The sequence below is a fragment of the Coturnix japonica genome, chromosome 3 (assembly GCF_001577835.2).
Source record: "Coturnix japonica isolate 7356 chromosome 3, Coturnix japonica 2.1, whole genome shotgun sequence".
Classification (NCBI taxonomy): domain Eukaryota; kingdom Metazoa; phylum Chordata; class Aves; order Galliformes; family Phasianidae; genus Coturnix; species Coturnix japonica.
In genome coordinates, this window is record NC_029518.1 from 55,583,029 (window position 1) to 55,693,707 (window position 110,679).

At 39.8% G+C, this 110,679-nt stretch overlaps 3 protein-coding genes across 7 annotated transcripts; all 3 read right to left on the reverse strand.

The window, feature by feature from the left end:
- Positions 1-16,686: 16,686 nt before the first annotated feature.
- SMPDL3A (sphingomyelin phosphodiesterase acid like 3A) lies at positions 16,687-30,862 on the reverse strand. Its single transcript, XM_015858747.2, has 8 exons — positions 30,635-30,862; positions 28,723-28,936; positions 28,131-28,275; positions 24,940-25,036; positions 22,902-23,080; positions 21,583-21,763; positions 19,569-19,693; positions 16,687-18,678 (listed from the first exon to the last, which is right to left on the reverse strand). The coding sequence occupies exons 1-8, from the start codon at positions 30,747-30,749 to the stop codon at positions 18,367-18,369; spliced, it is 1,368 nt and encodes a 455-aa protein (XP_015714233.1). The 5' UTR covers positions 30,750-30,862; the 3' UTR covers positions 16,687-18,366.
- A 2,414-nt stretch (positions 30,863-33,276) lies between these two features.
- FABP7 (fatty acid binding protein 7) lies at positions 33,277-36,719 on the reverse strand. The gene is made up of 4 exons (XM_015858748.1): positions 36,478-36,719; positions 35,793-35,965; positions 35,080-35,181; positions 33,277-33,623 (listed from the first exon to the last, which is right to left on the reverse strand). Exons 1-4 carry the CDS (start codon positions 36,602-36,604, stop codon positions 33,573-33,575), a joined length of 453 nt encoding a protein of 150 aa, XP_015714234.1. The 5' UTR covers positions 36,605-36,719; the 3' UTR covers positions 33,277-33,572.
- A 9,952-nt stretch (positions 36,720-46,671) lies between these two features.
- Positions 46,672-98,657, reverse strand: PKIB (cAMP-dependent protein kinase inhibitor beta). 5 transcript variants are annotated; one of them, XM_015858792.2, is made up of 3 exons: positions 98,539-98,657; positions 51,592-51,769; positions 46,672-47,559 (listed from the first exon to the last, which is right to left on the reverse strand). In XM_015858792.2, exons 2-3 carry the CDS (start codon positions 51,740-51,742, stop codon positions 47,474-47,476), a joined length of 237 nt encoding a protein of 78 aa, XP_015714278.1. In that variant the 5' UTR covers positions 51,743-51,769; positions 98,539-98,657; the 3' UTR covers positions 46,672-47,473. The 5 variants fall into 5 exon arrangements, with proteins under 5 accessions (XP_015714278.1, XP_015714276.1, XP_015714279.1 ...); XM_015858790.2 differs by having other exon boundaries at positions 51,586-51,769; XM_015858793.2 differs by having other exon boundaries at positions 51,595-51,769; positions 98,539-98,656.
- Positions 98,658-110,679: the final 12,022 nt, after the last annotated feature.

Sequence of the window (110,679 nt, forward strand, 5' to 3'; positions counted from 1 at the left end):
CTAAAACAAAAAGGCAGTTATACTTAAACTAACACTTAGCTAGCTAATGCGCAGCCTGAAAGGAAATTTAGTTTTATGAACTGTTGGGTCAGTGAATTGCATGACTCACTGCAATGACATATTCTTATTATATGACATATTGAGCTCCAATACATTACTCTTTGTAATACTTTAAATTTCATTTCTGGAAGTTGTATTATGGCATTATTCACAGCATTGTACTTGTATTTATTTTTTTTTGAGAGAAAAAAAATGCAGTACCTGTGATGTAGGATTTTGAATAATTAATAATAAATATTTTAGAGCGGGGGAATTTTGTGCACCACAGTCAGCAAAATATACTCCAGTTCAAAGGCTGCAAAACAGTCCTATTTGCTCAAACTCTTCCTTTGATCTCCATTTTTGTTTTCGACTATATCATTAGCCAGCAACCTAGGACAAGAAGCAGCAACATCTGTTAAAGAGCTCTCTATCTTAGAGGGAAAGGAAGGCTGAAAGAAAGTTTGTAGCAGTAGATTGTACACATTTGTGAGACTGAAGGAAGAGCAGCAGAGCATCCCAAAGTTAGCAATTTCAGCTGATGTCAACTACATAAAAAAGAAGCTGAAAGAAAATAGTCCAATTCTGATGGCAAGCCAATATCTGAATGTCAGCAGAGATCTTTAGGAGTTCCTGCCTTGTGGAACCATGACTGTTTGTTTGTTTGTTCCAAGCAGGTGGTTCAATAATAATGTCTCTTTTCTAGAAAAGAAAATAAACTAGCAAAGTAGAGAAATCCAGTGACTTATAAAGTCTGTGACTTTCATGGCTGCTGCTGGAACACCATTAAAACAGATTTGTATAAGACTGTGTGAAATTTCCAACTTCGTGCCACAGATCAACAAGTAAAAGGCAATCCTTGCCTGAAAAGAAAGTAAAAATGTATTTTGCCAAAATAAACCAACTACAGTTTGAAAACATTTTCCTGCTAAAAATTCAAACAGATCATAGAAGCGAGATAACCTAAGAACACTGCAACAGGAAATAGGCCTGCTCTCAGTAGACTTCAGGAATCTAATTTGTAAATCATAATTGGAAGATATTTCCACACCATCCAAATCGGTGGAGTTTTCTAAACTGCTTTAGAACACATTAGTCATCTGCTGGGAGATTTCAGGTTAACCTTTCCTGCTTTCATTTGGATTCAGAAATGATAATGCTCATGACTCAGATTTCTGCACGCTTTCTACTGAGGCACAGGCAACTGACTCATTCGCTGCTTGTTACCCACAGACACCCACTGCAGTTCAGTAAGGAACATTCTAATGTTATCTACTGTTATTTAATGATATCTAGTGTTATCTAATGGTATGCAATTAATTTTATTTCAGGACAAAGTAAGCACTATAACCAAATTCTCTCTTTCAAAGAGAAGATATTTCCCCTTTCTTGCCTAGAATCTGGGGTCTTGCAAGTTATTTCAAATGGAGAAGAAACTAGCAGAGTTGAGCAACTTATTACAAAGTCACCTTTCATGAAAGTGAGAGAAAATAAGCAGCAAGAACAAATTTCTTAGCACATAGCTCAACATCCTTTTGTTAACAACTCTCAGGCGTAATATTTACTGGTTTCATCTCTAACTGCCTCTTGTAGACTACTTTTTCTCAGCTACTTTTGTCAATATATACCTCACAGATCTGAAAACCATCATACAGCAAAACCTATTCATGCTTTGTCTTTATTTTAGGTGGAAGCTCTTTTTGTTTTAGCTCTCTGAATACTTTCAGAAGCTTGTTTTAGCTCTCTGAACACTTTCAGAAGCTTAATCATTTCTTACCTTTATCCTTCACAAAGAGCCATTGTTAAACCCAGAAGTTTTTAATGAGGTTTAGACATCCATAACAACATCTTGGTTTTGAAGGCTTAGCAACAGCTACAAAATCTCTCATTGCTGTGAGCAGCAGCCATAGACAGCTCTGTGCTCCAACATTTTTTTTCAGCAAAAGACAGATAAAGACAAATTATTCCTGTCTTTGGAGATAAAGGCACAGAAATGTAATAGTCTCATGATTTAGTGCTTTGGCTTCACAGCGATGATAAAAACTGAATCGACTCAGAATGTCTATGGGTAGACAGCACTGCTAGCCAGTGTGGTGCTGCAGGAAGACAACCTCACCAGCTTCTAAAATTCCCTGAGCATTTGAATGGTCTAAAATAAACAGCAAATAATAGTATTGATTTATGCTCAACAAAACCTTGAAATGATACTACATGTCTGCCAAGGTACATTGCTGGAATACTGTTTTCTTTTTTCTGTAGTAAAAGAATATTTTTTCTAACTAGCCTTATCTGAGAAAAGAACCCACTGTTCCTTCTAAATTTGAACTTCTGTGGGCAGATATCTATCTACACATCTGTGAGTGTGGCTGCATGGCATGTGAACATCTCAAAAATATCATCTTAAAGCAAAGTCTGAATAGATTGACCCATAGAGATGATCATGAAATAGCCAAAGCTAAAACACAAATCAGCTACAGGTTGTTTCAGATGTTATGATAAATTCTACAAATCTTCAGTCCTGGCATAGCCACAGCTAATCACAGATTAGCTGTGCACAAATCACCACAGATAATTTGAAACATTTTCAAATTATCATTTGAAAACTACTGTTTGATAATGTTTATAATGTTTATAATGTTTATAATAACCAACAAATATGCTATGCATTTTTGTTTCCGTTGTTTTAACTGAGATACGTAAGATGTAATAAAAAACAAAAAAGGAAGGAAGGAAGGAAGGAAGGAAGGAAGGAAGGAAGGAAGGATAAAGATAGGATAGAAGGAAGGAAGGAAGGACAGAAGGAAAGCAAGGAGGAAGTGAAGGAAGGGAAATTGTGTAATGAAGAAGGACAGGAAGGAAGGAAGACAGGACAGGAAGGATAGGAAAATAGGAAAGCGAAGGAAAGAAGCGACAGGAGGAAGAGAGGAAAGGAAGGAAGGAAGGACAAGGAGGACAGGAAAGGAACGGATAGGAAGGAGGAAGGGGAAGGTAGAGGAGGAAGGAAGGAAGGGAAGAAGGATAGGAAGTGAAGGACGAAGGGAAGGAAGTAGAGAAGGAAGGAAGGAGTAAGGAAGGGAAGGAAGGAAGGAAGGAGAGAAGGAAGGGAAGGCAAGGCAGGAAGGATAACAGGAAGAAGGAAGGAAGGAGGGCAAAGAACGGAAGGCAAAGGATAGCGAAGGAAGAAGGACGGGAGCAAGGAAGAAGTGGATAGGAAGGAAGGAAGGAAGGAAGGAAGGAAGGAAGGAAGGAAGGAAGGAATATAAAATAAAATGCATGTAGGATTTTGAAGCAATATTCATAATTGATTTCTACAAGCTCAGCTTTTAGGATTAAATTCTGCTTCTTTTTAAAATAACTGGATTATCTGAAGGAAGAAGAAATCTTTGACCTATATATTCTAGTTACTGTCTGTCTTTTTTCCATTTACTTGTCTTTACATAATTTTAAGATAAGCTAACCCATATAAATGTCTTGTGGAATTGAAGATCCAATTTTAGTTATGAAAAAAGTAGCTGTGTACCAAAGGAAGACAGATGGACAGATCCTTTTAGCACACACTGCCTGGCAGAAGGAAGCCAGTGGAAAGGGGGACTTAAATTTCCATCTACTCCAGAGAGTGATAATAGGAAGAGAACAGAACAAAACAACAAAAATGCCTCATGCTTCTGTACCTCTCATATCACCACTTTTTACAATGCTAACAAAAGATAGGAACTGAATACATTATTGAGAAGAAAGGAAAGATGAGACAGAAAGAATCAGACACATGGGAAAATTATTATCTACTAGATAAGAAATGAGATGGATGTTGCCTAAATAAATATTATTGAGGCTCTGCACCAAGAATGTGAAGTCATAAATGGAGCAGACAAGTAGTGGAGACCATGCCCTGGATGCCCACTGCATCCATGAAGCTGTCTTCAGGTACTGATGATGAGAGCATTCTGCATCTGCAGACACAACAGATCTTTCATTCACTCTTCTGTACATTGCCTCCACCACTCCTTATGATACCCTTACATTCCTTTCCTTGATTAGTGTGACTATTTAGATGGTGCACAGCACACAGATCTTCTCTCATCCATGTCAAATGCACAGCATGTTCAGTGCTAAATGATCCAGATGAAAGAGTTCCTGAGTGATGGAGAGAGTGGAGAGTTTTAACCATTAACTTGAACTTCATTTCCGTTTGCATTTCTGACATATTTCACCAAGATGTTACTACCATTATGTGCAAAATAAAAAGGCAGCTTGCACACACGCCTATTCCACTCTGTGATTTCTTTTTCTCCAAACGAATGAAACATGATGCTCTCCACTTCTGAAACAAGTTGATGGAATTTGGAGAGAAAACAAACAACAGTAATATTTCCTTTTAGGAATAAAGTCACAATATAATGTTCTTAACCACGGACGGAGTGTTCCCCTGCGTGACATAGGCATTTCCGAATTGGAACAGGGGAGGGCACTAAAGAGTTGCACACTAATTTGAAAGAGGAAGAAACGCTTTGTCCAGCATGTAAATTGGCTCAAAAAATTATTTCAGACTCATCATATTGGATTATTCCAACAAAAACATAGTTCCTGATTGTGGTTTTGTTTTGTGTTGCTTTCCTTTTTTCTTTGTAAATGAAGAAGAAGCTTTGATAGAGTCAATTTGTGTTAACCAAACTAATTCCTTAATGTTTGAGAAAAGCTGCTGAAGCCAAAACTTGCTCTTCTGTTTTATCATCCTCCATTCAAGAAAGGGAAAACACATCCTTGTCAGTAGTTTACAAAGAGCCTGTTGGTCTCTGGGAAGGGCAGAGAGATGGTGTGAACCAGACTGTAGTCTGCTCAGGTATTTGTTTGTCTCCATTTCATACAAATTGAGTTTCTGTGTAAAAGAAAAGCATGTTTTTTCCTTGCTCTAGGTGGGCTATAGCACTGAAGAACTGACACATTTAAATAATGGATCACAGCCCACATTGCACTTCCAAGAAGTCTTTTGCAAGGTTATTTGTAAATTTATTACGTTTGCTTGGGACTTTGTTCTTTACGGGAAGCAGCAATTCATCTTCATGTGCAAAGGGGGTATGTTTTGTCAACAATAATGAACAGCACACATCTATTTACATAACTAATTGCCATCAAGCCCACAGTAGCATAAAGAGCTGAGACAATTCTTCCCATTTTCTGCCTGTCACAGTGTACTGTCACAAAAGAGAACATGCACAGAGGTCCATCCTTGTAAAAGCACATCTGAATGAGGACTCTGTTTTAATTATAGAAACTTTGTTGTTGTTGTTGTTTTAAGTAGTGGATCATCCTGTAGCCCATGATTATTCTCAGTGGTTTTTTAAGACCAAGAGACCAAATAACTACATTATCATTTCCACTTGGTTTAACTGCACAGCAGCAACTCTAAAATGCCCAGGGTGAATAAGGTTCCTCCTAGCCACCCAGACAATGCCCTCCTTTTGACATTTTAGTAAAGGAACGTCACATACAGCAGAAATGGAGCAGACATTTCACAGGAGCTGCACCTTTCCCCAGAAGATGGAAATGAATCAGGGTGTCCACAGCATCCCCAGTCCAGGTTTTTAGTTTTGAAAGAAACACCACCTAAGGCTGCCATTGCATACAGAAAATCCAACTTCTTTTGAAACTCAGAACAGAATAAATTAGGCATCACAGTCTCTTAAGGTAATACAAGAATAAATAAATAAAGGTGATCTGTGTGTGCTCACCACCTTGAATTTGTGGGTGGAACAGAAAACCGGTATCACAAACACATGCTGTGCACTGTAATGCTTTTTCTAAGAGAGATCCTGCTGCTGTGTTACCACAAGTCTCTCAGCCCCGCTGTAAGGGCATCGCTGTGATGGACGGAAACAAGGACTGCTGCGGCTGATTGGAATCCCCGGAGACCTCGGCACAGTCAGGGAGCTGTGGGACTGCCGGTAATTTCCTCGGCATCCTTTGCAGCCCTGCCTCACTCCTCCGGATTATTCTTCTGCTTTTGTGAGTCCTGACTTGGAGGGGGTGGGGAGGGGAGAGTTGTGCGCTCTTTGTTTTGTTCCCTTCATTACCATGCAGACAATATTTGGCTGTTCTCAAGGAAGGTCTGGGATCCCTGCTCTTTTCCCAGGCTTTCTTCTTGTCCATTAAGAGGGGAAAAACAACGAGGAGCCTGTTTGGCTCTGCCCGGCCGTGCTGTGGGCTGACGCTGATGTAACGGCTGAGCACGGTGCTGAGTGGCTGCCACCAAACTGGTCATGCTCTGTCCACACATGGAACACAACCGGCTGCTGGCCACCTCACACCTTGGCGGACACACACAAAGGCTGGGGGGAGCTCTGAGAGGCCAATAGGGTGCTGGCTGAGCATGGGGTCCTCCTGCCGCACCGAGGGCTCCCTGCATCCCAGCAAGGCACAGCAGTGACGATTATAAACTAGTGGAAGTGTTCTCAAGCTGAAAGAGGGGAAGGAAACTGAAGTTTGGTTTTTTTCCTCCCCATAGGATATAAAGCCAGATCTCAACAGACATAAATCAGCATGGTGTCATTGCCCTCAGTGGCCCATCTATCCAAGCATCAGTATGAAAGCTGGTTGACAGGTAGCTGAGCCCCAAAATTGTGGCACAGTTTCTTCTAGGACAACGAGCAAGTCAAATGCATGAATGTATACAAGTATCTATTTGAATCCGGGTGTTTAGGGGGTGGGTTTAAAACTAGTTTGCAGTTTTATTACTTCAGAACTTTTAGTGTTATTTTTTAAATATTCATTATTCCCAAAACACCACTAGATCCCCCATCCCACCCTACCACCCCCACCAAAAAACAAAACAAAACAAAGCAATAAAACAACAACAACAAAACCTTAATCAGAACGTGGTGATTGCCTATGATAGACTTTTCAGTTCTAATTCCAAAAATGAGTTACACTCCTGGAAGGAGAGACACTTTTCACTTCTCACGCTTACTGTGTGATCTCACCAGACACCTGCCACAAAAAGGTCTGATTAAATACTTGAGGTTCTTTCACATTAGAAGGTAGCAAATACAGGATTTACACTCGGTAACATACTTGTTAACTAACTTAGCTCTTTCAGTCATCATTCTGTCTTCACTCAGACAATCAAAGGTTGACTCCTGTGGTGAGACATCCAAACACTTCGTTGCTCACAGTAGCTACAGCCTCCTGACAGATTTAGACTGCAGCTTGTTTTCAGGCAGGTAAGACATGAAAAGCATATAACCATATTTTTCTAAGAAAATATGAGACATTTTGGGGAGGGGAAGAGGACGAATGGGAAGAATCTTTCATTCTAAAATTAAATCCTCTAAACTATAAGTCAACTTACTGTTGTTACCTACCAGGAAAGTTATCTCTTAAACTTGCATGAACAACTCCTGACAGTGTGCAGTTTTATTCTTTTAGATGCCTCCCAGAGCCTTGAATGTGAAATGTGCTGTATCTAAATTGTCTAATTAAGTTTGGAAATTGATTCATCAATTGTTAATTATAATGGAAATAAGTACCCAGATGACTGAACAGAATACCTTCATACTCATCAAAACTTTGAGTTGAAGTACAAGAATAAAGGCCTATCAAGTAAGCATGTTCTTATCAGCCAGCAATGTAAATAATAGTTTTCAAAGGCCCTTCCCTCAAGTTTTTCATCAGCCTTTTCAAGTACTTCCACACACTTAAGCAATCTTTGTTCTGTTTCCGTCCATTTCTTCAGAGTGCTGCCTATTTCTACAGGTCAGTGACACGAGTTGTATGCACATAAAGTATAATGAACATTTTCATTTAGGATATCAGGGGCTGCCCTCTCTGCATTGGCATTTGGAAATCAACATGTAAAAAACAATAAAACCAGAACTGTGAAATTGCTGTATACAGCAAAGCTATGTTATAAGTCCTCTCCTTTTTGTTTCATGGTACTGTTAGGCACAAGGCTTTACTCTTCACAGTTGCAAGATGATGAAGAAAACAACTAATTCTAGGTGTTCTTTGTTGTTAGGATTCTTATTAAGACTCAGCACTTCAAAGCTCAATCTGATTTTACTTTACTGCCAGTAGAGAAAGCCGCATTCCAGACATGAGATCCCAAATCTTAACAGTCTTCTTCAAGTGTTGAAGAAGTGTTGACTTCTTCAACATTTGAACTTTTAAATCCTGTTTTGGACTTTAAGTTTGGATCTGGGGTGATCCAAATCAACAGCATCTCTTATACCTCTTCCACCACTCCCAGTTTTTCAGTGGGTTCTCTATTTACAAAGCTAAGAATTTCTTGAACTATAGTGTTTAGCAAAGAAAAACTTTAAGCAATGTATAGAAAATATCCCCAGAGAGGAGGGAGACGAGGCTGCCAAGTGTCTTTGTTACCGTGTTTCTGAACTGTAGCAATATTTCCACAACAAAAACTAGCTGTATTTGATTTTGATGGTGTCTGAAGTGCAGCAGAACAAACAGAAGACCCGGGGAACAGATTAAATTCAGACAAACTACAAAAGTGTTAAATAGGATCTGCCACTTGTGAATCCTGTTTGGGGTTGTTTGGTTTTTTGGTTTTTTTGGGTTTTTTTCTTTTAATGGTAGAATTTGCAGACATTAAAAAAAAAAAAAAAAGGAAAAAAGAAAGAAAAAGAAAGAAATGAAGTACACTACAAAAAAAAAAAAAAAAAGAAAAAAAAGTAAAAAGTAAAATATTCATAGACCACCAGAGAAAAAATACAGCATCTATCTATGCTCTGAATATGTGTTTGGTTGTTTTTGACAACACTGGGTTTTACTGCCAGGGGAATAAACATTTCCAGTTGCAGAGAATAATCCGCACACTTCAGAAAGGCAGAAGGAAGAAGAGGCTTTTCATTCTGATGTGAGATGCTTGTTTTTGTACTTGTTTTGTATGTGGGACCCAAGCTTTCATGCTGATGTGGAAGTAAAATAGTTCTTTATGGAGTATTTTATAAAGGACTATCAATCATTTCAGTATGAGTCTGAATCAGAAGGGGAGCAAAGAAGGGGTCATGCACAAAAAGGTTGTGTTTCCAGCCTCGCAAGGAATGGGGATTGAACTGTGGGAAAGCAGATTCACATTCATGCAGATCCTGAACTTGGCCTTACAGAGCAGATAAGTGCTGCTTGTGCTTGCAGCGTCTTCTCACTGAGGTCTACCACCTATAAAATAAATCCTGTAATGAAAGCAGATTACCTCATAATGCAGCCCTGGAAGGGGCCAATTCGTCTGATATCTCTTGCTTACAAATGTGCAGTGGGGTTACCATAGTTCAGGCAGCCTCATTAAAAGCAGTGCAAAACATGTAGAGCCTGAATGGAGATGAAATAAAAGCTCTATAGATGGCTCTTACACATAATCCATTTGTTACTATGCTTCTGGCAAACAAAGGACCACACTGTTTTTAGAACTGCTTTCCGCCAGGGGCAGGAAAATCCTTATACGATTCTAGTGAATATTTTACAATGCTCAACAAAATGAAGAGCGTGTTTTCTTCATAAGACTTCTGATTCATAACTGGGAGATTAATGGATGCAGAACAGAGAGAAGGAGTGTAAAAAAGTGAGATTGGATAACTGGTATCAGCTTTACAGGGAAACAGAAACGTTTACTCATTCTGAATCCCCAGAGAGTTGCAATGGAAAAGAGGCAGCTTTTCTCATGATTTGATACACTTTCTATATAATATATATAAACTTCAGTATATATTAAAGCACTAAATTCAAGTGGTTTTGCATATCAGTGAGTGACAAAGTCTTGATAAATTTGGACAGATACAAATAAAGATATTCTTGAAATAAAAATTGGCCAGATGCTGAAAACCACCACAGCAGGCACAGAATAAAGTAAGGAATTCAACAAACTCAAATCTGTCTAGTTAGATAGTAAATAAGTTTAAAACAAAATCACTGCTTCTAATACCTTTTTTTTCATACATTTGACATACATATGAAGGTTTTTTTCACCCTGTACAATGAATGGGAAACACAGTTTGCAGTCTGTGTGTTATTTGCCTTCTCATATATAGGGACTGAATTGCACAGATGCAGGGCTCATCCTGAACTCACTGGAGTCATATCAATCCTATGCCTGCTAGCCTAGGTCTCAGCCCACACAACTCAACCCACTAGTGTTGGTTAATTCACATTTTTACCACACCTTGCTCACTTTCCAGAGTACCTGAGAGCGCACTCTTCTCCCTCAAATACATGGGGGGAAAAAAACCGAACACTTTCTATGGTCTGATTTCTAAAAAGATGAGAAACACCCCTTGTTCTGTTACAGACTGAGAGATGGCTTTTATACCTAAACAAAGGAAATGAGCAGAGAGGATTCTTCAAGCTGAACACCCAACAAGCAATAAATCACACAGAGCTAAACACTGCAGTTTAAGGACAGATGCTGTTCTGTCACCTCACCTACACATATACAAGGTGCATGAAAAAAAAATACTACCCAAAAACAAACCTAAGAGGGAATTCAGAGACACAGCCTATATATATATATATTAAATAAATAAATAAATAAATATTAAAAATCTATTATGAGGTTTCATTCAGCAGCAGCATAATAACACTCCTCACAAAGTGTAGCTGAAGGAACAGATTTTCCCCTCCCAGGGTCGTGATGTGCCTTACCTCAGCTTGGGAGAGGAAAGGAAAGGTCTCTTTCTAAAAGCTTTAGAGCTGTTTCAGCAGCAAAGCATAAGAGACCAAATGCAGCCAGGGGCCCACAAAGGGAGTCAATATATCTGCAAAGGAAATGGCATTCATCTGAGGTTTTGACTGTTATTTTGTCCCATGTAGTGGTTTCTTAGCATGGTCTGATGTAAAGACATGAGGACGGCACTAGGTCAGATATGCAAATTTCTGTGGGAAAACATCCCCTTCAAGGCATTGAGAAGCTCTGACATGTTTTCACATAAATCATTAGGTACGATGGGATCCTATTTTCCATCCCAATGGCACTCCAGAACATTGTGGGGGCTGAGGACCACCTGCCTTCCATGAACAAACAGTCACTTCTGTTTCCACCCGGCTGATCACACAGCAACTGCTGTTGTGTCTTATCATACAAAAATAGCAACTATGATTAGAGTATAGAAATACTCTATGTCTTCATGCTTTTCTTGCTTGTGTATCACGACAAATATTTACAATTATTATATATAATTGTAATACAATATATTATTATTGTATATAATATATATATATATATATATATATATATAATTAAGACTTGTATATATACAAGTCTTAATTTACAATTAAGACACAAGAAAAGCCACATTAAAATTTGCTGATTATTCATTTTTCTGTACTCTGAGTTTCAAGAAGTATTTGAACTGGCTGTTGGTATCATAGGCAACTGCTATATTCAAGAATGCAAACTTCAGTGGGCTGGATTTCTGTTGCAAATGGCGCATCTTATGGAACACTAAGCAAGTAAATGCAGATTGTTTTGATTGGTCAGAGCTTAGCTGTTGGCATACCCTTGACTCCACTGAAAACACACATTGATTTGAACTGATTCTATGTAAAAAGCAACAAGTAATAGCACAAATTATGGCAAAAAACAAACAAAAACAACAAACATGGAGCTTTGGAGGATGAGTTTAAGACTTTGAGTAGAGAGATTAGCTGAGGAAACAAGTGATGGCTATTATTTCATCAGACGCTGAGAGCAGGAAGCCTGTGCTGCTGGAATGAGAGGAGGCACGTCCATGCCACGAGTGGGTCTCTAATAGCCACAGCCCAAAGGAAACCATCAGATGTGTGCCCTAAGTAGCCCACCACCCTGTTCTGCTCTCTCCTCTCCCCTTCCAGCTCTGCCTCCAACCTACTCCCACTCCTCCCGCCTGGTGAGAGGACCCCAACATCTCTGTAGCCTCCTCCTGCCACATACTGTGACTAACACGCTGCACTTCACCCATTGGTTGCTATGATGGGAATATTCAACTTGCACAAATATTTAGCAAGTTTTTAGCAAAAAAAAAAAAAAAAAATCCCCAGAATCACACTGGACGGGATCATGGTCCAAGGGCAATGTAAGATTAATGGATCCTTTGAAGAACAGAAGCTACTCAGATCTGTCACAAGATAGTTGCTATGGTTTTTTGACAAAGCTTAGCAGAAATTTGCTTTGGCTGCAGACTGGAGGAGGAGAGAAATACACACACACAAAAAAATGCTATAGAAAAGTCCTCTATTGTACACCAGCAATTATTCTGAGCAAAATCCTGTGCCTGTCCAGAATTTCAAGCTCTGTATAAGTACTTTCAGTTAGATTAAAAAAAATAAAGAAAAAAAAATAGAGGAGACTTCAGAACAGACGGCTTGAAGCATGTCTTGTTAGCTACCAACAAAGTCTGTTAGAAATGTTGGAAGGTTTCAGCTAGGTTGATGTAAAAACAACATCAAATGTCCCCTCCTGTGAGGCTAAGTTAAATGTTCTTTGCAGTGACTCAATTAAGGCTAGGTAAAATACACGGTTCATTGCAGTCAGCTGCAACAACATCAGAATCTTTTAGTGGGCTATTTTACCAAAGTCTCCTGTTTCAACTGGTTTTAAAATGTTCTGTGGCAGACAGCAGTTTTCTTAGGTGTAAAATATTCCAATATGAGCGACAAGTTCTGCCTCAAATGTCCAACGAATTAAGAATGAGCAGTTGTCCAGGAAAGGCTTTTCAGAATGTCTAAAAACAGGTGCTTCCCACTTTATTAGGTGTAAGAAGCCACGGAAGTATGCAGGAGTTTTAAGATTCCAACTCTATCTGGAAGAAGAGCTTTTCTGTGTATATTTTGAGTGACACCACTACAGGCTTTTCTCACCACACCCACAGGAAGGAAGATTCTGCTAGACTGGAGTAGTTGCTAAGTTCGTTGCTTATACAAGAACCTACAGAAACTGCCATCTTTTAGCAGCCTTGGAAACATAAAAATCTGAAAGATGCACATCACCTCCCCAGAAGCACTACATAAGGGCTGTCCATCCATAGCCAACAACCATCAAACCAGAATACCCAAACCCAGGAAACACAACCTTCAACTCTTTTAATTTGGGTTTGTATGCTTAAGTCAGATAGTATTGTACTGACAGGACACAAATCAATGCAATGTAGGCAAACACTGGATTTAAGTTGAAAGAGGGAAGATTTAGGTTGGATGTCAGGAGGAAGTTCTTTACTAGAAGAGTGGTTAGGTCCTGGAACAGGATGCCCAGGGAGGTTGTGGATGCCCCGTCCTTGGAGGTGTTCAAGGCCAGGTTGGACAGGGCCCTGGGCAACCTGATCTAGTAAATGTGTATGTTTGGTGGCCCTGCCAGGCAGGGGGTTGGAACTACATGATCCTTGAGGTCCCTTCCAACCCGGGTCTTTCTGTGATTCTGTCATTCTGTAAACATCCCAGGAAGCCTGGAAGATTTCACCTGCATAGCACAGCAAGAGAGCTCTGTTATCTCATAAATCTAGTCTACAAGAAGAATTATTCCAGAAAAAGCACTATGGCTGATAATTACTACTGTCACCCATACCTGCTTATTCAAATAGGATCGCATTATGTCCCGCAAATATTTTGATCATTTCTTGAAAACCTGTTCCTAAATCTCAATGAAATTAATATTTTATTAATTAATTCATAATTAATCCCAGTAGTTCAAAGTCAGTTTTTATCAGATGATCACCCAGCCCACAGCACCATCAGAAATCATAAATTACATAGGATGAAAGAACTGCCTGAATGCAAACATTGGCACGTATCATGTTGGACAAGCAAGATGTTAAACTGTTTATCAAGTGGAAATTCTTGAGAATTGCTTCACACTTCCCAGCAGTGTGTCCCTATCAGATTCTTTCATATGAATGCAAATTTTAATTAAGGAAGATATGTTCCAGGGTAGGAGGAGAAAGCACACTCGGCACCATGACAGATGCAGAGAAAATGCCAAGGGGAAAGGTAGCAGGCTCAGGTGCAAATCTCCACTTTGCATATCTCCTTGCCTAAAACCTCAGCAAGGACTTGGTTTTATTCCAGCACAACATATTGAAATCTCAGGATGATTTTCAGGACAGGAAAACAATCCAGCTCCATGGAAATTTTTCTAGCTTAAATATTCCTGACATCCGAGCAATCGTTTTAAAATCTAACTCAAGAGTTTTACAAAGTATGAGAACAGTGTGCTCATTTTCTTTTACCCAGTGCACATTAGAAGACATGATGAAGGAGTAAATACTTCATCAATTACCTGAAATGCATTTAACAGCTAGATTCAGATCACTAGATGAAAATACAGATAATTGAAGGATTTTTTCAGACACTTGTTAAATATAGGTCTACCATTTAATGCACATGTTTAACACCATCAGTGCTCCTCCCACTGCTTCACTGAGTGTTTTGGTCTGTGACTTGCCCAATTTCCAATTTCAAAGTCTTTGCTTTTAAGCAGTTCCCTCATCGTATTTCAGTCAGTCACCTTCCACATGTTCTGATCCATTTGTGACTCCTAACATCTGCAAGGGCAACTCTGAGAAGCAAAAACTGCTTTTTCACAAGATCTGATGTGATTTGCCCAGTAACGCTGGAAATGTTCACTTAGTAAACTGCCTTTGCCATTCCCACAATTATCAAAAACTAACTAAATGGGTGATGGTTAACATTTTTTGTTAATTTTCTGTCCATGTGTTTTCCTTGAATTTCTATAGCTATGATAGTTCCCATCAATATAAAAACAACATTCATGTTACCATGACTAACAAAACTGGGCAGAATTCCTAGGTAGGATTTTCCTCCACCAGAACAAGAAAGCTGGAGCTGACAGATGACAAGTGAAATTACAGCAATAGTTGTTTATTGCCTGTTTGTTTTCCCCCCTGAAAGCTGTAGCATTAAGCAGATGAAAAAAACAGTCTCCCTCCAGCTTTCAGAAAGTAAGGAAGGAAAGCAGCTAATCTTACCTAGACATTTACAGTCCTTTTCCTCATGGACATCGGTATAGTTCCTCTTCATTGTGCATCAGGGATTTCCCAGTGGTTTTATTCTGTGACAAATGTAACGACTCACCCTCCTGAACAAATGTCTGCTTCCACAAAGAGAACTTACATGACTGCTAAACTAGACACTCATTCTTAAAGATTCTGTGTGTTCATCAATTGCCCACACAGAAAAATGCATCACAGGGAACTACAAGTAACTCATTACCTATTTCTGTCCTCAGGCAGCTTAAGTTCAACACTACTTTCACAAACAATATGTTCACATGCTGCACATCTCCCCCAGTCATCTCTTTAAGTTGACAAGTGAAAAACAATTGAAACGATGAGACAGCACTTCGTTCCCCAACCTAATTCAATTAACCGTGGCCTCAGGGCACACTTTCATTTTAGTCTGCATCATAAGCACACCTCTTATGATCATTCCCACTTACTACGCATTCATTCAGGTTGTAGAGTGCTCTTGGAAAATGGTCTTTCAGCCTCAGTGCAGACAGTGGGTGCACTTCAAGAGTACATCTAGTGTCCAGCAACTGCAAACAGGACCTGCTGCAGTGGAATCAGCTCCTCAGAACCAACTTTTTCGTTAAGGGAAGTGCTCCTATTAGGTGGCAGTACCTTTTAAGGTAGACATAAGCTCAGGCACTTAATTCCAGGAGAGAATTAAAGCAGAAAAATTAATTGGAAGGAAATGTTTTGTTTCCAACACTTGCTTTACTCCTGGTTAGCTGAGCTGGCCTCTGAGAATCCCTTCTCTAGGCTCGTTATTCTCAGGTTATGGGCTAAGCACCACACCTATCTCAAGGTTCAGGCTCCCCTTAAGTGACATGGACTCTAGGAGCCTGAAATCATTTAATACCCAGGAAGAAATGTGCAACGTGGCAGTACTGCTGCAAAGGAAAAATTAGCAGGAAACTCCTAGAATATTTGAGAAATAACTCTCCATTTCAATACTTATCAAACTGTATAGATATAAGCAAAGCTGTCTACTCCACTAGGTGGTGTAATTCATTTTTCTGCCACATGTGGCCTTAAAAATATTCCTCCAAATCTTTTGTTGAAGATGGAGCCACAAAATATCATTTGAAATGTGAATTATCATGTGAAATGTTGTATGTGTGAGTCAGAAGCTTTATTGTGTCATTCCTTTTTGGTGTTTAATTGTTGGGATTCCATAAAAATCTGCTGTCAGGAAAGAATAACTTACTTCTAAAATATTTTTAGATTCATAGAGGAATAAAGTATGAACCTGAAATAAAAAACATCACTTTCTATTTCATCTTACATCCAGTTGACTTTTAAGTTTACGTGATCCATCTTAGGATTTTGTCAGTGTAAAATTCTTAGCAGCTCTCAGTTCTTTTTATTTTACGTCCAATTTACAGGCTGATGCAGTCAAACTACTCCTGGATCCTTCTTGGCCAGTTCAGTTTGCACTTTGCACAAGTAGTTATATGCAGGAGAAGCAGAGAATGCCAGCCTGCCTAACAGGGTGCATCTAGTTGGACATACCATGGCTAATATATCCCTCTGACTGAAACAAAAACAGCTTCCTTGGCTGATGCCATCCAACTCCTGGCTCCAACTAAGGCTTCAGCTAAAGTTCAGATAAATTTAGATTGTATGTCTTTAGAAAAAATCTCAGTCATAGTTTGGTATTTAGACATTTGCAGACATTTATTTGTTCATGCTCACTACATAGGAACACACACACACAAATCTAGGAAGCAAAAATTCAAACAGATCATTAACAGCATCAGGCACTTTGTAGCTACTAATCTGCTACATAGTTCTGTTTCTCCCTAAGATTCGGCAACAGAAGGAAATAACTAGGTAATTTTTATTGCACATTTCCAGGTAGTTTGTACGGTTTGTTTGGTTTTTTTTTGTTGTTGTTGTTTTGGTTTGGTTTGGTTTTTGTGTGTGCTTTTTGTTTTTTGGGGTTTTTTGTTTTTCTGGGGGATTTTTTTGGTAGTTTAAACATAAGTCAGAAAAAATCAAAACAAAGCAAAAAACCCAGAACAGAGAAGGAGACAGTTGTCCAAAGCACTATACTGAACTGAACAAAACCCATCTGACAAACTGGAGCAACCTCTTCTGTCCTGTTATTGCCTGCATGCTATTCACCCCTAACTATGCTTGCCCCTGGAGAAGAGACACTAGTAACAGAGGCATTTTTTAATGAACAAAACCATGAGAAACTCAACCAAGAAACACATTCAACACAAAAAGAATCACCACATTTTACTACTGAAATTTTTCCATACTTCCATCCTTTACTTTGGATGGTTGGACTAGATGATCTTGTAGGACCTTTCCAACCTTGTGATTATATGATTCCTAACACCATAGTCTGCCAAAAATCCCTATTAACTCACTGTTCTTGGTTACATTACAAACTGTCTTTTTAATATTATTATCTTGCACAAACAATCACCATATTAATGGCCTATTCTATGATTCTATGTGATAAAGCTTTGCATTAAGAATGAGCGCTCTTTGAAGAAAGAAACCTGAGAAACCCAAAAAATATCATGATGAGTATGTGTTTACATGTACTACACATAATACGTGCATGCTTTGTCTAATGATTCTTGCTGATTGATTTAAACCTAACCCACAGTGTACTGCAAAATCTTATGCCAGTTGATTGCTTGAGAGCAGTACTAATACACACAGCCCTATTACAAGAAAGAGGCACTTGGTGCTGGACACTTATTCTGAAATTGCACTAAGCATTTTCAGTTTGGAGTTCTGTGATACATTAAGTCACTTTGCTGCTGTCATTAGAATATGACTCCAAACAGAACTGGATTTAACAGCTTAACAGAGAAAAGGAAGCTTGGCACAGGGACAGGAAGATGCCTAATACTGGCATCATATCGACAAGGTAACTGCTCCCCAGCCTCAGCAAACACAGATTTTGCAAATTTTGCTTTGAAAATACCTGCAGATGACTGAAATCTGCCCCTATATAAATCCCTTGCCCGAAATGGCATTGTCTACATGTATAACTAACAACAGCCTTGTATTTCCAAGGAACTGAGTAACTTACATTCCCATATATTCTGATGCCTCTTACTGGAGACACAAAACACTTGAAGTAACAGCCAAGTATCTGCCCACTGTTACATAGCCAATAAACTTTCATTTAGACATGGAAGAAAAATGTGATTACTCGAAGAAAAATCTAGGGAGATTTATTACTCCCCTGAAACTCAGAGAAGTCCCACAGGTTCCCTGCCAGTGCATCACAGCTTGAATGAGAGGATGAGCGGGTTCTTTAAATCAAAGGCTCTGGTTAACATTAGCATAAATTGCATTGGCGACTTCATCTCCACGCTTCCTCCCGACTGATACAATCTGTGTATGAGGAATAATCCAGATATTGGATTGCACATATTTGGCAGGTCTTGCACCCCTCTTCACAGACAATGGTTTTGTTATAACTCACAATGAAGTTATTGTAATACCGCTCAAACAATGTGCTGTGTGGCACAGACAACTGCTTGGCCATTTCATATAAACTTTCTGGCTTCAAGTCTTCAATGCCGTAAGCTTTAGTCAAGATGTATTCTAATTTCCAGTTCGATTCATTTTTCTTGTTGGCATCTCTGAGGTCCAAGTAAAACTGCCAAAGATCCTACAGTTAAAAAAAGAAGAAAAAATAGGCACGGCTGTATTGCTTTCTTTCCTGCTTCATTAAGTCTCTAGAGTGATATATTGATTAGGAAGCTGTCACTCTTTATTATTCACAACTGAATAGAAGGTCACGTCCCACCCCAAGAGCTGGGCTCACACCCAAAGCTGGTACTTGCAGTGTGGTAATTGTGGGGGGATGGGGAGAAGAAAAAAGAAACACAAAAGGAAACTGTGGCACTGTTAGAAGTCTTTCCTGTCCAAATTGTAAACCAAACATCACTTTGCTTGTATCTAGTTTGAGACTGGGACAAAGTGAAACTCAGAACTTTAAATCAAATCAGACCATAGAATTATTCTAATTTGTCTCTCTCTACATTTCTTTACAATTTCCTACTAAAAGTATAAACATTATTCAGAAAGCTACATCATTACAAAAGGCATCACGTGGCTGAAAGTGTGATTTTCTTCATCTGCAGTTCTACAACCTCTAGAAGCATTTCATGGACCGCCTCCCAAAGCTCAGGCAGACTCCAGCAAAGATTGGTATGTAAACAAGCCTAGGATTTAGGTGAACATTTTTCACTATTGCGGAGCTCCTGCTCCTTGCAAACAGTTTGAGGATTCTGCTCAGAGATTTGTGATCATTTTTGCTTCCATATTGTAAGATGTTCATAGAGAACAGGAAGTACTGGGTAGCCTTGCAGACAGAGAAAGACTGATGAAATTGTCTTTCACATTTCATTTTCTTTTCCCAGGAAGAAAAATAAAGTAAGCACCTAAGTTCCACCAATTGCCATAATACTACAAAGGCTGACATCCTGCTGTAATTTTTAATGACAATGTACTTAAGTATTTCAAAAGTCTTAAGCATGTTTTACAACCCTCACTTACCAGCAAGCTGTAATTAAGGAGATCATATTGATAGAATCTGACACCTGGGTTATTGGACTCCATTTGCCATACATTCTTCACTGGGGTTACAGCAGGAGCCACAAACAAGGAATTTACTGGCTTTTCTGCAGGAAAGGGAAAGATGAGAAAATAGTTACCCTTCAGACATTTATTTATTTTCACCCTGGATTAGCTGCACCACTGTGAACTCCTTCTGCACTTCCACTGTGTAGACCAAAATAAGTAAATAAATAAATGTGTAAATCACCACAGCCCACATCCCACTGCATATCAGTTAAATTTATCTACGCTGGAGGCTTCCCACCAATTCAACTATGTAAGTGCTATATGGTCTTGTCTACAATGAAGGTCTCTTTATTTTGCATATTTCTACTGAAGAAACATTCTGAACTTTGAGTCTTCATGTTGTACTTAACATGTAGCTTTTTGTACTTTTTCTTCATGTAGTTATAATGTTATTAGAAACATGAAGATATCATGAACTGATATCTTCACACATGTAGACCAGCCCAGAACGTAGGATTTGAACACTTGAGAGCAACTGAAACACAAGGACATGCAAAGGTTTCAATAAATTAGAATATGTGGCAAGGGTATTTTGAGGTTCCCTGTGGAAGAAAATTCACAACCTTAACTATTCCTTTCTCTGACAACACAGCAGAAAAATCTCAAGGCCAGAAGCTTTGAAAGTTAGGAAATCAGCAGAAACTTCTAGAAGAGATTGAACTGAACTCTGTATCTCAGCACATTGATGTCGGCTACATCAATCAGTATGATATGATATTCTCTGAAATTCTGAAACAGTGCGAATAAATATGAGTTGCATCTAACTACATTAAAGTTCACTGTTTAAATTCTGACAAAAAATGCAAAGTTATTAAAATAATCTGGAAGCTGCTACTTGCATATGAAAATCTTTTTAAGTTCTGTATTGAAATTTGCACTACAGGTGTTGATTTCATGCACAAATAGGACAAGGTCCTAAAATATGTGGGTGTATGTCTGCCTTGAAAACCACTTACACATATCAAAGGCTGTTTCTTTCACTTGGATTGGATTCCTTTCCACTTGGCATTAATTCCATGATAATTGCATGCAAAAAGGTAAACTCAAGTACGAAGTATCTTGGCAGCTGTCTAGATCTCTTTGAGTAAACCTACCACTGTATATGGACAGTTGGACTAATGATCTTAGAGGTCTTTTCCAACCTTAATGATTCTATGATCCCACTCATTATTTTGGGCATTACTTTTAGGAGTTCATATAAAGCAAAAAGATAAAGAGCCACTTAATATTTGAGGATTTTACATAAACCAAAGCAGTGGACCACTCACTGTGGTACATACACAAATATTTAACTAGCTACTTGTTAGAGAGATTCAGTTAAAGATGTAAGAGTACACACATAGCCACAATTAAAATTAAGGGATTTCAAAGCAATAAACAAAATTTTCAAACCTGGGTGCTTTTCATGAAGGGAAATTAGCTGATCTAAGAGATGCAACAAGCAGAGACTTTCTTTTCCCTGGCTCCTGCTTACCCTTATCTTAATTAACTTCGAAGCAGCAGGGAACTCAGCAGAGAGGCACAGTAATGATGCAGGAAACACAAGAACACAGAGCATGTCTACTTGGCCTGAGAACATTCTCTTTGACACATTACACAATAGCAACTAGCTAGTACAATTTGCCCCTGTCACTGAGAAAGTAGAGAGCTAAGACTAGAAATTCTTGTCTAGGCATAAGCATTCATTAAAAAAAAAAAAAAAAAAAAAAAAAGGCAGCTTGCAGAGGCTCTTCTGATATCAGAAAAAAAAAAAAATCTGTCTTGCAAGGTTCCCTTCAAGCGTGTGAGACATGAATTCTTGTAGAAAAATAGCAGAATTTCCCTATTTCCATTTGTAGCAGAGTCTGACTGATAACACTATGTGAGAAAATAATAATTTGCTTTTAAACAAAAAGAAAAAGATAAAGGATTCAAGAAACATCACTACCTTCTTCATCCAAGAGGACCATGATACTGTCTCTATGAGTGTGTCCAAAAAACTGCCCAGCAATAACACCACTGTATTTGCGAAAAATTTTTACCAGTCTCTCATTGTAGTATTCTCTGATAGCTGTAGTATTCCTTGCATATGGCAAGTATCCTATTGGTACATGTCCTATTATATACACCTAAGGAATTAGACAGAGAAAGCACAATTAGCATCTTCCTTCAAAACTCACATTTTTAGCTGTAACTTAGCATTATGATAAAACTGTGTTAATTACTGTTATCTCTGACATGGTATTCTGAAAGCTGGAAATCACAATAATTTTGTTAGACAAAATACAAACTGTAAGAAAGCTTAAGTTTGTAATGAGACAAGTACTTTTTTTCTTTGTGAATTCAGTGTATCCTTGAAAAAAAAGTTCTGATATGTCTATGCATGATTATAGCACAAAGAAAAAAATTAATTATGTCAAATGAAAAGAAGTAAGTTACTACAGCAAGAGTTATGACTTAACATTTCCAGAACATAATATGAAAATCTTATGCTAGAATATTATAGAGTCTGCATGGTTGGACATTAACCAGAATGTAAGAGCTAGCTGAAATCCCTTTCTTGGACTGAAAATGGATTCCTACTGCACAAGGAAGGGGACTCTGTCTTTTGTATTATAATGTTTAAAAAATTACGATTCTCCTTGTTAGTAAAAAGGAGAGAAGGTCTGTAAACATGGTTCAAATTAAACAACTTTCCTGGTCAGCTGATGATCCAGTCCCCACATCAGTCAATTAAAATGAGCCAATGATTTATAACCTCACTTTAAGAACTGACTATTTATAAGGCAGTTAATTATTAATGCTCAAATTGTAGCAATTGCTACAGTTTGAATAAGTTCTGTGGTTGATAAAATCTTTCCCTTATAATTACATAAAAATGTAAAAGATATATGCCACTTTTTTTTTCTTAGACAAAGAGTGCACATACTAAAATTAAAGGCTGTGAATAAAAAGACTCAGAAGCAAAAGTGAAAATATTTCCATTCTGGTTCCTATAGTATTGTACAGAGTAGGCAAGAAAAGCGATTTTACTGCATATCTGCAGAAAGGGTATTCAATTATTTTATTGATTACAGTAGCATGTACACAATATGAATATTCAAGGAAAAACTATTAATACCTTCTAATGAAACTTCAGTTTTTGCAATCTCTTTGGTAACATTATTATTCTTCTAGAAATATGTTTATATTTTCACTGTCTTCCTCTTTACTTATTCTAAGTGTCAAAGTTTAACCAAACCATTGGGTTCTGTTCATGGCCCCTACCTTTTCCTTCTTTTGTGAAGAGGCTTCTAGTATTCCCTCCAGCCAGGCCAGCTGGTTGGCTGGGTCTGTGATATTCACAGTCACGTGGTTTGGGCTATAATACAAATTTGTGTTCAAACTGATTATCCTGAGTGGTTCAGAGCTCACACTCGATTCAAACAGTTGTGTGTAGAAGCCACCTGTGAAAATAAGATCAACATCATCTGAAAATAAAGGCCTCAAACATGGACAGTCAGCTGAATATGAGCCAGCAGTGTGCCCAGGTGGCCAAGAGGGCCAATGGCATCCTGGCTTGTATCAAGAATGGTGTGGTGAGCAGGACTAGGGAAGTCATCCTGCCCCTGTGCTCGGCATTGGTGAGTACCTCAAGTACTGTGTTCGGTTTTGGGCACCTCAGCACAGGAAAGACATGGAGGTACTGGAGCAGGTCCAGAGAAGGGCAATGAGGCTTGTGAAGGGCTTGGAGAATCAGCCGTACAAGGAGAGGCAACGAAGCTGGGGCTGTTTAGTCTGGGGAAAAGGAGGCTGAGGGGAGACCTTATCGCCCTCTTCCAGTACCTGAAAGGTGCTTACAGTGAGAGTGGGGCAGGTCTCTTCTCACTAGTGACAAGTGAGAGGATGAGGGGAAATGGCCTCAAGTTGCACCAGCGCAAGTTTAGGTTGGATATTAGGAAGAACTTCTTTACAGAAAGGGTGGTTAGGTACTGGAATAGGCTCCCCAGGGAGGTGGTTGAATCGCCATCCCTGGTTGTGTTTAAGAGCCGTTTGGATGTGGTACTCAGGGATATGATTTAGTGTAGGGTTTTTAGAGTTAGGGTTCTGGTTAGGTTGTGGTTGGACTTGATGATCTTCAAGGTCTTTTCCAACCTGGGTAATTCTATGATTAAACCACGGAAAAAAAGTTTTCATTCTAATAACACTGAACATGTCACATTTAGCCGAGCTGTGTACCACCTTATCACATCAGAACATCTTAAGAATCTGTTTTCACCAACATTTTAGTGGGAAAAGTTGACATTGAATATTTTATGATTTTCCTTTTTTTTCCTGGAACTGCTTTTGTATGCATTTATCCAGTTCACAAACAAAAGTGTGCTGAAATATTTCTTTCATAGACAGAGATGCAGTAGTTGCTAAAAGTATACATTTCCTAAAATATTGCATGCAGGTAGGTTCCTCCTTCCTCTTGGAAGAACTGTTTGAGTTTAGTAGTCTTGTACTTTGAAAGTCTATTAAATTTAGACTGGAATATAATTAAGAGTAAACATATTTTTCTATGAGTCCAAGCTCCTAAAATCCTCCATGGCATACAGAACATCGATGGGTGCAGTTTCATAGTTCTCCAGACTCCAGAGAATCTATGACAATACAGATGTAGCACTATGCTTTAAGATCTGCCTTGTTGAGCTTTATTCATCTAAAAGAATTCTTAACTCCATTCTTACCCAGAGGACACAAAACACAAATTAAAATTCCAAATCCATAATTTCTGGGTTGGATATTGACTTGAATTTTTAAGTCATTTGCTAAATGGAAATCACAATTAGGATATGAATAGTTTCCCAGTTTAGGAAGCTGAATACATTGTTAATTACATTGTATTTGTAAGAAAGACTATGTGCTGTTCAAATTTAAGACATGCACAGTTACAAACTTACTCTGAAATCCACATAGTATCAAAACAGAGGCAGCGCTTCATCAATTTCTGCAAAACTGAATTTAACTCTTCTTGTGCATCTAAAAACCTATTTTTATTATGAAATCCTGAGGGTAGCTTCACAAGTATTGGTGCAAAGCCAATAAAACTGCACTTGTTACAAAAAGCAGTAGTGATTATTGCATCAGAGGAGATTAAATGTATCCTGAAGATAAACAATGACATACAAAAAGATAAATAACTTCTTCCGGAAGAAACGTTTTGTTATCAGCTAATTGAACTGATTCACCCTGTGCGACTTACCTGAGCAAAGGGGGCAAATCTATAGGATTATTAGTTGTCTAAGTCTTAGCCTTACAATATATTTCTGATGTGCTTTACCTTTTCTGAAGGTACCGATGGCTTCATCAGTTAGCCAAGGCTTCCAGAAATCTGCTACAGCATCATAAACTTCACTGGTGGTTACAGGAAGCTGATCCTGTGAGACAGTAGAACCTGCCTAAGTGCTGTCGTTCAGCCATATGTATAAAACAAAAACCAACATACCACCTGACTTTTCTCAAAACATGTAAGTATAATCAGTAATCACCAGGAAGAACTTAAAAAATATATATAAATAAATAAATAAATTAATTAAAATAAAAATAAAAATTAAAAAAGTTAAAAAAAAAAAAAAGAAGAACTTCTCTCCATCCAGTGATGCTGATCAAGAACATTTGAACTTAGACAGAACTGACAGCATGGTCTATATTCCTTGAATGTTAATGCACTGATAATCTAATGCCAGAAATATTTGAAGCCTTAGGAACACACCTAAGTGGAAAACCATACACACTGCAAAACTATAAGCAGAAGATTCACAGTTCATTTACCTTTTGAAAATACAGTCTCTTGGAGGAGAATCTTGAACTCAAGTTTATTATATAGAAGGTGAGTCTTTCATGCAACTTGGGGTTTATAGCAGCTCCCCAAAATTCCACTAAGGTGCTAAAAAAATATTCTGATGAAATTTGCCAATATTTCTATGACATCATACAGTTCTGATGACAAAGCATTTAAAATATAAGGCTTTTTACTCTTTTCTCCCAGCAGGACTGTAGCACTTTTCAGTCTAAGCCAAGTAATGCCCAATTACTGCTGCCTACAGTACTGCCACGCTCACGTCTGAGCCCAGCAGAATGATTCCAGCTTATCCCTGTCTTTCCTAAGACAGCTGCTTGGATCCTTAGTGCTGGAAGAAAAAAAATCAGGGATTAAAAAAATAGGAACACTCTTACAGTATGTTTTCCTCGGCTTAAAATTTGACCTAGGATCTTTGAAACTAAACATACTTTATTAGAGGCTTAGGCAATAAGTCTCAGTCTAGAAGCAGTGCAATCAGGAGTCTGTTCAGACATTTGTTGCTTGCAATGCACAGATATTGGTTACTAAAAAAGCTTTGTACCATAGCAGTTCAGTCAGAGTTAAGTCATTAACAGACATAGCAAAGTCTGATTTTAGATAACAGGCCACATTATGGACTGAAAGTGGTTTGGTCTCAGGCTCTAAAAGGCAAACCAGTGCTCTGTGAACCCTTGGATCAAGCAGCAGTTAGGGCACTTGTAAGCAGGGGCAAGAATGTGAAACAAAGTAAGCCTATGCAGAAAGATGAAGGTCACAAAACACAGCTTGAAAGGTATTCCAGTGCTTGATTAATCTGACTAGTACTTTTAATAGGTTCTGCAAGAAAAATCATCCAAGATGATGAAATTGTTATGATGGATAGGTCAGAACATAACAGAAAGCAATAAAATTCTCTGGAGCACAATAAGCAAACAGCCTTCACAGACACCCTGGAACAACCTGTGGTTTGCTCCACACCACTTCCAGTCTCTGGTACATCTTGCCAAGCAAGTCCACAAGAAAATCAGAAACATCTTCAACAGCAAAACATAAATAAATAAATAAACCCAACAACCTCATAGTGGGGAATTTCTAAACCCACAGTATTTCTCCAGCAGTGACAGCACAGTATGCCAGTTCTGCACATTAGAAAAATGTGACATTTCAAACAAAGCAACGCAGAAATACTCATGTGTTTTAGCACAGAGAAAACTACAACAGTTTTCCCAATAAGCAGCCTGTTTCAAAATGTTATTTGTTGTCCAGTTGCCCCCGCTGGCAACCTTTTTTCCACCTTCAAACTCAACTTCATAAACAAGCTCTCATCCGTCAGAAAAGTCACTAGACTCAAAGTTGAAGTCTGCCATGTGGATTTACATCATTCTTTGTCTGAAAGGTTATTGTACACAGCTTTTCCTCTCTATACCAAAAGACAATGCTGAAGGACAACTCCTCTCTGCTAACACACTAATAAAGAAATAAGCAGACAAATAAATGCAACCAATTCGATTAATTAAACTTCATTTAAGGTGGTAAAATGTTTTACTAATAGTCTCTGGTGAACCAACCTGATCTCCTGTGAGCACACATGGCAAGGTGAAGCTATACTAAATCCCTGGAACACAAAAGGCTGAAGTCTTGTCTTCAGCTGGGCACCTATAGCTCCAAGCAATGCACATGATTAGCTCTGATTTTCCTTATCATACCACTTGCTCCTTTCTCCAAGCATTTCTATTACTCCCAGATTTGGGAACCGCTAACTCCAGATAGTGATACTAGTATACCAAAATCATTTACTGTAGCAAACATCCCATTATAGGCCTAATGAATAGCACAGAAGGCTGGAATAAATGTTTTTATCAAATTATTTTAGTTGACCTGTTCAACATCCCTTCCGATCCTCTCAGATCCAATGACTGAATTTGTTTCTCAGTCCTGAGTGCTGCCCGATCAACTTGCACTGGGACAAATGAAGCAACTGTTTATTTTTGAGCTGTGCCAAGAACAATATCCATACAACACTGAAAGCAAAGAAGCACTGTTCTCAGCTGCAGTGGCCCACATACCCAGTAAACTGTCAATGGGAATATTTCTAACAGTTGAATAAGGAAAGAAAAAAAAAAAAAAAAAAAAAAAAAAAAAAGACATTTTAATAATAGTGGTAAAACTATGGGCACATTGCAAAAAATTCTTCCAACAGTCTCTGTTTAAAAAAAAAAAAATAAGCCAGTAACGTACATAGATAGATTTCCAGTAGGCGTTTCAGTATGCCTTGAATCCTACCACATGCTGCAATATGCACTGAGGATGTATCTCTGTCAGGCTGTTATGGTACATGCTTGCCTGACATACACAGCAAGGAAAAAATGAGTCTATTAATAACACCCTGATAAGGCCTGGTTGTTCTAAGCCATGAAGAATGATTAGCACCAAATTTGCATCACCTCAGGCAACGTACAGATTTTACCTGACATCAACATTTGTTTGGGTAACTTAATACACAGGCTTATACTTTGTATTCTTGATTGGAATTACTGATAATTTTAAATGCTAACTGGAGAACTGCAGGATACTACTTCCAGAATAACAGTTACACATACTCCACTGCTGTTACGCTTTTTAAACTTGCCCTCTGAAGAACTATGAACAAATTCAGTATGGCACATAAAGAAGGTTCTCATTTGCTCTACCTGTGGCCAGTAATCATGATTTCCCAAGGCCGGAAAAACCTGAAGATCTGGAAAGAAACTCTGAATTGTAGAGCTCATATTGCCAATGATATTAATGACCAACTTTGTGGAGAGTTCTTCCACCGGAACATGAGGAGGACTATCTCTGGAAAAGAAAAGATTTTATGTTGGATTCTGTGAGAGGCAACTAGAATCAAACAAAGGATATCTCCTGAAAAAAGAACCCACTTCAAGTTTAATGCCCTTAAGACTTAGAAGATCCAGTACCTTCCATGATAATTCATTCCAGTTACTTATCCCTCTGATCTTTCTTTATAGTTCAGTTTTTGTCACTTCCCACCATCCCTTCACCACTCCTATTAATTTGTGCTAATAGTCACGTTGTAAATGTCCCAACAAACAATATCTTCAGGTGATTACGGAGGTCAAGATCTGTTCCTGAGGCCTTATAATACTCAACCATTCACTCACTAGCCATTCAGACAAGAAAACAGACATCAGAAAACAGTATTTTACAGATACTAAAATGAGATGTGTCGGTGCAAACATAAATTTGTGAAGTACTGCTCCGTAGTGTGACTTGAACACTTACCCTGTCCAAATCATGAATGAAGCCTGCTGTTTTGAATCCTTCATGAAAGTAAATGCTGACAAAATAAGCTCATAAGGAGAATCACATAAAAAGTCTCCAAAAGGGCCTGGGTTAGAGGCATTGGCTCCTTTGGAAGAAGAACAAACTTTGGTGTGATCAGGAGTGATGTGGTAAGTTGGATCTAAGTGCAGGTCAGATATATGCCAGAACTGCCCTGTTTTCAGAAAACAAAAATCAAAGAAAATGCATTATTTCCAGCAGGCTTTCAAGAATACCATTCCTTATATAGCCTGGGGGGGGGGGAAAGTACTTATTAGCTGAATCTAAAGCTCACCAGGAATTGCTGACACTGACTTCTGAAAAACACAAGTCGTTTTCTTTTGAAAATGTAATAGTTTTGTGGCTTTATGATTACAACTTGCAGAAGCAAACAGGATACACATGGGTAACTCAAAGTTTGCTCCAGTTTCTGTACTGCCTTTCCGCTTTGAACTTGTGGAGTATTAATCTAAACAAATTGCTAATTTTTCTGTCTGCTAAGTGTGTGTGAGAGGTGCATTCCTGGCACGAGTCCTTCACATAATCTGCTTGGGAAAATAAAAATGGAAACAGAAGCAGAGGTACGGGCTTGAGCAATTCAGCAGGAAAACAAAAAGATAAAAAATAAGGAAAATAGAGGTTGGGTGGTATGGGCTGGTATATGAAGCTTTTCACTTATAGTAATATGGAAACTAGAGAGTTGAGGAAGCAACAGAGAGCAGAAGAGGTGATAGAGGGACTTCTGAATTCCACCAACTGAAAAGTGAGGGAGTTGCAATCTTAGTTATTTTTCTAGATCTTGCCTGGATTGAAGTTACTATAAAGGACAATGGTCTAGAAATTAAATAAATAAATAAATAAAAGCAGGAAATAGCACATGTGCAAGGATTTCTAATGATGTACTTCTCCCCAGCAGCCAACAGACTGACTGGGCTCCTTATCAGAAAGCCTTTACTTACTCAGTACCATCCAGACTGACACGTTCTCAGCCACTGCTACTTAGCAGCACATATTAAGGGAAATAAAAAAGAAGTAAGAAGCACTAAGATGTATGGAAATACGTTGAATGTGATGAACTGTGCTTATGTGAAACTGCCAGCTTTTACATTCTGTGAAATATATGAATACTTTCTTTCTGTCAGATTCCAAGCATTTGGAAAAGGAACGTGTATCTGGGGTTGCTGTGAAACTGGGACAGCCACCAATTGATTTTCCCAGGGTCACATTCTCAGCCAGTGACAGAGCAGGCAGCACATGAGCTGAGCCTGTGGAGTTTTATTTCAGGAAGCAAAGCCCGGCAGCAACCTCTGAGCTCTACAACACCATGAGAGACACAGAAACATGTGAACGTGGCTCTGCATTGGTTTGTGTTGTCTGTGGGCCACGAGAACTGAAAGTCCCATGGAACCAATTCCAAAGCACTCACCTGTGTCCGTCCCCGTGCTGGAGTCAGGCCGATCAGAGCGTGTTTGCCGGCTGACAGCACAGACACACAGCCAGTGTTTGCAGTGCACACAACACAGGCAGGGCAGGGCTCACCTCACCTACCCGCCGCTGCCTGGAGTGCCAAGTACCCTGGTGACTACAGAAAGGTCCCCATTTAACCCTCCTGTAACCTGAACAGCACCGTAATCACGTATATTGCAGCTAGTTGGATATAGAAGCTCAGTTGGCTGGCTATATTTGGGTAAAAGCACGAAGGGAGGCACAAAACGGCGCTCGGCCTCGGACGAGGGAGGAGGTGCGGGTCGGCCCGGCTCCCAAAGGCAGCAGCCGGGCTCCCCGCAATGCGGCCGGGCTGGGCAAGTCAGCAGGGACAGGGGCAGCCCTCACCCGCCGCCCGGTTCGACCGCTGCCCTCCAGGAGGACTCACCCACAGCGGAGCGGGGCCCCGGGCCGGCCGGCGCCGCCAGTGCAACTCGCAGCGCAGAGCAAAGCAGCGCCAGGCCGAGGGACAGCCGGGCGGCGCGTATCCCCGGTGGCTCCATGTCGGCGCTGCCGGGAGCGCCCTAGAAGAGGAAAGGGGTGAACCCGAGAGGCTCGGACAAGCCTTCACCTTTCGCAACCTCGCTCGGGCCGCCGGAAGCCGACGCCGCGCTCCGCCCCGGTGCGAGCAGCGCCCGAGCCCGAGCTGCCTGCTCGGTGCTGGGGAATCGCAGTGACGCCCGGTGCTGCCTTCTTTATTCCCAAATCTGGCCTGGCCGTGTTGCCAGCAAGCGCTGCTCCTGGAGCACGGCCTGGCCTCACCCCTATGGCTCTGGTCAAGCAAAACACCTTGATGACCGAGGTGCTGTGTACCCACAGTGCCTACAACCCTAAGGGAAGGCCTCATCCTTCTGTGCAGGCAGTGCTCGGGTGTCATACAGGACTTTAAAACATGTCTGCAGCATTGTTCTGGAAGGAAGATGTCTTTTACTATACACATTAAATTCTTCTGATTGCTTAACATGCTTCTAAGATAGTCGAGGAATACAGCTTCAGCATTAAAGGCGTGCTATTAAGGAAAATGCTGAGGTGTGCTGTAAGCTGTCCTTGCTGCTGAGTCCCTGTTGCTTCATGGTTAAAGATCTGCTAAGGAACAGCCTCCTGTGAATGGCTCAGTGTCAGATTTACTAGCAAATCAGAATGGCTGTCAAGAATCCCCAGCTGCCCCTCAGCATCCCCCACTGTGAGTGCTTTCTGCTCAGCTCTGCTTTCCGGTGTTGGCAAAGGCAGGGCTGGCAGGGCTGCAGGCCTCTCGTTTGGCGTTCCCGTGGTCTTTCCTCTCCTACAGTGCTGCAGGCACTTCCCAACCACCACTTCTCTTACCCATATTGACTTTGGCATTAACACTGTTCCTCTTTAGAAGAGCAAAATACTTTGTCAGTAATGATGGTTTCATACACTGCACATAGAACAAAGGGAAAAGGCTTTTTTTTTTTTTTTTTTTAAGTGGTAGCAATGTCAAATATCTACCATTCAGGGTTTAAGACAAGTTTTAACAACACGTAAAGCAAGTTTTAACAATCTTTCCCTGTGTTCCTTTTCTAAATGTGACAAAAACCCCTGGGTTTTTACTTCATGGTCTCATCACTCATCAGGAACATGAATGCTACAGGGGGACCCCAGCCTGTATTCCCTGTGACAAAGGCAGCTTCTGCCTTCCTTCAAGGGCTACAGGAATGCAGTCATACAGAGAAGGCATGTGGGTTGGAAGGAAGCAGCACAGGCAGACTGATGGGAACAGCATGAAGCACAGGGACTGCAATGTAATTGAGCAAAAAACACCTAAGGGCAGAAGGTGCCACTCAAGACACATACTATCGAACCTTAAGCAGCCCAAAAAGGAAATAAAGCGCCTCATGTCAATGAAGCAAGTTTTCATTTCTCTGATGAAAGAAGACATCTCCTAGATTTTAGAAGCTAGCAATATCCACACTTAAAACGTATTGATGATGGTTTATAGTTGAGGACTCAGTCTCCTACATTTATACTGCTCTCCATAGGAGACAAACACCCTGATGTTCTTCCTTTTCTGAAAAAGCAAAGGTAACACATTAAACCTCGTATTCTCGTTGGCTGGGTTCCACAGCCACATCCAAGCTGTTTTCAGGGAAAAATGCCATTCAGGGATGCAGGAGGCCACTTCTCATGACAATGAGTGGCAGAGCAAAAGAAGCATAGTTGCAGGATGAGGCCTGGAAAGCTGGGCCCCCTCCTGCACCTCCCCCTGCCTGCACAGCCCCAAGTAGCTGAGCACCGTGCTCCCTCAACCTGGGTGAGAGGGTATAGTACTATCATATCAAAATAGGTCATGGGTAAGCACACAAGAAAACATGGGATCTTCCAGCTATGCTCCTCTGTAATGCCAGCAACCCATTTCAATGTTCCTAATAACCATGCTAATCCGTTAGGGAATATTACACAGGATAAAGTTTTAATTTCTCTTTTTGTTCAGAGTGCACATTATTATTGCACCCAGTACATATTAGCTACAGCACAAGGAAAAGAAGCCCAAAAGGTCTGATACCATTTAACCTGTTTCCTCCCAACCCTGTGGAGACTGATAAAAGGCAAGCTCTGTGCTTGGGGTTCCCCTAGTCCCACCCTGTCCTTTCCTCTCACCCTATAAAACACTTGACTCCACGCACTCTGCTGTACTTCAGTCTTCTGTATATATACTCTGTTCTGTTTTGGTAAAACAAAACAAACTTCTCTTAACTATTAAAACCATAACGGTATCAAAGGTTATCTATGTGCTGACCTCAGCTGATCACAAGCTCCAAGAGACTAGCTGAAACTGGGTTGAGCCTCTCACCTACTTGCCTACATATGTAAAGAGTAAGGGCTTCAGATTTATTCAGCAAAAAGCCACTCAAGTGGCATGAAGGCCCTTTTTCCTTTTCCACATCCTCCATGCTGACCAAGTATCCTATACCATGTTTTTCTGCTGTTCAACTGAGGAAAAGAAAGGAACTCTTACAACAGCTCCCTCTAAAAGACTGAACTATTGGCCCAAGAAATACAAGAAGGAGCACAAGTTTAAAAAATTGTTTAATTTGTTGGATCTCCATTCCAAAGCAACTCAAATATCTCTCATTTACTGTAAAAACAAAAACAAAAAACAAACCCAAATGTCTCAGAGTTTTTATGCAGACTTTAACTTGTTGCAATATACAGCAAAAGCTCACAAAAAAGTTCTTTTTAAAAAAGAAAAACAAAAAACAAGTCTTTATTAACCTTTCATGTCAGAAATGTACATTTAAGCTACTTTCAGTTACGGACAGTACATTAATCCATCCATTAGACGTAACCATCTGGTAAGGTGAACTCTATGCTTTCTCATAGTGGCGAACAGCCACCACATCACCAAAGGTAAGAGTCTGCAAGGAAAAGAGAGGTATTAGATGCTCAACCATTTTGCTAACACATTAAGAAGGCTGTACAAGAACAAGATTTTTCTATAAGCTACATAACATAACAAGCAAGTTGGTCAGATTACTGATATTTTAATTAAGTAACAGGAGAAATCTCAAAGTTGTAGTTGCCACAATGAATCCAACTTTCTCCCTGCTTTCAGACCTAAGAAGCTCATAATGCACTTCTGCAATGCAACCAAAGCAAGGACAGAAATAACTTTCTAATTTTGTGAATGCAGTTTCCTCAAATACAACATTGGCTTAAAACAGAACATAGAATTTTAAAGCTAACTCCTCTATTTTCACATTCTATGCTATTCTACATAAGCACATTCTTAGGAAGAATCTCATACTGAAATAGATGCACCCTATGCACTTATGTGGCTAAAATACCAACTACTCTGGTTTCTGCAATTGTGTACAACACTGACTGCAGAGTGTAAGCCTGAGTATTTCACTAAGTGGAATACTGCATCTAACTGCAATCACATTCAGAAGGAAATGCTTTCCTGCATATGCATGGGGATATGTCCCTAAAAACCAAAGCACATCATTTTCCCTGAATCACTGTCACATTGTGCTGCACTGACCATAAGTGTTAAAGTTCCTGCTGTTTGGAATGCTCCATCCACAAGAGTGTTCTCTGAAGTATTCAGAAAACAAAGCAAACTGCTTTTGTCCACCAGCCAATTTACATACATTACTGTGGGTGAAGAAGTTCTTTTTTTCCTGAAAGATGCATCCATATGCCAAAAACAGCTATGAGAATCAGCCTGGACATTACAATAACTTACACCACTTATTCACCCCATAGTCCTGCTCCTGAAAATTCAGCAAGACAAATTTAAAACAAAAATTACTTTTTCTTTTTTTTTCCCCTTACAGGTGCTATTTTAATCATTTTTAACAGGGAAGGGAGAATAAGTCCTTTTGTATGAAATATTAAAAGCTATTACCTCCTGCAGTACTGAAGTTTTATTCTAGAGAAATACTTGTTCTATATAACTCTATTATTTACATGTGCATATATGGAACAAGCTATTAAAGAAATCTAAGCAGGCCATTGTCTATATAATAAGAACTTAATATACTTCACAACTCACCAGAATTTATGTTATGTATAAATATACGTATGAAAAATGTGATTTGCACTATATATTCATTTGGGCATTTCCATGCACTCTAGAAAGGAAGGATACACATGGAGAATCCACAGGCTGGCCTGTCTGGAGCCACAGAACCACCAGCAATTTTCCAGCAAGGTACCAAATGAAAAGTAATAACCTGAGAAGCCTCTACTAGCTTGTCCCCTGGGTTTAGGTTCTGCATAACACATACCTTTGAAATTCACAAGCTTGGAGTAAATGTGAAGGAGGACCATTAGTGGCATACATGAATGCTCAGTGTCTTCTGTACTCACCATTACCATTTTGCCATCCTTTATTTCTCTTACAAAGTTTGTCTCTTTGCCATCCCATTTCTGTACGTGCACTAGCTTGTCTCCATCCAGGGTCACGACTGACTGCGAGATACCAAAGAACACAAACACTCATTTATCTGGGGTATTTGAGATTCTACTCACAGTTTAAGCATGCACTTCTCAATGGAATTCTCTTCAACAGATAGATACATGTGGACCTACAACAATAAAGTGGTCCCCCGCAGGTAAAGCAAAGTATGTGAACCACCTTTATTTTAAGGATGGGCTCCACACAATTCATGTTTGTGTCAAAAAAAAAATGAGAACAAACTGCTTCTTTAGAGTTCCAGTCTCTCAGGAACCATCATGTCAGTTGTGCTTTGGGAGAACATTTACGTTAAGCCCCCAAAAGACAGAGGGAGAAGTGCTCCTTCATTTCAATTGGGAAGGGTTACACCAAATGGTCTTTGTGTCACAAGAAAAGAAAAATGGTGGAATAAAATAGAACTCCTTAGCACTGGACAGGAGAAATGGGGCTGAAGACACAAATATGCTGATTCAAAAAGAGACCCAGCACATATCACCAAGTAATAAGCAATCCTCTTTCTTCCCCCCATCCTTCACAGTGCTACAGCCATAGCAACAGTTAGATATCACTGAGGAGAGGGGAAGGTGGACAAAAGAAGGGATCTTCAGCCCGAGAAGTCACTTACTTTGCAGTTTCTGTCGTCCGGGGTAGTTTCATCGAATTCCTCACCGAGTTTAAAGCTGATTTCTGTGTTTTTGAAAGTGCTCTGAGTCTTGATAATGACTTTGTCCCCCTCGCTGCTGATGACCACCGTGGGCTTAGTCACGTTCCCCACCTGCCGCATCGCAAACCCCACTCCTACATCATCGGGAAAAAGCAGAAATCACCAACCGTTTCTTTAGTTATTCTTTACACCGTTTCGGCCGCTCACACGGGCACAGACAATTCTAACCCCGCTCTACAGATTCGGGATGCCGCTATGCGATGCTGCTTCCCGTTTCGCTTCCATCAGCGCACACCCGTCTCGCCACGTGGGTGCGGAGCTGGATCACCCCTCGCGGAGCCCGAGAAGCTCCTCGGGGCCGAGGCCGCCCGGGTGATGCCCCGGCACAACGCTTATCTTTGTTTGCCTGCCGCGTAACTGCAGGCAGCGCTGCCCTCATCCCACGCTCTCCCATGACCCGGGGTTGTTTGCAGCAGGCTGGGGGCAGCCATCCCGACACCGAGTTCCCCTCACAGCTACCCGGACACCCCCGGCACGGAGCAGGGTGCTCTCGTTCTCCCCAGCACCTCTTGCTACAGGACTCTGATTTATTTTGTATTTCACTGTGGTGTACACTCCCGGCTCCGGATCTCCCGGTCGCACCTACCCAGCGCCTTCATGTATTCGTCAAAGTTGTGGCTGTCAGCCAGCTTCCACGTCGCGCAAAAAGCCTCAACCATGGCAGTAGGTGTCGGTGTACCGAGAAACGCTACAGCCGCCTCACCGTCCCGCATTTAAAGCCCGCGCCCGGCGGGGGGCCGGCGGGAGGGGAGCTGCGGGGAATCCGCCCACGGGGCCGGGCGGGGCCGCGGCCGGAGTCTGCCCGCCCAGCCGGGTGGGCTCTCCCCGCCCCGCGACCAACCAGGCTTCGTGGGGATTGGTGGGGCCGGCGGTGCTGGGGCACCCGCGGGGCGGCATCGTTATCCCAGCGGCGGGAATTCTTCTCTTTTTTCAGCTGGATGGAGAGTTTTCTTTCTTCTACTTGTTCTTTAAAATTCACTGGAAGCACTGGCGCATGTCCCTTTCGTGTCTTGCAGGAAGTTGCCCAGCTCTGTAGGACAAGATTTTTTGGGAGCTTTCCTCAGCCGGATTCCGCAGCCTTGAATGTAGCTCTCAGTTCTCACAACAAAGCTCAGGGGCACAGTGAAGGCAACTTGCTGTGATATGGGAATAAAACCTCAACAACTGTCTACCTGGGCCAGCCATAATAATTATTAATATTTTCAAAATTGGTTTTTGGCTGCCATTTGATTTTCTTTCAGGCTTTTGTGATATGGCACTTTCCTTTGGTCTGGGGCATTGATGCTTGATGTAGCACTTTTTGACTTGTCCTCAGAAGAATTAACTCCTCTCTGAACCCCAGGGATACAATCCTAATTCCTCATGCCACAAAACTCAAACTTTATTAGTCCTGATGGACTAACTTAGGGTAGGGACTATTTCTCTTTAGTCTTTCATCTCCTTTATTTGAAGTACAGGTGGAGACGTAAGGTGTCAGTGGTTATGCATGCCCTCCTGAAGCTCCTTGGTTTATGTTCAACTTGCTTTGTTTTTAAGGTTTCTGAATCTTTATTTCTGGGAGTTTTCAACTCTTCTGAGCTGTATTTCCAAGAATTTTCAACTTGTGATCAAAAACAGGGAGAGGAAGAGCATCATGGACACAGATGCTCATGTAGATAGTATTTGCAGAAGCCTTGGAGCTTCTGATCCTTCTGGTGCTTCTGCTCCTGATCCTCCATGAGTGCAGAGAGCTCTGGGAGGCCTCCTTGCTCTCTCCACTCTCTAGGTTTTGTTGTACAAGAACAGCCTCGTGGATATTGCAGGATAGAAAACTCCTAAAAGTGAAGCAATGCCACTGCTAATAACTGGACTGTTCAAGGATTCTGCTGTCTTGTACTTTCTTTTTTGCAGCACTGCAGCCTGGCCCTTGGGAGGCAACTGCTTCAGGATCCTACTTAATTTAAGCAATCACACCTACACCGATGGCTCAGTTCTACCAGGAATTCTCAGCATACTTAATCAAAACAAGTATTTAGTCTTAAGTAAAAATAACACTTTCACACTTTGCATCATGCTTCAGATGTTAACCAGGGTCTGATAAAATGTCCACATTCCTTCTGCTTCACAGTCAGGTTGTCATGACACTAGGTTTCATGATGGTGAGATCCCGCCTGTCTATGGTGGTGATGTTCTGGGAGCAGGATAAACCAGCAAGAGGAAGTTTTTCATTCCTGACATCTTCTGGGGTGACCACAGCCAGAAACATTTTCCACGGCCTTGCCTATATCTGTAGGTTCTTTTGTCAGAGTTGTGTTAATGTCTACAGCTAGTACAAGCCTATAGCAATGCTTCTCCACTGTAAGGAATCATGCAGCAGTGTGAAATATACTGAAACTGTGTGATTTGCTGCACAAGAGACCAGCTTAGAGTTCCTGTTAAACACTGAGGATACTGTGAATGTTTCGACAGACTGTATATACCATAGCACAAAAAACTGATGTAATGAACGGTGTCTCCAGAGATTTCCCTCTGAACACCTGGGGACAATGTTCTCATTTATACCGAACTCTTTACAGCACTTGAGCAGTGTTGAGTTGGCACATTTGAAATCTCTGTGAAAGGACAACCTGAAAGATGAAAATACTGTAGCAAGACAGCACTATGTAATGAGTAACCCTCACTCCCAAAGGTCATTCAGGGTGAATGTGGGACTGGTCTAACCTTCAACCTTTGAATACAGGACACAAAACCTGCTTTTTGCTACTTTCCCCCTCCTGGCCAAGCCCTGCTTCACATGTCCTCAGGCATTCCGAAAATGAGCAGCCTCAGGTCAGCTCCACTCAGCCCTTAAAAAAATTCACTTGTTCAGGGGAAAAAAGAGAGTAGCACAAAGCTGTCACCAGGCAACTGCGATGGCAAAGTTTGTCCAAGCAATTGTCATACAGGAATTCTTCATAGTCAGTGCTGGGAGCTGCTGAGAAACTAATCAGTGTAGCCAATCACAAAAGGCTTAGTATATTGTTTATGGAAAAGTAGAAACATTGTTGCAGGTAGTGTTTGAAGAAAGGTTTATCCAGCCTTCTGCCAAGTCTCTCTGTGGATCTAACACAGGAGGAGTTTTCTTCCAAAAGTAACTCAGTAAGCCTATCATTTCACATCCCTGTAGTACAATAGCCAGGAATAAGGCTTTGCTCTGTAGAGTTTGGTCAATAGTTAAAGGGATAATACATTACAAAAATTCCAGATAATTCAGTGTTGGCTGCATTATTCAAACATTTTCGTGTTTGAATCAGCAAAGATTCTGCAGCTGGAGAACACCGTCACATGCTCTCATATATACAAAGTGATATCAGATCCTAACTCCTCTGATGTGAAAGCAAATACTGAAACACAAAGGCCTTGTAAGTATTAAATCACACTGAAAGTCAGCATGATTCAGGTTCCCAACTGACTCAAGGCATTTGAGGAATCTCTTAGCATTCTGAAATACACAGGGGGCTACATATGAATTAGGTGAATTAAAAATAGCATGTATCTGAAAGTATAAGATAGTTCCTTCTTACAGAGAGAAGACTAGGGTATTCTCAGCACACTCTAACCTTGTTTGAAGCCCCGGTGTGACTTCAGTGCAGCTCTGATCCAGTGTAATACAGAAATAGCTAGAGTTTAGCAGCTATTATGTCAGATGGGATGATGTAGCTTCAGGCTGAGTGTGATTTGATTTTTTGGTGCTGCAGAAAAATCTAATGGCAAACAGGGCAGTAGAATGTCCTTAACTAAAATTATCTCATATGTCCTCCAGTTGTCTTAGAGATTTGCTGATCCAGCTAATAAAAATAAACAATGCAAGTGCTTTTGGGGAGTTATAGAAAATCACTAGGTTTACTTTGTTGATATGCAGCTCCTCAGAAATTCCTGTTTAAATGAAAGAGAAATGCCTGATGAAAAAGACACCACCAACACCCACCTTCGATATGGGCCAACATAAGAAAACAGGAGGCATTACTTTTGGAGCAGCTCTTCTACGATGTCAGCATGGCTAAGTGTGAGGTTACACAATGTGGCTGAAAGAAATATGTAACTGATTTTTGCAGGGGCAATAGTGGAACAGGTTGCCCAGAGAGGTGGTGGAATCTCCTTCTATGGAGATATTCAAGACTTGTCTGGATGCCTCCCTGTGCAACCTATTATGGGATACCTTCAGAGGGATTGGACTTGATGTTCTCTTGAAGTCCCTTCCAACCCCCGCGATTCTGTTATTATAGCAAAGATAGGGAATGCTTTCTAACGTCAGCAATTCAAATTTTACAGTATTAAAGATACAGGCATCTGCTTTATACATTGGTTTGTGAGAAACTGTTGAATTATTTCTCAGTTTCAGTCTAAAAACATAAGCTTCCTCAAACATAAAATTCAAGAGCACATTTAAGCATTGTGGTGTTAAAATAGCCCATTACTAGCACTAAATAAGGACTAATAACAAGACAAACTTGGGTAAAACTTATCATCCTTGCTGTTAGGAGATAACTCTGGAGAAAACTAAACAAGAGTGCATCTTGAGTCTAGTGTACAAAGGTATGAAAGCTTCTAACTAGAAGTTAAGTCTAGATAAATTCATATTAAAAACAAAGCGTGTAATTGTTTTAAGATATCTTAGCCACCAGAATAACTTTAAAACCACCTTACCAAACATTTAATCCCTGTCAGTTGTAAACTAGACTAAAATGCACAAACGTGGTTTTTTAAGACATGATACAGGAAGTAATTCAGAGAAGTTCCATATCCTGGATTATGCAAGAAATCACATGAGACAGTCACAACAAGTAAGTCTAGACTAAGGGACTTAAAGACACATCCAGCTGGCTGTGTGTAGGATTATACTTTGTCAAATCCAGACTCTGCTACAGGAGAAGATGCAGAGAGGCAAAAGAAGGAAAATAAGCATGTAGTCTCTGCCTGGATAATCATGGGACTCACTTTCTGGACTGTCCTGAAGCAATTGCCAAGTGGAGTTGTATAGATAAGCCTACTATTTCTTTAAATTTAGGCATCTATGTTCATGCTTCTCCTCCACCAAGGGGCTGTGGTAAACATAACCTATAGACTCTGTGTATCACAAGCTCCTTAACTAATTTTGTAATAGTTAAACAAGGCTCCTAACAGCATCTTCCTCCAGACCTTTGTAACTTTACTGAGCAGGTGGAGGGAGCTACAGCCAGTGCTATGGACATCCAGAGTCCAGAAGCAGCGAAGGGTGCAGGAGCAGGTCTGACTTGCTCATGCCAAGATGGGCTTGGCTGCTTTGCTTAATGTAGAGCTGCAGAGAGGGAATTGGCACAGCTTCCTCTCCTTTAACTCTTCTCACTGTCCTTTGTCTCTCCAACTTCAACGATCTTCATTCTTACATATCAATATTTCATTCTACCTTTTATAAACTTGCTAGAAATTTCCACTTCTGAAAGCCCGTGTTTAAAACAAAAAACAAAACAAAGCAGAACAACTGAAGACGTGAAGACAAAAGTTCAAAGGCTGTCTAAAAGGACATGCCTGGGATAAACTTATTTCAGCACTTCCTTACATTGCAAAATCAGCTCTATTTGCATGGTCACATGCTATTTTTTCTCTAAAGCAACTTAAGTGCCCAAAACAGACTACTCAGGTTATGGTTCAAGGCTCTCAGGCGGTCTGTCTGACATGTTATGAATCTGCCTGCTACTTGCTGGTAGGAATAGCAGTAGTTTTCCTGCCTCTCATTTTACTGTGTATGGAGGAAACTGAAGAGACTGCTTTCTTCATGGAATCATAGAGTGGATAGGGTTGGCACCCACTAGATAAGGCTACCCCATCCAACCTGGCCTTGAACACCTCAAGAGATGGAGCCCAGGTTCTCTGGGCAGCCTGTGCCAGTGCTTTACCACCCTCTGAATGAAGATTTCTTTTTCTGAAAATTAACATAAATTTCCCCTCTTTTAGTTTAAAGCCATTCCGCCTTGTTCTATCACTATTAGGCTATGTAAGAGGTCTGTCTCTCTCCTGCTTATAAGCTCCCTTAAAGAACTGGAAGGCTGCAATGAGGTCCCTCCAGAGACTTTTCTTCTCCAAGCTGAACAAGCCCAGCTCTTTCAGCCTTTCTTAGCTCCAGCCCTCTGATCATCTTCACTGTTCTTCTCTGAACCCCTTTGGTCCTTACAGGGAGCGAACCGAACTCTGCCTTTTCTGAGGCAGGCTCGGCAATGAACACTTCCAGGGCCCAGCCGCTGTCCTGGAGCGGGCTCGGGCGCCATCTCGTGTTCGGTCTTGTGAGTGTGACCTGGTTCTCACCCAGCTGAGTAGGGGGATAAAGTGAAATAATAAAATAGCAGATCTCCACTTACTGCTAATCATTACCCAGCATAGAACAGCTTCAAATAGGGAAGGTGAAACAGTTCTCCTTGAAAAAAAGCAAAACAAGACAACAACAACGAAAAAAACCAAAAATCAAAAAGCAGTCATGTGGTGGTGTTGGCACCCTGACCCAAAGCACAGAGCAGGGATGTAACACTGCATGGCATGCAAGATAGTTAGCCATGTTTTGCTATGGAGTTTACAAGCTGAACGTGCTTCTGGCTGGCCTGCTCTCCTGATGCCTGAGTTCCACAACTTGCCTTTGGACATGCAGTGTGAATTTCCACTGGTAATTTCAGAGTGGAGGTGGCAGAAGCTGTGCCACCAGGGAGTGAGCTGGAAGTGACACTAGGAAGGAGCAGTGACAGCACTGTGTGGCTGAGAGTTTTTAGCTAGGGCTATTTTCCCAGGTCTGCTTAAGCCATTAGAACAACATTCTCAGGGATGCGAGACTGCTGTTTGCAGTTACCTAAATTTCTGCATGTTCAGGATCACTGAGGTACTGACTCTTACAAGATGTGTGGACCCCTAGTAAAAATCTTAGTGAGTGCTTCAAATAAACTGGACAGTCAGTGTCTAGCCAGGCCAGCTGCCTTGCACTTCGCTGATTTTGAGGTCTTTTGACCATCAGACTCAATTTATTCAAGCAAGCTACCTGGCAGGCTGAGGATCCCACTAGATGGCAGGACAGTTAAGCCCTTGCTGCTTTCAGCCAAACCACACTGGATTGCTCAACCAGTGCATGCCAGTGGGCTCAGCCCTTCGGGTCTTTGCTGGGCACACCTGGGGACCCATCAGGTTCCACAGCAGATCTACAGCTTGTATTCTCTCAGCACAGCAAATATAGCCTGTGCAAAACTGGTGGAGGAACTGATGTAGAAACCTCTGACTCTTAAATTCTTCCTCGTGTGTTTTACCACACACACAGCACCAGCAGGCAGAACAGAGGAATACAAAGCAACCCTAAGTAATCTTCTGCATCCTAAAATAAGTAGAAGATATTTTGAATACATGATGGCAAAGTGTGGGTTACATATCTTATAGCCACTGCTGTGTTGTAATTGTTAACTAATGCAAGCACAGTCAAGACTCCTTTGTATGATCACCACTGTATCAATGTGTAGTAAATGTGTATCCTTCTCACTTTTGGGGAAAGATGTAATTCCATATCTCATACTGTCAAACAGTAGGTCACTGTGGCATAAGTATGAATACACTGATATGACAACCAAAAATCATCAGCTGATATCTTGATGTGACTCTTACATAGATTAGGTACATGCATAACTCTTCATCTGCAAGGCCCAATTTGGAAATATACTATATATACAAAAGACCTGTGAGTCATTACTGCTCTGTTATGAGCCAGTGAAAGCTGCACAACAGAGAGCTGGTCTCTGTGAATAGGATCATGTGTCCATATAATCAAATGTCTTGGACAGTACAAAAGTATATGATGTTTCCACTGAGTAGTTTCCTTGTTTCACATATTTGTTCAAGGACTTTACAGAATGGGACACATTTTCTGTACACTTAGTAACTCATAAGTTAAAACTGCAGATGTTATAAAACCGTCTTTTTCTTCAGTGACAACTGGATCTGACCCATACATTACTATCGATGATTTGGAAATTCCTTATGAAGTGTACGAATGCTTCAACTGTTATTTCATCCAGCATCTCTTTTTAAAGCTCAGCCAATGCAGAGTTACACTGGATGTATGATAGTATGTGGCACAGGTGGAGGTAGCTAAATGAGAAATCATAGCAAATAAACATAAATTCGATTGTTCTAATAATCATCAGTCCCCTACCTTAAAATCTACTTACTCCTTCATTGCCTTCCAGAAAACAAATGGAACCTTCCTAATTTATAATAACAGAAGATGGGCCTCAGCATGTTCACTCATCTCTCACACGGAGCTCATGATGAACAGCTGACCCAAAGAAAATTACCTTCTTAATGACATCTGGAAAAGAGTGGGGCCAATTTTCTACGTGTTCAAAGAATCTAAATTATTGAATTATCTAATGTATCCACAATTAAGTTACAGAGTTTTATTTCCCTTCTTTTTTTTTTTTTTTTTTTTTTTTTTTTCAGTCTGCAGAGTGGCTGAGAATTAATAATTACCTCACTGAGTTCTGAAATTTGGAGACAACAAAATTACCATTTTTGCTTGGTACTAAAATAAATGTCTTGGCTCTATAAAAGCCCAGGATGGTGCTTTTATGCTGATGAAAAAGATGCCATTACCTGTGCTGCACTTGCTGCAAATGGAAATTGGGATTAATGCATTATAATACAAAATTAGCCTTAATAGAAGTTTGCTGCTGTAATTTATCAAGTTAATTAAATATTTACCTAATTTTAAGCACTGAGTATGTCTACTGACTTCAGTGAGACTAATCTACATTTATAGCTAAGCATATTTTAAAATATTCTGCTGATTATTGGCCATAACTTTCTTACTATATGGATTAAGAGAAAACACTATCATTAATTATTCATTATCTGAGCTAATAGGAAGGTGGTGTGTCCTGGATATTGGTTAAAAGTGGATAAACTGGCTCAGCAGGGAGTACTCAGAAGCACTTAGCTCTTTACAGCCAGAGCTAAAGTCCAACAGGAGTTAATGTCTATCTTGAAGAAACCAGCAAGAAAAGGAACCAGAGCTTGCCCAATTCTAGCTGTACTTCAGACAGTAACACCGCCTAAACCCCCGACTCCTGGGCACCATGGCCTTGAGGTTCCCAAAGAGCTCTGAAGGGGCTTGTCTAACTCCTGTCTGCCTGAGTCATGAGTAATACAGAACCAACAAATTCTTCTGGACCAAAGCTTTCAGCACAATGTCTCTCATACCAACCACTTTAGATCTGGGTATGTTGGCCAGAAATACACAGCCATCTTCGACCTGGAAAGGCTTATTTGGCAAAACCTAGGGTTTGCATGAGGTTAAAAATAAGTATTCTGCGTCTCTAAAGGACAGTTCACAGGCAAATAAGTGCTGACTGTGGCAATCACTTGCAAACCCTACATATGATACATGAAATATGTTCAACTCGCTTTTAATTGAGTTGCATTTTAAAACTTCCTGTTTGTCTTTACATCTTATTCAGAGCTTCTTCTTAACCTCCTTTCTACACTCTCAATGACAGGTTGATACAGCTCAAGAGCAAAGTAAGCACCAATTCTCCTACGTATTTATCACCCTGGTTAATGTTCTAAGTTCAACATCCATGAGTAGTTGTATGAATGTATGTCTGTTGAGTGATTTTATACATGGTTTAAGACATGAATGATTTGCTAAATTTAACTGGTTCATGTGGTTGGTATTTTAATAGGAAGCAAACAAACGAAAAACACCTTCAAAGCTTTTCAGACTAGAAAAATAGTTGTTTAAGTACCTGTTCCTGTAACCCAAATTTTAGTGTCTGTTTAATGTAAAAGAAAATTCTAAATATATCCAGTGCTGCAACTATGAAGGAAGAATTCAATACAGGCTGTGACCCAGAAGAGCACTTTAACATATGCTCCACTTAAAGTGTATAAGGAATTCTGTTTCAGTAATACTCAACCGCTTGAATCCCATAGGGTCATTTTAACTTCTTAAAACAACACTTTCATGTGTCCTGATGCTATAAAGGAGGCTGGCGTAAGAGAAAAGGACTGCAACACAGAACTAAAGTGTGCACCATAAATACAGTTCATTTTATATCCCTCTCCACTGTGGTTTTCAGCTCTTTTCCTCTGCTAGCTCAGGTTTTCAGACTCTCTTAAGCCACCTGCTTTGCTAAGTGGAGTACATTATTTACCTTTCCAAACTTGAAAGTAATTTTGGGATGTTGCACTTGTTGAATGAATACAGATAGCTAGAGGAAACCCAGTGTTGCTTCATCTGGATAAAGCCTACCCTTTACTGAATGGTCCCCAAAAGACAGCCTTTTAATGCAAATGCCCATTATGAATGCTAACTGTGTGGAAAAGCCTCTTGCAAGATGTCCACCAGCAATAAAATTCACAAACATTTTGTAGGTGGAATACCAGTCAAATGTGTGGAGATACTTCCTCCGTCTTGCCACAGTCCAGCAGAGAGACTGTATGGATGAAAAAAAGAATCTGATTGTCAGTACTGGTCAAGTCTCACAAAGTACATACAGCGGCAGCTGCTGCTCTAGACTGCAGCAAGGGTGTTTGTGCGCTAATCTCGGATTCCTACAGTGAAGGAATGAATGCTGGGTAGTTTCGGGAGAATGGCCTTCACCACACACACAAAAAAAATGCCTTTCAATAGATAAAACTCTTTGTAAAAATAACACTGGAACACTTTCATCAGCTGCAAACAATAAAGGGAAAATGAGATGCATTAACTATGTATTATGGAGTTTCGAGTCTTGTCATATAAAAGAAACATCAAGGATTCAACAGGAGACAGAAAATACGATAGCTATTTAATTTCCATAGTGAGATGAACAGTTTTAATCACTTACAAACATGGCTATTTGATTTCAGATACACATGAACAGCTACAGTATTAAGCCTGAAAACAGAAATGACAGAAATAGCAAGAATGCTAGAAGTGGGATAGGTGAGATGATCTGCCATAATCAAGCAGAGTGTAAAGAGAGTTCAAAAACAAACACTGGTAGTTTAAGTGCTAAACAAAATGCTTTGAAGTTAGGAGAAAGAGAGAAAAAAAGGTTAGTTTTTCTATTTGTCACATCCATCTACTTATCCCTAATGAGAAAAAAAAAATCTCTGAAGATATACTGCAGGTTGGGTCTGTAATATAATAAGTACTCATTATCTTAAGGTAGGGAGAGTGAATACACCTCTGTTTAAGAGAGAAAGAAGCTACTTTAGAAAATTAAGAAATAGGACTTTTATTTTAAAGCAATCATTACCTGGTACATCTGCTATCTATGATCATTAAAACTGTCAAAGAAGATTAGTTTGGATGAATAAAGTAACCATTAAAAGAAAAACCAAAGCAACAGAACAGATGCATTCTTTAGTTCTTTTCCCATTTGGATGTGTAGAACATTGTTTCTGAGGGACGACAGCAGAAAAAAAACAGTAGTTCCATGTTAAAGCCATCTAGATATAAGTGTGTCACAAAAGTCTTGTGCTGTTGCAGTTGCTACCACACTTCAAAATAGGTAACACAGGGAAACTCTGCAAAGTCTGTCGATAGGTTTCATCAGTCGAACAGTCCTTAGGTATTAGGAATTGCTGCTCTTTCCCTCTGCTTCTTGACTTTCCAGCAAGGCTTTGGATGATGATACTTCTCCACCCTCTGCTCCTTCATCTAAAAAAACACAATCAAATATTTATACCACACACATTCTTACAGCTTTTTTGGTTACAGTGAAATATTTGGGTCTATCAATCACTTCTATTTGGATTGGCTCTTTATTACCAAGCTCCTGGGTGCTTTGGAAAGAGTGATAAACTCCAAAAGATAACCTGCACAGACATTGTCCAAAATCAATTTCCTGTTGGTGCCAATTTCCCTGCTCCTTGCACATTCTGTTCAATTTTAAGCATCAGATCAGACATTACTTTTTTTCTGAGTTGTCTTCAAAGTCAGGCTAGAATATAGCACTCCTCTGAGCACTGCTTGGATTCTGGTAGATAACATTACATTTTAGGAACATGCTCATTATTTGTCTGACCTTCTTTGCCAAGAAAAACCTAGCAGAATTCGCCTTCTTTTCACAAGACAAGGGGATATATATAAATAAATAAATAAAATTCTGATTTTGAAGTTCACACCTTCACAGATTAGAATGGAATGATTACATGACTAGTAGAAATAAAAGCACACCAGCAGAACTGATGTCATCATTAGTCAATGATGGTCATAGTCATCATTAGATAATTGGAATTCTTCTCTGTCTCTTTTGAAGCCCATGTTCTCTCACTGAGAAATGAGAACTCCTCTTGCCTTGATTTCCTTGTAAAGCACAGTTATTTTCACAGTATCTTCAAGTCTCAGATGGCATTAACAATGGTAACAAAACAGTATGTAGACAGACCGTAGCTTCTGCGAATCTGGTTGTATAATCTTCCAACTTTTATCTGATTTCACAATCATAATCTAAGAGGTGAAGTTTCAGGAATTTCCCTGGAGATTCTATGATTCTATGACTATATGATTGTTTAATATGGTTCTACTATGGCTTCCCATCAGACTTCCTTTGGGAAGTATCAACTGTCCAAAACTAACACATCAGCAGAGGTAGGTAGGGTACAGATAGCCTTCCTGTCAGAGTCGGGCTCTGTGAAAAATAGCTGATGCCAAATCCTCTCCACAGAATCACAGAATGAATCACAGAATCACAGAATGACCCAGGTTGGAAGGGACCTCAAAGATCATGTAGTTCCAACCCCCCTGCCTAGCAGGGCCACCAAACATACACATTTACTAGATCAGGTTGCCCAGGGCCCCGTCCAACCTGGTCTTGAACACCTCCAAGGACGGGGCATCCACAACCTCCCTGGGCAGCCTGTTCCAGGGCCTAACCACTCCTAGTAAAGAACTTCCCCCTGACATCCAACCTAAATCTTCCCTCCTTCAACTTGGATCAATTTCCCCTAGTCCTGCTATTGTCAGCCCTCTCCAATTCATTTCAAGGTGAATATTAATTTACTGCAATGTCCAGAGTGCACAGGAATTTGTATCACACAGCAAGGGTCCTTGTATTTTCATAAAGAATATATGCAAAGTCTCTTTTATCTTTGAAACCAGACAGACAGTATTAGCACATCCTGTTTCTGACCTTTCACTCTGACAGCAAGTGACAGCTTTTTAGAAGGAAAGGAAATGTATGATCCAATGAGCATTAGCTAAATGTGAAGCAAGATGGAGAGCCCTCCTCACCATTCCCCACAGTCTTCACTGAATCTTTTAGATTGCCAGAAAAAAATAGGGCACGCTTTATATAGCCACATGTTCTATCTTCTCTGCTTTTCTCATTTATCCAACCTCTTTGTTCTGAGCTGGCACTGGCTTTCATTTTAACAGCTGATTGCTAAAGCCAGAGACAAGCAAGCTTTGTCCATTAAAGCCCCAAATATATCACAAACAATTTCCCAGTCACAGCATTTGAACTTGTAAACTTTCTTTTCATTTTGTTGACTTTCCCTCAGTTTTGCTTGCTGCCTGATTTGAAGTTTAACTGACAAGAAAATGAGGCTGCAATTCCCAGTTTGATACTTGTGGAATTCCCAGTTCACAAAAGCACCCAAGCAGTGCCCACTAGTCACAGCATGTTTAGCTGTATCCTGTGTTCACTTATTATCATGACTGCAAACCACTGATAACAGCAATTACTCCTTCTGGGCATGCTCTGGTGCAGGTATGTGCCAATGAAAAAAGCAAAGGATAATCCCATGCTCTGAATTGTTCTTCAAATCTCCTTTTGTTTGTAAGAAAGCACTGGTACATTCTGCTCAAACTAATGCAGCTGCGTTTCATTTCTTCTTAATGCACTTGGATGGGCACCAGAAGAGGATTACTCTGTCTGGAGTACTTCTATTATCTTGTGCTGTAACATTTCTTTTAATACAATGCTCACTCTTTCATGTTTACTTTTATGCAGTAAAAAAAAATAAATATATCAGAGAGAAATTTTCCACGCCTTTAAAAGTATATTATTTCCAACTACTACATTTCCCAGAGTCCAAAATGAAACAAACATGAGGAACTTATCTATAGCTGTTGTATTTTTTGAGCTTTGTTTAACATGGTTTTATGTATGCCCCTCAAGGCTCAGTGCTCTAAGCAATACAAAGGTTAGTTATTCATATCATAGCAATGAATATCCCAATGGGTTGGACTTCTCAGTCCAAGAGCTTTACTTCCACAGTGTCAAATTCCCACCTGCCCCCTCTTTGACAAGGGAAACAGTTCCCTCCTGCAGGAATGTGGCTTCTGTTCACTGTGTGCAGTGGTGCCAAGTGCAAGAGCTTTTTGGGATTAAAAAGAACATATTTGAAAATGAAAGCATTAAATGTTAATTGCCTGTCTATACTTTGGAATGGATTTTCTGCGCTGCAGTCACATACACCAGAAAGAGAACATCTGCAAGGACATCTCAAATTCAAGGAGTTTGAACTGCATCTCATCTGCTGTTACTGTGCTGCGTAACCTTGTATGTGCTCTTAACACAGCGCCCTTCCATCTGCTTTTCCAGATTCCCCCAGTTCTCCTCAGTACTGCCTGTCAGCCTAAGTATATATAACTGTCCTTGCTGGCTTTCATTTTTTTTCCTGTCCTCTTCATGAATCCTTCATGAAGCCTTTCCTTTTGTAAAAGTAATGCGTGCTTCCAGCATATAATTTTTTTCCCTCCCCTCCCTAGTTTCAAGCGAGGAGGCTGTGATCCAGTCTCTCTCTCATTCTGCCTGGAAATGATGTCTCTACCCACCCTCTTCTTCACCACCAGAAGTCCTTCAACAGGTCCCAGAAGGGCTTGCATTACAAAAGCCCAAATACATGAATATAAATGAAATGATCAATGGAAGGACAATTTGTAATCAAAGAATTTCCCACAATTTTATGGTGCTTTAGGAGGATGCAAATTCAACATTGCTTCAAGTAATACAGAAGCAGATTAAACACATTTTGAGCTTGAGAATCTTTCTTGTAACCTATTCCAGATGGAATTCATGAGGCCTCCACCCTTCAGCACAGGCTTGCCTCCTACTCTGCTGCCTGCACACCACTACTGCTGATGGAAGTGGGACCAGCATGGCAGCAGCAGGCATGAGAAGAAAACCATTATTCCAAATCAAGATTTTAAATCTAGGAGCAACCCATGCTCAGCGGCAACCTATAAGTCTCACTTCACTGGCATCAGAAATGCAACACTGATCTCAGACAGCAAAGTCTAAAGCTTATCAGGAGGACTTAGCACCCTTAAGTTTTATCTCCAAGTTGGAATGATAGCTGTAATTGGATCAACAGCACAGCTTACTGACTAGTGCGAAGCTACCCTTGGGCAGGAGGAGACTCTAATTAATAGCTGGCATGGTAGTTTGCCAAGCTGTCCAGCAATGTAACTGTGGTTCGTCTTCTTTATGTGAACCAGCATTCAGTTCCCAGCACCCTTCCCCAGACTGCTGCAGTGAGTCTGTGGGTGGGTATGGCAGACTCAGTCTGGGTTAAAATTAACTTGTCTTTTTAGGAGTACAAAACTGCTTTGGAAGGTTGAACTTAAACCTGAATGAAGAAAGAGCTATTCATATTGACATCAAAATTACATGATGCCAGAAGTTTTAAGGAGAAAGCAAAGGATGGCTACGTGCAAATGCCTGCTTCTGGAACATGCAGGTGCTACCTTCTGAAACAGACAGCTCGGCCAGTTTGTGTGGCAAGTCTGAGGTCCCAGCACCAGCAGGAGAGCCCAGGATGTCAGGTAAGGCATTCCGGCGGCCTGCCCGGCCCGATGCTGCAAAGTCTGTCACCAGGGGCTCCACATCAGTCATTGCTGACTCTTTTCCTCATAGCAACATCTGCAGGTAGAACAAATAGAAGAAAACATCTGTAGCCTGGAATCAGAAAAGGAAACAGATCTGCTTCTGCAATGTGGACGCTAATCACCAGATCAACACAACAGCCACAGGCTTTGTTTGCCCCAGTGGGTCTTTTCGTAGTAAAGCCACATACTTCAATGTTGGGTGCTAAAGCCTTAGAGAAGAACCTCTGTGTCTTTCCTTATGTTGCCATTCGCGCACCTCAAGAGCATAACAAGCAGTTGTGTACCTACAGGAAACCTGTAGATAAGGTCAGCAACAGACTGTTCTGCCAGCCACTTGTGTGGCTTCTTAGGACCTGAGCGCTGCTTTTAAGTGGTTTTTGCCACACTGCCATGGGGAAGGGAACTGAAACTCTGTTTAGTCATACTGTCTCCATGAACCACTGGGTTTTCTTTATTAGGAATCTTGTTTGGACTCTTATTTAGGATGTTGTTACAACAAATTCCTTTCACAGGGAGTAAATTGTATAAAAAGACCTCTCAACAAGCTAAAAATAAAAATCTGCAAAAAATTTCTTTAGCCTGCAAATACCAAACAACTCACTTTCCTTTGCTCCTACAGAAATAGCTAGTTTGGTTTAACTTCAGCTCATGCACGTGCCTTTACTGAATAAATAATTGAATCCTGTGCTTAACAGAACCAATGGTGCTCAGTTTCCTCAGAGCTCATGGAATTGAATGTGAAAATTCCTGTTGATGAAAATGGGCTTTGGTTCAGGCATAGACATATGTGAAGGATCACACCTCAGGGCAGCAGCTTAAGTGAGAGCACTTAGAGCAGAAGGCAGAGACTTCATTGCATGTAGCATGCAAGGACAGTTTGTGAAAGCTTCCATTACCTACTGTTTTATTAAGTATCACAAAAGGCTACCATACCATAATTGTACATAATAATTTCCATTAATTAACAGAGCATTTCCTAATAATTTGCCATTAATTGTTCAATCAAAACCAATACTTGCTCAAATAAGTGCAGTTCTGTGTAGAGTGCAACAGGAATATTGTCTCATAGTGTAGCTATGGTCAGTACATTATGTAGGAAAGTATACAGATGGGGTTGGAGACCCATTTGATGGAAGACTACCAGCTTGAGTGATGACTACCTGTATTAAGAATATAAATCAGATAAGCAAAGTCCCATTTTTAATGTTCTTCACATAAGAAGCAGAGCATCATAATCACCATTCTCAGTTTCTCCTAGGGTTGGGAATTATTGGTACTCTCCTTTCATGGACAGAAAAACTGAGACTGACCTCTAAATCAAACACAACCTGTTCTGATGTGCAAGAAGGGAGCAGCAGTACTTCGATTACTGACGCTGCCCTTGTGTATCAACAAAAAAGAGTGTTTCCCTTTTCTCCCTCAAACTTCATGTGTGATACTCCAACTATAAGAATAAATATTCGTAACTATCTCTATATCTTTGAATACTCTGTCATAAAATAAATTAATCCTTCTTGGCAGGAAATGATGACATGAGTAAAATCTGCACACCTGAAAGATGACTCGAACTAGAAAATAAATCACTTTCTTTAAAGGAAGTCAGTGATTAAAGGTTCTGACCTTGAGTTTTTGAAGTTCCCATCTTATGTGAAAACAGGCAAATCAAGTCCAAATGAATCCTTTCCATAAGTAGCAAAAATACAGAAGCAATACAAAAATTTGAGCATCCAATGTTGAGAAAATGTACAAGATATATGTATCACAATTCTGATTTAGACACAGCATTATACTGTGCATTCACTAAAATTGATAAGCTCGACACTTTACAAGAAATATCAAAATAAGGAGAACTAATCTAAAGTCACAGATATAGTCTCATGTTTTTTGGGGTTTTTTTGTGAGTGTTAACTTACAACTTAACTGTAGGTGTCTAAAATATATTTCTCCACAGTTGCAAGACAATGTAAATTACACTTCAGAACAATAAACACTCAGCATCTTCCTTTGCTGGATAAGGCTTTCAAGCTTTGTTCCCAGTGATAAAATACCAGCATGGCTTGCACATTCAGTTCGGACAATGTAGTTGATAGAACAACGCATTTCTGAGTTGACTGCTACTCATTTAAAGAGCTACAGACTGACATTAGTGTTACAACACAGCAAAGGTCTTCTCAAGCCTGTCTTGTGGTTGTTTTTTTTCCCCTTTTTCCTCCATTTTCCTCGCAGGCTCTCTCTTTCTCCCTGATGTAATCTCCCTCCAATGCATAACACAAGGCAAAGATGATGGAGGACACAGTCTGACTTGCTTCCTTCTACATGAATTTTGATTTATGTACTTGATTTAAAAAGCATGCAGAGACAAATCTTGGAACAGCTGTTGGGCAGAAAATCAGCCCATCATTATCTGTCAGACTGGTGGGAATAATTCAAATGTAGCTATCTAAAAATAATAGAAGTGTGCTGTCTTCTGATTAGCAGTTACCATTAAGGGTGAAGGATTCACCTTCACTTTTTTTGTACCAAATTTCAGGTATCAGAGATAAGGAGAAGGCTGAGTTCAAATGCTAAGGGCTACTCCCTAAGCTAGCACACTTCTAAATTCTAAATTGGACAGGAAAGGTCTGAACACAGGACATTGTACAAGTATGATCCAGAGATGAGGGACTACTCCAGTAGGCTTATAATTGATTATCTAAACCAAAACTTCAATTTATGTTCATTTAAATCAAAACGTAACTCCAAACGTTCAACAGACCATAGTCAAAATAGTTTTCTACTGTACTATAGCCCAATGCCATTTCTTTCTTTAGTGTTCTAAGAAATTTGTTCAGTTTCATTCTGCTGCTGTCTTATGGTAATTTAGTTTCTCTGCTCTTCATCTGCTTCTAGCTTTAATTTTTTTTAATGTTTCCCTCAGTAACTACCTTTTTGAGGCAGGTATCTTCTAACATGTGTTATGTGTAGCACTTTTCTTACTTCCTCACAGGGTAAATAATAATCACAGTGTTCAAGGCTGCAATTTTCCCAGTGCCATTCCTCCTCCTGCTGGCAACATCTCCTGCAGCTTCATTGCACTCATTTTTCTGTACTCTTACCCACGATAAATATACACATATGTTGCCAATGCCAGCATGCAGTTGCTTCTCTCAGCTTCTACGTTATTGTCATGTTCCTCCCATGTCATCACTCATTACATTATTGGCACACAGCTGTAAAAGAAGAGTGACAGACTGCTGGAGCAGAAGATTGTCTGCTTCCCTGCCTCTCTTGTTTAACCACAGCAAGACCCACGTGGTCCAGACACAGAAAGGCACTGAGTGGGATGTGAATCACACAGGGAATGTGGCTGTTCACAAAGAGTCAACAGGAGGAAGGCAGCTGGACTCCCAAAAAAGCTCTCTTACTTAAACTACAGACCAAGGGTTTTAACTGTCATGATAAATTACAAGTATTCCACCAGTACTCCATGGCACCAGATTAACTTTGCTTATTTTTACTGGGCCATGACACCATGCTAAGGGTTTTTCAGGAGTGAGGACTTCTCCAATAGCCCTTCAAAATGCCTGCAGGACCACACAGATGCACAGCTGATCTGGTGTACAAGGGGGTAGGAAGCAGTCTGCCTGTGCAAACTGGCTACCAACAGAAGAAAATATTGATAAGCAAATCTATCAGACATTCAAGTGTCCTCAAAGAAAACTACCAGCGTGTTTTTGTCTACGTGAGACGGTCTGTTAATCTTCGAGTCTTCTTTTGTCAGCAGCATTGTCTGCCTCCTGAGGGACAAGTCACAGAAGCTGTTGAGAATTTGTTTAAATAAATGACAAAGGGAAAGACAAAATACTTCTCCTGAAACAATTCATGTTGAGGATCAAGGGAAAAATGCTTTACAGTGCTCAACTGTAACAGGTGCTACGATCGATGGTCAATGTCAGTGCTCTCTCTTCTTCATCCTCTCTGCTAGGAAGTAGATAAATCACCACCATACATGTTTGTGAAGGATCTTTTTCTCTCTGATCTTTTCACTGTCTTACACAGATTGAAAATACTGGTTTCATTCTCTCTAGGAGGACAAACTATTCCTCAGGAAATGTCAAGATGTTCCTGACACTGGTGCTGTTGGAGCCCTGCACAGGAGGCTGAACAACAAAACAAATCACTCTTTGCCACTCAGACACACTTTTCTCCTTTTGGAAACTCCTCTCTTAGATCTCTGTCTTTGTCTGCAGTATCGAACAGAGTGGTGCACTCCCCATTTGAATGACCACTGCTGAGAACAGACTGGAAAAAATGAAAAACTCTCAGAAGCACCTGCAAAAAACAGTAGTCTTGTAATACTGCTAGAGCTGGATTGATCTATTTTGTGTCTTGATGAACACATGCTCTAAGACGCATTTCAGTATCCTGTGTTTATTTTTTTGCTTTAAGTAGTAAGAGTGTTCTTCAAGCACCCTTTCCCTCAAGGTCTGTAGCTTCAGAAGTGTTTCAGCAAGGAGAACAGAAAACTGAATAGAATGAAGTACTTCTCACTGTACAACTCAAATAAAAACCACTTGCTATGCAACTGCCATGCTTTCACATCCTCCTCTGGTGCTGCTGCATCATGGCGACTTTGTTGCTTTCCTCAAAAAATCAGAATGTTCTCATGCGAGCTAATGTAATCCTCATGCTTACTGCTGAGGTAGTACTGGGCCAAAGAAAGGGAGAAAATTAGGAACAGTCATGATTTTAATGAAAACAACCCAGAGATTATGACAATGACTAACAGTAGCCTGCCCTGCTACATAACTTTTTTTTTGTGAGATGACCTCCGTTTCATGTTTTTCCCCACCAATTAACTTTATAACATATATGTATGCCTAGAGCTAGGAGACCACATGCATAGCATCTCATTGTCAACACCAGAAGTCTTTACTGTTTTGGGCTCACAGATTTCTTAAATGGCAAGGTGAAAAAATATATAGATAAACATACAAAAGTTAAAAACAAAGCACTCAGAAGTGAATTCTTTAGCTTTCGGATTTTTTAATATATCACTGAAGTTGAAACAAATTCATTTTATTTTCCACAATAGAAATAAGATTTGGCCTTCTAGTACCTTTCAGGTATTTCAGGGCATCTCCAGCTCAAGTTCTCTCAAAAAATTTGTAAGCTGTTTTTCCATTCAAGGAAAATACATTGTTTCCTGTCTCAATGAATCTACAGTGTAGAAACATTCCCGAGTCCTTCTGCATCTTACATCTCAGCTAGGGGCCCATAAAACATATGACATTCCCAGGATTACCATTTGAAGGCTTGGTATGTTGTATAACAGGTTTTCATTCAGGGTTCCTGGCAATGTACACAGCTGGACACGCAGCTGTGGTTTTCTGTTTTCCGCTCTGGGTATGTGACCTACCCTTCCTCCTTGTGCCATTGCAATGTCCTCCCATAATGTACAAAAGTGCATCTCAGATGAGATTTTCAGAAATTTTTATCACTTAGTCCCAAACCAATCAGCCCAAAATACCAACATTACACCATTCCTTCACTTCCTTCCCTGGTGCTCTCAGAAGTACTGAGTCAGACCCTAAGATCTTGATCATACTTTCAGGAGCTCATCAGCTGAGGGTACAGAATTTGAAAGCTTAGCCAAAGTTGTAGGATAAAGAGAGGAGCTGACAGTTTTTACCCCTTGGTAACATTTCTAGATATATCTCATCTGTGTTTAGAAATGGCTCAATATGGAGAATTAATTTTGTTAAGTACAAAGGACCATCACAAACATCTTCTGTCCAAACACAAAGTATTATTCTTAACCTCTACTTCCTCTTGTACACAATACCTAAAAATCATCTACATGCACTTGCATAGGTACAGCAGTTGAAAGGACTGGAGTAAGACAGAATGCCAACATTACAAGGCATACATGGTATGACATCCCTTTTTATACAAATTAAATAGATGGAACAGTGACACATCATTGACAGCTTTCTTATTCTTCATATTGGTACTTTTGACTGGATTTTCTGACCATTTCCACATAGCCAATATTACAGAAAAGAGAGAAAAAGCTACTCAACTTTTCAGTTACTTTGCTTTTGTACTTCTGTGCTATGGTAAGATTCACCTTCCGCAAAGCCATACAGAGTAGAACAGGCTTACTGTGAGCTGTGTTATATGCTGGGTATGCATGGTGCTCTGATATGCAGAAAAACAACTTACAAGACTAATAATATCACTAAGTAACAGTACAAATATCCTGTTATGAAAGAAAATAAGGAATAAAGAGGAATGATACTGACAACCTAATCAGAAGTTCTCAACAGCAAGCAATAAATGAAGTGACATTAGCTGAAGGCAGTCAATACCAAACAAGAGAGCCTGGTAGCCTAGTTTTGTTGCTATAAGCATGCGTGCATCATACTTTTTTTCCACATTCTCCCATCATTTTGTTCCCCAGCCTTTGAACTATGAATTCTTGGGGAGAGAATCCAAGAAACTTTTCCTTCTGCTTTGATAGCTGTGGCCCCAGAGTCCCAGGGACACTTCCTAAGCACACACAAATGCATAGCTATATAAGCCAACACACATGTGTATGTCAGTACTGTACTCTTTATGAGAGCCAGTGAGTGATTTGGTTCTCAGCTTGCTCTGCCCATGGAAGAAAACTGCTTCTACTAAGCCACTCAGAGTTGCTGAAGCAGCACAGAAAGCAAAAGACAGGAGCACAGGAATGACAGAGAAATAGGAGACTATAGCTGTGTTTGTACATTGAGAGAGGCAAACTGAAGAGACAAGAATGGAGATATCTGAAAAATTACTGAAGAGGGATGAAATAATGTATTTAGGAGCTCATCTGGATAGCAAGTTGCATGCTGGCAGGAGCAGGAACATCTGGGGAGCTTTTCAGAAGACCAACTCCATCAGAGGATGTACACAGACAGCAGAGCCTACAGACTAGCAGCAAACTAGATAGGTAGCAGTAAAGCAGGCATATATTTGCTTAGAAGGTTGTATGGGCATTTTTCCCAATATGCCCACATACAGAAAACCTGAAGAGTCCATGCAAGAAAGAAGAGTTTACTTAACTACAGGTTTCTAAATTTGATTTTGAGGAGCATAAATAACTTTGTTACCATGACATGTGATAGAATATTTTGTTAACCTACAATGTAGTATCGGTGATGGCCTCCACCAACTGACACTGTGTGAACCTCTCAAAAGAACAAGTAGCTGCAGCAGCTCCCTACTAGGGAGGAAGGTCCCTCTCTATTCTATGTTCAGACTTTCAAAGGAACTCTGCGAAGCAGAAGCAGGTTTTGTGAAACTCAGTGCTTCTCTCCAGTTAGACACTAGGTAGTGAGAAAGGAATAATGTGCGAATAGCAGCAGGTACCTGGCTCAGTCCCTAGGATTTTGAACACATAACAATTTCAATTAAAAAGCAAACACAGGATCTCAGAAGCATTTTATAATTTTATTTATGCAAATGAAAGCTGACATTTGGTTTTATTATTTTTGTCATGGTTAGGTAACATTTCATAATTAAATTTAAAAACATATTAATCGTTATATATTTGTATGATTCTTCCTCCTTTGAACCTACTAGTTCTATCTTTTAGCTTTTTGAACAACAAATATTTGAAGTACTGACTTTATTGGTTTGTGAGCACTTTATAAAACTACACAAGGCTATGTTTTGTGCTTTGTTACTGCAGTGAAACTCAGGGAAATTCCAATAAATAGATCTACACTGGCTTAGAAGACAAGCTATGTACATTAGTAAAGCACTTTCCCATATAGGCAGTGCCAGACCCAACCTCAGATTGAACCTGTAAAACAATGTACCCTATGTACGTCTGGACTTGTTCTCTTTTCAGGGTCAATTGCACCTCACTGATGTGGAAACACTTGTGTTTAGCCAGTTTTGCAATTGCATCCCATTATGCTTCTTTGCCTAAAGATACGAGAGGATACACTTCCTTGGGATGCTGTGTATAATTGATGCCTGCTGGATGTTTTGGAAGAGCTGAAATGCACTGAAATCTAAGCACCAATTCATCCCCTTAAGCTCGAGAAGAACTCCCATTTTAGGTTTTTTTCTGTATTCTAACCTCATATTGCCAAACACACAAGAAGCCACTGTTTCCAGACAAACAATATCAGTATTTCCAGACCAATAATTACTCACAGCAGTTTTTTTTTTTTTTGTTTTCTAAAGGAAAAAATGAAAAACCTGATGGGATATTTAGCATTTCTTTGCTAATTGCTCATACAGGTCTGAATACAGCATTTAAAGCCAAACCAGCTTAACCCTCAACTCCTTATCAGGTAATCAAAGTACTAAGGTAATACCTAAGTACTAAAAGCTAGTTTTGTTTTTTTTTTAACAGCAAACTGCAATAAAACCTGCTTGTTATTTTCATGAAGAAGTTTATAAATCTAACACTGGTCAAGTATTTTATTTGACCAGCTTCTTTAAAAACCAGATTGCAAGGCAAAACTGATGAGAACTTCAGATAGTTCACTAGTGGTTATTGTTGATGCTAGCACTTACTCCACTCCATTCACAAAAATATCAGTTCAGTAGCTGTTTGGATGTTTGAGTGAAATGCTGGGGTGATGGTGCCAAGACATGGCTCTCAGGGTTTCCATCAATTCAAGTTCTTTGGTTTCACCATGAAGCTCTGAATAACTATTTTCCCTATAGTTTATTCTGTCTCTCAGTTGCTTCTTCTACCCACAAATGACCTGGTTTTCCTGAAATATTCTTCTAGCTTACCCACAAATGCTTCTGGAAATCCAAACCAGAATACTGCATTTGGCATTCTTCAGTGGATAGGATGTTGGAAAGCAAAATGTGTTTGCTCAATTCAGTGTTTAGTTAGGTAATAAAATATTATTTTATTAGCTCAATGCTAGTAAAAGGTCTTTGACTTTATAAATATAAGCAAGCTATTTTAGGATAATTCTATAACACCATCTCACTTTGAAGGAGAACTAGTATACCCAAAAGTTTTTCCAAAGACATTTACCTAACTAATAAAAACTTAGTCTCAACCACATCCTTAGGCCATCACAGATGCTGGGAAGAAAATCACTTTTGTTCAGTCTGCCCTCTGAAAAAGATGAGGCAATGGAGGCTGCTGTTTTTAACAGTAATCTGAGGGCTTCCAAGTGAGCCCTGGAAGAAAACAACCACTTGATAGGTGAAATCTAACATAAACAGAACAAAGATAACTCTGACCTGCAAGTCATCCTGATGCACTGAAGCCTCCTACTACTCAACAACCCAATGGTTTTAATGTTCACAGAGATGGGAAGTCAATAGAACATAATGCTACATTTTGAGAATCTGTGTTATGCTGTATTTCTGTATTTTCCTCTGAAACTCAATTTTAAATCTAGATCCTCATTTCCCCCTTTTTCCCTTGCTCTGTATGTTGCATTTCCATTTTCTTATGCTTTAGCGTATATTTTACTTCATATATAATATTTCTTCATTATCAAATGAATATTTACTCACTTTAATTTCACTTTACAGCATAAATCATGTTTAATACAATTCGACTCAGGTCATATTCTCTACAGCATACGTATTCAGTCTTGGTAGTAGTCCTGTTTACTGATTTCAATGAAATTAAAGATAGAAAGCATCTGTTTCAGTCTATGGTGACTCACCAAGAAAATAAACTGAATTCTGAGAAATACGTCTGCCTTTAGCTTTATCACTTAAGTTAAACAATGGGCTTGATTCATAAGACTTCCCAATTATATTCACCGAATACTTCAGCTTGCAGATTAAAATTAAAATAAAAATCAATTACAACTCACTGAAACATATTCTGATAGTGTACATTTTAAACAGTTTAATCCTGCAGTTAGTTATGCATATACTTAGTTTTATCTAATTGGAAGTCTATTGCTCTTTCTACTTCACTTTGATAATATAGAAAGGAGACAGCAAGTTGAACATGAGCCAGCAGTGTGCCCTGGCAACCCAAAGGGACAGTTGTACCCTGGGGTGCCAATGGGCAAGGGGAGGGGTTGTCCCCTCTGGCCTGCAGTGTGCGGTCTCACCTCCAGCACTGGGTGCAGGTTTGGGTGTCACAACATAAGGACATAAAACTATCAGAGAGCATCCAAAGGAGACCATGAAGATGAAGAAGGGTCTAGAGGAGGAGAGGTATGGGGAACGGCTGAGATGCCTTGGTTTGCTCAGCCCAGAGCAGAGGAGACTGAGGGGAAACCTCATGGTGATTGCAGCTCCTCAGAGGCAGTGGAGAGGTGGTGCTGAGCTCTGCTCTCTGGTGATAATGACAAGAACCAAGGGAACAGCGTGGAGTTGTGTCTGGGTGCTTCAGGTTGATGGTTAGAAAAGGTTCTATACCAGATGGTGGTCAGGCACTAGAACAGGCTCCGCAGGGCAGCGAGCACAGCTCCAGGTGCCAGGGCTCAAGGAGGGTTCAGACATAGGGTTTGAATTTCAGGCAGTCCTGTGTGGAGCCTGTGTTGGACTCAATGACCCTTGTGGTCCATTCCAACTCGGTATGTTCTACTGTGAGACTGATGTGGGAATATGCTCTCTCACACTCAACAACACATCACCAAGTGGAATTTGTCCAGCTCTGGTTTGTGGAGACAACACTCATCTCCATAGGATTAGACACCTGCCTGTACAGCCCCTTGGTGATTTGTCTACACCATGATGTCTGTGGCTGAGGCAATGGTCAGAAGCTTTTGAGAGCTGTGTGTGCATACAGGCACAGAAGCTCAATATGTGACAAGTCTCAGATTTACTCATCTGTGAGAAAAGTCTGAGACTGTAGTAAAAGCTTGCCTAAGTCTTCCACAGGATGGTGACACAAATACTTGAGAGCATCTTGTCCCTAAATTTCCTGGGAATAAATCAGCTCCAGCCTGCTGCACTGGGTACCTCTGCTGAAATGGAATTTCAAATTATTGGAAAAAAAAACCAAAAACCCTGAAACCACCGTTTCTTGAGGACTACTGATGAAAACAAGTAGGCTGTGTGATTAGACACAATAATCACTTTTTCTTGCAACTTGATCTGGATTAATATTACACTCAGGTGAAGGGTTTACTGTAGCACTCTACTTGCTTCTGCCTTCCTATTTTTAGATGGCTCCATTTTTTTTTTTCCTTTCCACAGCTCTCCTGAAAGCAATCACAGCAATTTATGAACTCCCTGACTTTTATGCTATTTCAGAGTGTCTCCTTTCCCCAAGAGAATTGGCCTAATAGGTAAAATTCATACTAGTTATAAGGCTAAACAAGTCAGTGGAATTACACCTGGGATTCATTTGGTTTAATACTTTAGCCTTTCAATATACTTCCATTTTATGAAAGTATGAATCATCTCTATTACCCTCCAGTGCCCTCAAACTAGGACATTAAACAGCCTTACTGTCTCAGACCTTCACAGTTACAGAGTAGCTCAGTGAAACAGACATATTTTGATCAAAATCTCAATAAAATATACTAAGGAAATGGTTTTATGGTCTCGCTGAGATTATTCAGTAATTGTGAATTACCGTCTCTTTAAAAAAAGAGCTCTAAAACCAAATCTTTACCAACAAATACTGTGGTCTGCCTGTTGTTCAAGAATAAATACCAAACTGCCATTTCCAAGGCATGTACTGTGCTGGCAATCAGAAAACTTCCACACGATCAATTTAACATATTGTAAATTCATTCAATTAAAAATACCTCTAATCAAGACAGATCACTCTCAAACAGCCTTTTTCATTTTAGTAAATTATCCTTTAGTAAACATGCCTAACTATAGAAAGACCTTTGTAACGAGCTTTAAATTCAAGCACCAAGCAAAAACACTTGTTAAGTCCCAAATCATAATGAGGCTGTGACAACAGCCAGTACAAATAGGACACTTAAAAGTCTGCAGTGAGAAAGTTAAAAAAAAAAAAAAAGAGTGTGCTTTTATAAAGGAACTGAATCAAGCATGGCTATACCCTTAAGCTATTTCTAGCCAGAATGCAACCAAGCACGGAACTTTTATTTAACTTTCTTAATCTGCATGGGTTACAGATGCCTAAGGAAAAGTGGAGGGATGGAAACTACAACATAAAAAAGACAAGTCTTCTTCCTGTCTGTCATACAAATAACTTTAGTTTGCAAGCCTGCATTTTAGTTTACCTAAACAATTTAGTTTTAAAAGTTCAACCATCATCTTTCTTCTTTGCTTTGTCCTCATTCTTTTTAAATGTGACATTTTTGTCTGCTGTATTCTGAGTGAGAAATGGGTTTAATTTTTACATGCCAGACTGGAGATCTTCCCCACAAACTATTGCGGAAGGAACAAACAAGACCAGTCTGAGAATGATTTTTTCACTCAGTTTTGCTTCAGAGCAGAATTAGGTAGGATTTCCTACCATGCAAGAGGGAGTTAAACAGCAAGCAAGGCATCTGTGATCAACTGGAAAGCTGAATAATGAGTGCCTGAGAGAATCAGTTTTCAGTTGGCTACCGATTACTCTTCAGCGCTGGCATTTTGTAGCCATAAGGCTTTATGTTAAGCTGGAATACCGCCCTCATGAGCTACTGGGAAGATTTTGCAGTGTCCGCAGCAGTTGGCCTATGGGTATATGTATGTAACGTTGTGTGGGATCAAGAACTGCTGAATACTCATAAACAAACATTCCCCATCCACTAAGCCAGTGACCTTTTCTAAAATTTCTATATGCTCTCAACATATCCTTTTTTTTTATCTTTGTCAGCCTAATCACATTACAGTGTGACACCTGGCAGTGTAAATTAATCTTTGGGTTTTTTTGTTTTGGTTTGGTTTGGTTTTTTTCCAAGCAAATCCCTCAGAATTGGATTTTCCCCAATTTTGTCTTATGAAGCAGGCAGGGAGAGAAGTAGGAAAATAGGCAGGCAATAGGGCTGAGCAACATTTATTTTTCCCAGACAGATTTAAACCAACACAAACACAGTCTTGGAGGATGCACACTAAAAGGACGCGTTTTTTTCCCAGAAACACGGAGATTAATTGCATTGCTTGATGAAGGATCCAGGGGAGTTCTGTTTGCAGAAATACAGAGTTATGATTTTCAAAACAAAACCCTAGACATTATAATAACTATGTTAGCATAACTGGGTCTCTGTTTAATGTTTTTCTAGCACACCAAACATTTACTTCTTGTTTTGCCCACTTCTCCATTAAGACTTCAGTTTTTGAAAAGACAAAAATAAGAAAGATGCTTGCTATGCTTTCCTGTTCAATGTATATCCTTAGAGACAGTGGATTCTGTTTTTCTAAACTCCAGAACACATTGGAGATGAGAGCTATAAACTTTAAAGGGAATCGGAGTGGAGAACTGCAGATGATGTGATTGCAGTCCAGGTTTTTCTCAGATGACCACCTGTTCTGGAAGAGATACAGAAGGCCACAGGGACCATGAGAAACATTTTAATTTGATTTTCTTTGCCATGTTTGTATAGGCCACTTTAAAGAAAGTAGTTGCAAGGTTTATTTTATTTTATTCATGAATATTTCTTTAAAAAAGAAGAAGAAATAATTCAGATTTTTCTAACTTGTAGATTTTCACTGAAGAGCCCTGTATGCTGAACTTACTTTGAAATCACGGGTAATATTCTGTTATATTCTGATATTCTTGTAATATCAATTATCAAAACACTACGGATTTGTTCAGCAAAACAGGTTTAGGAGAAAGCTGCCAAAAAAGAAATCTCTGCAGATATCCTTCCACAGAAGGATAGGCTCATCCATTCTGAGGGATAAAAAAAAATAAAAATAAAGATAAAAATAAAACAATAAAAATAAAAATAAAAATAAATTTAAAAAAATAAAAATAAAAATAAAAAATTGTTCCTACCTTGGAAGCTGTAATAGTCACCCCAAACTGGAAGCAGTTTCTTGAATTCACAAGGACTGTGTGGAGACCCAACAGTGTGGGCCTAAGCCAAGCAGCATTCTTTCTTCAGCTCTGAGTTACTTATGGTCAGTGCCCCATCTCAGGCTCCTCCTGGCTATAGGGCACTCCAAAAATCTGTCAGTGATACAGGTCTCTCAGGAGGACAGCCCTGACAGTCTGCATGTGAAGGGCCACACAAACAGAGGCTCTCTCCAGCTCTGCCTGATTAATCACTCTTCTTCTCTGAAGCAGGAAGAAATGCACCCACAATAAAATTGAACCCACTTCTTCACTTCTCAGGAGAGAACTCTGTAAAACACTGACACTCACAGGCAAAGAACAAAATGTGGGTGTAAATCTAGAGGCTTTTTTTTTTTTTTTTTTTTAAATCTAACCACATTCATTATTCCAAAGAAGGTACTTACTCTGATGTTTAAATGGAAGGCCTACAAAGACAAAGAAATCTTTGTTGCATGCATGTAAAAGCCAAGCGAGAAGGAAAACATCATCAAGGCTAAGAACTCTTACATTTAAGAGTTCTTTTTCTGTTTGCCTAACTTGTTAACAGCAACATGGAGACATGCACAGCTCTTTAACTAAAGCTTCTTAGAAACGGTGGACACTCATGAAGCCTCATAAAATAAGTGTTGTTGAGGTTTTTACACTAGTTTGCTTGTTTTGTTTGCTTTGATTTTGTGTTTATTAAATCCCTGCCTACAAGAGGTAGAGAATTTAAGTGGCAGAATATAGCAGATGAGAGCATATGGACAGTGAATTGAGAGCTCAAGGGATAGCAAAAAGGGGTTACTGAGTACCAAAGGTGCAACTAGAACATGATCTCAGTGTCTGACTTTCAACTGACTACAGCTTTCCAAGGGAAAGCTGAATTATTGCCAAAGGGGAAAGAAAACTTGAACATCTTTCAAATAAGTAAATAATATGTCCACATATAGGAGGAGCTTATGCCTTGCAGGTAGGCTTTATATCTTCAGCATTTTTATTTAGGGCATTTATGGTGGAAAAAATCAACTTTCTACACTCAGTCCTTAACAACAGTGTCTTAGAATGAGTTTTCCATCCTCTGCTGAAAGAGTGAAATTGTCTGCACAAGCTGTGCTGCTGCATTCACTCCAAAGGTAGTAATTACTGCCTAGATGCTACATAAGAAAGCAAGCTGTGTCTATTCAATGGCATCCCACTATCAGAAGTGATAATTCAGAAGCTGTCAATAGCCAGTCAAGACGACACTGTAGCACAAAAATTGCTTTCACACTTATGAGATAAACAATACTTTCCCACCCAATTTGCGGCAAATGACTACTACAACAGATATTTCAGCACCTACACACTGTTTCACATCAGTCAAAAAAACTACCTACAAAACACTGATTTTCAACATAGTCACCACCTTTAGCTATGCATTTTCACCTGTGATGAAGAAGAGCTTGCCTGCCATGCTCATAAATATCTGCAGAAGAGGTGACTCACTGCCACTTTCACCACTGCTGAAAAGTACCACTCACTGCCTTATTGTGCTCAAATCCACACTTCAGTCTCCAGTACTCAGCAAGTGTCCATGAATGTCAACAGGTGCCATTTTTTTCCACACAGAGAAATTCAGTGATACACCTTTGCTTCACACATGCTTCCATGTCAGATACCATTTTGTCAGACTGCCTTTCTGCTGCCGTCTGTCACATGGCAGCAAGATGTAACAGAGTACTGATGGGAAGATTCAACCTCCACTGCCACACCACCAACATCTGCCTCTGATGTTGTGGGCCAGCGAGACAAAATATAAGGCATTACTTTTGGAGCAACCCTCATACATCAGGTTAACTGAGATCAGGGTCATCCCACAGAATGTTCACATCAGCCAATTATTTAGTTACTAAAGGGAAAAGGGCTTGTATAAAATTGGGTATTTAAGTAGATGTCAGAGGAATTATAAAGTAAGCTAGCAGAAATAGAAATCAATTTGAATAGATTCACATTCCTTTTTTGCACTTTATCACCTTAGTCAGTATTACTGCCTGAAGCTCTGTACAAACACAGCTCAAACCCCTGACCTTCCAAAGGTACTAGTTATAAAAAACAACTGTCCAGAAAGTTACTGGAATAGTAGTATGAAGATCAGCATTTTGAAGTAGATATGAGTTTGTTGTGGAGATTACTGTATTTCAAAATGATGCAGAATCACTTCTTGATCTGAATCTCAATATTTTTGTAACAGTAATTGCTATCATAAGAAAACAAACATTTACATGAAAAAATTGCAGCCTTCCCTGCAGCCTTTAGCACATTTTAAATTAGTTTTCTTCTTGTGTTTGTCAATTATGCCTATCTTATTGGCTTTGCTCAATTAACATAATCCAGAAAACTTCAGTAATGTAACCATCCTTGGCCACATACAAGATATACTTTGTTGACTTTACAAATACAGATTTAAGTCAAAGCAAGAATGGAGTTCTACTTAAGAAACAGGATCTGAAGGTAAAACATTCTTTCATTCCAAATCTCTTCCTTTCCTGAATACTGAAAATCATGTTTTTACCTCAGTTGCTGCACTACTGGACAGACAGTGGGTACAGTCAGTGCTCTGAGCCACACCCTCAGCCTGAAATGCTTTTTTTGCACACATGCCCTTTCCAGTTTGACATTTTATTTTTTGATTTTAGCTGTTTTGTAGTTACCTAAGTTCTGAGCAGAGGAAGAAAACAGCACATACATAAAAAATCTGTCAATGGGTTCTCTCTTTTCTGTTCCAAAGTTCAGAAGCATACATATCCTACACTTTCAAAGCTCTCCAGGACTTTCACCAGCAGAAGGGCAGATTCTTCTGAGCTGTAGCTGCAGCTTCTGAAACTGTGAGTCAGCATCAACACTTTTGGCAAGTGATTTGGTGCAAGATAAGCTATTCTTCATCTAACAGCTTCCTTACAAGTAGCAAGATGCTCTAATTAAAGTTCACTCATTACATATGTAAGGACAGATTATTTGCTGTAAGCTTGGATAAACTTCATGGGTCTTCCAGTGCTCAGAGTAATTCGAATCTCCCACTCAACACGATGTTTGGGCTGCAAAAAGTCTATTCTGGAATATCATCATTCATTAAGAAAGAATTTTGCATTTCCATTTCAAGAAATTTATTTTACAAATTATACTGTTCAGACTTTTCCTTGCTGACTTTTTCTACAGTAAGAAGTTTGCTTGTTATTTTGTAAACAGATGAAGAAAGTTTAGAAAGTTTTCTCATCTTATGCTCAGTATGCTTGAGCATAATATCATTAAGCATAACATCATTAAGTCTGAACTAATGACCATATATCAACCAAGCTATTCTTTACAAAATCTTTAAATAAATCCAAATTAGACCATGAGAATTTTTTGTTTATGTTCAGAATGCTCTTACTTTTATAGTTCAAATGCTCACCTATGCATACAAAGGCCACTACAGGTTATTTAGCATTTATTTTGTATTATGTGGACATACATCTTCTACGCTGATGTCTGAGGATATATATCATCTAAACTATTTTTCCACCTAAAGCTAAGTGGCCATTAAAGGAAGGTGACTGTGGATGAAAAGAAGCTTCTCTAAATTGACTGGATATGGAACTGTTCAGGCTCATACTACAGCTGATGAGGGAAAAAAAAATCTAATGTGAATGAAGATGGAGTAAATTGAATTAATTGAATAATTTACGTATTAGCCATATACAAAATTAAGCTTTCTATGGATTCTCATAATGAAGGCCAATACTGTCCCTAGACCTCATCATGCCTCATTTCTTGTTCTACAAACTTCTGTTCTTCACAACATCTGGGATACAATTCCTGTTCCTTTTTCAGTGTGTGCACTTAAGACGGGTGCCACTATATTTTCACTTGAGGTATCAGCCCTGCAAGGTAGAAAGAATCCAAACTATGCAAGAAGATTCCAAAACACCAATGAGATCGATGTTTCAGAAAACTGCATCAATCTACAGATATCACGTATGAAAGGAGAGTCACATGGTACTAGTCAATAGATAATACCTGGGAGAAAGGCATACCTAGGGATCCTACCCATTGCAGACTTGGCTTTGCTCTGAGCTTCCCAGAAATACCTTCATCTACTCACCAGCAAGCTAATCAGATGAAGAAATAATCACTTCTGCATTGACTCATCTCCCTGTTAAGAACAGGTTGAGAGGCTCTTCTCAGCCTTGAGAAGAGAAGGTGCTGAGGAGATCTGATAGCAGCCTTTCAGTATCTAAAGAGGGGTTATAAGAAGGAAGGAGGCAGATTCCTTAGTGGAGTCTGTGGTGATCGGATGGTAAAATATTTCAAACTAAAAGAGGGGAAATTTAGGCTGAGCAACCTGATATAGCTGTCAGTGTCCCTGTTCATTGCAGGGGAGTTGGACTAGATGACCCATAAGGGTCCCTTCTAACTCAAACAATTCTATGACTCCTTCAAATCACCAAGCAGGCCTCAATCCTCTTTTAGAAAATGTGCCCAGAAGAGCATACTTAGAGTTTTTAAGGAAAACTGCCTTGAGCTTCTGTGTCCTAGGTGAATGTTTTGAATGCTAGGGAAAAGATTAAGCTGAACAGCACTTTCCAATGTGCATAAGACAATGGAAGTATTCTAAGTGAAATTTGGTCCTTTCAATGTCAGTTAACTTTTGCTACTATCTATCTCCACACTTTAATGACTAATATTACAATATTTTATTTACTTAACTATAAATAACAACGCCTTCTTTTAAAGAAAAAAAAAAAAAGAGGTATGCCTCAGAAGCTGAGGTCAGAATTGGCATAAATCAGGCCACCACTTGAAACAGAGAGGGCAAATATTATGTTTGAAATCTATACTTCTGTGATTTGTGCAGTGACTAGCTCTTACAGCAGAAGAAAGAGCCCTTGGTGTCAGTACAAGGTTCAAAACTCCCACGTTTTCCACTGAAGCTGTTAATGACTGTACTCATTTTGCCCTCATAAATTGTGAATTCTTGCCTGTCATCTTCTCTAATTAGCTCCCAAAGAGACAAATAAAAAATGTTCACAGCAATGAGCTGTTAGGAGGAGGTTAAAGCAAACAGGAGTAAAATGAAAACAAAATTAAATTTAAAACACTGTCTGTTTATTTAAGTAAGACTTGACACAAAAAAGATTGATCATGTTCCAAGGGACTGCTAGTGGTTTCTCTGAAACAATATTTTCTTTGCATTGTCAGTATTACATTGGCAAAATACTGATAAAGAAAGCAACCCAACAAGACGTTGTGTTAGAAGCAACAGCTGCAAAGGATCTACCTTTTTTTTTTTGTAACTGAAAGTAAATTAGATGAATCACAAAACAGACCTGCTAATCTGATGACTGGGCAGTTACAATTACCTCTGTTGATTCATGCTCTCTTGGCTCACCACAACTAATAGTTTGTCTTATCTCATTCTCCTCTCCCTGTTTGTTAGAATTTGTCCGTGGTAGTAAGGAGTTATCACACTAACAAAGAAAAGGATTAAGAGAAAACTGGAGAGCTGTCTTTCAATTACATGTATTAATTGCAAGTACAATACTCAGTGATTATTTGCTCTGGAAGAACTTCTAGACATTTTTAGGGCAACAAAACCCACAAGAAAACAAAACATTTTCATCTTGCTAGCCTCAGTGAAGTTTAAATGCTTTGTGTGCATTAATTTGTCCAGAATGTTGGAGTTAGAGTCCTGAAAAAAACAGTAAAGGAGGTCAACATAAGCTGTTGAATACACTGTGCTTGAGAAAAACTGGTCTCTAATAAACATAAAATAAATCAAAGACAATTAAGTATTTGGTTTGGAATTTCTGAGCGTCACCTCTACATCAGCCGTGTTTCTCCTACTATGAGTTCACTCTCCAGACATTCAAGTTGCATTTGTCTTTCTAGAGAGATATTCTCAGTTGCATCTCAAGTTTAATGACTGTATTTGAAGTCAGTGAACTATTAGCAACTGCTAAGAGAGCACTCACTGTCAGCTACTAGCAAATTTCAGCCCCCCAAAAGATGCATTATTAACGATTCAGGCATGGCCCAAAGAAAAAGTGTTATATTTCATCACAATTTTAGAAGCACTATGTATCATTAATCAACATTAGAAACAAGATCTGAGTGTCCTCTAATTTTAGGAAAGAAAATAAATTCTGCAATTTTCCTAATTTTATTTCTGACTTTGTTCCTGAAGAAAAGCACGAGCTTTCTGAGTTTTTCTAATAGTCTGCTGAAGTGGGGAGAAAGGAAGAGTTAGCATTAGGAAGAATACAAATAGTTCAACTTCATCCTGTGCAGTGTCCTAAAAGAGTTCTGCATATGAAAATGTATTAGGGTCACCACTTCTGGGACAACTTGAAAGATAATTAAATCAAAACAAGATATCCTACTTGACTTTGCTGAAGACTTTACAAATAGATGGAGTGAAGGACACATAAAGAAATATCTCAGGGGAAGCAAACTCTGGTGCTTTTTCAAAGTCTGCTTGTATTTGCTTCTGAATACTAAACATAGATAAATTTAGGAATATCCTAAAATGTCAGACTCCTGTGGAGGGCTGGGGGGATGAAGAGCTATCATTTATTTCACATTGAGAACAGGCTAGCAGAACAAGTTTTTCTATTCAGATGGGAGTAAATTGATATGGCAAACAGGTGGAAATTAATAATTTACTCTTCTGGTCAAAGCCATCTTCTTACTAAGCAGAGTTAGAAGGCAGCAAGGATAGAGTGTCATACGTTTGAACTCTGGTACAGAGCCAGTTGAACACAATCTGCACTTCACTAATGCAGAAAGTCACTCATTACCCTCAGAACCAACATATGTTCTATCATATCAAGGTTCACTTGACAATGAACAGCAGAGATATCTTGGGTTACTTGTAGGTCTCAGAATGGGACAGGACTTGCAGCCAGGAGATGTATGGGACAGAGCCAGAACCATAAGATAAAATAAGGCTGAAAACTTGGTGATATGTATTAAAAGAAAAATTCAAGTTGGCAGGGGCCACGTCTATTCCAACCTCCTGATCAAAGCAGACTCTATTATACAAACCAGGTTGCTTAGGGATTTGTCCAGATGGGTTTTAAATGCCTCCAAGGACAGAAACTCCACAACTTTTCTGAGCAATCTATGCCATGGCTTAAATGTTCTCAAGCTAAAAAACTTTTCCTTGCCTCCAGTCAAAATCTGCCATGTTCTAGTTTAAAACCACAGTCTTTTGTTCTCCTGTGTGCAACTCTATAAAGAGCCTAATTCCATCTTCTCAGTAATCCTTTGTAGTTAAGGAAGGCCACTCTCAGATCCCAACAGAGTCTTTTCCAGGCTCTAAAAGCCCCAAACTTTCAGCTTCTATTCACAGTGCAATGCTTTTTCCTTGATCAACCTCATGGTCTCCTGCTCCAGTTTATCAACATCTTTTATATAAGGCGGGGCAAAGCAGGACACATTCCTCCAGACACAATCTAACAAATGCAACTCAGTATCTCATTACACCTTCCTTGTTGCCAGCACACTCTCCCAGGAAACATTTAGTTCATTGAAGGCAATGCACAAAGCATGATTACGAAAACTATCACAGCTACTGAGAGTTTTCAGATTGAGCTGCTCTCCCAGACAGGTGCCCAAAAGATGGAGAGCTTTCAAGTGAATCCACGCTACTTTACATTCTAAAAGCCTCCATCTTTGTGAAACTGGCATAGCACCAGATTTCCTGTCAGGCAGAGCATGTGATATACAAATCAGGCATCAAAAAATCAGCTCACTTATTCTGAATGGGGCTGGCACTGATACTGGTTTCCAGATGGTTTTCAGTTGTGTGTTTCTATTGCATGGGGGAATACAGCAAAATCAGAATTGAAAGTCTTTCCCAGAGAGAGGCAAGAAATCAGGGAAACTGAAGCAAAAATGAAAAGGCTAAGGCAATAATCAGTAAATTAAGTAACTTCCTGTATCACTGTTTTCTCAAGTAAGAAAAAAGCTGTGAAAGCTCTCGTTTTTATGCCAAACAATTCAGCATTTGACACTGTGGTCCATAGTAGCTTTGGCTAGCATTTTCCAGTCTCATTTATACAGCTAGATGCAAAGCAGCCAATTACCATGCTTATTTATAACTTAATTAACAAACATGGTCTTTGAAAGGACAGATGTTGTTGTTTATCATCCCTTTGGATTTCAACCATCTCCATATTGGTGTCTGTACTCCGTGCTCTACCAAGTCCGACTTCTTTTGCTCTCTATCTGTTTTTGATATTTCATTTTTCAAACTGCTTGGTGCTTGTATTAAGGACTGTTTAAATCAAATTCATTGATAAATGTCATTAAAAGTCAATGGGAAAATTAGATCAAAGAATTAAACCCCTGTAATAATTCCAGCTTCTGAAAGAATGGCTGATGGGCACATTCTTAAACTAGCAGGGAAACAGGAGTGCTGAACTCACCCACCTTTAGCTATTTTACTAAGTTCTGTTTACTTACTGCATTAGAAAGGCCACTTATTATACAGCAAAAGAAAACTCAAATATGATAGAGGATAATGTCAAATCAATGAACTGAACTATATAGCAGTATTAAATCAAATGTCACTTTTACTCTAAAGTTGCAGATCTGTACATCATTGTACTGCACAGCTCCAGCAGATTACAGCATTCAGTCATGTGTTTAATTTTTGTAATTGCATGCTTAAAAGCACATAGATAAGCACTCTGTACAGCTGGGGCCATAATTGCTCATTTGTCCACATTTTCAAGTTTGGTCTTTCAAAATAGCAGTCACGAGCTTAAGACCACCAAGAGACAACACGTCCAAATATGCAACTTTATGTTCTTAATTCTGAGAAGTCCTGAGTATTTTTGAGTTCTACAGGTACTGGGGAGAGATGAAGTTATTTAATGACTTACAGGATCAATCCCTACTAAAAGTGTAGCAATTTGCAAGCTTTTATCAGAAGTTTCTGTCATTAATAAACTCTGAGGAAATGTTATTTACTAACAGTAGTCCATTCTCTGTGTTTGAAAGCCTGAAGCAGTCTGGTATGCTGACATATGCAGCTGTGGCCCAGAGTTCAAATACTCTGAGAAGACCAAAAGGGCAACCAAAGGCCAAGATGCAAAAAACAGGATTCGCCTTGTTACACATATCATCCTGCTAGTGGACATTCAGAGGAGAAGAGCCTGAAGCTCCTTGATGCCACTGAGCAACAATAGCTGGAGGAACTGGGACAGAACAGCACAGAAACCCCTGACCTCACTGCTTCTTCAGCCCACACCTCTTCACCTTGAAGCCACGTCATGGTTTCCTCACTCTTTATCAACCTGCCTTTTTTCCTTCCATCTTACTAACACAGAATTCAAGCTAATAAGTTTTATGAGCTTATTACTCTGCAAGTTAACTATATATTATTTGGCTTGAAGCAGAAATCCAGAATCTACAGGCTATAGAAACTGAAAGGTCAAGCAGCATAGGCACTCTACAGAGACAGTTGCAGGGCTAGGAGCACAAGTTATAAGTTTGTGAACAAGTGCATCAGTACTGCTGGCTGCACTGTGAAAAAAAAGCAAATGTATGGCTGCAGTGCTAGGATCTAAGACATACAAGGGATGAGCAAGGAGCATTTTGAAGAATAAGTGAGAAATTTAATTTTAATCACCAGTCAGATATTTACTGAATGCTGAGGAGGAGGTCCAGGCTTGACACCATCCACTGTGCAACCAAGGAGATACTGCTGTGGAAGTAAGAAAAAAACCTTTATTCTTAAGTCCTAGCACAAGGTGGATGTAACTGAAGGACCACGGACGTCACCAGAGCACCTACAGGCTGGATCTGCTAGGCTGAGACACAGAGAAAGCCACAGACTCTGAAGTGGATGGGGAGGGATTCTGCTTAGAATGATCTCATCTTTTCAGCTGGTAGAGCTGATCCTGCCTGTTTGTCACATAGAAAGTGAGAGGGAGAGCAATCTCCCAGAAAAAAAAAAACAGTCTGTAATCTTTGGTGGCTTGCAGTTGTGACTCAGTCACAGAGATAGACCTAAGACTGAGAGAGGCTACAGCTTATTTCCGTGCAGGTTATCATACTGCGCACAGGATTTTTTAAGTGCAATTATGGTCTCTGACATCCTATCTAAAAAGAGTTATCACCATAGTAACGCCTAAATCACACGGCACTGCACACCTGATACCAATCAATCTTGAAAACATCTTTTTAAAGAAACAGACTCCTGGAAAACTGCAGGTGGAGGTTTCTTTATGGCTACCACGAAAACGTTCCCTTCTAACAAAAATGGAAATTGTACATTATAATCTTCTAATTCCTCCATTCAGACCTAATCTTTATATGTCAATTTTAAAAAGTGGTAGGAAATAAAAAAGGTCAGTGGTAAAAGAGCAGTGGTTCTGTGCCAAACAGAGTGGCAAGCAACAAAGTGCAGCTAGCATGTAAATGATACCTTGCATTTTTTTCCCTTGTGCACTAATAGTGACTTCTGAGAATACAGCCATACTCTGGTTGCTATAACAAAGCATAAATATTCCCACCATAATGCCTTTTCACCTTCCCAAGATATCAGATTTCCAAGTGCTAATTAAACAGAAATTTCATCAGCTTATTTTCCAGTTCTTTCTTTCCCAGCTTGCGACTTACTTTTATTTCTTATTAGAGATGTATTCCTCTCCCTGGGTAAAAATTCCTGAGGAAAACAATCTTTAAGACAATGATTTCTGCATTCAGCTTGCAGGGCAAATTTCTGCCACATGCACCCTGGAAACATCCAGCAGCCAAAACATCAGCAAAGTTACTGACACCATTACATTGGTTTTTGTTTGTTTGCTTTCCCTTTTTTCTTTTTCCCCCTCCACTCTAGCAGTTTCCAGCTCTAGCTGTTTCAACAGCCTGCTGCCTGTCATTATTCTAGCAGGGACATTGCTAAAGGTGGATTAAAATAACTCTAACACAAAGACCCATGCACAAACTCAGCCAGCCTCAGTAAGATAGTCTTGGTATTGTCTGTTTGATTGTATCCCTAATTATTATTGCTTTCTGAAAGCCTACGACTTTATAATTTTCCTTAAAAAATGGTTGCTTCTGTTCATATGGCTTCCTTCTTTGTCATCTTCCATTCATCTATTTTTTATTTTTCATGTATGTCTCAGCTGCAACCATTTATTGTATGACAGTGCCCCTCTTTCATTAGGCACAATTTCAGAATGGGACAGCCACTGAATCTGCCAATGCTATTAACTAACCATAGCTGGATGTCTGGCTGCCATAATGCTAGGAATGAATTTGCTTGAAATTCTTTCACCATCCTGGAGATGAGTGTAAAAATACCATGAGTAGACACTGTGTCAGTCAACATGGGTAACAAGACATCCTTCACTAAGCTTGCTGAAGCCTGTTCCCCATTTGACCCACCAGAGCAAGTTGCATGCTCTTAAGTTTTTGAGCTTGCCTGGGGTGATACACAAAAATAGCTTTAGAAAATGCTCCCACAACTCATTCCCAGAGAGCTGGTCAGCTCCAGGAAAAACTTCTGAAATCAGTAGAAAATCACTTAGAAAAAAAGAGCTGTAACTTCTTCCATTCTATTTCCTTCATTTTCATGACAGCTGTCCTACTCTTTGTAACAAATAAAGTGGGAACTTATGACATATATATGCGGCAGCTGATAAGATAGATAAGTGCTTATATCACTTTGCATATAATACAACTGAAATGTCAAATCATAAAAAGACACAGACACAGATCTTTGTTTTGCTTAGATAGGAAAAAAATCTAGCTGCCTGTAACTTTAGTGTGCTGCTCGGCCTCTTTCTTAGAGGTTTGTTCCATGATCAAAATGAGGAGAAGAGATAGAACCAAGCTGCATGCTGTTTTGAAGCTGGAAAAATAAAGGGAATTGATGATACATAAGTCTTTGCAGCAGAGTGTTAATACACTTCACTGAAGTGCCAATTTGGTGAAAGGCAATCATCTTTGTAGTCTTCTTCTACAAATGAACTTTGGTAGTATTTCACTAACAAGTTGTCGTGAAATACAGATACCTCCTGAAAGCTGTTCAAAGTATTTATGTTCTCTGTAACACTTCAGAAGTAAGCATAAGCGGTCACAAAGTTCCATTATGCACAAGGAAGCTGTGCTTTACATCTGTTTTCATAGCATGGAATTAAATCTGTTCAGCTGCACTTCTGACTTGTCTCACAGCAGGTGGCATTATTGTCCAATGGGCATCAGACTCCAACAGATAAAATGTTGGTTCTGAAACCAAAATTCAGAAGCCACTAATTATTTTATTATTAATTATTTTAGTTTTAAACTATGACAGGGCCGAATCATGGTTTCCAAACTGCATAGGAATCAGCTGAAGAATGGATCCACTGATGCTGAATGATCTTTATGATCAAAGACCGTACTTTGATCGCATTGGTTATATTTTGCAAAAGGAAATGGCAAGGCAAGATCAGAAACATGCAAGCAAGTTGTTAGAGCAAGTGAGAAAGCTGAACATAGCCCCCAGTGCTCTAACAGCCAACGAGAAAAAACTAAAAAGCCACACTTCCAAAATCCTTAGTTTAAAGACTACGCAGTGGAATGAATAGAAACAGTCTACCTTTGACCTGAAAGAGTTTTGTCATAAATAACTCATTTACCATGCAGGTCAGTGTGGAAGGTATTCCTATGTAGGCACTAAAAAAAAAAAAAAAACAAAAACAAAAAACCAACCAAACAAAAAACCAACCAAACAAAAAAAAAAAACAGTAAAGAACAGAATATTGAACTGTATTTACCACACCCAAAAGATGATTCATTTGTCCTCCACATTCATTTATAAAATGAAGGTCATCATTAAGGAAAAAAAAAAAAAAAACTAAAAACCCCACAATAAAATGGTAAGGGTCACAAATCTCATGAATATTTTCATTACCATATGCTTTTGCTGACTTCAAGATCACAAACCTTGCTCTCTTACGCAGCTGACTCAGCGCCATTGTAGAAGGCATTAGCATTGCAAGTTTAGAAATGCTAAACCAGTGCTTTCTGCTCCAGCTGCTTTTCTTTACTACTGTCTTTATGTACCTGAGCTTCAAAGACGACACATGCCTTTTACGCTGCTTCCTTTTTACTCCCAGCGCTCTCTTGGAAATATAATCTTTGTATAGCTATGTCTACTCTCTGGCTCTTTTGTTTCCTCTGGTGTTGTAAAGTATAAAAAACAATAGTAAGTAGCTTGCTGAATATTTATTTATATGAGTACAAACAGCAAACCACTATATTTGATAATATGCTTTCCTTCTGTACTAGTGTAAGTGAAATGTAGTGTAGAAATTGTAGTGAAATGACATTGGCCTGATAAAAATCTGGCCCATAAAAAGCAAACACAAGCAGAATGTCAGAACAAACAAGCAAAACAAGTCTAAAAATTCTACCTTCTGTATTCCTCTTCCAAATTCAGAATTGCTTCCCTGGAACCTTCGTGGAAGGCTGCATTCCCCTAGCCCAGTTCTGATTTCTAAGCCTCAATACAACCACCTGGAAGTATTTGCTAGTTTTTTCCTCTTCCCTTTCTTTGTCTCAGAGAAGAGCAAAAAGCAAAGACAGAGCTTGGCTTCCATGACAGGATTTGCCATCATGAAGTGATAGGCGATTCTGACACTGATTTTGTTGAATTTTTTAATTATTATTTAAACTTGAGAAACATGAAAACCTACAACTTTCCTCTGAAGCAGTGAGGAATAAGGGCACCAACAGCCCATGCTGTAGCACTGTCCAAAGCTTGTTGAACAGCCTCGAAACCATTTGAAGACGGAGACATGCCTCCTAAGAGAGGACTTAAGGTTTTCATTTACCTGAGATTTAGATGGAGCAACCACCAGCAATTAACTGTGAAACCTCACCTCTCCACCAGCCACACCAGTGAGCCCTGGGGCCAGCCTGCAGGTTCACCCTCCCCACAGGGTGGGGGCATCAATTTCTGGGGTCTTTATTTGAACTTTAGATTTAGTGGGTGGCAACCCTGCCCACAGCAGAGGGTTGGAACTAGATGATCTTTAAGGCCCATAAAAATGACATATTAATGCTGTTCTCTTGAGTTTAATGTATGTTCTGTTTTCGGAACAAACCAGAAGCTAAACTAGGCCAGTAAGAGTATCTCCACTCCTAACTCCTGCTTATATTAGCATGAGGAGTGAAGGCTTCTCCACTTATATCATGTGTACATCTGGAGAAGAGTAACACAGAGGAGACAGTGCTGTCCCACAAAGACACAGCCTATAGACGATACTGATGAAGTGATTCACTGCCACAGGATCCTGACATACTTAGTATTTGGCTCACTCTGCTTTCAGGTCACTTTTCATCTTTGTTAGGAGTCAGCCTCCAAAGTGCTGGTCTCTTCTGAAAGGCATTTAATGACAGCTGTGGAGATCCAGAGGCTTGCTGGCTGGGAAAATCCCTGCAGCAGATGAAGGACCTAAAGTTCAGCCTAGGGCTAAGGAGCTGTCTCCTTCTTAGGTTTCCTACTTGGTTCCATGACAGTAATTACAGCATGTCTTTGGCTGCATAAGGACAATGTGCTCTCTTTGGAAACACATAAACATAGAACATGGTGGAAGTTTAGTTCATGTAGTGCTTTAATAGGTTACAAATGGTCTCTTCAATGCAAAAGCTCTTTATCATAATTCCCACCTTGTAGAAAGTAATTATATTGACCTGGGTGTCAATGTTGTCCACTTCAATGTTGGGCCTACACAGTACTGAGATGTTCTGAATTAAAGAAAATGGGGGGCAGGAAGTATCTATATTAAAAAAACAAACATGTGAAGTTAACACGGGTTGAGCACCTGACCCAAGTCACACTGAAATCAGGTGAGCCTTCCCAGGACTTCAGATTCAGGCTAGGAGGATTTTTTAAGGCTTAGACTAGCAATGCAGAATTGTGCCTTTGGTCAGACATCTCTGAATCTCAGGAAGGTGCATAACCACTTAATCCTCCTCATGCAGCCTGTGCTAGGTATGAAGGAATATTGGCAGACCTGATTTCCACACTGTAAACCCACGTTTGAGAAATTTATCTTAAATAAAAATGGATGCAGCTTATCAATTTCCACATTTTCATCATTCCCAGACAGAGATATGTGAGTTCTACCTCAGAACAGATATGAGAGGTTAATTTAATTTCTGATCTCATGCTGTAAACTATTAAGCCACATAACTTGTGTCATAGGTGTTATCTACAGTGAAATAAGGAGGGGGAAAAAAAAAACAACAAAAAAAAACCCCATATTTCAGAAGTTCTGCTTTTATTAAGTTGAAAAGAAAAATGTCAACAGAACATCAGGAGATTAATCATGCTTAAACCACATCTATTCCCAGTCGTTGCTTCCTCTTCTACCAATCACTTGCCTAAGCAAGAGCATTCTACTGCATTCACAAGAAATTTCACAGCTGCAGATGGAAAAAACTCTTTTTCATATCCTGTGTTACTTTAACTTATTCATAACTATTTCAAACACTCGAGATATTTAAAGTCTGTTCTCAACATTCAGGAAAGAATACCCCAAAAAAACTTGTTTCCAGCAACAGAAAATCTTCAAGCCCAAGTTATTCTACATGAAGGGGGCCTAATAACCATCCTTCTTTCAGAACTCCTGGCTGCACATACTTACTGAATATCTGATTTGAGCTCCTGCTGAATATCTGCATTTTTCATATAGAAGCTCTATAAATGTGGGCAAATGACACAGTATAGAAATCATCTACTGTAATTAGGCTTTAGTTTTAATGGCACTAGTTTAGAAGCTACTGTTGATGTAGGTTTTCTTCTGTTCGACAAACAGAACATCAGGTAGCTCTGTACACCTGGACAGCATGTTAGAAATCACCAGGACTATTTTGGTTTCTTCCAGAGCCGTGACAATTTCCTATGTCATTATTTTCCTCTGAGACATCTGAATGTATACCTTCTGAAATCAAAAGAGCAGCAGCTAAATGATCCAAAGGGTCACCAGGGCACCTAGCAGCTCATCTTACCTCAGTACATCTTTGTGTGATGGGAGACAATGATCCTGCCCCCACAGCTGTTTACTCTGTAAGGCACCAGCAGCTTCTCTACATACCTGAACAAAAATATTGGACATAGCTGGGGTAGGGACAAGGAGACAGTTACACAGCAGGCAGAAGGCAATGTAGTAGTGACATGAAAAGAAAAAAAGGATAATGCAGTAGTAAGGCGCAGCTTTGAAAAGACCAGGGCTTTCATTCTGTATGTCCTGTCACTTGGCCAGGATTAGTGCTGGAAACCAGCACTGCAAATTCCCACACTTCCACAGGTGGGTGGGAATGGTTTCCATTGGACGTGTCTAAGCATTTCAGATGTCCACAGAATTAATAAGTTACAAATCTCAATCATTTCCTGAACAGAACTTGGTTGGTGTCATACAGGAGCAATGCCTGGATGTCTGTAGCAGATCCATCCTGGACTTGAAAATTGAGGTCAATCTGAAGAAATAAGTCTAGTAGGTTATTAATAATGTATTAATAACAGCCATTCAATCTGATCCAGTACAACTCTTGTAATTTGTAGGAAAATATGAAAATAAAATAATAAACTAAAAAGACACAAATGAAATCTCCATTATGTCAGTTCAAAGCAAATGGAAATATTCCCTCCTCTTCCATCCCGAAGTGCAGCCCAAATCACAAAATCAAAGTTACAGGTTCGCAGGGGTTGGAAAGGACCTCAAGAGACCATCAAGTCCAACCCCCCTGCTAAAGCAGGTACCCTACAATAGGTCACAAAGATAGACGTCCAGGCAGGTCTTTAATATTTCCATGGAAGAAGACTCCACCACCTCACTGGGCAACCTGTTCCAGTGTTCCATCACCCTTGCCACAAAGAAGTTCTTCTGCATGTTTGTATGGAACTTCATACATTTGAGTTTTAGGCCATTACTCCTCATCCTACTGCTACACACCACTGAGAAGAAACTGGCCTCATCCATTTGCCTCTCACCTCCTTTTAAGTATTTATAAAAATTATTCAGATTCCCCTTCAGTCTTCTTTTCCCCAGGCTGAATAGACCCAGGTTACTCAGTCTTTCCTCCTATGGCATCTTTGAGGCCCTTTGCTGGACTCCTAGAAGACCCCTGTCCTTTTTGAACTGGGTAGCCTAGAACTGGACACAGTATTCTGGCCTCACTAGGGCAGAGCAGAGGGGAAAGATCACCCCCCTCAACCTGCTGGCCACACTCTTTTCAATGCACCCCAGGATACCGTTGGCCTTCTATGCTACCAGGGCACACTCCTGGCATATGGTATGGCCAAGCCTTAGTCCACCAGGATACCCAGCTCCTTCAAATCATTTAGTCTACATTGGTTTAAGTAAATCCAACCCTTTCCAGACACAGCACAGCACACACAGGCTTTGCTTTTTGCAGCCTGGTGCTGAAACAAGGAATTACATCAGATTTCCAGTGAAAAGAAGAGCATGAAAAACATTTTCAGTTTTGATTTCCACTTCCAGTAGCTCATGCATGAGATTGTCCTTCAACCAGCCTTAAAGTAGCCCTCTGGATGGGAAGAACCAGTTCCTTCTGTGGCAAGGTGAATTCAGATGGTCTGCTTATTTTTGAGAGTCAAAAAGCAGAATGTAAAAGTGGAAAATTACAAGGGTATTTTGGGCTAATAAGACATTACAGCTTTCAAGAGAAAATAGGAAAAGACTCTATTAACTGCTCATTTGGTTTGGTTTTTGATTTCAAAAGAGAATAAGGGAATGAAAAAACACTCTAGAGATTGAAAAAGCTCAATCAAAAAAGAGCATAAAGATTATCAATTTTGTCCTCCTACTGAAGTTGTGTGACCCCTCCACTTGCACTGAACTCTGCTCAAATGGCAAAATGTAAGTTTCTCAGAGTACAGACAGCTGAGCACACAGGTTTTTCTGTATCGATCATCCCCAAAGCCCTGCCACTCACTGGTGGCTGCAGAGACAGCCTTGCAGGGCTGCAGGTCACCCTTCCAAAAGGGCAGCAATCAATTCCACAGGCACTGCTTTTTGAAGCAAGATGACGCTGTGGAAATTTAAAAGGCAAATGCCCCAAAGATACAACACCTGCTCTCCTGCCTACAGAGACATCCCTGACATTGGACAGTCAGGACATGACAGTTTATATGCCGCATCTGCTGTAAATAAAGCAGCATGGATGTGAAAGCTGAAGTCAGCAGTTCCAAAACTAAAGCCCTCTTTCAAACAAACATGTTTAGAAGGAAAAGGATGCCAGAAGCCCACAGCCATCACAGCCACAGCTTGTAGTGGCTTGCTAGTGTTCAGCTGGAGAAATCTGCTGCCCCACAAGGGCTTGCCTATGGCTGAATGACATTTGGAGGTGAGGGACAGTGGGCCCCAGGGAAAGACCATAAATTGCCTCTGATCCTTTTGGAGGTGGAGAGAGACAGCAGAAGGTTTTCCTTGGATTTCATTCTTGTAATATGCAGATCAGGCACAGCTGCAGCCCAAGGAGATCCCTGAGGATTAGAACTGCACCTCTTAGCCCTCTCCTGAGCAATGGCATTTCTGCAAAAAGCAGAAGGAGAGCAAGAATCGCTATGCCCCAGACCTACCAACTGCATACTCCATTATACTTCATCCACAGAACAGGCTTTTCATAAGCATTTTGCAATTCCCCTAGCAAGACCTCTTGGAGCTATCAGTAGGAGAACACAATTTTACACATCAGAAAAACACACTATTTATATTTTCACATAGCAATGACAACAACAATAAACATAACTGATGCTAAAGCAGGAAGATGATAAGCCTGAAAAGAAGTGTGATTGAAAACTACCATTTTATGTCTAGACTGACCGCAGCATCCACCACACTATCACACTTCATAGATTTTCCCTCCTCAGTTTCATGCCACTTTATCAGAGCACTTTCTCCCCCCATCTCCTGCACAAATCTCTATGCTTGTTAGCACCTGGGTCTCTGTCATGCAGGATCTGTAATGACATCTGCTACAGTTGCTTTTAACCTAGCAGACTGATTGGCAGCTCATTGTTCCGCGTCTGGTATCGCTGAGATCAAGTCCCAGATAAGCCCTGGGTAGGAAAGAAGTTTTGGCGCCCAGTATCTCCAAGGATATCACGTTGATGATAACTAAAGGTCACCTCCGGATTCAGTGTGCTATGAAACCAAACCTCAGGCATTCTAATGGCATCCTTGCCTTTCTGTCTGCTATGTAAATGGTTTATATATGACAGGAGACTACTTATGTAGCTTTTAGCAGCCTGTAAGTGAACATAATTCTGATTTTAACTCACCAACTATTATTTCTGCTCCATCCCTCAAGTATGCACAGCAAAAGGAAGAATAATGTTTACGTACAATCCACTTGTCTCTCAATACAACATTTATAGCTTACACAAACTAAAAAGACATCCTGTAATTCATTCCCACTGTTCAGCACTGGCAAGGCCAAACAATGACTGCTGTGTCCAATGGCAACCCAGCACCAGAGCTCTGCATAAGAGTGTGGCATAAGAGTTCATTTTGTAAACATCCAGTGCTGTCAAATTATTGAATGTATATGCAAAATTTACATGTCTAAGAAGAAAAAAAGGAAGCAACATCCACAAATAAACCACTCTCCTGTTAGGTACCGTTCTTCAGCTACAGAATCAGAGGTTGCACAGTTGTTTCCAGATAGGTGCCACAAATTGACATGGACAAAATAAATTAGTAGAGGGATGGTGAACCTGAAGCTCATTTTAAGTCCAGTGCAAGTGGAAATTTTACTGGAAACTGTAAACAACCATAACAAACAAACAAACAAATAAATAAAAGGCAGGATAGAACAGCCTTTCTGGTATTTCAAACAGCAAGAGAATATGCTGAAGCTACATATCCAGAAAAGCTGCATTTAATAGATACGGTTTCACATAGCAATGTCATTTCAGATTGCTTATTAAGTACCTCAGAATAGTTCACCGAAGATGGCTGTAGGACAATATAATTCAAGTGAAATAATGGACCATAGTCAGCGTGATGTCAGATCACTTGGATCGTGCAGAATGTTTTATTTATATGTCAAGAAACAAACCTGGAATTTTAATCTTTTTCACAAATAATGATTTTCCTTTCTCATCTGTTTAGCACAACTGAATCTTGAGGATGTCACCCATTTGCCTCATTGAAGAAAAGAAACTATTCAGCCTTTCAATAAGGTTTCCCTGTAACATTGTCTGTTCTGCATTATCAAGGCTTTGTCTTACAACTTAGAAGGTAAGGTTTATTCTCAAGACTATTACAGATTGCAGGACAACATGAAAATCCATCATGTGAACACACATTTTTCCTGTAGTCCGCTTTACAGGATCTCCACATTCTCAATGCCCTTCCTTCAGACTGAAAACATACTGCTGGCCTATGCTTTTTTTCTCTAGAATTACAAATAATAAGCAAATAAATATTTTAAAAACATAAAGAAAGAAAAGGAAATCAATCAAAGAAATGTGAACAATCTGGCTAACACTGTCCTCTAGTTGTTGTGGAGCCAGCGAGGAGAAACTGGAGGTCTTTGATATTCCCTCCTTAACACCTCCACCAGCTGAATGACCACCTCCAGCTGGGGTGGGATTGCTCCCTGCATATGGTGTCCCATAATCATGAGGAGCCTCTGCCAAACCGCAACCGGGAGCATCTGTGCGATGCTGCAGCCTAAACTGCTAAAAGTCACTTTTCTTATAGGTGTTCACACTTGATTATAGATTTATTTCCTGGTTATGCAGACTCACCCTGTATGTATAATCTTTCATTACATTTCCTGTCCAAAATATGGTACGTTGTAACATGAGAGTTTTCCTGAGCAGTGAAAGAGAACAAGGTAGTGTTTGCAACCAGAAGAGGAGAAGCCTAATACCATACAGGAGGGGCAAAGAATGTTTACAAGGGTGGATAGTGATAGGATAAGGGGGAATGGTTTTACACTGAGACAGGGGAGGTTTAGGTTAGATATTAGGAGGAAGTTTTTACACAGAGGGTGGTGACACACTGGAACAGGTTGCCCAAGGAGGCTGTGGATGCGCAGTCCCTGGAGGCATTCAAGACCAGGCTGGATGTGGCTCTGGGCAGCCTGGTCTAGTGGTTGGCAACCCTGCCCATAGTAAGGGGATGGAAACTAGATGACCATTACAATCCTTTTCAACCCAGGCCATTCTATGATTCTATGATACAGCTCATTACTACGTTTACATTTACAGTACGAGAAAGTCAGTACAGTTTCATTCGGCCTTCTTCTAAAGTGAAATTACTTTAATAAAACATATGAAACCCAAGCTTCAGCACCAGACCCAGCATTACATTGTTAAAGATGGAGCGATCTCTCTGTGGGAAATTTATGAGGAGGGAAAATGTCCTTGCCTTGGTATTTTTATAGTATCCATACATTTTTTTTAGTGGAGGATGAGGAGATCCAAGATGTTAATGACTATTCAAAGTGTCTTTCACCTTGATGGAGGAAAATAACCTGCCACAGCTCCTGAGCCATGTGTTTACAGCCAGGTGCAATTGCATCCTACAAACTCAGTCTCTAAATGAGAAGCACAGGAACTTTGTGAACTATTTTTTTCTATTTGTGACCAAATACAGCACAATCTGAGGGAAAACAACAACAAATAAACAAAACCTGCTGCTTAGTTTTGTTCCTTTAGTTTAGAAAATGAGGAAGCAATTTCCTTCAGAAAGTAGGTGCCACAGAATTAGGGGTATTTTTTTTTTCCCTAATATTATGTTCACAGTTTAAACATTGAAACTGGAGTATCAGTAAGTGCTTGTTGACTGTTTAGCACAGTTAGGTTCTATTTTTATTTACAGCAGTATCATTTCACATGTCACAGTTCACCAAAAAATACAAAGCTCCAGTTCCAGAGCTGTTACTGAAAATGCCTTTTTCTCCTGAGCAGCAGCTTTTACACTGAAACATAATTAACAATATAACGCATCACTGCGCTCCTCGGCAGCTTCAATTTGCAAACAAACTGGTGCTAATCTCCATCAAATCCCAGCATTGCTGTCTCCTCAGCTTCCCTTTCTCCCCAGCCTCCCGCTCTAAATTCAGAGTCATAAATATACAAGAAAATGTGTGAAGACACTTTCTGAAGAGACATAAAATGGAGAAGAGTGTCTGTTATGTTCTTGCTCAAAAAAGCTCATGTGCCTTTTAGGCACTGCAGCCCATATGCTTATTTGCTTAACAAGTTTTGAAACCCATACTGACACTAGCCAAAGCCATGCTGTAATATCCTTTACTCAGCTTAGGGGTTTTTCCCTCTCCCAGGATGCACACCTGTGAACAACCCCAGAACAACTCAAACTGCTCACATTAAGTGCTCACTGTACCATCTGACACACTCCTGCTGGAACTGTGGCAAGTGCAGATCCCAAAACACCGAGCTGATTTTAGCTCCCACATCACTGCCTCAGACTTAGTGTCTTCCTCTTCATCACCTCCCATTTAGTGATAAGCCATCTATTCACATGCATCTGAGCCCCTACACTCTCTCTTGTGAGATCGAGTCTTAAAAAGAACTCAGTTGAGAAAGCATGTGTCTCCTTGCAAGGCCAAAAATATAGGACAGGCCAACATGAATACCAGAAAAATCAAAACTAGATCTGCACATACTTTGTTCAGCTGTCTAGATGGCCTCGTTTTCTAATGAAGCAGCTCAGAATGGCATGGGATGGACTGGAGCCAGAACCACCTGCCAGCTCAGCTCAGCTCAGCTCAGCTCATGTGTGGTTTGTTGTTGTCACCCTGGAATTTGAAAATGTTGTCCAATGTTGTCACAGCCTTATCAACTTGCTTACAAGCTTCTGAAAAAGAGACTGGTAGTCTTGCATCTCAGCAACACAATTCTTCTTCTCACAAGGTCAGTGGGTCTAAGCATGTTTCCTCCATGCTCATCCCGCTTTTAAAAACACATGCTCCCATTCATTGTCACACCTACATCTCCTTCACTCAATGCACACATGAGCTTTCAACAAGCTTTGGAAAGCACTGATTTCATTTGCATTTATTTGCAGGACACAAAATCAGAAGGGAGGAGTGTTTGACTCCATAGTCCAAAATCCGAATTTACACCACCAACAAAGCACATTTGAATTCACTGTTATCTTAAACACTTTTTCCTAAGCTACAGGCAGTAAAATTTTACTTAAAAAAGCACAGAAATGAGACAAAATAATGACCGTTTCATAATATACGCTTAGAAAACATTCATAGTCAAATAAAGCAAAAGCTGGTCAAGCAATCAAATATACTTTAAAGTTCCCTTTTGAAAAGAAGCATGTCCCTGTATCTCATCTTTCACTTCTTCCAGAGCACAAATTTGTATTCAGTTTTAAGCAATAGCTTTTTATAGAAATTTAAAGAAAAATTATAGAAATTTAAGGAATAAACAACTTTGCAGATCTTTACAGTACAAAGCTTTAACTGATATTGTTTGGATGTCAAAAGAGGCAAATATCACTCCATGTGAACTTGCAAAATAGGTCAGCTGGGTAAATTAGTTCAGTTTTCTTCTGTTCTATTTAAATTAAACAATTACTACTTCTTTCTGAAGGAGGGTCCAGATTTCTTTGTTCTCTCTTTACATGACATAATTAAACTCTCTACAAAGGCTGAGTTATTAACTAGTCAGTTAATTAACACCGAGACTATACAGTTAAATCTTGTATTAATTCCTTTCAAAACAATTGAGTTCCTGTAACAGTTTCTATGGTGAGAAGCATGATTTGTTATAGCTCACTCAAAACAAGTAACTGTCTCTACTTAAATGGGATTACAGCAACTAGATTTCCATTCAGTTATTTTAATAATCAGTAAAGTTTAATGAATTTGTATTATGAATATATACTTATTTCCGTTTCAAAACTTGGTAGAAAAAAAAAAATAAGCTGGCTCTATTAAATCTGTTTGAGAATTTGTTCCCATTTTTTCTAACTGCTACTTCCAACTACCTCTCAGTAATGAGAATCTGGAAGGAGCAAAAGTAAACAGAAATGAGTGAATCTATTTATAAAAGGAACTGCACAGAGAGTGTGTGCACTCTGTTTAAACTATCAGTAGCAAAGCTACCAAATTCAGAACAGCAAAAGCTATTGTTGTCCTCTCTGTGTCCTTTTTGTAAGGACATCGTGCCCTGGCTCTGTGATATGTGTGTTCCACATTGGAGTGAAGAGCTTATAACCACATCAATAAAGGGATGCTTCCATTAGTAACTGGGAGAGGTTTTTTATTCAGTTTAATTCCTTTCACAATTCTAGCTTTTCCAGCAAACAAACGAAAGTTTAAGGGGAGAGAAAAAAATATTCCTCAAACACGCACATGCTCATCTTCTTAAGCTTTTTATAAGCTCTCTGATGTAAACAGCAAGCACTGCTTGCGACAGTTTCCAAGTAATGAGAGGGAAGAGTAAGGAGGTGGCTGAAAGCACCTCTGGCTTGTTAATTCAAACTCCTTTATACTACTCAGGAACATATGTTCAATTACTGCTTATGGAGTAACTTTGACAACACTGACAGGAGCTTTTTGCTTGATGTTTGTTTAAGTGAGACTATATCTGCTGTAGAAGCAATTGCTTTTATTTTGTCTTTCTCTCCCTCTCTCTTTTTTAAGTAGAAGCAACCTACAGTCGTAATAACAGAGTAGTGTGTGATTGTGTTCTCTAGAGACTTCATCATCACAAGGTTTCACTGCATTCCAGCTCTTCTCAGAAGACACTTAAAGAAAACACAAGAACAGTGGTGTAGAATTTTTAATGTTTGAGTGTCCCAAGAAGAAAAACAAAAGATGTTAATATGTTAAGGAGCCTATCCCTACCAAGAGACCTTTTTCTTCAAAGCCTCAAAATCACATCTTTACAAATGACGACTACTTCCAAGAAAGCAAGAGGATTAATAGAACATGAGCATCACATGCAAACACTTAAGCAAAACATGTTTACAGAAGTCCCTGCTATTCATAATACTCCACTGAGCTCTAAAGAAAGCTTTTCTTAGGTTAACAAAAGCAGCTGCTCACTGAGTTAGACTTGAAGCCTGAAACAGAGTGCATGAAGTACACTTACAAATGATTTCACATAATTGAATGTAATCATATTAAATGTATTGCTAATGCAATGTAATCTCTTTTAAAGACAGGGATTGCAAACCTACATGCTGCTGTAATTACTTCTTTGTTATTTCTTAATAACTTGTCACTGTCCTTCTTCTAGACTGGGAAATAAAAGTCCCTCTTTGTTATGTTTCTCATGTGTGGATGGCAACAAGATCTTGACAAAAACTTCTCAGAGACTCAGCTTTGCACTTTGGATGGTGGGATCTTGGAACAGCTGATCCTGGAAGGGGTGTTCAGGATGCCGATGGCCCAACCCTGGAAGTAGGCTCAGAGCTGAGGCCAGGCCAGGTGCTTAAGGATGAGTGTGACTGGGGCTGGAAGCCCTGAAGATGGAGCCAGCATGGCCTTCCCCTGCAGCTTGCCCCACAGGGAGTAAACTTTTCCTTTGGTTAAGATGAGAACCCTCATATCTCCACCTCCCTTTCTCCACCACCTCCATAAGGCTGGGCCAGCCCTGGTCCCTTCCCTGAGGGAAGAAGCATTCTATTATGAGAGGGAAATGGGTCATGCTGACATCCCCGATGAACCTTAGCTACAGCACCATCCAAGTATGCCCAAGCAAGGCACTGCTCCAGGCAAGTCTGCAGGCAAACCACCATGCCTGGCATCTACCTCATCTTCTAGCTACAGGTTTTCTCCGTAAGAACATCCCACCCACCCTGGAACAATGGCAACAGAAACACAGAACTCTGTTCTGCTCCTTGGTTCCAGAGCAGCTTCCCTTTTTCCAAGGACAGTATATAAAGCCAGTCCTCCTGCTTTTTATTCATACAGCAGGAGAAAAGCTCCAACATTCCCACTGTACCTTGGACTGAAATTAAAATAAGGTGTCACATGATTGCTTCACATCTTGTTGCACCAGCTGCCAAATCTAACAGTGCTATGTAAAACTGCCTGGGTCCTGAGATATGTCGATATACTTCAGGTAGTGAGCAAACCACATCCTTCTGTGTGATACCATGAGGAAAACTCTAGTTACATTGCAAGCACTATTTTCAGGACTGCTTGTCCACTCAGAGATTGAACTTCCAGAAATCCTGTCTTCTGCTGCTTATATCCCTCACTGCTAACCAAACAATGTCTACAACAGACAGAAGAGACCAAGTTCTTCATATAAATACTTCCATGACAAATCTTACCAACACCATTCAACAAATACTCTCTTTTCTAAGGACTCCAACAGTAACTTTGTAGTTACTGATTACTTAGGAACAAAGCATACTACATATCGACCATCAATTACAGTTATTTTTGACAAGACAGTGGAAGGGCATATATTCAACTTAGTAACAATCTTTCTGGCATCACACGGTGGTGTGTGACAGAACACTTTCATTAGCTTGTGTGAAATATGCATCAGCTGCCAAGGCTTCTGGTTCTGTCTAAGCAGACACCTTGTAATGAAGACATCATAAATACCAATGGGTGAGGATCTCACCTAAAGAATGCAAATAAAGCAGGACTTGAAGATAGGCAAAATAAAATGTAAAGAATGTGTCAAATCCGAACAAAAAGGAATTCATTATCCAGGCAAAATACACAGTTACATAAATTTTATTAATGCCTGTCTAGTATCTCAGTCACTAAACAATGGTACAGAGATCATGAAATACCACACTTTCAAGTGTTTTCTGTAGTGCATATGATTGTACTCAAGCCCACAGAGCCTCCAAGTTATCTCCGAGAAGCTCCCCATTTGGAACATGTTATATCACGGCAAAAATTTACAAGCTCTAATGCAATAAAGTCTGCAATGTATAAAGAAGTAGTGCTAATAGTGCTCAGGGCACACAGACTGAAACTTTCTCCCTGGTTTTCATCATTTGAATTTTTGGTCATTCCTTTTCTATTAGGACCTACCACATCAGCACTGCTAGCCATTATGAATTTACAATTGACCCAAAGTGCTTTGGAGGATATCCTACAAGTCAGATTACTCCATTCAAAATAACAATCATAAAGAGATCTGAAGGCATCTGGATATGATTTATAAAAATGTTTTGTGTACTACAGCAGTATTCACTTGAATACATGTTTCTTCTTATTAGCCCCTCCTTACACAAAGAAAGGTGAATAAGTTCAGTCCTGCCCAAGGCTGCCTTCAAATCAGGGATTTTGATTTGAGAGGAAGAAATTGCCCCTACACAAGAGCAGCACCTCCTGAAAGGATGCTTCATCAGCTCAGCAGTTGCATTGCATGACTGAACACAGCTTCAGGTTGTTCAGGAGTCTATTGACAAATTAGTGGTTTCTCCATGGAATGCTGTGATCAAGTTTCAAAAGTAAACAAAAACAAAAAACAAACAAAAACAAAACAAAACAAAAACAACAACAACAAAAAGCTAATAAACAGTGTCCTGTTTGTCCAAGAAGGCTGGAAGGTGGCAGAAATGATTCCCCAGTCCTACACCAATGTGTGATTACGTCAGCAGACATAAACGCTGTGGGCTGCAAACCCACTTCACCTTCCTCATTCAGATGGAATGCACAGACAGGAAGTGAAAAGCCAACAGAGAGGAAGACAAGATGTTGCTGACATTACATATGTAGCAAAATACTGCCTAATGTGGATTACAGAAGAAAAAAAAGAAGGAAGCGGTTCCTGATCAGCAATTGTTTCCCTGGGATCCTCTGACAATACAGTGAAATTGCAGTTTTAATTAAAATCTGTGCCCTTGCAGCACAGCCTTAGCACAGAATTGCCATTATCTCTCAGGTTAGCAAGGAAAGATCTGTACTACATATCTGGGAAAGCACATAGAGAAGAGCTGCTGCTGCAAACATTCAGCACTTTCCATGTTGCAGCAAGTGAGCCGCAAGAGCTTCCAAGCAACTGCCTCAGCCTGGGTACATAAGCACAGCTCTACATTCAGAGACTGCTCAAAGTACACATCTTCCCACAGGCAGCAGAAATCTGACAATTTGGTGGAACCATTGCCTCCCTTTGCTGACAGTTTTTCAGGCTGAAGCCAGCCATGCTGCTTTGACTTTGGTAAGTCAAGCCAGAAGGCTGCTCAGAGCCCAGCTGCTGGCTGCCCCATCCCAACCCACCCTTCTGGCCTCAAACCCAGCCACTGCCCTCGGGCTGTTTCCCTTTCTCTGCAGGATGTCACTGCCCTTCCTTCCCAGACCTGCCAACATAACCCCAGGTGTTTCCACACCCCACCAGATGTGCCAAAGAGATTCACATTAAACACTCTCACTGGCAAGGTTTCCAAGACCCTCCGGATCCAGTTAAACTGAAGCAGACTGCACCTAAACACAGTACTACACCCCATACTCCTAGAAGAGAGGCAGTAATTCATGGTGCTGGGTGGGGTCGAGAGGCAGCAGAGGGTGGTGACCAGCTGGATGGTGACCAAAGGAGCAGGCCTGGCTTCACTGTATGCAGTATTAGGCAGCACCATGGTGCTCAGCCTTGCAAGTGATAGGAGGCCCTGACCCTTGCAGTGAGGAAGGTGGCTGTTCGTCCCTGTCACAGTATAAGATGAGGAGGCAGAGAAAGGTGTCACACCTACATACATTCTTGCTTCTGCAGAAGAAGAAAACATTTTTATGTGCTTCATTCCTCCTCCCTCTGACTAATATAAACCAGTTGAATGGAGTCAAATGTAATCACTACACAAGCTCAGTACTCTGAGAGTGGAATGCTGATTTTAATAATATTTAAATTATTTCTACAATATGTAAAAGACACGATCTGAAAGCAGACGAATATATAACAAGAAATTAGCATTAGGCACTAAGCACTTTTCTCAGTTGATTTAATTTGCACACATTCATGCACAGACAGCAATTCCAGTCAATAGGACTTGCACAGTAGGATTAAACTAGCAAAACCAGTAGCATCAAAGCTTTCTAGATCCAAACATCCATTATTTTCAAGAGAGGTAATGAAAGAGAGAATGGCAAATACTGTAACAGCATTAATATTGAAAAAGGAAGAAAGGAGAAAATTGGCAATTATCCATCAGTATCCCATAAACATAGCTCTTAACTTCAGTTATGTAACAGAAAAAAAATAATTAGAACGATTGCCGCTTAAAAGACAATAAGAGCAGTAGTTATTTTAAAAGGTCCTACTAGATAAGCTGACGATACATTTTCATATTAATCCTGATTATCTTTCTCCTGTCATAATGCACACATTGTTTTGATGCTATTCTATGAAAAGAAAGCAGAAGAGGAAGTTCGGATGCAGCCATAACCAGAAGAAACAGTAGTGACAACAGGAAACAAATAACATCCTGATCAAAAACTTGTAAGGAGCTCAGAGAAACTGACTGTGGAAGAGTACATTTTATTGTGCCCACAGCAATCAAGTATTTGCACTGAGGCAGGATAACAAAGAAAATTGCTGCTCTGTAGGTTATTGACCTGTATCAAAAAGTATTAAATTAGGGGTTAGGAAAGCAACAGATCAGTTTATAAAGTTGAGGAACAACAGCAGCACTGCCATCTATCTCATTACTGGAAACATCTCTGAAACAAGAGTTTATTTGAACTGACTGCAGAGGATAAAATGCATCATCAACACATCTCAGAGACTCTGTACTCCCAAGGAGCAGAGAAATTGAAAGCTGTAATCACCAACCTTGTGAGCAGCAGAAGCTACGATGTTCAGCATGCATGATTTTTCTGGTGCCTAATGATATTAATGCTTGCTACTGCCCTCCCCTCAGTGGGGGAGTCAACATCACCTCTGCTATCTCCCTGGTCACCAGCAGTGTTGAGGTGTGTCAGAATTTCATCACTTTGAAATCTCTGCTCTTCTGTTGATACTGGATGAAACTGATAACCAGGGGTAAAAATAATAATAATAATAAATTACTGCAGGGCTATGAGTGGAGTTATCAGTTGGGCACCATTATTATTTCAACTTCATCTCTGTAGGAAAACAGGTGAAAAAATATAGTCAGGACAAAAGGGAGGAAATAATATACAGAAATCTCAAGCTGGGAAACCTCCTACAATTATAATTATTATGTCTGGTATAGAAGGCATTATTATATGTGTGAAAAGATAGATTTTGGAGCTTTTCACAGACTGATCAACATTCCTGACTTCCTACAGTTTCTGCTAAGCCACATTCACAGGTTGCAATGAAAATCTGGATGATCTCCATGTCCTTGCAAAAATTTAAACGCCAGAATCTCAATCCACTCTAACACAGAATATTTGACTATCCAAATTCTAAAACGTAAGTACTTGACTATTCAAATAGGCCTACCAGAAAAGATCTATTGGATGTAGTTTTATTATTATCGACTTTTGGTGCAGGTAGTCAAAACAATACCATGGGAGTGTCCAGCCTGGGTGCCAAACAGCAAAATAAATCAAGTCATCAGCAGCCTTTGAGAAACAGACACTTTAAAGGACAAAGACAGCCTTGGGATAAGGCTGATTATGTCTTTCTGGCATGTCTGGTATTTAAGTGTGCTTCCTTATTCTCCAGAAAGCCACAACTTTGTTACATGTCTTCTGAAGATAAGTCACTGCTTGAGATTACTCATATACAAATTGAGTCAATATGATACAATAGCAAGTGTTGGCATTTGTCGAGCCTAACATAATAGGCTGATAATTCATTTCAGCGTGAGCTATCGCTCAATTCTTAATTCTCAGTTAGATTCATAGAACCATAGAATCACCAAGGTTGGGAAAGACCTAAAAGATCATCCAGTCCAACCGTTCACCTATTACCAATAGCTCCCACTAAACCTTGTCCCTCAGCACAACATCCAGTCTTTCCTTGAACAAGCAGTTGTTTCACTGCTCACAAAACTGTCTGGGAGAACAAGGAACATGCTAAGATGTGCAGTTAATGAAAGTTCTCCAGCACTCAAGACATGGAGAGAGAACACAAATTTCCCTTGCTGTTCCCCCACAGCCTCCTTTTTTCTACAAAACAGAGGTAAGTAAGGTCCTGCAGTGCACTCAGCAGAGGGATAAATCAATAAATTGCAGGAAGAAGCCCAATACAGACAGGGTACAGTCTCATGAGAATCATCTTTAGCTGATGGAGAAAAGTACACATGATTCTCCCAGGTTCTGAAAGCCAAGGAAAGCAGGTACATTCTGAATGATATATTAATAACGTCCATCATTATACTGGCATAAAATATTATTTGAACAGGGTCAACCTACAAATGGATGTAAGGGAACAATTTCACTCTTCCAGGCACATTAACAATATGCAATGAGTTTTTTTTCTCTCTGTATTTTATGACTTTTAAAATTTGTCTTGATTTTGAAGCCTATTAATATTTTCATAGTGTTCTGATGCACGCTGTGCTGCTCTGCTTAAGTTTGTAACTGTCTTGACATATCTAAGACAAAATAGATAGGTCTATCACAATGGAGTTTATTTCAAAATGTCTATGGAATGAAACTTGCTAATGGTAAAGTGATCATTTTCAGAAGTTAATTAGATATTTCTAGTGAAGTTCCAATTTATTTTCACTTCCACACAAATGTTTTCTATCAGTCACAATGTAACATTTCAGAAATAATATAACAGAGACATTTATCGTTTCAAAGGGAATAATAATAAAAGTTCAAAAAAATACCCAACCAACCAACAAAACAGAAAATATCCAGACCATCATCATCCCTATGGCTTTTCCAGTGAGGAAAGGTAAACAAATAGTTATGGCTTTTACTTCACACATTTTCAGGCTCCAATCTGGCTTTTGCTGTGTACAAAAGGGGATGAAAATATACTGGGTGAGCCAGCACACCCTATCTATTTTCACATTCTTCATTTTTAACTGTGCTGCTCCCAAAGGCAGCTAAGACTTTCCTGAAATTAACAAAATCTCACTACTTTCCAAAATTGAAACAGTCAAGAATTGGGTGTATTTGTACCAACCAAACAGCAGGATGGAGACCACTTCATGTATTGCTGCAGGAATATTTAGAACACTTTCACTTTTTCCTTCTCTGAAAGCCCTTGCCTGGCTTTCTGAGTCCACAGAGAACTTTTAACAAATGTAGAGGCTCATCTATCCTAACTGAATTCAGAAAAGCCACCTTACTAATAGAATTCTGTTGCAACCAGAAAAATTCCTTCTTGTCAGTGGTAAAAATAGTCTTTTGTAAAGACTGCCCTCACAATCACAGAAAGGTGAAAGTCAGTGATGTATTTTAACTGATTTCCCAGGGCCATCTTCTGCATTGACAGACTAAGGGTTACTTCATTCCCTTGTCATTCAACTTCCGTTACAGACATCATGCACAAAACTTATTTCTCAGAAATTTATTTTAATCTTACTAAGCAGTACCACCACGTGAACAGAGCAGATTATTTTTACTCCGTACTTTTCTATGTTCTTAGTACTAATTAATTTGATTGTAGAAATAGAATCTGAGAAAGAGAAACCGCAACGAGAGCACTTCTGTTTGCTTTCCTGCTTGAGGAAAACGTCACTTTAGTTTTCTCCCCGATGAGATGCAATCTCCCGATGACATCTACTCGCAGTTTATCCCGGCAAATCCTAAGCGTTAGAACACAACCCTTACAACATCACACCTGGTGCCGAGCTGCAGGGTAGCGCGGCTCAGACTCTCCCGGTGACACGATGGGACGCCCAGCAGCAGCTCCCCTACCCACCAGCTGCCCAAATTGCCCCGTCTCCCCGTCCTGCTCACCAGCCGCGTACTCGGCACACCGAGGGGATGCCCGCAGGGCCGGCCGTCCCAGCACGGACACGCATTACCTGCACGCCTGTAGGTCCCCGCTCGGCGGGGCTCAGCCAGCCGTAGGATCCCGGCTCCGGGCGCCGCTGCCCCGTCGCTCCGCCGTCGCCCGCCGGAGCGCCGCCCCCGCGGGGAGCCCGGCCCCGCCGGCGGCCGCCCCCTCGCCGTCCCGGGGCCGCGCTGCGGCTGCAGCCTGACGGAGCGCTCCCGGCAGCCGGGACGCGCCCCGAGCGGCAGCTGGGGAGCAGAAGCTGTGCGTGTTCTCCGCGAAGTGCTGCCTTGGGGACAGTGTAGCAAGTTCTGTGTGTGAATGGTTGCGTTCCAGTGAAAACACGAAAGTTAAGACCTGGCTTATTAGGGTGTGAGGAGGAACCATCCCGCTCTGAACAACCGCTTGCGTGAAATTGTGTCACAGTACGCAGGCATTGAAAGCTTCTTGAATGATCTCGAAATTTTAGACATTGATTTTGACATAGTTCTTATGTCATTCCAAACGACTCCAGACTATTCACCCTGAAATCCCTTTTCAGAAGTCTCATTACAACTGGTGCAAATCTACCTGAGCCCTTATCCTTCCATTTACCTCCAGCCGAAGGATGAGCGACTCCCACATAGGTTTTCCATGTATACCTGATACTCAGGACTATACAGATTCAGCTAAAGATGAGTATTGCATCTGGGTTTTTCAGTGCTTACCCTACAAAATACATCAAGCTTTTTTATCATCATTATATATAATAACAATTAAAAGCAGTGGAAAAGTTAGAATTTTATCTATTTTTAAATTGGGGTTCTGAACCTCAAATCCCCCTTTTATTACTGTCTTCATTTTTCTAGTGTGAACAAGAATGGCTGGTATTCGTTTTCAAGATTTTTATCCATATTATTACAGCAACTCAGTTTACAATGGGAGCTTTAAACACCCGATAACTCAGTGGGTGGTTTAAAATTGGTTGATTATCTTGCATTTTCATCAGACCTTTCCAAATATACCCTCAAAATATAAGAGCTCCGGTTTGGAGTCATGCCATTGCACTCTCTAGAATGTTTTTTCCTAGGATATAATTTACTACATCTCCTTTAATGATTAGTCACTTTGTCATTTATTTTATTATTGGGTCATAAGGTTTGATATCTACAAAACAAAACAAAACCCAACAAAATAAACAACAACAAAAAAACCCTAATGACTACTATTTTTAGCTTAATTATGGAAATAAATGGTAGATGTCTTTCATTTTCTGAATTAGAAAAGATTTACTGAGACACTGCAATTATTTGCCCATGAAGGCAATATTTATGCTGCTGACTTGTATTCAGCAGCCCATTCTTGCTGCAGGAATGGGAAGTCAGTGTGCTGTTCATCTCCAGTGTCACCTCCATTTTTTACAAGGATGCATGAGGAAAGAGAAGAAGACTAGGCCCAACTGTGCATTTCTCCACTACAGGTATTTGCGCCAAAATACAGGATTTATGGATTTAACTTGCCAACATAATCTGAAGGCCTTGACATCTTTGTAGAGCATCTGGATGTTTTCAGGGAGAAAACCCAACTATTGCTTCAGACTGATGTGGGAATGCTTCTTGAGGTGACGCTCACCTCTCCTCATGCAGCCCAGGTCTACTGCATCCAGGCCGACTGGACATGCATTGTTTGGTACGGAGGCCTTCAGACACCCAACCTGAATCAAACTCATGATGGGTGTCCAGAAGGTGCCAATAAATGAGATGGTTCCTATGAGGCAAAAGATTCTTAAAGGAACTGCAAGCTCCCAGTAAGAGAAAAATCCTTTCTGCAAAAGAGCAAGTCAGTGACCTCAGTGATATTCAGTAGTGAAGAGCAGGAAGGCCAATATCTGGGAGAGCTGGGATTCACTTATCAAAGGGGTGACCATTTGTACGGATAGTTTAAAATCTAGTAAAATAATGACAATACTTCCAACTGATACTGACCCATTAGTCCAGGAGCTGGACTCAGTGATTCTTATGGGTATATTCTGACTCAGGTTATTCTGTGATTCTCTGATTGTGGTTTTCTGCTCTTGGCATTCCTGGACACAGAACAATCCACTTAGAGACCTTCTCCACTGTAAATGGGTATTCCTTTGATACAGTTTCATTTTTTCCCTTCTTACAGCAAAATCGGTGTCACTTGAAAAACAGATTTTATACCTGAAAGCCTTGCTAAGAAAGTTTTGATGCAGCTCTGTGCAATTTCTATATACTTAGACATATGGAGGATTAGGAAAAATCCTAATGTATTTTAATAATATTCATTCCAAGCCTTTCTTTACATTGTTGGATATTTCTGGTAGGATACAATAGAAGATTAAATCCCAGATAGCCTTCTAATGAAATCGATTGTTATCATAAAAAAAAATCCAGTGAAGAAAATACTGTAGACTAATATTTTTTAATTCCAGTTGAGAAATCAGTGAAGAAGATTATGCTGTTTGGTGATGCCTAGAAGCAGGAGATTGAATTCAGCGACCGAGATCCTTAGTAGTCCTTTGACCGTAACATGACATTTACAATTGCTGAGATGAGCAGTGTATCTATAAAGTCAAAATGAGACAAAAGCAAAATGCAGGATTGTTTGAGCCTCAGGGCTGCATACTAATACTGATTGCTTTTGTGAATTACCAAGGGTGAGTCTGTCTGAAGAAGAAAGTGTGAATATGGTTTTACCACATGGCTAAGTTTAAGGACTGCAAAAAGGGCTTGTTTCCCTTCACCTGTGCCCAATTCTGGCTGCCTGTGCCTGACCCAGCAAGCTCAGGAGGCAGAATCAGTGGGTGAACATGCACATGGTCTCCTGGCAGACCTGGATTATTTTGCTCCTGGTGTGATGTCTGCACTGTGGTGGGCACTGGAAGAAGGGGATAGGTCCAACATCCTGCCACTGCACTGGATTAGCCATGACAAAAACCACCTGCACTGGGCCTTTCTTCTGAGCCATGGGTAGAGCTGTCCTCAGCAGGATTTTCATAGGATCTGAACAGCTACGAGACTGCCTACAGCAATGTATAAGAGCTTTAGGTGGCCTTTTAAGCTGGAGGCAGAGCCTTGCTTCAATAAAGGCTTCTGAACTCCCTTCTATTCTGGAGATTTGGCTTTAGGAAGATGACATTTTGCCCTCATTGAAAGCATCATCTTTAGAGATTCAGAATAAATGAATATTTGTTGTTGAAAAAAAAAAAAAAAAGTGAAGGACTTAGAAGACTATAAATAAACTGGCAGAGCTGAAAAGAATAAGAGGCATTATCTGAAGCTAAAATAGCATTTTTCAAAAGTGGAAGTTGTGTGCAGACAAGGGAGTTTACATAGGACATAAACCCACGCAAAGTAGGGTATTAGGTTTAACACTATAAATGAAGAGTTCAAAGTATATTTTGCTAAAGACAAGTATCTTGATTACTAATAAAGCCCTTTCTTAGACCACGAGGAACAGGAAGCTCTCTAAAGCTGGTAGATGAACAAGGAGTAGGATCTTGAAGGAGGTCATGGAAGAGAGAATAACTGAAGTCTTTGTTCACTACTAAAGAACTCAGAGAGTATCGTATTCATACTTTCTACACAAAAATAAGGCCTGGAAAGTTATAGTGTCTTGAACAGTTGGAAGGAAAAAATAGCTCACATAAATTAATAATAAGATCAACTAGCTGAAGCTATTCACCCAGAAGTCCCTATGGATGTCAGCTATCAATCAGCTGTTCAACTAACTGAAGGGTAAACTTACCACATAAACAGATCTTGAAATCACACAAATAGAAGATACCAGATCTTCAACAAGGCTCCACAAGGTATTTACATTTGAGACAATCCATTAAAGAAACGTACAAAACAACAGAATCAGTTGATGTGCAAGAAAATCTGAACTAATGGAGAGTATCAACCTGACATTTGTGGAACAAAGCCATGCCCCACTACCTACTATAAGTATCGTCATATGTAGATGATCCAGTCAGCTTTTGTCAAGGTCTTTCAGGTAAGACCTATGAAGACTTTTATAAAGAAACCAAACTATCTTGAGAATAATAAGATTAATAATCACTTATATACCCACCAAAGGATATTAAAGAAAACGGCCCAGGTGCAATGGAAGTAACACTAATGAGGTAAAACTAAACACAGAAATTCACATTTCCCATTCTTTATTAGTGTGAAGCCTCTAATAAAACATAAAACAATAAAAAAGTGACAATAGGCTTTGGAAACAGAAAAGGAAGTTCAGGTGTATCATCGGTGTCACAGCTCCCTGAGTCCTTGCCACCTGAAATTTGCCAACTTGCTCTTGGGCAAATAATGGACTCTGAATACATTCCAAAATATTCTTGGTGAGAGTGATATTTGGAAAAGACATTTCAGTATGAATACTAGAATTTTTATTTTTAATGTACCAGAATACTCATTACAGTGCTGACAGCATGAGCAATGCATGGAGCCCCTTCTAGCTTGGACAGCACCATTATTCAAACTGGTAGCATTTTCTTCTTGCCCACGTTGATGAAAAATGGGAAACTGCTTCCAAAATATCTGCCTCCAGCAGCTTGCCTCCCATCAGTATAAATCAAGAGTTAACTGCTCAGAAGTTTAAAGGAGGTAAAGCAAAAATCTTGCAGCTGATTCATGAGATTACATATATGCATCCAAATGTATGCCAGCTTCCAAATTCAGGCAGTGTAAAGCATCAGGCTTTACATCTTGTACTTATCCAAAGTGGAACTGATAACTATATACACATTTTGAATTAAAGCATTCTGAGGGCAAGGGAGGAGATTATTTTGCCTACATTCAGAAATGTCTGCTCCAAGAATCTGAAGCTGAGATGACAAAGCAAGGGTTTGATCAGAGATTCTGCTTTTTCAGCCTGGAGTTGGCCCTGACGGGTTGTATGTGAGATGTGCCCTGCAGATATCCAGCTCTTGCCCATCCTTTCCTCATCTCCAGACTTCCACACACAGTCATAACAGGATTAAAGCATTTAAATAGCCTGGTTACAAAATTGTATTGAAATATAGATACTGATGCAAATCGCACAGCCTTTTGGCACTGTATGAATCATGCCAGGCTTAGAATGATTCTACATTAATTCCAAGTGTGCTGCATTTCCATTTCCAAACTAGTTCTCTTTTGATATTCATACTGTGAGTTGACTTCATTTAGATTATTTTCTTTCTTCTCGCAATTTTCCTTTGCATCTATTAATGCTCTTGCCAAGTCTCTGTATACATAACTAATTTCCAAAGCTTCCCTCACCCTGTTCTGTGTTTGATGGTCAGTTCTTCCAGGGCACATAAACAACAGCAACCAGAAACTGAAATAAAGAAAGAGGAATCTCATGAGCTGATCATCACAACTAAATCCTTATTAGAATCAAAACAAAAATAATTGGGACAGGGTCTCTTCACATTCTAAGGTTGTTTGTCTGAGTTCCATATATACATGCTGTTGACTCGAGTCCTACCATTTTGGCCACCCTCATTCCTTAGTGTGAAAAGCCTGCACAATTCTTTCAAGCCTGTTCCCATTTTCTGAGGCAATGTTAGTATTCCCTTGTGCCACCTCCTCTCCATGGACCAACAGTCTCACCAACAGCACACATACCAGGCAGATCTTCTATCAGAGAAACTGAGATGAAGGAAGGTAAGTCGCACTGGTGATACGATACTGCCACTGAGTATCACTCAGTGAGGGCTGGTATGATGAGTAGCCATAATCAGATGGTCCATTTTCAGATGATATATAAACCACCTTTACCAAGTCACACATAAGTCTGGTGATTTTGGTCCCCATGGAGATTAACTGGCAATGCACGTACAACTCTGCAAGCTGCAGCAGCTGTCACAAAGGCATTACATTTGAGTCTGACTCTTAGTACCAAAAATTACAAAAAAACTTGTGAAAAATACAGTGGTTCATAAATCCCAGTATTGCCTGCTGGGTGAAAAGTTCATTAAAAGTCACATTCAATTAACCAATGACTGTCACCGCCAGATGTGTATATCCTGAGGTAAAGTTAATATATGTCAGCAGCAGCCAAAACAACAAGATAAATGGTGATTAGTACTTAGCTAATTGTTTTACAAAGCATCACTCTAAATAAAGAACTATCTCTGAAATACAAAGCTTAACCCTGAGAACTTAAGCTAACTGGGGTGAAAATATGAATCAAAGGGGGAAAAAAAAGAGGTAAAAAGACATAGTGAATTGGAATGTGTTTTTGGTCATTCTCCAGGCTGTTACCATGCTTCATCTAGCTGGGGAGAAAATATCTTCTTTTCAGATCAATAAAGAGAAGAGAAGAGAAGAGAAGAGAAGAGAAGAGAAGAGAAGAGAAGAGAAGAGAAGAGAAGAGAAGAGAAGAGAAGAGAAGAGAAGAGAAGAGAAGAGAAGAGAAGAGAAGAGAAGAGAAGGACCCAAAATAGTTGAAATACAAAGGACAGTCTCCAGTTTTCTCACTTCAAAAGGAACAGGTTTTTACGACATTCCCCTCATCCCCTTCCATGTTTGCCTCTTCCAAGGATGTTTAAACCATCTCTCAAACCAGGCCACATAACATGACTGTCACAAGCATGGGTTATTCAGCTTGCAGAACTGCAAGTAACAGGGGGACATCCCTTCTGCCTACACGAACATGAACACAAGGTGCAACATATGCAGCCTGACAGTAAGCACAGTCAGACAGTGCTCCTGTTATCAGGGATAACTTCAGCAGTAGGACCACTTTGCATAACATTGTAGGTCAGTCAGTTGCAACAAATAAGACCAGAATTGCTGCATGCCTGATTCTCTCCTGTAATCCTGAGATAACACATTCATTCATTCACTGATCAAATGATGCAATAGGCTACAGTGATGTCTCTGTCAGGTCTTGTTTCTCATTTGATTTATAATGTATTTGATATCTCTATAACCATTTCACAACAGTGGTCTCTACTCTTTTTCTGGTGAATTTTGAAGCAAAGCAAGTAATACAACCTTTTTCAGCTATAGTTGTCGAGAGCTTTGGAACATGGCTCTTATCAGTCCAGTCCGTGCCAGTCCCATCTAAATAACCAGCCATGTCCAAGAGTCCAGCTTAACTTTTCTAGGCTCATCCTCTGATTTTGTTAACTACGGAGTACTCTTCAGCAGGTGTTGCATAAAGGAGCTGGAGATACAGAAACTTATAAAGCAGCCCCTCAGTGGTTCCAACAGCTAGAGGAGCAAAAAAGCTCTGGGATGCATTAATGACACACAAATCAGCAGAGAGAAAAAAGGCAGAAGAAACAACCACCATGAAGAGTTATATGCACGTCATCACAAGGTAAATTCAGAATCAGAGTAATGTGGACTAAAAAATTTTAAACAAAGATGACATTTACTTAACATGACTCATTTGGAGTCAAAATTTCAGAGAATAGAACATACTTGAATTTAAGTCCACATTTCAGAGGTAGAGATCATTAAGTCAGAGGTGATGTAAAAAGACATTGTGCCTTCTTGGGGGTTACGTATTTTGTGGCTGCCTCCCTCTCCAGGGAAAGGGAATATGGATGCTGAAAAGCAGCAAAAGCAAGTCCAGAGAGGGGTGAAAGTACATTTTGTCTTAAAAGAAGGCAGAGATGTTTTATGAAAGAATGAATCAGCTGTTTGGAGTTGCACCAAGTTAGCCTTACAAACAGACTGTTTCTATGCATTCACTATTCAGAAACCTGCAGTGAATCAGTGAATTAATTTCCTTTGGAAAACTTCTCAGTAATGTCTTGCCAACATTACTGGAGTATTAATCTTCATAATTCAGCTGTCGAGCAATGTGACTGATCACCTCTCATCTTATTCTTGCTCCTATATTAAATGATCTTAGCATTAAGAAGAGACCTTTTCTCCTAAAAAAAAAAAAAAAAAAGTCATAAAATTAATCTCAATTTTAAGCATCCTTGAAGATCAAAGTTCTTACTTTATCAGTCTCAGCCACAATCATAATTACCTGAAAATGGCAGGAAAGCAAATATTTGGTTCTTTAGGAAACTTTTGCAGGGGAGCATAATTAGGGTATAGGAGATGGTATTAGAAGATACAGGCTGACCCTCTTACATAACCTTGTGCAAGGCTCTCTGGGCTTCTGTAGAATGGAAATATTAATAATTGAGAAAATCATTAATAGATGGATCACCATGGATCAGAGGTCCAAAACATTACACCAGGTAATGATGCCACAGAGGAAGAGATTAAGAATGAATATAACTGAGATTTGTATACTTCTGAGACAAGTAATTTGAACAGGACTCTAGCTGACCGAGAGATTATCAGAGAAGGACTGGGAAAAGAGATGAGCTTTCAGGAAGTAGAACTGAAATATTTTCCCCCTGCGGGTAATTAAAACATGGAAAGTCAAACCAAAACTACCAAAACAATTCCAAAAAAAAGCATTCAAATAAAAGTTGAATTAAGTCAGATGGTACCAATTAGGAATGATATCTTCATACAGAACAAATGGATGGGAATATCTCCAATTTAATCATACATCATTGGAATGCCACAGCAGTGTCTTTGTTCACAGTCTTTCCATTATTGTAAGATTTAACAGTTCACACAAAAGTTTGATGACTCCAGAAATGATACACGTGGTCTCTCTGTAATTCAAACTTAGCACAAAGTTCCTGCTATGATAGCAGCAGAACAGAGCTTGCATAAACTTAAAATCATCACTATGTAAAAGACACACAGACTGAGAGGCTTTTTTTCCACACTCATAGTCCCTGAAGTATATGTTTCCTCTGAACATCCATTAGAAAAAAAGACTGGTTTGCAATATGCAGATGGCTAACCTTACAAATCAATAAAAATCTGAGGCAGTCATTGGTAAATGCATTTGCTGTTATTTAGAAGTTTATGCAATATTTACTCATTTGAATGTGCTTCTAAATGTAATAGGACACATATAATAGCTCATATAAATAGCTTTTCACCTATATGAGTGTGCATAAAATTTCTACTTATTTTGCTTTTACATGTTTACTAGATAGTAAGGAAATGCTACAAGTACCAGAATCTGAAAATAACATATACAGTACCAAACATACAAAAATAAACGAAGCTAGATTAGGTGGGGTTGTTCAGATGCATATTCTTATTGCAGGTGGTTCTGTATTGATTACATATTCATATTTCATCTAGGTTTTCTTTGCTGTCTTTCAGCAAGAATCAGCATTTGTACTGCTTATGTGAAAATGCTTGTTACTAAATTGAATGGTAGGAAAGTTACTCAGGCTATACCATAGTATCTGTCACTAGCTAAGCACTTAATGTTAAGAATCTATCATTGTAAATTCAATTGATAAAAATGGTATTTAAAAAACAAACAAACAAACAAACAAAACCTCACCATGGATTTAATGTATTTCTTTTGAGCCAATGTCTACATTTTACATACAAACACAGGCTGTACTGACTGTGAATGAAACACCAGTGTCTGAGTGAATGAACAGGTCTTGGTTCCTTCTACCTGATCCAATTCTTCTGGCTGCTCTCCACTTTCATTCATTATCTAGTTTATGAAATACATGCAAGAAAGAGCTCATCGCCTCCTGAAACACATCCCACTGCTACCCTGAAGCTCTGAGTCCTGTCAGGGTTTATCAGAGTTTAAAGCCCTCTCTCCTCCAACTCCTCTTTAAGCCAATGAGAATAACAGCTATGGATTAACTATCATCCTCTCACTGACTTCTTAGGGAAGCTTAGGGAACTAGATGTTAATCTGAAGCATGTAATTTAAGAAAGCATTAAGAAAGCTTTTGAGTGGCCTTCCCTTTGCATGAGATAAACGAGAGCTTTTCTTGGCCTCTAATTTGGCCAGGTTAATGAGCACTGGATAGCGACCTTCAATATACCTCCAGAACCATTCAGCCCAGCACTATGTGGACCTCTCTCAATCAGTTAACACTCAGCTGACACTCACATCACCCTGAAGCCACCCTGACATCTTTCACACTTGGTCTCTCAACTTCCAGCCCAAAAAAAAAAAAAAAAAAAAAAAAAAAGAACAACTTACTTACATTTTATTCTTCCATATGGAGCACCAGGGCTGAAATCTGCCTCTGTTTTTGAGTAGACTGGATCTGACCCTTCTTATCTAGATAGCAGGTGGGAAGGCCTGTATGGCATCTTTGTCACCAAGCTCTGATTCACTGCTAACTGCTGGCAGGAAATCTCTTTGTCTTTTATTAGACCTCTCACCTAATACAGGTTCACTTCACGGGCACGAGCAAATGCTATTTGCAGCTTGGTCACCTTATGCCAAATTACTCAAAACAAGGAGCCAGGAGGCATTCTTGAAATTCTATGAGGCTGTTGAAAGGTATAGCGTCAATTCTCATGAGCAGACAAAACAGTCTCAAGTCAAAAAAGGGTTTTAAAAAAGTGAGAGAAGTGTTAGTGCCCTGGCATCCTTGTTGTTAAAATAATAAGCTGTACCACTGAAGCCATATAAATTGGTTAAAAATTAAGAGTGAACAATTATGGCTTGCCAAGAGATCATCCTGATGGCTTAAGAGAATGAGAGGTCAGATCATCTGTTTAGAATGCAGACATAAATCTTTCCTCCTAAAAGTATTGCTTATGGGAGAAGGCTTTTGTATACATTAGAGCTCATCACTGTAAGTAGTCTCACTGGGAAATAATAGAGGGGTAGAATGCTCGTTTTTACAGAAGTTGACTTAAACAATTTTACTGCCTCTTTAACTCTTACACTCTCCCAAGTTGTTACCAATGCAGAGTTCATGTTGCAGTCCACCTCCTCCTTGTGTTCACTACTTCAGTGCTTTTAGCTGTGAGAGCTCCCCAAGGCCAGTCACGTCAAGGACACAAATCATTCTGGCCATGTCCTGTTCCTGCCAGCCTCCCAGAGCTCTGCAGAGGAGGCACACTCAACTCATCGGACTGCAGAAGCAATGTTCTTTTCCCCAAAATGTTCTAAAACTGACATGAATGATGTATTTCTGCACTGCCCCCAACACTGTACTGCAATAATTAAAACAAAGGACAATAAGGGCTCAAATGTTGTGAGTTTAATACCCCTTCATAAAACAGGTTACTGATGTGAAAATTATTGATCTACTTCTAAATAAAATTATTATATTACATAAAGAAGAGACCTTTTTATCATCAGAAAGAGCAAAATACAGATACTTTTTATTCCTCAGAGTAAATTTCTATACTTAGCTAAGAATATCAGAAAGGCTGCTCAAGGTCAGAGTAAAATTTTCTTTGCCTGGTATTATATTCTTTATAGAGGCCAATCGCAAATGCTTCAGGAAAGAGCACAAGTGAAGGATGAGCAGGTGATGATAGCTTTGCCAGCCCAGTTCCAGCAATTACCATTTTAAGGATTTCCTGAATAGAGGTTGCGACTGGTCAATTATGTTTAATAGCCCTTGATAGATCTCGCTAGTAGCTATTAATCAAAAAAAAGAAGCCTCTTTTGTCATTTCATAACTGATTAGTTTCTTCTAACGCTTTTCCTGAGGACCTTGCATAAGGCATTTTAAAAATCCAGGTACTGCATAAGCCAAATCACCCTTATTCACATGCTCACTAAGTTTTCAAAAGAATGCTATTAGATTTGTGAAGCATGTATTCCTCATAGACTGAGCTGTACAAGTGCTCCTGGAGACTTTGGAAAAAAATTTGTATCAGATCTGTTATCCTCTGTCTTCTGGGAGAGCCGCCAGAATCACTTAAATAACAGTCAGTGGTTCAGCAAATCCGTAGCTTAATTTGTTTAAAACAACCAGTGAGCCTGATCCTGCCAATGTTATTAATTTCTTCAGTATTAACCATAGTGCCTGAAACATCAGTCTGCAGAAGGGTCCTCAGCTGTTGTTGTTTGTTACTGCAACAGGTAAGAGCTTTTATGGAGTAAATATTAAAATCTTACAGTTCTACTTACTCATATTTTAAGATTAGAGTATTACTGTTCCTCTCTGGCAAAAATTGTGCTTAACATAAGTACATAAGTGAGAGTAATATGTTCTCATTGACTCTGAGAACAAAAGGAAGATTATTAACAGATTACTAACAGCTGGTGTATATTAGAATAGCTCCAATAACGTCTCCACAGGTGCAAAATAATCATTAAGATTTAAAAAGAAATTATTTTATCTGAAAAATAAATAAAT

What these genes read in the sequence shown, in the direction of transcription:
- FABP7 (XM_015858748.1), bottom strand. Translation starts at nt 36,604, where the DNA reads ATGCGGGACGGTGAGGCGGCTGTAGCGTTTCTCGGTACACCGACACCT. An exon ending in CGAATACATGAAGGCGCTGG is followed by an intron (nt 35,966 to 36,477) that starts GTAGGTGCGACC and finishes CCGATGATGTAG; the next exon opens with GAGTGGGGTTTGCGATGCGG. An exon ending in AGGATGGCAAAATGGTAATG is followed by an intron (nt 33,624 to 35,079) that starts GTGAGTACAGAA and finishes TTTTCCTTGCAG; the next exon opens with ACTCTTACCTTTGGTGATGT.
- SMPDL3A (XM_015858747.2), bottom strand. Translation starts at nt 30,749, where the DNA reads ATGGAGCCACCGGGGATACGCGCCGCCCGGCTGTCCCTCGGCCTGGCG. An exon ending in CATCGGTACCTTCAGAAAAG is followed by an intron (nt 23,081 to 24,939) that starts GTAAAGCACATC and finishes TTATTTTCACAG; the next exon opens with GTGGCTTCTACACACAACTG. An exon ending in GGTCCTCTTGGATGAAGAAG is followed by an intron (nt 19,694 to 21,582) that starts GTAGTGATGTTT and finishes CCTTTCCTGCAG; the next exon opens with AAAAGCCAGTAAATTCCTTG.
- PKIB (XM_015858790.2), bottom strand. Translation starts at nt 51,742, where the DNA reads ATGACTGATGTGGAGCCCCTGGTGACAGACTTTGCAGCATCGGGCCGG. An exon ending in TGTTTCAGAAGGTAGCACCT is followed by an intron (nt 47,560 to 51,585) that starts GCATGTTCCAGA and finishes GTGTTTTTTTAG; the next exon opens with ATGAAGGAGCAGAGGGTGGA.